We start from the raw sequence: 144,179 nt of genomic DNA, 5'->3' as shown, positions 1-144,179 counted from the left end.
CAGCAGATGTGCCGCTGGAGATAGTGCATCCGAAGGGCTGCAGTCACATGAGAACTCCGAAGAGTTCAACTGACCTGAAGCCCAACCTTACAGTCGCACAGTTGGGGACTTTTCCCGCTAGGGACGGGGTCAAGGTGCAATGGGCCACACCAGAGTTAGTTGTATCTTCAGTCTGAGTGGAGTCAAAGGAAACCAGATGATCCGTCATGGTGTTGAACAATGTGGCATACATGTCAGCATGGGTATCCCTTCCTCCAATGACTTCAACATGGCACTGTTTCAATGACGCTGTGTAAGTTAGAGCTGTGGAAACAGGGAAAAGTCAGCACAGCATCTCTGGAAAGAATGGTCAGGATTTCTTAGATCATCCTGAACACAGAACAAAAATAGACTATAGTTATCCCAATGGATGCAAAAAATGCACTTACTGCTAAATAAATAGAAACTTCCATTGTGTGTGTGTGTGTGTGTACATATATGGTGTTTATAAAGAACCTATAGCCAACATTCTCACAGGGAAAATACCAGAAAATTCCCATGAAATTAAGGATTTCTGCTCACCAACATTCACCATATACTGAAGGTCCTAAAAATACTCAGAGAAAAATCAATTAAAAACCCACATTTTAAAGCAGACCCATGTAGATAACTTACACAGATTATTAAAAGGCTCAATAAACTAAATAAACTAAAACTACTGAGATATGAGTCTGTTAAAACGTCAAAATACAAGATTACTATGCAGAAATGAAGCTGGAGACAAGCCTCAGTGTTCAGGCATTTGCCTAGGACACCGAGGCCTGGGGTTTATGGAGTTGAGTCCTCAGCACCAGCACAGACACACACATAAACGCACACACAAATGCACACAGGCACCCATAAACACACATTCAAACCCCAAAAAAGTATTCTTTATGACATGTATAAGAAAATATAAAAGGAAAAATCCTCCTTTTAAATAGCAACAACAAAAAAATTATAAAATAATACTATAAACAATAAATATTAGCACCCATAGAAAGGAAAAGATCAACAACTTTTTCTCGAGTTGACAAAGAAAACAGGAAGACTCAAAACTGTAAAAGAAACACTTTTTATTTTGTAATTATATAACCTTACATCAACCTAACTAAAATGCTATTAGAATTTTTAATAAAAATAATTCTAAAATTAAAAGAGAAAATATGTGAAAGCATTTAGCAAACAATTATAGTAAATCACAATCAGCATATATCTTACTATACTTATAGTAAGTAATAGATATATAAAATACATATATCTATTACTTACTATATGATGTGAAATCACATCATAAAGCTTTAGCACTGGGATTAATCTCAGGTGGTTATTGAAGAGGACATATAGATCAATCAACCAGAATATGTGGTCTAGAAATCAATCCTCTTAATACGTGGATATGATGAATAAAGTAATTTAAATCTGAAGGGTGTGGTCCATAAGATGTCTCAGTGAGTGCAGAGCACTTGCTGCTGAGCCTACATGATGAGTTCAATCCCCGAACCCCACGTGGTGTAAAAAGAGAGCACACTACACACTCCTGCAAGCTGTCCTCTGACTTCCATATATGCACAGCCACGCATGAGCCACCCCTGTGCTAAATAAATATTTAACTGTCAAAAAAAATTAAAGAGCCGGGCGGTGGTGGCGCACGCCTTTAATCCCAGCACTCGGGAGGCAGAGCCAGGTGGATCTCTGTGAGTTCGAGGGCAGCCTGGGCTACCAAGTGAGTTCCAGGAAAAGGCGCAAAGCTGCACAGAGAAACCCTGTCTCGAAAAACAAAACAAACAAACAAAAAAAATTAAAGAAGGGTAATAAATGTTATCAGGAAATTGGTTAAACATTTGAAAAAGAAAAATTAGACGTCCCATCTCAATTGTACACATGGAGATGCCCAAATTTCAGATGGACTACTATAAGCTATACCTGTCAGGCTACAAAAAACCAAAACAACAACAACAACAACAACAACAACAACAAAACAAGGTCTCTTCAAATGAATTTTGTGTTACCTAGTTAGCTAATTAAAATGGGATATTTAAGAATGTGGCACACAATCAGCCCTTAATAAATAAAAACTTTTAGTGTTTGGGAGATAGCTCAGTGAGCAAAGCATTTATGTGTAAATGTGAGGACCTGGGTCTGGATCCCCAGAACCTATGGAGAAGCTGTCAGTCACTCCAGCACTTGGGGCGGTGGCGGCGGCGGGAGGCTGTGAGATCCCAGGGGCTTGCTCACAGCCAGGCTACCTGAAATGGGAAGCTTCAGACTCAGTGAAAGACCTCATCTCAAAAAATAAGGTGGAATGACTGAGGAAGACATCCTGATGGCAACCTCTGGCCTCCACTCACGTCCACACAGGCAAGTGCTCACACACACACACACACACACACACACACACACACGAGTGCACGTGCATACATATACCATACACACATACACACAAATAACTAACGACCCTTAACCTTCTCATTGTAATGCTCAGTGAGGTGATATATTGTTTACAGAAATATGTTCAGGGAAGTTGATACTCCTTCCTCATCATTTGTGGGTTTTGTTTTTGTTTTTTTTTTGCCGTGCTCTAGTCCCTGAAGTATTTCCTCAGGGTAGGTCTCTAATGTATTGTTTGTGTTGCAAAGAATGCCCAATCACTTACAATTCAGCTCATCATACTCCGTTAGGATGGGAGCTTTAGGATTTATTGTAATTCTCTGTGTCAATGTTTGTTACAGTTAAGTAGAATTCCTAGAACATATTTATCAAGGCCCTAAAAGTACTGCCTTCTTCAGGGTGAGGAGAAAATGAACTTTCTATTAACTGAAAGAGATGTAATAAAAACAAAGTGTTCCTTTGGCTAAAAGCTACTGGTTCTAAGACTAAAGTAACACTAGGTAAGCCAGAGGGAGTCAGCTCTCTTTCCACAGCTCACATGATTTCAGCATAGTTTAGTGCTGTGTTTCACATCTACATTTGCAGATGGTGAATAGATTAATTCACTTACGTGAGTCAGTTTCTCTCCTTCCAACGTGTGCCTCCCCAGAGTCAGACTCAGGTCACCAGGCTTGTACAGCGAGTGCCTTTCCTCTCAGAGCCATCTTGTCAACCCTTGGATAACTTTAGTGACTTTTGTTCTTCTCTCTCTCTCTCTCTCTCTCTCTCTCTCTCTCTCTCTCTCTCTCCCTCTCTCCCCTCCCTCTCTACCTATATCTCTCTGTTGTGGAATATTATTTTAACTAGGCAAAGATGTTTTACATGTTTATGTTTTGGAATATTACTTTAACTGTGTTACATTTGTTTGTTGTCCATTTGTTTAATGATGCAAGGATGTGTGATTAATTATGTGAAGATGTGTTGCATTTGCTTTACCTTGCCTGCCTAAGGCACCTGACTGGTCTAATAAAGAGCTGAACGGCCAATAGCTGGGCAGAGAAAAGATAGATGGAGCTGTTAGGCAGAGAGAATAAATAGGAGAAGGAAGAGAAAAAAACGAATGAGAGAAGAAGAAGAGAGGAGAGAACGAGGGAGACTTCTGGGGCCAGGCAGGCAGCTGGCAGCTGGCTGACACAAGAATCGGTGAAAGTAAGAAGTGCAGAAAAAAGTAAAAAACCCCGAGGCCAAAGGTAGGTAGAGAGAAACAGGTTAATTTAAGTTAAAAGAGTCAGCCAGAAATGTGCCTAAGGTAAGCCAGTGTTCAAAACTAATAATAAGTCTCTGTTTTATGATTTGGGAGCTAGTAGTTGGTTACCCAAAAGAAAAGGCCTGCCCTCTCTCTCTCTCTCTCTCTCTCTCTCTCTCTCTCTCTCTCTCTCTCTCTCCCTTCCTCCCTTGCCCTCCTCTCATTTCCCCTACTCCTCTCTGCCACATGCTCTCATTACCGTGATCCCACCTCACCTGTGTCCCAAAGAATGAGCCAGATGCCTCAAAATGAAATCTGTGAAACCATGAGTCACAAATCAACCTCTCCCACTTTGGCTTGATTCCTCTAGGTATTTTGTCTCAGCAGTGGGAAACCAGCTAACACATGAGCCAGAGCCATTTTGTCAACACAATGTCTCTTTCCTGCCCCATCTCTCACCTTGCCGATGAAGATGGAGGCAATAGCAGTGCCCTGAAGACTACTCATCACCGATTCTCATTCTAATCATAATCTCTAAAGATGCTCTTGATATCTCACGCAAAGACCACCCTTCAATTTGATCCCTAGGATTTCAGGCTGACAACTAGACATGCTCAAACTGTGTTCTGGTCAAAACAGAACGTCGGCTGCAAGGAGACCCACCAGATAGAGTCCAGCCTGGTTCTTAATAAGATAATGTCACAGCGAAGATTCTCTTGATGAAATCCTTCTCAGCACTAAGAAAAAACTGTGAGGCAGCAAACACAAAGAAAAGACCCCAGTTTCAGGAATTGACCTGATGTTGTTTAGGGTCCCAGGCTCAAAATGCTGCTCCAAATCAAGCAGAACTTGGTTTTGATGTACAGTAGTTCTTCAGTTACTCTGAGCAGAGGGTAATCTCCGCTTTACCACACATCATCAGGTTGGCCGGTGTCTTTGTCTGTCTTTCTCATTCTGTCTTGTGCCCTCTCATAGGCACTGACTTTCCAGATGCCACCGTACCACAGCCCTTGTCCCAGATGGCAGTGGGGGATGGCCAGCCAGAATAATCCACCCCCGGAGGGCTTTCTTGATATATGGGTGAATGGATGGGTGACCATGTGTTTACTTGGCTATTTTGGTATTTTGCTTTTGCAGTTAGATTTTTAGATAGCATGTAAAAAGAAGAGGAAGCAGAAGCAGCCTTCTCCTATAGACATCTGTTACACATCCCTGTTAGTGGGCAAAGAGCACAAACAACAACCAATTTGGATTGGATAGCACAGGTCAAGTCATGTTATCTGGCTCCACCAAGGACAGCCATGTGAGGAGCTTGGTTTGGGTTTGTGTGTGACCTCTCTTCTGAGTGCTTACAACAGTGGTAGCTGCAAAGTAGGTGCTCAAACATCTGTCCCTGTTCATGTCCCTGTAAATGTAATCATTTAACTGTACACTGGCCAACTCAAACAGTATTTGCATCTCCAAACTTGATGCTTTCCAGGAACTTCGGAGGGTCAGTTTACCCATCAGTATTAATTCAGTTTTTTGTTATTATAACAAAATACCTGAAGCTTGTAACTTATAAAGAAAAGAGGTTGATTTAGCTCCCAACTTAGAAAGTTGAATGTCCAGATAACACAGTAAGAGAGCTAGTGAATGGACTCAGGCTGTATTGCTTCATGAAGTGGGTATCAACATGAGAGAGACATGTGTGAGAGGAAGCCTAGGAACACTGAGGGGTGCTGCCTACATTTGTCCAAGGGTAGGTCCCCAATGACAGGAGGACTCCCCACTACCAGAGTTCTTTTCCCGTGTGTGTGTGTGTGTGTGTGTGTGTGTGTGTGTGTGTGTGTGTGTATAAATGCAATGTGTGTGTGGGTGCCCACAGGTGCCAGAAGAGGTTAGATGTCCCACAGCTAGAGTTACAGGTGGTTGTGAACTGTTGGACTTGGGTTCTCTAGAAGACCAGAAAGTGCTCTTAAACGACAAATCATCACTCCAGCCCTAGAGCTCATTTCTTAAAGTTTTACTACACACTGCCATTACACTGCGAACCATGTCTGCAACACATGAACCCTTAGAGGATGAACCATTTATGCCCCAGGCTCACCCTGCACAGTGGGATGGATGCCACAAAGGAACTGTCAGTCACTGATTCTTACTCAGTCCCTCCCTCCTCCTTCCTATCTTCCTTCATTTAAGTTTAGGCAAAGGAAGAGACTATTAAGAATCTAGAATGAGAGATGTGGGTCTTATAGAACAGGGTCACTAAAGAATTTTCAATCGTCTTTCCAGAGTATATTCAGAGCACTTATTTCTTACTTCAAATCACTGGAGCCATACTGGAAGAAGGATCAGGTAATTTAGTAATATTTCATGATATTCATTAATTGGTGCAAGTTTCTGGATGAATGTGGTGTTCTCACTTTATAGTCTGTTTAATTTAGGAAACAAATATAATTGTTACTGACTAGAAAAGTTATGATGAAGTACTACCAAAGAAGCCAGATTGGTCATCTTAATTGACTTGTAATACTCTATTTTTGTGCATTGCCATCAGATGGTGGCTTTTTAATTGAACATCCATCAGGCTGTCCAGTTGGAATGCTGGCAAGAATTTTGACTAGCAACTGGCATGCAAGATGCTGTTTTCAAATATACCACTGTGTTTATCTCCATTTAAAACTGTGAAGATGTACGGCAATGCATCTCAATATTAGAAAGAAAAAAGTGATTGGAGAGAAGCCAAATTATCCCCTGTGAGAAACTGTGAAGTTGTGGATTTCCTGACAGGGGGGCAAATAAGTGAAGTATTATAGCATTTTCCACTAACTAAAAACAGATGTCATGTGACGATGGTGTCTCATCTGCAGCTGACACCACTTCAAAGGACAGGTGCCTCAAGTTGTTTAAGAAAAAGCATGTCATGTACCAGTCTAGGCAACCTTCAGGAAGTGACGAAAGGGGCAGTGGGAAGACCAGGGCCGCAACAGCCCGGGTCACTGTGTCACGAAGGTACACCCGTGGAGACACTCAGGTTCCCATTGCACTTTCCATGGCGAAACTTTCAGTGTGCGAGGGGGTTTGGCAACGTTTTGAGATATGATACCAAAGCCCAGGCTACAGAAGAAGCAGCAGCTCAACTGGGTTTCAGCAAAGTGAGAACTTCTGCGAATCAAAGAACATGATCAGCACAGTGAAAAGGCAACCCGCAGGCTGGAGAAAATCTTGCAAATCGGCACCATGTGGGATTAGCATCTATTTGGACTATATGAAGAACTAACCTGAAACAACCATGAAAACTCAGTTCAAATGTGGGCAAAGGAAAGCCATCTTTAATGAAAATAAGAAGCAGGGAACACTGTGCTACCAGAATCCAAACTATTCCACAAAGATATAGGAGCCAAAACAGGACGATGCAAGCATTAAAGCAAGCATGCAAAAGCTAGACTTGTAGACACAGGAGGCCGATGCGGAAAAATCAAGAGTTCAAGGCCAGCCTTGAGTACATACTGAGTTTGAGGACAAACTGGCATACATGAGACCTTATCTCAAAATAAAGTAAAACAAGCAATGTCCCTCCAGACAAAATAACACACACACACACACACACACACACACACACACACACACACACATGAAGAAAGTAGAGAGTCTGAAAGGAAACCAGTGTATCTATGACCAAGTGTTCTTTCACAAAAGCAAGGAACAATCAGAGGAGACAGAACTGTCTATCTAATCCATGGTGCTAGGAAAATGGGATGTCAATGTTCAGAAGAGTGAGGCTGGATCCCTATCCCTCTCCATCTATAAAATCAACTCAAAATGAATTAAAGACTTAGCTATGAAACTAAACTACAAAGTTACTAGAAGAAAACGTAAGTGAAGAGCTTCAGCATATCTAGGATACTTGCTATGAGCAAGGAATTTTGGATCAGACCCTAAAAGCATAGGAAAAAAAAAAACAAAGTAGACAAATGAGACTATGTCAAACTTAAAAGTTTCTGCAAAGAAAAGGAAACAATCAGAGGAGACAACCTACAGAGAAACTATTTTCACACTATATGCTGCAGTTTGGAGCCAGAATGTTTAGGAAAGGCCACCTGATTAAATAGTTTGTTTGCTGCCTGTGGCCCGAGTGGGAGGTGCAGAATCCTTAAGAGTTGGGCCTACTGGGAGGATGGGAGGAATGTGTTTGAGAAAGGTCTTGGGACTCTATCACCTTCTGCCTCTCTTTGCTTTCGGGCCCCCATGAGGTGAGCAGCTTCTTCCACTATCTTACCAGGACCTTGTCACAGCTAAAACAATGGAGTCAAGTGCCGTGGGCAGAAACCTCCAAAATGAGCCAAACCTTTCCTCTTCTTAATTTGTGTCGGGTGTTTTGTACCAGTGTTGGAAAGCCAACACGTGATAGAACCGGTAAGGAGTTAATAGTCAAAATACATAAGGAATCCATTTCACTCACTAGCTAAACAACCGCAACAGCTCAATTAAAAAAAAAAAAAAAAAGCAATAGATCTAGATGGACATTTCTCAGAAGAAAGCATAGAAACGGTCCATGAGGATATAGAAATGCTCAGCATCACTAATCATCAGGGAAAAGGAAATAAAAACTGCACTGAGGTATTCTATCACTCCAGTTAGAATGGCTGTTCCCAATAAGACAGAAGATTAAAAGGTGTTGGTGGTGAGGCTGCGGGAAGATGGGAGCCCTTGCCTGCTGTTGGTAGGGCCCTAAGTTACTATAGTTCTGTAGCAAGGAGTGTGGGAGTCCTGGCAATCCTCCTCTGGGGTAGACCCATGTGCACTCCCTGATTGCAGCATTATTCACACTGTCCAAGAAAGCCAATGGCTACATGTCCACTGCTGACGAATGAAGAAAACATGGTACAAACCCACAGTGAGGGTCATTTCTGCCACTCAAAATAGCAAAGTATCGCAACTTGCAAAATTATGCGCAGAACTGAAGGACATTATCTTAATTTTTTAATGTTCTTCTTTTTTAAAAATTTATTCTGTGTCTTTCACATCGTGTATCTTGATTCCATTTATTCCCCATCCCTTCGCATCCACCTTCAGCCCCTGCAACACCCCCTAAACAAAACAAAATTCTAGAGAAAAAAAAGGAAGAAAATAAAATGAAAAAAAAAATAGGGGAAAAATTTTGTCATGGAAGCTGCAGTGTGACCCAACAAGTCACACCGTGTACACCTTTGTCCTTACATCTCTACTTGCAAGGGTTCATTGCAAAGAGTCACTGGTCTGGTTTGAGGCCCCTGGTCTCCACCACATGATCGATGCTGGGCCCCCACTAAGACTCTTCCTGGACATCCCACTGGCGCCCTGTGTTGTGGAGATCCCGCAGCTTTGGGTCTGCAGGTCAAGTCCCTTCACATGCTCCAGCAGATCACAGATGGGGTGGACATTGGGGAACACCAAGCCATAACCCTAGGTCTAGACCTGGGCAGCTGTAGGTGGTCCACCAGATGGGAAATGGGGACAGCTCTCTTATGGTCTCAGTCTTGGGGCTGGCTCCCCTACACCTGTGCTAACAGTGTTAGCTCTATTGTGCTGTCCTGGCGAGGTGCAGGGCCTGCTCTCCCAAGTGTTACAGCTGGTGGGGGTCAGGGATGGCTCTCTCACTCTTGGGACCACAGGGACAGCTCTCCCAATTGCCACAGGCATTGATGGGGTGCGGGGTGGGGTGGAGAGGACATTATTTTAATTGAAATAGCCACACAGAGAAATGCAAATAAATATGTCTATGAGAAACCCAAAATAATTGATCCAGTAGAAGCTGAAAACAGTGGCTAGCAGAGGCTGGGGAAGTTGTGGAGGAAGGAGGGAGGGGGAAGGTTGAATGGCATGTGCTAAATTATAGTTCGTTAGGATTAAAAATTCCTAGTGTTCTGTTGTGCAGTCTAGTGAGCATGAGTAACTACAGTACAGCATATATTACAAGAGCTAGAAGGGACTTTCCGTGCATTTACTACAAGGAAATGCTAAAAGTTTGAGGAGCAATATAAACTGAAACTGTGTAATTTTAAAATTACACAACGCACGCAGGGACCACAACATCACATAAATACATTTAATTTCATGTAAATTCATGTGTATATTTCTAATGTCTTCGCTATTGGAAGAAATGTGTATAGAGGACATAAACAGACCCTTCTCTAACGATGAAATACAGGTTACTAAAAACAGCACCCCCCAAAAAAAAAAATCTAAATAGTGCTAGTCACTAGGAAGACACAAAGCAAATCCTGGAAATGCCATTTCATGACCATTAGAATTTACAGGCGAGAAAATAAATGGGCAAAGCCATCAGCAAGGAAGCGGAGAGACTGGGATATTCGGACAACTCTGATGGAAATATAAATTAGCACAGCCACTTTAGAAAACAGTGTGGCAGTTCCTAAAGCAATTAAGCAAACTTTCCACAGGACCCAACAATTTCAGGCTGGAGATGCAGCATCCATAATTGAAGCTGAGACTCAGCTACAATGTTTATTGGCTGCGTTACTCATAATAACCAAAAGCTAGAAAAACTCAAATGTTTCTCAAGAGTTAAATGGCCAAACACACACACACACACACACACACACACACACACACACACACACACACACACACTCCCGGGGGATGGGGAGTAATAATCTTTAGTCTTTACATGGAATGAAATTGATAGCTGTTCCGGGAACGAGCCCTGAAAATGCTATGTATGGTGAAGTAAGTCCAATGCAGTAGGATAAACAGCATACGCTTCCATTCATGTGAGGGATCTGGAACAGTCAAATTCGTAGAGACAAAATGGTTATGGTTGCTGAGCTGTCAAGGAGATGGGGCTGGGGAATCGAATGAAAAAGCTGTGTAGATGCAAGGTAGTAAGACAGCCATGTGACACTCTGAGTGCCCATGGTGTCACAGAATCCTATACTTAAAAACAGCTACAGTGCTGAGCTTAGGCCTTGCCTGCTGCTTGGGTTTGACTTAGTACAAGTACTGCTTTCTGGAAGGCAGGGCAGGTAGAGCCTAGGTTTCTTTGCACTTCCTGAAACCTGGCTCTTATTTCCTTTCTAGCTAATGCTCGATGGTAGTTTGACTCTCAACCCGCCTTTCCCTCCCCTGCAACAGGCTGACAAGCTGAATGGTGAGAAATAGTGTGTTTAATGGGAGCAGTGCAGTCCTTGAGGAGAAACATCCTTCAGTGTCTTTTGAGGGTGCAAATGGCCTCATCTAGGGTTCAGCTCACTTAGCAAGACTATCCTGTATATGGGCTTTATTATATGCCCAAGGCAGCCCAACACTGTTGTGGGAACAATGATGGGAACAGATAGCCTTCTATCTCATCTAAGGATCTATGTTAATTTCTGCTCTTGAATTTCCCTTGACTGTTCCCACAGCCATCAATAGACACTCCATCAATAGACAATACCCTACTAAATCTCTAGGTCATACAAAGTATGGCTTGTATCTCCTTACCTGGTTATCCGGGAAAGAAGACCCAGCAATGCTATTGTTTTATCATCATCATCATCATCATCAAAATTGGCTTTTGAAATTTTATACTCCAAACATAGCCATTTGTTTTAGTGTGTGTGAAGGGTTGTTCTGTGATCTGCCTTATTCTTCAATGTTTTCCTCAGAAATCTTTAAAAGCAGAGACTCCTACACGACCTATGCCATCACAATGTGGTGTTGGTCCATTACGAAAGCTATAATATTTTAAATTAAATGACTGTCACAATAAGTAAAGATCAATGCTACTCTGCCACAAAAATTATGACTAATTAAATAGGAAGTGTATTGGGACAAACAAAATAAAATCATGGAATCACAAGACTGAAGACATCTCTAAGGTGTGTGTTGACAGCACACAGTCTCCTAAGAACACTGAACTAGGAAGGCATCTGGTATCAAGGTGGGCACACAGTGCCCTCAGTAATAAAGGGCTATATATGCCCAGAAATAGTCTGATCCCTCTTCCCAATGAAAGACAGGAAGGTAAGCTCTAGAGAGAACAGAGCCCTCTATAAATGACAGGATGTTATCTGAATCTTGAATGCTATTTAGATGTAGTTTATATGACTCTTCAGTTTAAAAACTATTCATACTTTACAAACTGCATTATTTTAAGTGCAGCTTAATTTGGGTGCCAAGTCTCATAAGTTTCTTTCAAAAATATTATGGGAAACATCTTTGACTAAGGATCTGTAAGCAACCTGTGAGACAACAGCATCTTTTTACATCACGAAGGTACAAATCATGCATCCTTAGCTCTAAAAGCCAGTTAGATTTTTAGATGATATTTTAAATTCACCTAGAAGAAAATTTTTTTAAAAAAATTTGCTAAGAATATTTAGAAAATGAAAACCAAAAGAAGAGTTTGTCCAGTGAATGTTTCCAAAGAAATATAAACCTGTCATAATTAAAATAGTGTGCAACTGATGTAGAAGCGAGCAGAGCATTAACACAAAGAGTCCATAAACAGTGGCAGGTAGATAGGATGGAGTGCTGTGTGCAACAATCAATGGGACCAGAAGAGAAATTCAATGTTATAACAAAGGTCTGGTCATTAGAGGAAAGGAATCGAAAACACATATCCTACGCATCCTTTGATACCAATGTGTCTCTCTCTGTGTGCAGACCTGTTTCAAGCAATACCACCCAACAGACATCATGCTCTTTGATGCTAAAACTAAAACTGCTGGGCCAAAACATAACTTAATACTTTTTTTTTTTTTTTACAATCTTTGGATAGAACAACGATTTCTAAGTTTGATGTTCAAGGTAACAGAGTTACATAAAAATGAAAACCTTGAGGGTATTTGGTGGTGGTGATGGGAGAGCATCAGAAATCAAAAACCAAAAAACAAAGGACTAATTGAATATGGTGCTGTACATCTGTAATCCCAATAACCTGGAGGCAGAGGCACAAGGCTCACCAGTTGGAGGCCAGCTTGGGCTATACAGTAAATTCAAGCCCAGTCTGGGCTACATGCTGAAGCCTTGTCTCAGATAAAACCAAGGACTGTGGGTATAGCTTCGTGGAAGAGTGCTTGCCTAACATGCACACAGCCTTGGTTTGATCCCCAGCACCTGGGAGAGGAGGGAGACTGATGGAGCGTGACTGTATGGACTGCAATCTCTGTATAAGGAGTCCAGGAAAAGAGTAAATGTCCAGTGTGAGAGCGATGAAGTTCACAAACAGGCATGTCAAAAGAAGAAAGCAGAATGGAAGATAAAAATGTCTCTAAAACACACTGTCAGAAATAACCAAGGAAATACAGTTTTTTTTTAAAACCTGTTATTTGTCATAAGACCAATTGTTGACTATCTCTTCTTACTTTATGGATTTTTAAAAATTTATTTTTATTTTATGTGCATTGGTGTTTTGCTTGCATGTATGTCTGTATGAGGGTGTCAGATCTTGGTGTTACAGACAGTTGTGAGCTGCCATGTGGGTGCGGGAAACTGAACCCTGATCCTTTGGAAGAGCAGCCAGTGCTCTTAACCACTGAACCATCTATCCAGCCCCCACTTTATGGATTTAAAAGCAATTAAAGAGAAGCAACAACTGGGAAGAGATTGTTTTCAGTAAGAATATTTACTGTCGCAAGACAGTTCATGGCTCCAACCAGCTTGGGAAGCATAAAAACTCTACGTGATTCTCCTGCAGAATTTATCCCAAGATTCTTAATTAGATTTTTACACAGGAACTTTATAGCAATATTGTTAATAATAGTGAAAAAAGTCACAAACACCCATGTGCTTAGTGAAATAAATTCATGTATATCCACAGAAGAGGTTTCTGCATAGGCTTTTAGGGTTGGAGGTATAAGAATATCTGCTGGCGCCTTTAATCCCAGCACTTGAGAGGCAGAGGCAGGTAGACGGTTGTGAGTCTGGGTCCAGGTTGGTCTACAGTATAGACTCTACATAGTGAGGTCTAGGCCAGGAAGGGCTGTACAGTGAGACTCCACTTCTGGAGACTTTTATTTCATTCTTCTTATCCTTTATATTTTCTCCCACATGCTCCCCTAAATGAGAAAAATGTTGAATTTATGATAGTACATGCCAGAAGGTTTTGCCAGTAAGTGTCTTCGGAGGGAACCGCCCTGATAACATGCTGTGGTTTTGATACAGGAACATCTGCTTTCCAGGGTGAATGTAATCCTGATGCCCTGGCAGGGGTGTCCTTAATCAGACGGACCAAATGGCTTTGTTCTCCTGTACCATTGCAAAAGTGAGTTTCATAACCACCTTCCAAACAGCACTTTGAGAACGGTGCGCACAGGCAGTGCGCTGCTGCTATCCAAGGGCATGGGAGTGACTTAATTTGCTCCAATTACTCCAGAGAATAACAGTGAATGTCTGCATGGGCTGGCTTAGAGATCTGAAGACTGGGGTTCCGGCTCCAGTTGTTCCCCCATCGACAGGTGTGCTTTGGAGCTAATGGGAATCATAATCATAATTACCGGTGTTATTATTAATCACGTGATGGCTGTATATTGCTTTCTGTGGTGCTTTATTACCTGCAGTCCTCATAACTTCTTTTCTCAGGCTATTAAATACCCCCATTTCATTGACGAAGAAACTGAGGTCCAGGGAGCTTGCTGAGCTCTCCAAATTTACCTAACTTCTAAGCTGTAGAGTGAGGTGTAATGCTATTTCTGGTTTGTTTAGTTCATTGAAGCTCTGACCACCACCGCCCCCCCCCCAAAAAAAAAGTCTTGGATGTATTTTGGAGACAGTGGCTTACTGGTGCGGATTACCAAAGGGGGGGAAAATCCCTGGCTGCCATAAACTTATTCAATAAACCTTTAGTTTACTGAATAACACAGTGTGCTACACTTATTTTAGAAAGCATTCATGATGGTTGAAAATACCTTGGTAATTTAGAAATTTAAAATCCAAAATGCTAGGTCCAGATCGTAGCTCCTGCTTATACTAACTGTGGGGACACTGGCTTTATCTTCTCTGGGTTCTGTCTAGCCTCCTTATCTGTATAATGGGACAATAGTAATGTCTGCCTCAAAAGGAATCAAGGGGGATTGAAAAGGACTGTGTGTAAAGTGCTTAAAGTGGTAGTTGGTACTTTAAATATGTTTCTTTATTACCATATGTGTTTGGGCTTGCCTGAACTTACGTGCACCGCAGGTGTCTTCAGAGGCCAGAGGACATCAGATCCCTTGGAAGTGGAGTTGCAGGAGGCCGTGGGCTGCCTGCTGTGGGTGTTGGGAACTGTGAGAGCACTCAGCATGTTTGAGCACTGAGCCGTCTCTCCAGCCCTCTCGTACTTCCTAAAGGCAGTGTATACTCGTCAGACAACAGACATGGCTAATCACTTAACATTGATAGTGGAAATAGATAGCACTGCGGTTCCATTTCTTCAAATTCAGTTTGTGCGTAGTTCCTTTCAGCCATGCCTACACCTCTAAGAAGCTCCCCTGTGTACGGACTGAACTAGCTACAACTTTACCACCCAGTGTTTTGCTTAACTTATATTAATCTGAAAATGGGATTGGTATTATTACCTTGCTCACCATCCATTGGATGAGTTAAATGATGGGAAATATTTGAAAACTTTCAACATAAAAATACTATTTTTATTCTTCCACCCCTTGCTTCACTAGCACTTTATAATAGAGATTAAAGAATAAAAGGCGCTGGGCGGTGGTGGCGCACGCCTTTAATCCCAGCACTCGGGAGGCAGAGCCAGGCGGATCTCTGTGAGTTCGAGGCCAGCCTGGGCTACCAAGCGAGTTCCAGGAAAAGGCGCAAAGCTACACAGAGAAACCCTGTCTTGAAAAACCAAAAAAAAAAAAAAAAAAGAAAAAAAAGAATAAAAGGCTCACGTAATAATTAGGGCCCAATCTAGAAATAACTCTGAAAATATAATGCTCTTCTAAGTGTCTTAACTCTGTTTCTTTCAAATGCATTACTTGTTTAGCAAATGCAGAGGCCTAGGCTAGCACATGCAAGGTTCTGACTCTGCTCACCAGTGCCAAAAAAAAAAAAAGAAAGAAAATAGGAAGAAAGAAAGAAAGAAAGAAAGAAAGAAAGAAAGAAAGAAAGAAAAAGAAATATGCAGTCACACAAAACAATAATAGATGTTTTCTAGAACTGTTACGCTGTCGCTTTCATGGGCTCCAGCATTACCACTCTGTATCAGCACTTCAATTGCTTCCTATCGCCACAGAAAGTTCTGATCATTGACCCCTGTCCAGGTTGACAGAGATATAGCATATCTTAGATGTTTATGCAGTCAGAAAACACAGTCCTGTTTCATAAGGAAATACTAAGCACGCACGCACGCATATGCACAGGCCGAATGAGTAAGCACATGCTAATTAATTAAATAATGAAATATCTACTGCTAGGTTGTGACATGCTGACTAATTAAACAATGAAGTTCTTGGCAAAGTCAAAATTGCTGTCTGCTAAGTCAGATGCGAGTGTTGAACATGCACGGATCTACTTCCCTCAATTTGGTTCATTATTGTATTTCTTCATTGTCCTTCAAAAAGAGTAACGAATGACTGGCCGAGGATCACGCTGGTGGGATCACGCTGGTGGAGTAGAATTTAAAAAGACACTAAGGGCCATACTCCAGAGCTAGTCGTATGTGGAGGATGTGTTTTTACTACTCTTGGAATATGTGAGCTTATTTAAAATTTTAAAACACAGACTCAATTATTTAGCTGAGAGTTCAGTTGCGTCCAGTCCATGTAGCCAATGAATTAACTCATTAAAGATTTAACACAGTGAGGAGAGCCCAAGTGGTTAGTGTCTCAAGAGATTCTCAGCCTCAGGCCAGGGCATTTTCCCTGAAAATATAACCATAATCACGCACATGTCAAAACTCATTTACTATGAAATTGATAGTGGTTTTGAAATTGGTTAGTACTTGTTGAAGAAAAGGCATTGAAAATCCCCCCAAGTGCCCCTCCCCCTTCCTCTTCTTCCCTTAAGTGCCCTGTAACTGAAGTGCTTTGAAATCACATTGCTACATTCTATCTTGAAATAGTGTACCTTAGAGTTAACCGTGAACTTAAAAAAAAAAAAAGTTTTTGTTCTTCTAAAACTGACCTAGAGTGGAAACTTAGAAGACATCCCACATTACAAAAGCGTAACCAGGTCTCATGTTAGACTTGAAAGGATCAGGATATTTAATCTTATTTACATTAAACAATGGAATAAAAAAAAATCCAACAAAGCCTCAAGCATTTTAAAGATTGCTTTTGGAAATAAGCTTAATTTAGGCAGTAAAGATAATTATCACGCTTAAAGAAAAATAAGTCGCAGTGAATCACCAAGGGCCATTTTACTATGAGTCATAATGGTATGTGGTCAGAGGTATACTTTTTTAAAAAAGAATATCCTTTGGTGGTTTTCTCCTGCCTCCGGATTGTTCGTAAATTGGCATTACTTTCTGGGGCTGGGGCTTTCATCTCTAGAAGGTTCACTACACTACAAATATAGCCCTTGTGGTCTACATGGTACCCAGGGTTGATCATACATGAGTCCCCTGCCCTGTCACCTACCAGCTCCTTTCCCCACTCCATCCTGTCTGATGAGCAGACACACACAATGCTAGGTGCACAAACAGGATGGCATAGTGTGAAAAGCGAGAAGGGGAAGGTTGTCTGAACTGTGGCGAGGGCAGGGCATCACACCTTTGCATTCTCCCTTTGACTAGAATAAGAAGCCAGTACCCATTTTCCCATCGAGCAGATACATGACTGACCTTTGGTACTGGTTTGCAGCCTCTTACTTATTGCATTTGAGAAAGCAAGGAACTGAATAAAGCAAGGTTGTGAATGGGGACTTTTGAATAAGCGAATAATCATAACGTGTTCCCAAATACTTTACAATACATGTAAAATGTGTTTGCATGGCTTATCTCATTTGTTCCTTGCGGTGTCCTTGTTTAAGAGGTAGGTGCTATTATGTGTGGCCAATAAAGGTCAGAGATGAGATGACAGCGCTTTCCTTCAATATCTCAGGAACAGAGCCCCAGCCTGTGGGCGTGTCTGTCAAATGGATAGCATATCATTAGCTGTGGTCATTGTGGTGAGCTGCAAGCCAGTCCAAAGATTAGAATGACACCAGTTTAAGGATGAAATAATTAATGTAACAAGCAGCCTTTATGTCCCTGCGGACAGAGTGGCGGGGGCTGGATGGCATCAAAGCTTAGAAATGACTATTATGTAAATAATAAACATTTAATAAGAACTTACTTCTTGCCAGGCACTTTAGCCATCATCCCCTTCGCATATATTTTTTTTTCCTACATTTTACAAGTGAGGAAATGGGAGTTCTCGGTTGCTGAATGACTTCTTCAAGGCCCCACAGCAACATAGGCATAGAGCTGCAATGCTCAAAACCTAGGTTGAAAAATCTTATCTCAATGAACTTGAAATGTGAAGATGGAAAAACCATGAATTATACAGATCAAGTAGACTGAGGTAAAGCCCAGGAGAAGCACAGCTGTTCCGATTAGAAATTAGAACAGTCTATGCAGCATGGGAAGAGTTCTTAGGAGAGTAGAGAGTTTGCGCTGACCTTGAGAGGCCAGAAATCCAAGGGTGAGTATGACGTCATCATAGAATAATATGAGCCAGGGAAGACTTTCACAGCCACTAAGAATGGCTGTCTGCTGTAGTTTAGGGAATCAAGCTATCTATAGACGTCAGAAAATTTGGAGAGACATTACCATGAGGCACAATGGGCTAGAGGTGCCCATCACGGACTGGATTTGCTGATATATGAAAAGCCTAAGGTTACACAGTCACTTCTAATGGACTATTAGAATTTAGGTATGTGTAGAGGATGAAAGATCAGCCAGGATAAAAACATTGTGAGTTAATGGTGCGCTTTAGCAGTCAACAGCATCGACGTGGAGCATGCAGACCAGGCTAAAAGGTTTGAGAATTTTAGTAAAATTTGCTAATGATTAAAAGGTGAGGGAAATGGGCCGATGAGATGGCTCAGTGGTAAAGGCATCAGGCATCAAGACTTAAAACCAGAGTTCGGCCGGGCGGTGGTGGCGCACGCCTTTAATCCCAGCCCTCGGGAGGCAGAGCCAGGCGGATCTCTGTGAGTTCGAGGCCAGCCTGGGCTACCAAGTGAGTTCCAGGAAAGGCGCAAAGCTACACAGAGAAACCCTGTCTCGAAAAACCAAAAAAAAAAAAAAAAAAAACAAAAAAAAAAAACAAAAAAAAAAAAAAAAAAAAAACCAGAGTTCGATACCCAGGACCCACGGGTAGAAGGGAAGATTTCTTTGAATACTTGGGAAGTAGTGGTTCAATAGCAAGAATGCAGAGACTTCATAAGAGTGAACCAGCCAGGCGGTGGTGGCACACACCTTTAATCCCAGCACTCAGGAGGCAGAGGCAGGCAGATCTCTGGGAGTTCAAGACTGGCCTGGTCTACAGAGTAAGTTCCAGGACAGCCAGGGCTACACAGAGAAACTCTGTCTCTAAAAACAAAAACAAACAAAACAAAACAAAAAAGCCAACCGCATGCTGTTTACAAGACCAAGGGAAGAAGAGAAGCAACAGCTAGGGTTGGAATAAACAGACAATTAAAATGATCGAGGTTTAAAATGTAAGTTTGGCACAGGAAGCAAACTGGGTCCCGGGAGAGCTTCAGGACCTACTGAGCACAGGTAGAAGGAAAGGCCAAAGACTTAGGAGGGGCCAAGACACCAGTGATGAAGCTGTGGGATGGTGTTCTTTTGTCTGCAAAAGAAGAAGCCCACTGGTTAAGTCAGGGGACCTAAAGTAAAGCCATTGATCACAGGAAGTAGGAGTGCCTCATGGGAGTGGACATGGAAAGCCTAATGTCTATCTTCCGCTTGCCATAGAGTCTGTTTGTTCACATCTTAAGATTTCTAAAACTGGAGTGCATCTTATAATCCAAAGTGAGGTAGCAATCATAATGCCCTTGTCACTACTTGAGTGAACGTTAACTGGTCATAGCTGTTTAGATTGTGGTCGATTCAATCTAATTTACCTGAGTTACTGATGGTAATGTGTTAGGTTACTTGCAATATGAGATGATATTTTAAAAAATGTATGCTACTATTTAGCCTTGAAAATAAAGGAAAGTGTGTATAAAGAAAGAATGTAAACAAAATAGCAGAGAATATATCCAATATTGATTACATTTCTTTTCTATGGCTTGCATAACAGATTTATACAATTTTATGGATTAAGCCAACACATGTTTATTATCATATATTTTTATAGGTCAGAAGTCTAAGAGGCTTCACCAGGCTAAAACTTAAGATGTTAATATGGCTGGGTACAACTTCTCAAAGCCCTGAGGAGAGTCTGTTTCTTTGTGTTTTGGTGCTTCTAGGGTCTGTCTACATTCCTTGGTCACAATCTCTTCCTCCTTCTTTAAACCCCACGGTAGCAGACTGACTCCTTGAGTCACATCTTCCTAACCCTTCTGCTGTTGACTGTTTACACATATTCCTCTGATTCTGACATTAGCTTGGGAAGGTTCTCTGCTTTTAAGAACCCATGTGATTGGAACCCATGTGATTAGATTAAGAACCCATGACATAATCTAACAAAAACCAAAGAACAAAGCCAAAACCAACCAATCAATGAACCAACCAACCAACCAACTAACCAACCAACCAACCAACCAACCAACCAACAAAAACCAGGACAATATCTGTATCATCAAGTTCTTAATCTTAACCGCATGGGCAAAGTTCCCTTCTCCAAATAAACAAATGTCTTCTTCTATTCAGAAGTCAGGAACTGGACACCCAGGGAAGCTGTTACTCTGTTCAGCATGTTGTAAATCAAAGTTCTTCTGAGGATGAGCAGTCCCATGTTTTCTTTCAAAGCAATGACCAACACTTTATGGGACCTCAAAAATAGTTTATCACAGAGTCTATGCACATGAATTACCTTTTATTAGGGAGGTATACAGGAGATTTTACCACAAACCAAGCAGTACAACAAAGCGAAGCAGGAATGGCATCATCATCCTGGAGAAAGAAGATGAGCTGGTGAAAATTCAGGAGGCTCTTCTCTTGGGCCACAGCCTATCACAGGGCTGACAGCTTTCAGAGCTGTGTATCTTGTCAACTGGGGTCTGAATTTGTCCATTTGTGGCCACTTCAATGTTAATATTTCACTTTCATAAAACTCTTTGCCTCTTGACCTCTTTCTATTATAAGACTCAAACAACAAGACAAACTTTACAAGTCTGGGTATGTGTTATTCCTGGGCCAGAGAACGTTAGTGACAATTTCCAGTGTGGGTGGATCTGAGGTTCTGAAGGATGAATGAATCTTTCCAGTTTGCCTTTCTATCAACATCAAAGACTCTCTTGTCACATCTGCCCCACTTGCTTTAGTCTCATGCCTGTTATATAAGAAGTTTTCAACCCTAAGATCTTTTACAGAGGTCTTCTTTCATACATTTATGTCTGCAGTTAATTAAAGGAAGGCTTTTTTACGGACTACCCATGTCAGATCTGTACCAGAGGTTTCAATGTGTGTTGACACACTGCATTTAATCCTCAGAGTACATCCTGGGGCCACAGATCCCAGTCCTAGGAGCTGAGCCTCATTTGTCCCAGCCATACCCTCCAGGGAATCACTCGACCATGCTACAGATGAGACTTGCTTCCCAAATTGAGAGCTATTGATAGTATAATACTGGCCATACTTAGCAATATCAAACCCTCCTCAATTGTCAAAGATATGTTCAGATGAAGGTGCCTAGGCTGAGGTAGATTAAGCAGCATTATAATGCTTACCGAGCCTCCCCTAAATGGTAGTCATTTATACAACTGGCTTTCTTGCTTTTGCTAGTAAAAAAAACAAAATAAAGTTATTTTTAGTTATAGTGCATAGAAATTGCAGCTAAAGCTAACAATTCTTTATATCTCATTCTCTCGCCCCTTTTCATTTTCCCAAGTGCTCTGTAAAGGTTAGTACAAGCACATGACCAAAATTAAAATATTAGGTATTGGAAAAATGTGAATTAGCTACTTAGATTGGACACAGATAAATAAAATAATGTAAAACAGATAACTTGTTTATATGCATTTCCAATTCTTCTCTCAGAACATCTACCCCCCTCTCCTGTGGTCCTGTTTGTGCTAGCCCTTCTGTTCCACACAGGGGAGGCATCTGCTGATAATCAATGAAAAGACATGGTGGTGGAATGCCAATCTTTATGGAGGCTTTAAAGTTCGACTAAGGTTTCAAAACAAATCAAAAAAATTGAACTTCTACCGGTGGATTATCAGGAATAGAGGCCAGAGTGGACATTTCCTGCTCGAGGGCTAGGGGTGGGTGGGTGGGCACTTCACGGGCATGTGTGAGGCCCTGGGTTCCCAGGAACACAACAACCAACCAATAGAAAAGAAAAACAAGTTCCTAATGGAAGTCCTTTAAGTCTTCATTTTGAAACTGCTCCTCAAACCAATTGTTAGCTATATATTATCCTAGACGATAGGAGAAGACTTCATATTTTTTTAAATTTATTTTTATTTTATATGCATGGGTTCTCTCTCTCTCTCTGTCTCTCTGTCTCTCTCTGTCTGTCTCTCTCTCTCTCTCTCTCTCTCTGTGTGTGTGTGTGTGTGTGTGTGTGTGTGTGTGTGTGCAATGCCCCCAGAGGCCAGAAGAAGAAGAAGCTGGACCCTCTGGAACTGGAATTATGAACGGTAGCCGCCATGGGTGCCAGCTCCCCTGCAAGAGCAACAAGTGCCCTTAACTGCTGAATCGTCACTGCAGCCCCTGAAGTAATCTTTTTTTACTCATCCATAAGCTTCTAAAACGAGAACTCATCTTCACAGGCTCCTTTGATTTCCTCAAAAGCTCTACTGGGAATCTGCATTTCCTTAAATGGGATCCTATTTGTAATCTCAAACAGATTTTTAATAATCAATATTCCAGTCCGGAAAGTGAGAGTTCTTGAAACACCCAGTACTAAATGGCACATCTTCAAGCCCCTCCCCTTAGGGTTCAGGGTACGACACAGACAAGGAGGCAGGAAGAGGGTAGGAGCCGAAGGGAGTAGAGGACACCAAGTGCCTTCCAGGCACAGCGGTATTGACGCTGCACAGCTCCAAGCCAGATGGAGTCCCAGCACTGAGAGGGGAAGTGGACACAAGCCCCCATCCCTAACCCAGAAGCTACCTCCAACTGACTACTGTTCACAGAGGAACAGTTAGTTTTCTCCAATGAAGTCTCACTGGGGTATTGAAGCCACACTTAAGGGGAGCCCCATGCCCAGCAGTAGATGGACAACACAAGACAACCTTGATGGTATTTTGGAGAGGTTTTGTCTCATAAGGCTTTGTTTGAGCCTTTTTTAAAACTGTACTCATCTTTTGTTTATCTACTACGGTTTTGATTTTTTTGCTTATCTATTATGGTTCTGATTTGGTGATTTAATGGGGTGTGTGTGTGTGTGTGTGTGTGTGTGTGTGTGTGTGTGTTTCTCATGCTTTTTCTTTTTTCTCTTTGTTTTTCTGTTGGTTTTGTTTTAGTATGTTTGTTTTTTTTTTTTAATTAACCTGTTTGTTTTCTAAAGAGAGAGAGAGAAAGAAGGCATGGAGTTGGATAGACAGGGAGACAAAGAGGATCTGGGAAAAGGCGAGGGAGAGGAGACAGCCATCAGAATATACTGCATAAAAATTATTTTGCTGCGCAGTGGTGGCCCACCATTTTAATCCCAGCACTCAGGAGGCAGAGGCAGGCAGATCTCTAGACCAGTGTGGTATACGGATCAAGTTCCAGGACAGGCTCCAAAGTTAAACAGAGAAACTCAGTCTCAAAAAACAAAACAAAACAAAAATTATTTCAATAAAAAAAGAACTAACATTCCATTGCTAGTGATGTCAGCTTCTCCTGGATAACCATTTGTGTAAGATTTTATTCCATGGAGTCTCTGATGACATGCAACCTCGGGCCAAGAGGTGCTCCTCTGTGCCTACTGTAATGACAGGCAGAAGTGATGACACATTATTTAAGGGAATCTTAAATAATGTGGGTGTGGTATGCTAGTGCCTACCAGTCCAGACTAGTCTATGAGATCTGATGGGAACCCTTCCTCCCAGTTCAGGATCAGGGAATTGATGTCGGTAGCATGAGCTGGATATGGTGATACGGTGGGAGTGTTTACTCCATGGAATTTGGAAAACAAGAGAAATCAGGATAGATTATGTACTGGATGTTTATCTCCCAAAGGAATAAACACATACTTTATCACTCAATTAACTTTTAGTTGTTATCTCAGTAGACTCTAAGCTAGATAGGCTTAGAACACATTAAGGATTGGGCACAAAATAAGGATCTGAATAAATATCTGAGTGCATTCCAGGAAGGAAGGAAATGCCTTTCTAAGAAAGTGATCATTGCCTGAGGTTTAAAGGGATAGCAAGATTTTAAAGAGGGAAGGGTGTGAGGGGTTGACCTGCATGGCACACAGTAGGTGTTCAGGGAAAATAAATGGGGGTGGGTGGGTGGGTAAATTGTGTCCTGCTTCTGTGCTGGGATCCCCATTCAGCTTTGATAGCAACGTCCCGGATAACCTGGGGTTCTTAGATTTCAAAAGCACGTTCATCTGGGATGACAGCTCGAGATGTCTGTTTGCTTCCTCTGAGTTCTCTTTTAAAAGCTGGTTTTCAGGGACCGTTAGCACCTGCTCACTGGAAGCGCTCCAGCTCTATGTGAAATCACATGGCAGGAGAGCCGAGGCCTGTAGCTGCACACCAACCACACAAGTCGCTGTGGTTTGCCTAGGTGAGGGGGGGGGGGCGGGGGTGATTCTACTTTAGCAGCCCAGAAACTGGCAGGCTGTGGGGCTGTGCCACTGTCTACACTTTCAGGCCTGGAGGTTGTGCCCATGTGTACTTGTGACTCATGTTCCATCTTGTCCCTTTGCTGTACGGTTTTCAAAGGTAAAATTTTCTCAGTGCGTAAAGAACACAGGCACATGCTCATGTTTAAAGAAGTAGGACTTGGGGATGGCTCAGTGGTTACGAGCGATGGCTGCTCTTCTGGGGGACCTGGATTCTATTCCCACCATCCACATGCTCATAACCATGTTTAACTCCAGTTCCAAGGGATCTAATTCCCTCTTCTGGCTTCCTTGGGCACCAGGCATGCAAGTGGTGCGCAAACATATATGTAGGCAGAACATCCATACCCATAAAATAAAATAATAAAAATGTAGACATAATAATTTTTTTTAAAAAAATGTAAAGTAGTAGAACTTGGTCTTTGAATGCAACGTCAGCACATTTTGCTTTGAGCAAATACAGACTAACTCGAATGCATATTAAAGGTGCTTCTAAGAGTTGCTGATGTGGAAGAGGCAAGGCAGAGGAGGCAGGACACAAATGTGCTTCTGTGAGGTCTGTTGTGGAAACACCAGCTGGGACCTGTTGTTGGATATCCTAGTGGCCTCCGGCAAAAGGCACAAAGCCCGCACTAGGGGGCACATGGGAAGTAGGATCTCTCAGTTGGAAAAGGATGGAGGAAAGTGGTCCTCCCCCATCTGGTACCCTGTGACCCAGCTGCGCTAATCCAGCCATCTTGGCCCCCTTAGCTTTCAACTTCTACAGCTCTTTCTTTTTAATTGAGTTTCACAAAGGGATAAGAATTTCCCACGTTAGCAGGGCGTGGTGTCAGCATGCCTTTAATCCCAGTAGAGACAGGCACATCTCAGGAAGTTTGAGGCCAGCCTGGTCTACATAGTGAGTGAGTCCCAGGATAATTAGAGTTACATAGTGGGACCCTATCTCAGAAGAAATAAAAAGTGTTCCTGAAATAGAAAGTTCTTCTTCTTCTTCTTCTTCTTCTTCTTCTTCTTCTTCTTCTTCTTCTTCTTCTTCTTCTTCTTCTTCTTCTTCTTCTCCTTCTCCTTCTTCTTCTCCTTCTCTTCCTCCTCTTCCTCCTCCTCTTCCTTCTTTTTAAGAAATTGGTATTTGTTTTCTATCAGTCTTCTCTTCTTTTTGCCGAATGGCTTAACACTAGAAGGAAGCAACAGACTGTCTTTGGTGGCAAACTGGGCACTCCAGTCTTCATTAGGAACCTACTGCACAGGCAAACAGAGTTCCCATCCACCTTCAGATCAGTCTGTGAGCTCAGGAGTCCACTCACCTTGACCCTCCTCCTTGGTACAGCCTACTCTTCCTTTCCAATCTCTCCAGGATCTTTATAGCAGAGATCAGGCATGACCTCTCTGGGTGCTCACGGGAGATGATGCCATGAATGTGAAGAATTTCCCAGGCTTCATCCACCATGTCAGACCTGAGGAGGGCGCTTCCTAGCTATTATCTGGGATGGTGATGTGCATGTAGTGTGGAGGGAGACTCTGTGTTGCATAGAACAATGGTAAATATGTTGCCATAGGGCCCCATAGTGAAAGATCACCAGGGGTCAGTCACCACCAGAGCAATAGTTCCGGGAACATTACCCGGATCTCATCAGTGGAGACCCCAAGAGTGAAGAAGACAGCAGTAGGAGTTGCTCTGCTGACAGCAGTCAAGTTAGGCACAGCGGGCCTGCCAGGATGCCTGTGCGGTGACACACTGATGGCGAAGCTTCTCCAGGTCTTCTTCGGGCTTATGGCGTAGATGTTACCGCCTGTTCTCTTATAGATGTACAGTTGCAGCTGAAAATCAAAGCTAGATTTCTGATATAAGCACAGCCTTCATTTACAGGACACTAAGGACTCTGATCATTGTGGAAGTTTCTTTTTAAGTTACAAGAAGAATCCAGAATCCCCGCATGGGCCCCTCTTTAGGTTGCCTGGCATAGTCAAGTCCAAGTTATCCTTGCTGAGTTCTTCACAAGATATTTAAGCAGAGTCTCCTACAACTGATTATGACTACTTTGGGGATCTTATAATACAGAATGTGTAACCACAACAGTAGTAACTGTTGTATGATGTGTAATACAGAACCATGAAGTTCAGAGACTTTATTTAATTTATAGTAAATTTAGAACAAAGTCCATCTGGGGAAACTTACTATGTCAAGAAAAATTGGAAGTGTGGAAGAGAACTCTGTGTGAAATCAAAGGAAAGCATTTGAATGTCTTTCTATAGTATGCCTGGAACACAGGAACTACTCAAAGCAATGCTTAAGCTAACTGATGTTGATTGGTTCATTCCCAAAGTCAGTCTGCAGTATTACTTCATCTGCCCATCCACAGCCATGGGTAACTCAGTAGGGAGTGTGCTGGGCACGTGGCATCATCTACTCTAGCACTAAGGAGGGGTAAAGTAGATCTGAAATTGGCCAGAGACCCTTTGGCCAAAACAAAGAGTCTAGTTTTCAAAGTACTCAAGATGTCAACAATAAACATAATCTATCATCATTGCTAATTTTAATATTTAAACATTTGAACCAGGGCAAATACGTTGATTTTTATAGAGATTGGTTTGGGTATGTGCAGATTCCCTACCAAGAACATTCCTCTAGGAGCTATCAGTGAAAAGCAATCAAGGGGCGGGAGAGATGGCTTAGTGCTTTTAAGAGGACTGACTGCAAGAGGATCTCTGTGAGCTCAAGGCCAGCCTACATGGTCTACACAGCAAATTCCAGGCCAGCCAGGGCTACATAGTGAGACCCCATTTCATTAGGGCCAAGAGGTGTAGCTCATTGTCAGAGTGTAGACAAGTGGTTTTAACCCTGAGTCATCCCTCCAGCTCCCTGAGCTACATTTCTTACTGTTTTTCCCAAGGATTATAAATAATATAATTTACTTATGCTATTTATGTAGAAAGTCTAAGTTTAAAACAATTTCCTAGTACTAGTGACTTAATTTAAATAGTATACAAATAACTTGCTCCAAGGCTATTCTATTCCTTCTCTGTACTAGTGTCGTACTTTGTATAGATGTGACCAAATATCTGAGAGAAATACCCTAAGGGGGTGAGGACTTCTTTATTTTATTTTGTTATTTATTTATTTTGGCTCACATTTTCAGAAGTTTCAGTCCTGAGTCCTTGGCTCTGTTGATTTGTGGTCCATGATGAGGTAAAATACCATGGTGGCTGGAACTCGTGGAGGAAGCTGTTTACTTCACTGCAGGCAGGAAGCAGAGCCAGAGGTAAACAGGCCTACGACAAAATAGTTTCCAAGAAGATACCACCTGTGTCCTATTTCTTCCAACTAGGACCCAACTCTTTAAGTTTCCAGAGCCTTCCAAACTAGTTGAAGACTAAGTCAACATAGGAGCTTGTTGGAGGCATTTCATATTCCATACACCTATAACATTCTTCCATTGTGACATTATTGCTGTGCATCCTTATAGATTAGAAGCCCATCAACACAGTATATATTGGTACAATTGATGTCCTATGGGTTAGTCGGACCCTCCCTCCCTCCATCCCTTCCTTCCTTCCTTTCTTCCTTCTTATCTTCCTTCCTTCCTTCTTATCTTCCTCCCTCCCTCCCTCCACACCTCTATCCTTCCTCCCTTCCATCTGGGCAGGGAGTATGTGAGTATGTGAGACAGGTCTCACTCTGTAGCCCTGGCTGGCAAGGAACTCACTATGTAGATCAGGCTCTCCTTGTATTTACTATGATACTCATGCCTCTGCTTCATGAATAATGGACTTCTCTTTAAATTTCTGTCCATCAGCTACATTGTCTCAAGTTAGTAAATTCTCTCTTTTGCCGGTTCAAATTTGCTCTTGAGCTCCTACAGTGAAATTACATTATTGTCCTTCTCATCTTCAGAGTTTAGAGCTTCTATTTAGGGTTTTGTAACACTTGTTTGTTTTGCTGCTTGTTTGTTTATTTTTAGCTGGAGACACGTGATGCTGTCCAATCTGGCCTTAAACTCACGGACTCAGGAGGCCCTTCTATCTCACCCTTTGAGCAACTGGGACCATAGGTATGTACCACTGTGCTGCCTATTTAGATCCTTGTGAATCCATTTTAACCTGGGTGTGGTGGTACATGCCCACAGTCCTAGAACTCGGGAGACTGGGGCAGGGGGATCATGATTTTGAGGCTAGTCTGGGCTAGCTAGAAATTGATGGCATATTATTCTTGTATTTTCCCATTTTATGTTATGTTACTTCTTTATTTTTAGAGAAATCACTTGTCACTATACTGCTCAGGGTGAAATTTTCTCAAGCATTCTTCCTGACGTACCTTCCTAGGTTGCTGGGACTTCAGGCACATGCCATCAAACCTGATTTTTTTCCTCTTTTACCATGGGTTTTTTGTTTTGTTTTGTTTTAGTTCTTTGAATGTACTTGTAGTATAGCTGATTTCAAGTTTTTTAAAAACTTATTTTATATGTATATGTATTTTGCCTGCATGTACATCTATGTATTGCATGTGAACCTGGTGTCTTTGGAGGCTGGAAGAGGGCATCAGAACCTCTGGAACTGGAGTTACAGATGGTTGTGGGCTGCCATGTGGATACCAGGAACTGAACCCAGGACCTCTGGAAAAACAGCCAGTGCTCTTAACTGCTGAGCCATCTCTCCAGCTGTGAATATTGTTTTTGTTTTTAAACAAAGTTCAAAGTCTGTTGTTTGTTTTTCAGGGACAATTGACAACTGACTTCCTGTAATATTCATATGTCCTTATTTCTTTGTGTCCATAGTACTTTTTGTTTTATTGTTGAAAATTGGTTATTATTAACTACTAGTTCTACAATTTGATGGGAACAAAGAAATATTATCCATCACAGAGCCTTTGGCCTATCTGCTTTCTGTTAATTACTGTTGGCTTTTATATCATTGATACAATAACTAAATGATAATTCCTATCTGGTTACTATTATATCCAAATCCAAATATAAACCAGTACCCATCATAGAGTTAATGGATTTAACCCAGACATGACTTCATGGGGGGAATGTTAGACCCTAAGTTAATCTTTAAGCCCCCCACCTGCCCAAGGACCAGATAACTTCCTGGGATTCTGGGAGTTGTAGTTCTTGAAAAATAACAATAAATCCTCATGAGAAAGTTCGGTGACCTATGGATTTTGTCCATATAAGCCCGACAACGGTGCCTTGGGGCCACTCTCCTGGAAAGTTTCCAGGTGATGGTCCTGACAAAATTCCATCTTGGTCAGTATTTAACATTTTAATAAAAGCTGCCTTTAATTTGCTCACCCCCAAAAGAAAAGAAAAGAAAATTGGTTTTTGTAAATATTAGAACAACTCTGGAGCTCAAATTCTCCCTGTTGGCCAGAGTTTCTTATTATGGCTGCCTTTCGCTTGCTTAGTAACTTTTCCAGATCACTCTGTAAAGTCTGCAGGTTCTCGTTACATGCAGCTCAGCTTGGTTAGCCTAGTGGTCAGCTAATTAATGGCCAGTGATGTCCTTAATGCCTTGAACAGTATGTATTCTACCCTTTGCTGAATGGCTGTGTGTGTGTGTGTGTGTGTGTGTGTGTGTGTGTGTGTGTGTGTGTCCCTGAGCCTGAGTTTCAACTCCCAGACAGTCTTTTTTTCCTTCATGTAAATTTCATGCCATAAAGCTTCCATGTCTCAAATTAATAACATTTTTTAAAATCCTAAAAACAATTTTAAACAACGAAACTCAATATTTTTTTCTCTAGATTGTTGCAGACTTTGCTTTGCAATTAAAAAACAACAGCCACCTTCTTACTGTGTACAGGCATCCTGAGGAGCTTGTGGCAATGTTTACAAATACCTTTCTACAGAAACACATTGCTGTTCATGGCAGATGTGTCGGGCTAACATTAGACTTAGAGTGTAAATAATTGAACAGATGGGTCACTTAAATGTTGTTCTCGATATAAAACATGTTGCTGAGAGCCACACTTGCAAGAATATATTACAGTATTACAGAGTGCCCTCCAACGTATGGAGTGGCGGTTTTTCAAAGTGTTTAAAAATACTCTGCTGTGTTTGACGTCATTTTGTGTATACCTGGAGGCATGATTAGAGAATTAATGTTCTTTAATATCAATAAAACTTCTAAAGCCTGTAACTATGAGGTGTATCCATAAAGGGGTATTTAATCTAATTTAAGATAAAAGGTTTTAAATGAAATTTATGGATAGAATTTGATGACCTGACTTTTGTACTTATTTTAGACATTTCACTTTTTTTTTGAGGGGGGGTTGGTTTTGGTTTTTTTGAGACAAAGTTTCTCTGTGTAGCCCTGCCCATCCTGTAACTCACTTTGTAGAACAGGCTGGCCTCGAACTCAGAGATCCAACTACCTCTGCCTCCCAAGTGCTAAGAATAAAGGTGGGCTCCACCACTGCCTGGCAACATTTTTTTAAGGTAGCAAAACGCAAGTTGAATTGCTGATTTTCGTAGTTCCCTACTCAAGAAGTTGAGTGAGAACGATCTTTAAAAAAAAAAAATGATTCTGTGACTATAAGCATCGTATTAAATTCATTCCAATATTTGTGACTTGTGCTTCCCATATGTCACACAACTAGCAATACCTAGTTGAATCAGCACATAGTTTAACAGAACTGAATTTTTCTATCAGGGGTATATATTATTAGTGAATACCTACAGAATTTTCTGAATCACACTTAAGAGTTCATATTATAATCTGGAAATATCAATAACTAGTTAATGAACAGCCGCATAAAACAAAATGTAACCTCTAGGGCTAGGGGTATAACTCAATGTTAAAGTGCCTGCCTTTTATGCAAAAAGGCCCGAGGTTCAAACCCTAGTCCAACAACAACAATAACAACAACAAGGACACGCTCGCGAGTGCACAAATGCACACGCACACACACACACACACACACACACACACACACACACACAGAGTAACTTTAGAGTCCACTTGTCTGGTAAAGAACAGTGAGGGAAGGCTTTAGTATTTGTGGAAGAATATGTCTTCTAAGCTTAGTCTTTAATCCTGACACACTGGCTTTATCTCACAGAGTATGAACCACCAGCATTTGCCACAACTTTTCATCATAATGTCTCGGTGATAGCAGGGCATAATCTAGTCTACAGTTTGTGAGCCACCTTGACTTATGGGATCTAAGAAATACCCATAAGAACCCCCCCCCCACGCTCTACAACCACCTCGTGGAGATGATGCCTTAACCTTGTTTCCAGCTTCTGTCTTTTCTTAGGCTAAGAATTAAATATCACGGGTGGCTTTTCTTCTCTTCAGTCTTTGTGAGTTGGTACTTGGTCACCTGTTTCCTCTGTTTTGATCAGAGACGGAGACAGACAGACAGACACAGAGACAGACAGACACAGGCAGAGACTGAGGAAGAGGGCGAGGAGAGGGGGAAGGAGAGGGGAGGGGAGTGGAAAGAAGGGGAGGGTAAAAGAGAGGAGGAGAGGGGGAGGAAGGAGAGAGAAAGGGAGAAGGAGAGGGAGGAAGGAATCCAATAAATAGAGCAGGAAGGGAAGCATTGAGACAATGACTGTATCCACCCATAAACACCAGTTATCTCTTGGTTATCTCACAGGCTCAGGAAACATACTTTCTACTTATTTCTGAGCCACAGCAGCAAGCATAGTCCAAGATGAAGTTCTTTGTGTACATGCCTACCAGCCAGGCAGTACTTCTGCCTTAAGGTCTGAGTCCCAGTTTCATGAGCCCTTGAGCTCTCAGGGTCTGTACCAGCCAGGCAGGACCTCTTTGCTGAGACCTGAGTTCCAGCCATGCTGGGCTTCAAGGTTCTGACAAGTCAGGTATCTTATTGGCTATTGGGGCGGGGAGCTTCTGGGGCTAATCTTCTCTGTGTGGCTTCTATGCTCTATTTTTATTTTATTTTTAAAAATCTCTCATATCTAAACAGTTTCTTATCCATTTTATTAATGGTCTTCATTGACTGACACCCTGGTTTTCCTGACTGAGCACTCATGGTGCCAATGTAGAGCTACCAAGAAACTGACTCCAGGAGGGCTTGAAAAGGCAGAAAAAATCACCCTGCTAGGCTGAGGACTTGGTGGATACAGAAAATAATCAAGAACTAGTGTGCCCTTTAATTGTAAGCCTTTAAACCCAGCACTCAGGAGGCAGAGATGGACAGATCTCTGTGAGTTTACATAGAGAGTACCAAGCCAACCAGAGATATATAGTGTGACTCTGTCAAAGAAAGAGAGGAAGAAAGAAAGAAAGAAAGAAAGAAAGAAAGAAAGAAAGAAAGAAAGAAAGAAGGGATGGAGGGAGGGAGGGAAGGAGAGAGGGAGGGAGGAGGAAGGAAGGAAGGAAGGAAGGAAGGAAGGAAGGAAGGAAGGAAGGAAGGAAGGAAGGAAGGAAGGTCCTTTTTTCAACCCTAGCCTTCTGTGTCCTTCTAGTATCTTCTACTAGTTGAGCCTTACCAGGGAGTCAGATGGCAAAGGTGTAATGTGCTTCAGAGTTTCCGTCACAGCATCACAAAGGGCAGTTTTGGAGCTGAGCCCTGACAGTGTCTATGGACTTTAAATAGGGGGCAGCCACGTTCCATCACCGCAGTCAAGGTGCTATCATATCCCAAGCTTTGTTTCAATCTATTCAGCTAAAAAGTACTTGTGGGGTACCTGCTGAGGCCTTAGCTTTATATGGAAGCAAATAAAAATCAAGATGTTTCCTGCTTTCAAATCCCTTAGGATAGGAAGCAAGCAAGTACTACAAAGAGACTGTTGGGTGTTTTTACATGGATACATAGCTGGGTCATAGCTAATGTATTAATACAAGCAACTGGAGTTAGAAAAGGTATTCCTGGGCTAGCCTACCTCAGCTCCAAAGTGACCAATCCAATAGAAATTACTTCAGTCTCCATTCAACTCTTGACATAATACTTGCAAGGGCCTACTAGACAGAGCAACACAATGGCATTCCTCCATTGGAGCCTCTCCTGTTATGGAGTGTTCGGTTCTCAGTTTTCCTTAGCAAACCTACATTTGCTTTGCCTGCTCCTTGTACCCATTCTGTGGTTCTTGGTGGTGAGACAAGGACCTTGCAAGCCATTGATTCAAAGTGGCTTTGATGACCTTGTCCATATTCTAGCCCACCAAGTTAAACCCACCAAGAGCTGAGAAAGGGCCTGTCATACACAAAGAACACAAATCACTTGAGAAATAAAGCCAAGTTTAATCTTTAAACCAAGTTGTTATGATTTTTACCTTCTACACTAAAAGAAAAGAGGGAAAGTAATTCTATTTCAAGAGCTTAATCAAATACAAGTGTGAAAAGTAAGATAAAGAGAAATGAATGGACAATTTATATGAAGAATAAAGATGCTCAATCAGCTTCTTCTCTTCTACTATGTGGGCACCATTGAGATCATCACTATCCTGATCCTCTCTGTTTCCTGAGATGCCATTCTCAGGATGCATTCTGTGGAAGGGAGGAGCACAGGGTTCTCTACACCAGGAGCTCACCTAACTGGGGTGTATATCTGTCATGGAACCATCATCTTCAGGTATGAGAGTCCTAGTTCTAACTGTGCCTTGGAGCGTGACATGATGGGGTCCATATTTTACACCACTATTGTTCCCATGCTCAATCACATCACCTGTAGTCTGAGGGAAAAAGATGTAAAAGGTGCAATGAAAAAGTTCTCTGAGAGAAATTGGTTTATGAAAAAATTACATCTTTAATATTGAGTAACCCTAAAAATAAGGCTTATTGTAAGTCAATATGTTTATGGTCAGAAATTAGAGGAGAGCACTCCTCATTTTAGTTAATAATACCTTTTCAAAAACATATTTCAACAAAGCATAAGTAGACTCTCTGGTAATGAATGTTAAAATTGTCAGTATACAATGTCGTTATTGTAACTATAAATATGTCCAAGCAGGTTTTTAAATAATTATATACATATTAAGTATTTGAATATATATATTTTTTATTGCTTGGTTTTCAGTTGTGATCATGTACACAATATCACATGCTTTGGAATATCGTCATATTCAATCAATGTAATAAAGAGTTTTCACTCACTATAAAGAAAAGAATAATGATGTTAACTTCTATATAATTTAAGACAAATTCAAGTTCCAGAAAAAATAAAAACCTCTGAGCATTTTGTCAGACAATTGGATACTCCTTTATCTGACTCTCTGTACTTTCTAATGTAGGGGAATGTTACTGGTGGTGGGGGTTAGGGGTTCCCAAGTTCTTGGCCTTTTATCCAAAGTGTTGAAAACAAGAGCTCACACAGCTTTGCAAAGGGAGTAAAATAACTATTTAGAGCAAAATAGTAAATTGCAGATAGACACGCCATGAAGATTGACAATGGGCAATAAGAGTGAGAGTATTCAAGGGCCCTGGTTATTGTTCAGGACTTCCATGTATAAGGTGTAGATGGAGAGGATTGTTACTAATGTCACAGTTTGGGTAAATCTTTGTGTTGGTTAATGGATTCAGTTTTTTTCCTACTGCACATGTCCCTTCCCATAATGCACTTAATTTTAATAATATGCCAACAAACTATACATAAGTATAAAATTATAAATAGGGATTATCCTTAAAAATTTGTTGGAGAGAGAGGACTCAGTTTCACCTTATTGTATATGTCCCCCAAACCAGTTCAGGCTGGATCAGCCCTTCTAGTCTTCTGATGGCATACAATGAGGATATACTTAACCAGAAACATTTAAAATTTGACTGTTACTGGGGAGGGGAAACTTACACTTGTTGCTGGTCACTCTATCTGGACACCCCATGGGGGAGGGGGTGAGAAGGCACAGTGTCAACAACACAGACACCAGGAGTCAGGTGAGAAGCAAGCAGTGGACTCATTTATGGATATGGGGTGAGCCTAAATACCTGCTCCTGATTTCCCATGGCAGCTAGAAACTCTCTTAGCTGTGTTGTCTCTTTCTCATTGGCCCCCAGTATTCTGACGGTCATGTGTCACCAATCAGCAGGTGCACTGGTAGACTCCAAGTTGGCTCATCAGGAAGTAGCTAGCATGCATGCCTATGCACACTACTTGGAACAGGGCAGCTGCAGTTTTATCAGGCCAGCTGGCTGCGCTCCTCCTATATACACTGTTCTTCAGAGGTGGGAATATATGTAGCCTGATGCAGGTGGCGAGTTTAGGGAGTCTGAGGCTGCTAGGTGCATTGTTTGGAGAATAGTGTATCTGCATAGCACATATAGGGGAAGGAACTAGACTACCACGTGCAAGGTGTCTGCATGCATGTGGGCATAACCAAAACAAAATAACCAAGCTAATTTATCTCCTATGCTTGCCTGACTCAGAGGGAGGATATGATGGTTTGAATAAGAATAGCCTCCATAGGCTCATATATCTGAATGTTTGGTAACCAGGGAGTGGAACTGTTTGAAAAGGATTGTAAGGTGTGTCCTTGTTGGAAGAAGTATGTCCCTAGGAGTGGGCTTTGAGGTTTCAAACACCCATGCAAGACCCAATCTTTCTCTCTGTCTCTGTGTGTATGCCTATAGATCATGATATAGCTCTTCAGCTGCTGCTCTAGTGCCTGTATGCATGTTGCCATGTTCCTTGCCATGATGATAATGGACTAAGTGACTAAACCTCTGAAACTGTAAGTGAGCCCCCAATTAAATGTTATATTGTTGTTATTTGTTTGTTTGTTTTTTTAAAATGAGAGTTGCCTTGGTCGTGGTGTCTCTTCACAGCAACAGAACAGTGACTAAGACAGAATTTGGTACCAGGAGTGGGGTATTAGGGTGACAGTCCTGACCATGCTGCTTGATGGCAGCAAGTGGACTTTGGGACTTTGGGATTAGAAAAGCAGTTGGAGGCTTTTGCGGGGCTTAATGGGGCATAGTAGTAATAGGATGGAAGACAGTGTGCTGGGAGCAATGTAAATTATGACAACCAAAGAAGTTTCAGAGGGGAAGAAATTAGTAAGTGACCTACAGATTGTTCTTGTGGTCCTTTGGCAAAAAATGTGGCTGCTTTTTGCTCTTGTCCTAAAAATCTGCCGGGAGCTAAATTGAAGAGGTTTTTTTTTTTTTTTTTTTTTTTTTTTTTTTTTTTTTTTTTTTTGGTATTAATGGCTTTGGCAGAGGAGATCACAAGACAGCCTCATGTTAACTGTGTTGTGTGGTTATTAGAAATCACTCTTATGCAGATCTATAATCGAAAGGAACAAACTGGATGAAAAGAAATACAGAATGAACAGTTTAAGAAGAAAAGGAGCACTAGGAAGTGTAATGGAGCCAAGTCCAATGATCAAGGAGATAAAAAAAAGTTTAAGAAAAGCCTGATGCTAAGTGGAATAAAGGGAGTGGTGACCTCAGGGCAAGATTTCGCCCAACTAAGCTTCCCACTTGTGAAAAGTAATTAAAGAAAAGTTTTGTTTTGTTTTGTTTTGTTTTAAAAGGAAAGAATCAACAAAGGAAAGCTGATGTAAATGTAATTGGGAGGGGGAGCAAATTCCAGCCCTATTAAGCAGCAGAACTTGACAGATTTAGCCATGTGGTTCTGGTTTTAGAGTCAAGGATATAATAAAGGGGTTGTGGAATCTCCCTCTATGGCTAAAGAAAGGCTCAAAAGCCATGCATGTATCAGGGGTGTCCCTGCATGGAGGCCCAGAAAGGCCATTGCCTGAAACTGTAAAGGTGAAGACTGGATTGCCTTGGAGAACCCAAGAAATTGGAGATGCCAGAGTCATGGGATACCTGACAAAGACATCTTCTAACAAAGCATGGAACTAGATCAAGAAGAAGTGTGTTGTCAACAGAGCTGAAAGGAGTTGGAGATCTAAAAGCCCTTTGACATTAGACATGGAGATCTGAAATTCAGAGCTTGCCCTGCTGGTTTTAGTTCTCTATTTGGCCCAGTATTTCCTCACTATGCTCCCTTTCCTCCTCTTTGTAATGGAAATGTGTATTCTTTGCCATTGTATGTTGGAAGTATGTGATCTGCTTTTTTATTTTTATTTTCAGGGGATTACAATTAAGAGATTGCCTTGAATCTCAAAAGAGACTTTGGACTTGTAAACAGTGTTGAGACTTTGACAGACTACGAGACTTTTGAAGTTGAAGTGAATGCATTTTTGCATTATGATGTGGCTACAAGCCTATGGGGGTCAGGGAATTTGGTGGTTTGAATGGAAACAGCCCCTATAGTCTTATATATTTGAATACTTGGTCACCAGGGAGTGGAACTGTTTGAAAGGATTACAAAGATTAGGAGGTATGGCCTTGTGGGAGTAGACAAGTCCTTGGAGGAAGGGTGTCACTGGGGGTGGACTTTGATGTTTCAAAAACCCATGCCAAATGTAATATCTCTCCCTCCCTCTCCCCCCTCCCCCTCCCCCCTCTGTTTCTTCTTTTTTTTACTTTATAATTTAATTATTTAATTTAATTTTACATATCAGCCACGGATTCCCCTGTCCTCCCCTCTCTCTACCGCCGCGGGCCCCCCCCCCCCCCGCCTTCCCCCCAGCCACCCCCCCATTCCCATCTCCTCCAGGGCAAAGACTCCCCTGGGGATTCAGTTCAACTTGGTAGATTCAGTCCAGGCAGGTCCTGTCCCCTCCTTCCAGGCTGAGCAAAGTGTCCCTGCATAGGCCCCAGGTTCCAAACAGCCAGCTCATGCACTAAGGACAGATCCCGGTCCCACTGCCTGGGTGCCTCCCAAACAGTTCAAGCTGATCAACTATCTCACTTATCCAGAGGGTCTGATCCAGTTGGGGGCTCCTCAGCTATTGGTTCATAGTTCATGTGTTTCCATTAGTTTGGCTATTTGTCCCTGTGCTTTTTCCAATCTTGGTCTCAACAATTCTCACTCATACAATCCCTCCTCTTTCTTGCCAATTGGACTCCTGGAGCTCGACCTGGGGCCTGGTCATGGATCTTTGCATCTGCTTCCCTCAGTCATTCGATGAGATTTCTAGCATCTGCTTCCCTCAGTCATTGGATGAGATTTCTATCATGACAGTTATGGTGTTTGGCCATCTTATCACCAGAGTAGGTCAGTTCAGGCTTTCTCTTGACCATTGCCAGTAGTCTATTGTGGAGGTATCTTTGTGGATTTCTGGGGACCTCTCTAGCACTTTGCTTCTTCCTATTCTCATGTGGTCTTCATTTATCATGGTCTCTTATTCCTTGTTCTTCCTCTCTGTTCTTGATTCAGCTGGGATCTCCTGCTCCCCTAAGCTCTCTTTCCCTCGAACTTTGCCCTTCATTACCCCCACTCACGTCCAGGTTGTTCATGTAGATCTCATCCATTTCTCTGTCATTGGGTGATCCCTGTGTCTTTCTTAGGGTCCAGTCCCTGAAAAAAAGAAATTGAAGAAGATGTCAGAATATGGAAAGATCTTCCATGCTCATGGATAGGCAGGATTAACATAGTAAAAATGGCAATCTTACCAAAAGCAATCTACAGATTCAATGCAATCCCCATCAAAATACCAACACAATTCTTCACAGACCTGGAAAGAAAAATACTCAACTTTATATGGAAAAATAAGAAACCCAGGATAACCAAAAGAATCCTGTACAATAAAAGAACCTCTAGAGGCATCACAATCCCTGACCTTAAGCTCTACTATAGAGCTACAATAATAAAAACAGCTTGGTAATGGCATAAAAACTGACATGTGGACCAATGGAATCGAATTGAAGACCCTGACATTAATCTGCACACCTATGAACATAAAATTTTTGACAAAGAAGCCAAAACTGCACAATGGAAAAAAGAAAGCATCTTCAAAAAATGGTGCTGGCACAACTGGATGTCAACATGTAGAAGGCTGCAAATAGATCCATATCTGTCACTGTGTACAAAACTTAAGTCGAAATAGATCAAAGACCTCAGCATAAACCCAATTACTCTGAACCTGATAGAAGAGAAAGTAGGAAGTAGTCTTGAATGCATTGGCATAGTAGATCACTTCCTAAATATAACACCAGTAGCACAGACACTGAGAGAAACAATCAGTCAATGGGACCTCTTGAAACTGAGAAGCTTTTGTAGAGCAAAGGACATGGTCAACAAGACAAAGCGACAGCCTACAGAATGGGAAAAGATCTTCACCAACCCCACATCTGACAGAGGGCTGATATCCAGAATATATAAAGAACTCAAGAAATTAGACATCAAAATGCCCAACAGTCCAATTAAGAAATGGGCTATAGAACTAAACAGAGAATTCTCAACAGAGGAAGCTCAAATGGCTGAAAGACATTTAAGGAATTACTCAACATCACTAATCATCAGGGAAATGCAAATTAAAATGACTCTGAGATACTACCTTACACCTGTCAGAATGGCTAAGATCTAAAACATTGAAGACAGCTTAAGCTGGAGAGGATGTGGAGCAAGGGGAACTCTCCTCCACTGCTGGTGGGAATGCAAGCTTGTACAGCCACTTTGGACATCAATATGGTGCTTTCTTAGAAAATTGGGAATCAATCTCCCTCAAGACCCAGCTATACCACTCTTGGGCATATACCTAAGGAATGCTCAATCATACCACAAGGGCACTTGCTCAGCTATGTTCATATCAGCATTGTTTGTAATAGCCAGAACATGGAAACAACCTAGATGCCCTCCAACTGAAGAATGGATAAATAAAATGTGGTACATATACACAATGGAATACTACTCAGCAGAGAAAAACAATGACAACATGAGGTTTGCAGGCAAATGGATGGATCTAGAAAAAATCATCCTGAGTGAGGTAACTGAGACTCAGAAAGACAAACATGGTATGTACTCACTCATAGCAGGATACTAGATGTAGAACAAGGATGACTGGACTGCTACTCACAACTCCAGGGAGGCTACCTAGAAAACAGGACTCTCTCTCTCTTCTTACAAACCAGAATATAGCTCTCAGCTATGGCACCAGTGCCTTCCTTCATGCTCCCATGCTCTGCACCATAAAGATAATGGACTGAACCTCTGAAAGTGTAAGCAAGCTCCCAACCAAATGCTTTCTTTTGTAAGAGTTGCCTTGGTCATGGTGTCTGTTCATAGCAGTGGAACAGTGACTAAGACAGAGGTATTGGTTAAATTTTTTAAATGAAATTTAATTTTTAAGGTGGACTTCAAACTCACTGTATAGACCAGGTTGGCCAAGGCCTTGAGTTCCTCTGCTTTAGCTTCCTGAGTACTAGGATTACAGGTCTGTGTATCACTATGCCCAGCTGAGGGACTAGGTAAATCAAGAGAATACAGTTTCCTAAGGGAAGGATTTAGTAAATCTTTCCAAACATTCCTACCTCAGTATTATTTGATTAGATTTCAAAGGAAGCTTCTCAAATGGAAATGTATACAGCCAAAGCATCTTAACAAATTATTACAGAATGTATAAATAGTAGCCTTCACCTTCAGTTAGAGTCTGTTATACTTGGACAGTAATTTATATAAGTGAAATCATATCACCTACAAATTGTTCTCACAAATAATGGAAGTGTCTGGGACAAGAATATAGGAAAAATCTTGGGAAAGTGAGGAGGCAAACTCTAATTTCTGAAGGTGCGTTTAAGAACTAGCCCTCACTCCCTACCATTATACAAATGAAAGACAATGCTCGAAGCATGGGAGAGGTACAGTCCTAATTCAAAAAATTATTCTTCCAGCTGCAATTTGGGAATGTAGCAGAACAAAATGTGCAATCTCAATTTAAAAATCATGGTTACACCAAGAGCAAAGGAAAGATTTCTTAAGATTAAATTTATCTAATTTTTCAGGCCAGCTAACAACTCATCTTCTTGTGTACATGCCACAAAAACTAAGACTCACTAGACAACGTTTTGTGTGGATTTTTAGAAAAGTTCCCTTTTTTTCATTTTTTTGCTTTTTTGCTAATGTTTTCCTATTATCAAGACTGTGCATGCTTTTAACACCCATCTGCCCCATCACATTTATTTTCTTGGTTGAAGTCTGAGTGACAAGTCCATTGATACAACTGAATCATCCCTCTGCAGGCATGGCTTTGTTATCAGGTTGGTTCTCAAGTAGATTTGGGGCATTTTAAAGGAGCATCCGTTGAACATGATTAGCCTTTGTTTGATATGACATCCATCCTAGCCATGGTTGGTAGGATTTTACATTTTCGACACGTGAAGCCAGCTAGATAGCGAGCTGACATGCCGCTAAGCAGTTCCTTTCTTCCTGGTTATCAGGTTAAGCCACCAGAACGGAGCTGAAAGAATATCACCGTGAAAGTTTGTTGGACCAGGGCCAAAGTCCTACCTTCTCATGATGCCAGGATTTTCTAACAAGGGAGCCGAGTTAGGTCTTGTCTCAATCGAAAGAGAAGTCAGAAAAAAACTGACACCCGAAAGGTGAAGTGAAGAAACCCGACAAGGAGGACATTTCTTCTCTTTTTTGTCCATCCTCCCTCCCTCCCTTCTTACCTCTCTTTCCTTCTTTTCTCCTTTGACTTTTCTTTCTTTGTTTGTACATCTGTATTTATTTATCTAATCTCTTGGCAGTGACGGATTTTGAACTCAGGGCTCCACACATGCTAGACAAATGCCCTACTACTGAGTTGTATATCCCAGCCCTCTTTTGATTTTTGAGATGAAATTTTATTACATTGCCCAGGCTGGCCTTGAACTCAGCCTCCCAAGTCCTAGGATTATAGGCATGTGTCACTAACTCCACAATGCTGCTACTGTGAACCTGAATAATATTCCACAGAAAACCATGTAAAATATGAGGAAATTTGAAAAGATGTCACCAATCCAACTTTAGAAAGGAAAACACAATGCTATATAAAAATAATTACGACATATTATACCCCAAGTCATGATAGTTCATAAATACATAACAGTAACAAAACAGATATACAAAATATTATTGCTGGGGAAAAGGCAAGCAAACACAATTTAAAGAGACTTTATTTCAGAGATGCAAGGAGTTTTGTAGCCATATTTTAAAAATTTAAGAATCATGCTCTACTCTATAGTGTCATTACATAAACAACTATAGACATGTTTTATTAGCTTTTAAGGAAGTGAAGTCACACAGCAGAGGACTTAGGAAGGTAGAATGTAGTTGTTTGAGTTGTAATTTAACTAAGATGTGAGGGTATTACTAGCACACTGTCTTTTTGAAATAGATAGCAATCGTTAACATGTGTATGATGTGTATGTGCGTGCCAGTTTTACACACTTTTCAGAAAGGGATTTCCTTTGGACTGGTGATTGGGAATACTGTGTGAAAACCTTATTTGGAAACTCTACAGGCTGTTTGGAGAGGTAGCTTCCTCACACATCACCTTTCCTGCTTGTGTCTCCAACTTCTCAGCTTCTTCTTCCTTCTCTGCCACACCTCCCATTGGCATGAATCACAAAGTATACAAAAGACAAATGGCTGGCGATTTAATCCATATCCTAGTCTTCTTCCATCTAAATTCCTATAACTTTGAAGTCCCTAAAAGGCTATCTTCCCTCCTTCCCCCCAGTGCTGAGGATTGAGCACAGTGGAGTCTCCTGTGTACTGGCTATCAGCTCTGCCTCTGAGCTACATCCCCAACCCCGACATGTTTGAAGGATCAATAAGTCACACTCCTCTGCCAGGATAGCAGCTTCCTTACTTATCTGCTTTCTATTCTGGTTAAACTGCTCATTTCTAGTCATGCCTTGGATTAAGACACTGATTCTCAAAGTAAAGGTCAAAGAGCATTGTTTTTTCTGGGTAAATGACCTTACTGATCCTATCTTTTCCTATTATATGTTTTCTCCTTATTCTCCTGTACACTTTATTAACTTCTCTCACTCTTGTTTTGTACTTTAAATGTCTTCCTGTCTTCGATTATTATTATTATTATTATTATTATTATTATATTATTTTGGTTTTTCGAGACAGGGTTTCTCTGTGTAGCTTTACACCTTTCCTGGAACTCACTTTGTAGACCAGGCTGGCCTCGAACTCACAGAGATCCGCCTGCCTCTGCCTCCTGAGTGCTGGGATTAAAGGCGTGCGCCACCAACACCCAGCCGATTATTATTTTTAAAGATTTAATTTAGTTATTTATTTACTGTGTGGGGTGTGTGTGTCTGGCTATCCCTGGAGACCAGAGAAGAGCTTTGGATTCCCTGGAACTGGAGTTGTAGGTGGTTGTGAGCCACCTAGTGTGAGTGCTGAACACTGAACTGGGGTCCTCTGGGAGAGCAGGAAGTAGTGACTGCTGACATCACTCCAGCCCCTAGCTTGCCGTCTGGAGATAGAACTAAAGAATAGCTACTCTTGACAGGACAGCTAGTTCAACCCTGACCCTAAATCCCAAATGCTTACATTTTTAACAGAAAGTTTTTCATAATAGGAAATTGACTGTTTCCTAAGACTATTTCATTTTTGGAAAACCTTGTTTACATTGTCCTCATTTTCAAATGAGACCATCCCCTAACCAAGCTTACTCTTCTGCAATAACACAAAATAGAGTGATCCATTAACTACAGGGCAGTCTTTAAAGTACTGGATCACTGTGTCCTTACCTGCATTTGGCTTTCTCCTCTCTTGGTGAGTTAGTTTCAAGGTGTTCATTTTTTTTCCTACAGCATGATGCTCATTGTCTCATACTCAGTTCCCCACTCAGTCTCAGCGAGTCTGTGTATAATTACACAATTCCCATGGCTTCTTGCTTTGGTTTATTTGAGCTCTAATAGCAAACAATGATTCAGTATCTAGTGAGAAACTATTTCCTAGTTTGTAGATGTCCATCTTTTTCCTGAGTCCTCGTATGGATAAAAGAGAGCTCTAGGGCTCCTGGGTCTCTTTTATAAGGGTTTTTTCATTATTAATTATCTTTCAAAGTCTTTACCTCCTAATACCATCATGTCTGAGATTAGACTTTTGGCATACCAATTTGAAGGACACTTAAGCATTCCATGGAATATTTTCTTTCATGGTCTTCTAGTAATTGAGGGTTAACATTTATCAGGTTATTTAATTTTTAAATGTTTTAAAGTGTCCAAATTTGTATACATTGCTTATAAACAATGTTGGAGCCGAGATTCCACTGTCCCATATATTTCTCTTTTGTGTGTATACATGTGTATATGTTCATGTATGTTGCATGTGTTCTGGCTACTTTTGTGTCAACTTGACACAAGCCAGAGTCATCTGAGAAAGGAGCCTCAATTAAGGAAATACCTTCATAAGATTGGGCTGCAATCAAATGTGTAGGGCATTTCCTTAGTTAGTGATTGATGTAGGAGGGCTCAACCCTTTGTGGGTGGTTCCATCCCTAGGCTGGTGGTCCTGGGTTCTATAAGAAGGCAAGCTGAGTAAGCCAGAGGGAGCAAACCAGTAAGCAGCACCCATCCATGGCCTCTACATCAGCTCCTGCCTCCAGGTTCCTGCCCTGTTTGAGTTCCTGTCCTGGCTTCCTTCAGTAGTGAACAGTAATATGTAAGTGTAAGCCAAATAAACCCTTTCCTCCTCAACTTGCTTTTTGGTCCTGGTGTTTCACTGCAGCAATAGAAACACTAACTAAGACAGAGGCCAGAGCTCAACCTCAGGGTCATTTCTTAGGCATGATCCCTGTTGATTTTTGCAACAGGGTCTCACAGTATTACTGATTTGCCTAGGCTGACTAGCCTCTGAGCCTCAGGATCTGCCTGGATTCCCCTCCTCAGTACTGCAGTTACAAGTACACACTGTTGGGCCAGCTTTTTATGTGAGTGCTGGCACTCAAACTCAGGTCCTCATTCTTAGTCAAGGAACACTTCACCTACTGGGCCATTTTCCCAGGGCCCCAGCCCCTTTAGTTCACAAATGTAACATATCAAAAAATGGAGAAAATCCTGAAGTATTTACTTCTAAAGTAGTTATCAAGATAGATATCAAGATGAGACATTTTATTTTAAACAACTTTCTAAATGGGAAATTAACATCTATAATTGTCTATATTTTATCATTTGTTGTAATCTATAAAGATTTTTGTATAGATGCTATGAGATTCTTTTAAACAGTGAAACTAGGAATGTATTTATATTTTCAGAGCTAGTGGAGAACTCTATGCATGCATGTGTTATTTCGGTTCCACTAGTGTGACTAAGTTAGAGGAGAGGAGACCAGCAGTGGTCTTGGTGCATACCTTTAACCCCAGCACTCTGCAGACAGAAGTAGGCCCATTTCTGTGAGTTTGAGGCCAGCCTGGTCTACAGATCAAGGCTACACAAAGAAACCCTGTCTCAAAAAAACAAACAGAAAAATAAACAAGAGGAATCAACTTAAAGAGGAGCGGTACGGTTTGGATCATGGTTCTGTCGCCAGCTGCCTTTGGGACTGAGTCGAGGCACATGTGGTAGGAAAGATGATAATGCCGAGGGGCTAACCTCATGGCGGAGGTGGGGAGGGGCAGGGAACACGATACCCATTTCAGGCCCATGCACAAGGGATCTACTTCATTTAAATAGGTCACACCTCCTAATTGTTAATTCAGCTACGAATTTATGGATGGATTCATCAATCAGTGAAAGCAAAGCCCTTATGATTCTGTCCCTGAACACTTTTGAAGGACCACATTTGCTTGGGGGGGACACTTTGTATCCAGATTACAATGGTCTACTTTCACCTTTTACATTTGAAGATAATAGATGCTAGTATTGCTGCAATTCCAGCATCACATACATGTTAAACTCAGAAGAAACTTAGAGACTGTGGAATAAAATTGTCTGAACACAAATAACCAGGCAAAGGCAAGCAAAAGAGAGTCACTATGGATTAGCAACCAGAGAAAGACCAGAGTCCCCAAATTATAGTTAAGTATCCCCATATTTACATTAAATTGACCTTAAAAGGAGGCAAAAATGAAGAATTCTTCCCGATTTTTTCATCCTTATAAAGAAATCTCCAGGTCACGACTTCCAGAAGCCTGACTGTCTTCTCGTCACTTGCTCTGTAGCTCCAGCTTCACCAGATCTTGGAATGGACCCCAACTGCTCCTGCTCCACCGGCAGCCCCTGCACCTGCTCCAGTTCCTGCGGCTGCAAAAACTGCAAGTACGCCTCCTGCATGAAGAGCTGCTGCTCTTGCAGCCCCGTGGGCTGCTCCAAGTGTGCCCAGAGCTGTGTCTGCAAAGGGGCATCGGACAAGTGCACATGCTGTCCTGATGTGAGGACAGTGCCCCTCCCACATGTAAAAAGTATAGACCAACCTGGAGTTTTTCATGCGGCTCTACCCTGTTTACTAAACCCCCTTTTCTACAAAATATGTGAATAAAAAGCCATTTTGATTCTAAAAAAAAAAAAAAGAAAGAAATCTCCAACCACTGTTTATACTGGTAAGTGATGTGTAAGTTTTAGGTTCTCTAAAACACACATTAGGGACACACATTAAGTACTAGACATTTGTCATGACTTTGAAGGACACCATAGGCTCATAACAATGGATTCTTTCTAAATCTCCTGTTTACTCATCACTACATACTGCCTCCTATAGCATCTGAGGGACACGTCCAGGTTTCCTCTTCTGGGTCACTTCCTTTCCAAACATTAGCACACCCCTCAAAGTTTCTTTTGTCAAAGAGGAATGAGCCAGTCAGAAGATACATATTTTTGATATAAACCGTTCAGATTTTATGAAGCCAACACTCCTGAATTCAGGGTTCAGAATAAAGCAGACTGAGATAAAAGCAATCAATGGTTGGCTCTTTCTGTAGTCTTGTCAATCACGTTGTCCAATATCATTATGCCTAATATCATTTTCCTGATAAGCACTTTACTGTTTTTCATTGAATGGCAATAGGCTATAATTAGTGGATAAGGAAATTCTTACCTGTACATTTAAGCACATCTGTGTATACTGGTATGTTCTGAGCATGGAAACAAAATCACCTCCGTCTTTGCTTGTTCTAAAATACCTGGAAGGGAATAATTAATTCTTTGGAATTTTCTAGAACATTTGAGAACATTCTCATGGAGACTTGCTTGTGTTTATTAAATTTGATCAGGACTGCCCTGGTGACAGGATGAGTCACCTGTTATTTAATTTCCTGCTCTTTCTCAATCACTAATCAAAAGGTAGCCTAAGGAACAGGCAGTCCTTGAGGTAGATTGGAATCAGTTATCATCGGCACAATCAAAATGAAGAAAAGAAAATCATAAACAACCCCCTTCCCCATCACTTGGGAATGAGACATTTTATCAACAGTTTCATTGTTGAACTGTGGCTTTTTTTTTTTCAAGCATAAAGTAATTTCTTAAAACTTTCAGGTAGTTGACATGTTGGGTAACATGAAAGAGCAGTGACTACAGAATTTCATAATGTAAGTTTTCTAGTCAGAGAACCAAGTCCTTTTGCATAGCCACCTTCCTGAGTCATGTTAGTATTGCATTTCCATAGGATGGAATAAAAAGTTCTTTTGTGAGTTTTCACAGCATACGCAGGAGGCAGCTTTTAGAACTGTGGCTTGTGACTGAAGCCACGCTCATGGAAAGCACACTTCTTACACTTTCATTCTGGCCCCACAAATGATCACAGTCAGATGTATTTATTAACCATTTAATCAACTGACATCTTTATAAATTATGGCTATGCAGGCTTGAAGCTTTTCATTAACACGTATAGGTGCTCATCAGCTATGAATTGTTTTGTATTAATAATTATTCAAGATATATATTACTACATAACAAGTCACCATGGAAGCCAGTGTTTTAAGATAAAGAGCACAATTGTACTTGTTCCTAAGGCTTTGGGATTGGTGAGGATTGGCTGTCTCTCTTGAGCTGAGCATCAGCTGGGAGGCTGGGAGCTGTGACATCTGAAGCCTTGCCATGGGTGCATCTGATCACAGATGTTGATTCTCATCTAGACCCTCAGCTGAGGCTCTGCTGGAACACTACACATAATCCTTCCGGGCCAGTTTTCTAGAATGAGTTTTCCCAAGATGCGCAGGTGGAAAATATATCATCCTTTGTAGCTTAGCCTTAGCGTGTGCATGACATTGCTGCCACTGCAGTCACAGGTTGACCCAGCTTTCACAGAAGGAGGTGTCTCTCAGTAGAGGAGTGTTCCCACCTTTCAGTGCAGGAGCATCAGCATCACGTGGTAGGAACATTCTGGATGGGATATCCTGAATGGTCATCTCAGAAAAAGATAATCTACCACAAGGATGCCAGGAAATCAGAAGACTAATTACTTACTACCCAGTGTTCTGCCACAGAAGGACCAGTGCCCTTCCTATTTATTTATATTTCAGTGTATCAATAAATAAATAAAAGGTCTTATTAACAAAAACAAGCCTGGGAGCCAAGTATTGGAGTGAAAGCTGGAAGATCAGAGAAACAGAACAAGCCACATCCTCACCTCGCCAGTTCCTCAGATGATTTTGTTTCCTCAGACTGAAAGCTTCTGAGTCCTCACCTGAATGGATCTCAGCTGAACTTCTGCTAAAAGCTAAAAGCTTAACTAGGCCTGGTTCCTGGTCCTCACGCCTTATATACTTTTTTGCTTCCTGCCATCACTTCCTGGGATTAAAGGAATGTGCCACCATACCTGGCTGTTTCCAGTGTGGCTTTGAACTCACAGAGATCCAGATGGATCTCTGCCTCTGGAATGCTAGGATTAAAGGTGTGTGTGCCACCATTTTCTGGCCTCTATATCTAGTGGCTGTTCTGTTCTCTGACCCCAGATAAGTTTATTAGGGTGCACAATATTTTGGGGAACACAATATCACCACATTTCAGCATGGATATAAACCTTTGGGTTACATCAGTTCAGTGATGTATCTCCTAATAAGGGTCATAAATAGTCCTTCCCTGGTTAACTGTAGAATCAAAAGTTGTGAAATCAGAAGAATCTTTTTTTATAAAAAGGAATTGAAAAAGTTTGTGTAATCACATCGAAAACATTCTTGAGAGAAATAGAAATCAGAAGCAAATGAGCCCTATCACATACATCAGTGACACATACATTGGTGTCAGGAGCCTCTTTTCACTGAGACTGTTTGGGGAGAGTTTGCAAAAGCTACAGCCAGTACACAGGCTACATTGCCGTGAGAATGACCTATGTCCTGCTTTCAAGATGACACACACGACACACTTCAACTCGACACACATTTTCCATTTTGCGCCTCTTAAGAAAATCTAGAAAGAGCCACCTCCTGAGGGTGAGGTGATTTTGACTGACACAATCCTTTCCTTACCTCTTCCGAGTTTCTCTAGATTTGAGCCCCCAAACAATGCACTGACATTATATGTTATCTGCTTTTCAAAGACACAGAGCAAGACAGGGCAAGGAGGGGAAATTCCTCCAACAGCTCACTATTCGAAGTGACTTCTAACAAGAGTGGAGACTCTTTTACCCTTTTAAAACCCTATCTTGTTTGGCTTTAAACTTGATTCACAATTTTTATTTGCTTTGTATTTTTCCCTTGGGATTTAAAAATGCTTTTCCCTTTGATCCTGTTGGTGCCTTGAAACATTTTGCCCTGTGGATATAACTCTTTTTCATTGCTAAAGGACCATGTGGGCCCCTAAGTGATGCACACACAGAAAGTGTTCACAACAACACCCACAAATGGACAGATTAGACACCCTAGAAGTTGTATATACACTACCAAGAGATGTGCAACAATGTGAATTCAGAGCAAGATAGACACCAAGTTTATGTATTTACATTTCAGCTTTCACTGAAGTATTCTTTTTTAAAAGAATATTACATTCATAACGAACAGTTCTTTCTAACCCAAGTAGTAGTTGTTAGATTTCCAGGTGCAACAGGCCACTGTGGTGGATATCTGTGGATCTGCAGTCTCAACTACACACAAGGATATGTCAAGAGATGACTTGTGCCTAGAAGTTTGAGACTAGCCAAGGCCACACAGCAAGATCTCAGAGAGAGAGAGAGAGAGAGAGAGAGAGAGAGAGAGAGAGAGAGAGAGAGACAGAGAGACAGAGAGAGGGAGACAGAGAGAGAGAGAGAGAGAGACAGAGAGAGATTGGGTTTTCCAGATGCTTTGGATACATCCTGGAGTTTTAAAAAGTGGTTTTGATTGCCTAACCTCCTTTGTACAGGCTGAAGGGCTCCCCACCAAAGCCCCCACTTGCCATGGTGCAGAAGGGATGTTGAGAGTTAGATAGGAGGATGTGTGATCCCTGGCTGGGGAGTCTTATCAGTGGGGCATGACAGATTCACTAAGTGTCACATGCTGCCTCAGAGAGCTGAGAAAGCAATGGAGAACCATCATTAGTCCTACAAAGGTAGTATATAGTTCAAGGGCCTCAGAGATGACTCCAGCACCAAGCAGCAGCCCAGAACCAACAGGGTCTGTCTTACTGCTGTGAAAATCAGGGGTGCTGAGAATAGGGAACATGTACATGGCTGGGATACTCATATGACTGGAGCTCCTATGTTTCCATGAATCAAGCCTTCCAAATCCTCATTACCAATTAAGGCATCTCAATTTCTACACTTTCATCAGGGTGTGTGTGTGTGGGGGGGTGATGATAATAAAGACAACCGATGGGGAAGCAATCGGCTCAAGGCTCTCTGGCTGGCAAATGTCAGAACGGAGTGTGTGCCCTGGATGACCTATAAGCACTTCAGTCAATGGCCACTGTGCGGGACAGGTCCCCTCTGCCTCCAAGTTACAGAAGATATTCATTTCACTTGTGCAGGTAGCAGAGACTTCCAGCAGCCTGAGCATTCGTTCAGCTTTGTTGAAAACGAGTTATTTATTTATTTTTTTTAAACAAAGATAACAACACTATTGCTAAATAACCAGTACACCCAAGTTCCCCAGTTAGTAGATAGTTTTAGAAGTAGTTCTTGTGTGGTGAGTGCTGTGTGACCTCCACCAGGACTGCTTGCAGAGTGTTTGGGTCAGCCCCAAAGCAAGCTCCACTTATGGGCTGTCATTCTCTGCCCTCTTCCATACCCCAGAGCTCCACCACCCTTTCCTAACCTCTTCAGCCCTGGTCAGTGCCGGTGTATGTTCTGTCTCCACAGTTTTGCTCATGTTGGATATTCCTTATCAACGGAATCGTGCCATATGTAGGCTTTGTTAACTGGCTTCCTTCTCTTAATGCATTGTTTTTGAGGTTTATCCATCTTACAGCTTATCATCATTGCATCATCCCTTTTCACTGCCAACTACTGTATTCTGTTGTATGAATATCCAACCTTTTATTGATTTAGTCATCAGTTAGTAGAGGTTTCAAACCTACTTTTTGACTATTGTGAGTAATGATTCTATGAAAATCCATATACAACTTTTACGTTGACTTACATCTTCATTTTTGGAGGATGTATACATAAAACTATTTAAGCGTTTGTAGTCAGCTTTTATTCACCCTCCCCAATCCAGCCCGCCATATTGAAAACTTCCATGTCACAAATCCATACGAAAACATCCATTCAGAGTGTCTTTGTTAGTGCCAACCTGGAATCCAGGAGGGTCACTGTGAGACACTAACAATGGAATAGCCTCTATCCCTGTGTTATTCACTTTCTTATTCTTTGCGAATGGTTTCTTTTTTCAGACCTATCAATATTAATGTTTATAGGTTGCAATTTTTTAGACCTTACAAAGCACACTTATTTATGTGTTCTACATGCATTCAAGAGTCACTCGGCACATTTTAGTTTATTTAGTCTGGTTTTGTACCAGTCACTGCTAGAGTGACCATGAGCTAATGGCCATCCCTGCCTTTGAGGAACTCACATCCAGCTAGGAGGTTAACAGGGCAGAAGCAGAGTTAGAATATTTCTTATACATGCTCTAGCAGAGACAGACAGAGGTTACTAGAGGGCACAGAAGAGATGTTCTTATTCTCAAGGAATGTGTCACAGTACAGTATGTGAGATATTGGTGGCACTAGCTTGAGCGATAAAGAGGACATGAAAGGTGTAGACTGAAGAACCACGTCCTAATGCCCTGGGACAGAACACATAGCCAGACTTGAAATCTTAAAAGTCGAATCTGTGACCTGGAGTGCCACTTGCCAGGTAATAGAGGTGAGGTGGGAAACCAGGCCGTGATGGAATCATCATGGAAATCTCTCTTTCTGGGGGTTTGGAGTTGAAATGTTCCCATTGAAAGATTTTGATCTGGAGGATTAATTCTTACTAGAGCATTTAGAACAACATGAACTTTTGAAAAGTGAGTCTTGTAGAGAACTTGTGAAGTGGCTTTACTATTACAGTTCATGATATCATGATTGACAGCTAGATAGCGTGGGGCTGGGGCTTGAAAGAGCAACCTGCAGAAGGGGTACGCAGGTGTTACTGATCTTCGGGCATTCCCCCTGTAAATTTGTGTCTCTATATGGAACTCGGAGTTCTGTTTTGTTCTTGCGGGGATCACTCTGCTTGATACGTTCATGACTCACTGGTCCCTTTCCACCCTCTCAATACATTCCACATTCACTCCATAAAACCACACAGCAATGAAAAAAGTCCCATGGGAGCCTTCTTTGAAGATCTTGTTCAGCTTCCTTGAACCCCCTCACTCCCCCGTGTTTGGTTAGGTATGCTGTCAACACCTCTGTCAAACACAAATCCTCCAGGTAGTCCTTTGGAAGAAGAACTTTGCCTTGCCATAAGGATCTAGTTCCCGACGAGTGCCCCCTTTTACTCAGCGACGTTTCTGCCCTTCAAAGAATGAAAGGCAAAGAGAGAAATGTTGTTAGAAAAAGAAAACAGTATGTAAGGAAAGTGAGGAAAAATTCCACAGAAGATAAGGATATCTTTAGCTCTTACAGAAGGTTGAGGAAATAATTCAGAAGCTCAGTAAGAAAAGTTATTTGTTTATAGATTTTACAGACATTTGGCAACAATAGTAAAGATGAATGGATTTTAGTTGTTGTGTAATTACAAGTCCTAAAATAATCTACAAAGAGCTATAAAAGACTCAAAGGACTTAGGACAGTGTGTGTGTGTGTGTGTGTGTGTGTGTGTGTGTGTGTGTGTGTGTGTGTGTCTGGGTGTGTGTGTGGTGTATGTGTATGTATGTGTTTGCGTATGTTTGGGTGTCGGTATGTGTGTGTGCCTGTTCACACTGGGAGGTCAGAGGTTGAATTTGATGTCTTTCTTAATCGCTCTCCACCTTGTTTTTAAGACAGGACCTCCCATGGAACCGGGAGCTCACCAATTTAGTTAGATTAGCTGGCCAGGCCGCTCCAAGGGTTCTTGTCTCCACCTCCCCAGTGTTGGGGTTACAGACACCTGCTGCACCAGACTTTTAATGTAGGTGCTGGGGATCCGAACTCAGGTCCTCATGCCTGCACAGCAAATTCTTTACAGACTATGTTACCTCCCTAGGCTCAAGACTCAGGACATTTCATAGTTTGTAGTGTGGGCTAAACATCCCCACATGTTTAATTATAAAACTCTAGGACTTTTGGGGAACTGTCATGTCTAATGTCATAATTATTAACTATCATCCCACTCATTTCCTTTCTAATGATAAAGATCATTTTCTTCACTTGACTTTAATAATTATAGAGTACAGAAATCACTATAATTTATGAAAAAGCATGTGGGTATTTAAGTACCTGCCAAGAGTTTCAGCCATAACAAAGTCGTTTTAATTCAAATCCCATGGATCAATATTGTTCACAGTAGAAAACAGAAACAGAGATTAGTCTGCAATGAGAATAGACTGTTAAGCGAGTTAAAGTTTATTTGTGTATCTAAAATAGTATGCTGGGAGTCATAAGCAAAACATTAAAACAAATACATAACTGAAATAGATAAGACAGCTGGGAATAATGGGCCATGCCTTTAATCCCAGCACTCGAGAGGCAGAGGCAGGTGGATCTCTGTGAGTTTGAGGCCAGCCTGGTCTACAGAGCAAGTTCCAGGAGAGCCAAGGTTGTTACACAGAGAACCCCTGTTTGGAAAACACACACACACACACACACACACACACACACACACACACACACACAAGAAATAGATAAAACATATATATATATGTACAGGACAATTGTACTTACTTTTTTTTTTTTTTACATTTTTCTTTAGTTTTTATACTTTACACTGGGGCATGACTTCCATACGACAAGCTTCATAAACCTTCAGTGTATGGCGTAATACAGTTTACATACCTGTAAGACCGTTTAACCCACTCATATCAATGTATAGAGCACGTCCAGCATCCCATCTAACTGTATGTTTATGTATTGATTGTTGAGACCATGGTTGCTATGTAGCTCAGGCTGGCTTCCAGCTTGTGATCCTGCTGCCTTGTGAGTGCTGGGGTTACAGGGGTGCGTGGCCACACTTGGCTTCATAGAGCTCTGTTCAGTGCTTTCTCACCAACCTTATTAACATTTATCTAAAAAAGATCTCCAAAATTCTGTTTTCTCTCACTATAGAACAGTTTAGCTTGTTCTACAAGCATCTACAAGAATCCAATGCTCGGATCCTTGCTCACAATATGTCTCTGAGATGTGTTCAATGTCGCCTCATTTGTATATTTGTAATATCCAGCTAGACAATGTAATTCATCCAGCTCCATTCTTTGTTCTGAATATCTTGGTTATTTCAGGAACTTTACATCTAAATTACATTTCTGAGGTATGCGCTCGTGTGTGTGTGTGTGTGTGTGTGTGTGTGTGTGTGTGTGTGTGTGTAGGCCAGAGATCAATTTCAAATGTATTCTTCAGTTACTCTCCATTCTATTTTTTGAGACAGGGTCTCTCACTGAACCTGGAGCTTGCCCATTGGGCTGGCCAGCCAGTGAACACCAGGGATCCTCTGGCCTTGCCTTCTCAGCATTGAGATTACAGATGCACATTGCAGTTCTTGCCTGGATTTTTATGTGTGTTCTGGGCATCCAAATACTGGCCTGGCAAGTACTTTACTCATTGGATCATCTTCCAAGCCCCCGAAATTACATTGAAATTATAAAATGAAGTCACAAATCTGATCGTTGATTTGGGAATGTAGCTGAATGGTAGAGTACTTAGCTAAAGAGCACAAGGCCCTGAGTTCAATCCCCAACACTGAACAAACAAACAGGTGCAGACACTGATTAGTAATTTCCACCAAAAACTCGATTTTATTTTGGATAACAGTGAATAGGGATCAATTTGGGGGGAACTAACATTTTCTCATTTAACAAAATAATACTTTCAAGTCATTGACATGGTTCATTTCTTCATTTGTTTTATTATTATCTATTACTTTATTATTATTACCATTATTATTATTTACTTTGTGTGTGTGTGTGTGTGTGTGTGTGTGTGTGTGTGTGTGTGGTGGGGAGTGTTTGCAGAGGACGGATGAAGGGATGGGATCACATGAACTGGAGTTCCAGGAGGGTGGGAGCCACACAACATGGGTGCCGGGAAGCCTACTGGTCCTCCGAATAACAGCAATGCTCTTAACAGAGCCACCTTTCCAGTCCCCACCTCTTCATTTAACGTGATTTTATCTTTCTCAGTGATGCTTTCTAGTTTTAGTTTAAATCTTTTACATCTTTTCTTATATTTATCTTGGTATCCTAGAATGCCATTTTATGCTAATGTGGCATATTTGGAAATGATAAAGGTCTAACTTAGCTAACAGAATTTTTAAAAAGTAGAACAAAGTTGGAATATTTCAGTTGCATGTGATGGTTCACACCTAAACCCCAGCACCCAGGGAGGCAGAGGCAGGCAGATCTCTGTGAGTTCAAGGCCAGCCTGGTCAGTCTACATAGCAAATTCTAGGACAGCCAGTGCTACACAGTGAGATGTTGTCTAAAAACAAAAGTAAGAAAAAAAGATTATTTTGTTTCAAGATGTATTAGGCTGCAGTGTTTCTGCTAAGCTTGGGCAACACTGGCGCATCAACAGAATACAATGGAGGGTGGACAATGACACCCTCACACAGAACCACTGCTATGATGACAAGACAGATGTGAGTCAGTGGTGAATTCATTCAATAAATGGTACCAGAACAAGAAACAGCCATTCTTCCAGAAACGGACCATGATCTAAGCCTGCACCATTCACAACACTCAATTTTAAATGTATCATAAACCTAAACAGAAAGCCTCAAACTGTCAACCATAAAAATAGGAGAAAATTTATGTGACCTTTGTTCTGGTGAAGATTTCTTAGACGGAAAATCAATAGTACAATCCACGAGAGCCAAAAAACAAACAAATGGGACTTCATCAAAACAAAAAAATTCTTTTCAAAAGACACTCTTAAAGAATGAAAAGGGTTGGGGATTCAGTGCAGTGGTACAGCACTTGCCTAGCATCCAGAAGGCCCTGAGTTCCATCTCCCAACCTACAAGAAGGAATGAGAAGATGAGTCACACACTGCGAGAGATATTGCCAAATTATACATCTGATAGAGAAATATTATTCAGAATATAAAAAATATTTCCCAGACTCAGAAATAAGAAAACAAACACCTCATCATCAACCAGCCAAAGAGCCAAAAGGACACTTCATCAAAGAACTCATCAGAACATCAAATATCTTCAAATGGTGAGAAGTTCTGGACCACTGTGAAAAAGTGCAACTCCGTTGCTCAGGGGTATGTAAAATGGTCCAACCACTCTTGGAAACTGTTGGGTATCTTCTGTTCTTTTCCCAAAGTAGGTATAAATAGATTGTAAATATGTATAAATAGGTATATATAGGTATAAAGTAGGTATAAATAGATTAATGGAAGAATACAAGCTGGTATTTCTATGCCATCATTACCAGGGCATCCCCCAACAAGACAGCAATGCCTGTGGGTCGGTAAAGGGCACTCTGGAGACAGTTTCAGGGAACAGTGTATGATTTATTGCACATGACTAAACATTTACATAGTGGAAGCCTATGGACTGTAATTGGTTAGTACATTACCTCGGATTGGATAGTGACAGATCATACCACCAGGATCTCCACGCGGAAGAAGCACATTAGTGGAGATATGAAGAGTCCAGACTCTCTACCGGCCAGCAATCGGCTACTCATGCTACTTCAGAATTCAGTGTTCGGACTTTCAGGAGCTTGGTGTGTCACACTTCTTATTTAGAAGTGCCGGGTTACACCTGCATTTTCTCTTACATTTCTATACAATGGGATTCTTTCTGAAAGAAAAAGAAATAAACTGTTGATTCAAGCACCTATGTGACTGAATCTCAAAATAGTTACACTGAATAAAAGGAGGCATCAAAAAGAACACATACTGCCAGGTTTCATCCGCATGAAATTTTAAAAAATACAAACAAGTACAAACTGTTGCCAAGTCTATGTTGGGGAAGTCATGGAGGGCAGAAGGATCCCTGGACATTTTGGAATTTTATATTCTATATATAAACGCTTGAGAGTCTGCATGTGTTCATTGTCTTGATTGGGTTGATGGTTTTGCTGGCATTTACATACATGTAAACATTTTAAATTATAGACATTAAGTATGTACTGTTTATTGTTTTCAATGTTACTTCAATATCACTATCAAAAAGCAGCATTCTAGTTTCATTCTGTTGCTGTGGTAAAAGACTCTGACCAAAAGCAACTTGGGGGAAGGGAACCGTTTATTTGACTCACACTTCCAAGTTCCAGGCCATCACTGAGGGAAGTCAGGGCAGGAACTCAAGCAGAAACTGAATCAGAAACTATAGAACGCTGCTCACTGATTCACTCTCTGATTCTGCTCAGTTAGCTTTTTATACAGCCCAGGCCCACCTACCTAGGGAGGGTGCACCCAAGAGTAGACTGGAACCTCCCACATCAATCATCGAGCAAGACAATGCCTCACAGGACAATCTGATAAAGCAATTTCCAGGTGAGTGAGTCTAAGTTATGTCAAGTTGACAGTGAAACTAACAAGCACAAGTAGTATGCTATTTTCATTTATATTTTTCACAAATCAATGCAAAACGAACTGGTCCACAGAGCCAGATTTTGTATCACCTCTTTGGCAGAAGGATCATTTCCCTTATTCACTGCCCTGTACCATTGATGTGGTCAATTCATAACTCATTTACTCCAAGAGTTGCCTCAGTAAGTTGTAGTTAGCAGCGTTGATGATTACAGTGGGATAGAAGTTGTCATTTGTGTTTCAGTTTTACATAGGTGTATTCAAGAGACAGGGTCTCCAAGAGTGCTGGTGGGCCTGGCCGCCCCTGTGTAGCCGAGGATGACCTAGACCTCCCGATTTTCCTGCTTCCACCTACCAAGTACGGAGATTAAAGGAATGAGGCACCATGTCTAGCACATTTAATATTTTTCAGCACTTTAATGTTCTATGCTAAGTTCTCTTACACGGGCAAATATCTTTTTTACAACTTTATGAGTTAGATAATATATGAGTGAGATACTATCTTCACTTACAAAGAGATAGGTGGCAATGTAGAAATTATTTGAAGGCGTAAAATAAAACACTTAAGGACCATATAAAATTAGCATCTGCTTTTTTTTTTTTTTTCCGTAAAACTTTGCCTTCAAGCCATATTAAACAATGATAGTTAAGAATAACCATTCGGTAGTGAGAACCCAAACCTGAGCCATTTACAAATATGAATTTAATTTGTGTTTTCTCATTATTGTGAATAAGAAAAGCTGAGTAAGGCAGAAGCTGACATTTGCCTTTGATACAAGGTCTTGGCTTTGCAAAAACAAGCTACAACAAAGCGGCCTGTTCATTATGATAATGGGGTTGATGTTTTTACACAGCACTATTAGCCTTATGTTTTACGAAACGAGGATGTTTAATAACAGGTTATAGATTTTATGTATTATGTATTACATCATAAGCATCCAAGGCTAGCGCTGTGTCTGAAAAGCTGTACAAGGGGCTCTCAGCAAGTTCACATGTTTATGTATTCAATCAACGCCTAAGGCATCTTTCTTAATTAATCCGTGTTAATGAAAATAGTTTACATAGCTAAGGCCAGACAGTTGTTTACCAGAGCTGTTAATAAAGGATGGAGCCCATATCTGAAGCCATGAATTACCCACAAAGCATAGTCACCCAGTGTAGCTATATTTTAATTACTTGTTCAAAAAGTCTTGCTCCCTCTAAAGCTTGGACTAATTATTATGCCACATTTACACATGTTTGTTGCCTGCCTGTCACGTTTACCTAAAACCTAAAAGCTGAAACAGAGTCCTTGCTCTTATTGAGAAAATTAGGCAGCCTTCCAGATAATCAAAAACCAAATCTGGAAAATAATCCTGAACGCTGGTGGAGGTCAAAGATCCCTGCTTGTACTGTGCACTGCAAATCCACAGCGTGGAGGTAGCTGAAAGAATTTCCGGCTTTGCAATCCACGTCAGCCAACTTGCTGGTGGGCGGGGCCTTGCACCACCCGGCCGGGCTCGCGAGTGCGCACGCGTTCTTGGGAGGCCGGCTGTGACCCTGAGAGCTTGCCGTCGCGTCGTGCGCAGGCGTGACGTCGCGTCTGCGCAGACGCTCGGCGCAGAGGCCTGGCGGAAGCCAAGATGGCGCGGAAGAGGTCTCCCGGCCGCCGTTGGCGCCTTCTCCGTGTCTGAGCCGAGTTCTTGGGACGGGACTGTGGCCGACGCCCTGTGTGCCGCGATGGCCCGGCATCGGAACGTCCGAGGCTACAACTACGATGAAGGTGGGTGGCAGGGCCGCGCCGGGCCGTCATCTTAGCGGTTCCAGCTGGGACCCGGGCCTCCTTACAGCCGCCTGGATCGGAGCGCGGACCCCCGGAGCCGTGCTAGAACTGGTGTTTGTGGTGAGGAGGGGAGAGGGAAAGGGTAGGACATCAGAGTCCCGGGGAAGGAAGGACGATAGCGTGATTTCTGCCTCCTGGATTGACCTTATTTCCGGACGGGGGACAGTGTAGCATCTCTCAAGGGCCTACAGATGTTGGCGACGTTGGCGTCCGATGCTCTTTCGTATCTAAGCGTCACCTCTTTTCTCATTGTTTCATTTGGGGACTCACGTGCCGGTTTCTAACTTCTGTCTCACAAGCCCTCCTTCAGACGTGCCCCCCCCCCCCAGGCATTATTTATTTATAAAAACAGGCTGGCTTAGTGCTTACGTTCAACCGACCTGCTAAAACTGTTAAGATTTATATAATGTTTTTGCCTGGGTTCGCGCGTCTTGACTGCAGAACCTCGCTTGACCCGAATGTTCAACGAACTTCAGAATGGGGGACGTAAGAAACAGAAAAGATTCAGGTTTAAAAGGCTCAAGGAATTAAGTCGATTTGCTGATCTTGAAGTGTATACTCAATTATTAACTGATAGCACTTAATATAAGTATATTTCAAAATGGGGGTCATGGAAAAGGACTCACTGATTTTTTTTTTAATATGAAAAAATACGCATATTAATGGTCTCAAGGAGTTAAGCAGAAAGTGGTTTTAGGAAGGCTACGTCAAGCCATGAGTGTATAATAATAGGTATTATCAAGCATCAGAGAAGATAAAAATAAAAACAAATTGAACTAATGCAAAAGGAGTAAAGACCTACTGCTTTGTAAAATGGAGAACATATTATGTGGAAGAAGTCGGTTGGCATTGGCACCCCTGGGAGATTGTGAGCATCAGTGTACTCAGACAGGATTGGATACCAGCTGCTGCATTTGGAGACTTCGGCCCTGTCTGCCTGGAGTGTCTTACTTTGCAGACATTCGCTGTCAGAATATTGTAGGAAATGAATAAAATGCCTTGCAGTCCACCACCGCTGAGAAATGACTTGAGACTGGGAGGGATTTTGTAGATATGAAATAAAGGACACCCATTTCTTTAGTAATTTATTTCCCCATCCAGTGATAACTGAGTGCTTAGAGTACTGCTTAAGCTATTAAGGACTGTCTAAAAGGAGCAGCTGGTTAAAACATGAGAGATTCCACACCATGTAATGACAGTGCTGTGGGGGCATTGTGGAAGAGAACGTCTGGATCAGAAAGGTTCAGGATTTCTGGGTGAAGTATTTGACTAGAGTTCTGTGTTCTCTGAGAGTCAGTGCTAAATACCTTCTTAGCTTGGCTACCTGAGATCAGGTTATATTTCTTTGTAACAATTGGTGACATCATAACCAAGCCTGCCCTGTCCTGTCATGGGTGTTTCTCCCTTCCTGCTTACGAAAGTGTAATTCATTTTCAATGTCTGGTCTTCTTCCCAGTTAGGCTTCCCTTTGGACTTTCAATAATTAACAATTTATACAAGTATTTCAATTTTATTAGGTATATTCAGTTTTGAGGTCTAAAACCTGTTGGTTCGTCTTTGTAACACCTGTTTTGTTTATCTGTGTGAGTTGGAGTATTTTTCTTGACTGCTTTAACTACTATTTTTTTTTTCCTTGTTTTTGTTTTGAGACAGAGTTTCTTGTAGCCTGTGTTGGACTCAAGTTCACTATATAGCCAAGGATGATGAATTTCTAATCCTCCTGATGCTGATTCTGGCTCCCAAGTCATAGATAACAGTCATGGACTGGCAGGCCTGGTTTATGTAGTACTGGCCGTTGCGACCTAGGGCTTTGTGCATAACGGGCAAGCAACCATTCTACGTTTGCAGCCTGTCTCCGCGAGTTCAAAAGCCCCACTTTAATGTCTAGTCCAGTAGCTGGTGTGGTACCTTAGGTGTAGTGAATCACGCCAATGTTTTGAAGAAATGAACCACGTTAGGAAGATTTCAGAGAATTTTCTTCATGCGTTTAATACTGTAGCACTTTAGGTCATCTCAACTAGTAAAAGTGATTTGTTATATCTAAAGTTAGTTTTTTGGGGAGGGGGTTGTAAATGAATGACATCTTTAAATTTGGGATTACAGTCTGGTTTTATTGAATCTCACATAGTTTTATCTGATAGTAGCAGTCATACAAATTTCCATTGCCATGACCTTTGGTCTTAGCCTTTAATTCATGCTGTTCCTGCTGTATAAATGCCCTAGAAAGATGGCTAACTCTTCTTTGGAATTGGTTTGAATGTTCTATTCTTGGGGAAATTCTAGTTTTCACATATGTGTTCCCAGATTGCTCTGTATTTCTCGTGTTGAACACTCATCATACAGTTTTGTAATCATCCTCTTCTGGGCTGTTAGACTTTGGGCATTGACAGAGCTGGAAATGCGCACACTTTGTACTGGAAATATCTCTTTAATGGTCTCTAGTATGAGTTCATGTTCCTTCAGGGTTTTAAATAGTTTGACTCATCAACTTGGGAACACATCAATTTCTTGCCCCATGTATGCCAGGTACTTTGCTAAACTAAGTTTTTCCTGGAAGGAACTGTAATTTCTCATGCATTGAAACATGGGCTATACTTTGAAGACAAGAAATTAGAGGAGGCTGCTGAAGGTAAAGGTGGCAGGGAAGCCTTCTGGAACCTTACCCAGAGAGAGAAGCAACCTTGGAAAATCTCAACCAAGAACATACTCCGTTAAGAATTACTTACTCCACTTGCATACTCCACTTGAAGACTTACCGGTCATAGGAGTTGGGCTTCCTGTTCTCCACGAAGAATAACTTTATAGTTGGAGTGTATACCCTACACCCCCCAGTTTTGTAAAGATGTTTGCCTAGAATGAAGCGGGTGGCTTACCTCAGGTTCTGTGAACAATTAGACAATTCACATATTTTATCTACAGGATTATTACTGGTTTTTGATCACATGAAATATGTGAGAAAATCAAATAAAGCCCAATTAGCTTAAAACAGAAGGCCTATGTATTTTTTTTTAAAGTATAGGTTGTCAGTAATTTAGATTGTTAGTAAATATCTACTTTGTGGGTAGAATTCTTGGAATTTATGGGAAAATAGACATTCAGGTTCCTTGAAAGTTGATATTTTAATGTATTTTGTAGATAATTCAGGTGTTTGCTCATTAATATAGAAGACTGATTGAACTTATAAATGAATCTGTTTTTTGTTTTAGATTTTGAAGAAGATGATTTGTATGGCCAGTCTGTGGAGGATGACTATTGTATTTCACCATCAACAGGTAAGTTGTTAAAAAAAAAAAAAAAAAGATTTCTTTGATTTGGCTGTTTAAAAAGGTCAAGTAAATATGATTGTCATCCTGGACTAGAGTCATAAGACTATAATATGTAATTTTTACAAAGATATGTAGCTAGGCAGTGGTGGAGCACGCCTTTAATCCCAGCACTCAGGAGGCAGAGGCAGGGGGATCTCTGAGTTTGACGACAGCCTGGGCTACACAGAGAAACCCTATCTTGAAACAAAACAAAACAAAAAAACGTATGTGTATGTGTGTATTTACTTACATACTCACATGTTGAAATTTAAAGTTTTTATAATGGCTTATTTGAAAACAAAAAATAGACTTTATATAGTCCAGGGTGGCCTTGATTTCCTGGTGGTCCTCCAACTTTGGCCATGCGTAGATGAGTTTGTAAGTATGCCCCACCAAGTTCACCTATAAGAATTTCTTTACCCATGAGTAATTTTTTTGTTCATTTGTGTGTGTGTGTGTGTGTGTGTGTGTGTGTGTGTGTGTGTGGTGTATATGTTGGTGTAGGTGCATGCTTCTGTGCATACATGGGAGCATGGAGAAAACCTCAGCTATCACTCTTCACTTTAGTCCTTTGTGACAAGATCTCATAGGCTGACGGCCAACAGACCTCAGAGATCCTGCTGTTCCTGCCACCCAAAGTAGTGGTTTACAGGCATGTACATGGCCACACCTGGTTTTTCATGGGTATTCGAACTCAGACCCTCATCCTTGTGTAGTAAGAGCTCTTGCTCACTGATCCATTTTAAACAAAAATTAAGCAGTTTAAGGAAACCTTTGAAGACTTCTTTTCTAATAGTCTCTGTATCATGTAGTTAATATAAATCCATTGAAATGTTAATTGATCATTAGTGAAATTCTAAGACCTCTGAAGGCATATAGTAGTAATTATATCAGGAATATTTGGAATATTGGACTGGCCTTTGGGAACCATTTATTGAGGGTAAGAATAGTAATACTTAGATGTGGATTTGAGAGGCTTATAAGAGTTGAGGTCTGCTAGGTGTGGTGGCACATGTCTTTAATCCTAGCACTCAGGAGTCAGAAACAAGCTGAACTCTGAGTTTGAAGCTGGCCTGGGCTACAAAGCAAGATCATGTCTCAAAAACAAGTTGAGATCTACAGGGTTTATTGAGTATGGTTTGTGTGAAAGTGGATTCTTTATACAGTAGTGATTACTCACAGTTAGTTTACTGACATCACTGAACAATAGATAGTTTTGCTTCTTTGATAAACTCACTTTTAACAGAAGCATGTGGATATGAATTTTTATTTTCTAGAACATTTATAGGTGGGGAATGTAGATTAGTAGGCATGCATGTAGTTTAGTAGGCATGTGTGAGATCCTGGGTGTGACCCCCAACACCACCCCATAGGAAGACAGTAGTAACAAAACCCCCACCACTACCAAAAACAGTCAAGAAAAGGAAAATGTGTGGCATAGCAGTAGTGTTAGACCAGAGCACACTCTAGCCTGCGCTGCTTGGAACATAGCGTGCATCGTTGACTGACCTGCAGCCTGGGAGTCCCTGTTTCAGAGCCCCAGAAGTTAGGATCACAGGCCTGAGCACCATGTACTGGGCCTCGGTCATTTTTTAGCGTGTGTTTCCGGTAATTTCCGATGAGAAGTGAACAGCTTTAGAATAGTTTCTGTTATTTAGAGCAGCACCCTGCCGTGGCAGAGCATAGGCTTTGCCGCCGTGTTCTTGGTAGGCTGCTCTGTGAAGCAGACCCACCTCTTCATCACTGCTGTCATTGTTGGTGTCTGTCCTCATTTGCTCCTTTGTGGCTGGACTAAAATAAATAAAATACCAGACATAAAGCACCTTGGGGAGGACAGGGTTTATGCAACGAAAATGCCCCCGAAGACATGCTTGCAGGCCATCCTGATGGCGGCAGTTCCTTAACCGAGATTCCTTCTTCCACAGTCAAGGTCAGCCATCACCATATCTGAATACCCTTTAGAAGAGTACTTCTCAGTTAGGGGATGAAGGAACAAATGAACAAATTCCCGAGTAGCTCAGGAAATAAAAATCTACGTTTTGTTCATTCAAGAGGTGAACACACTGTACTCATGGTCTACTGAAGCTGTAATTGAGTTGCTTTGCCAATTCATAGAGACTTCTAAACTTGAGTCACAAATGGATGTAGTTTTGATTTCTAAGCATACTTGATAAAAGGTGGTTTTTTAAATGTTTTAAATGTAGCTCTTTAAAATTTCCTTTAGAAAGATTTTTCATACTGATTATTGAATGTATGTCAGGGCAGGAATAACAAAAGAACCAGGAAAAGCAATTTGAATAGTGTATTTTGTTTGAATTAATGTAAGTTGGAAGTAGTCCCTTGCTATATTTTAGTTCAGAACCTTTACTCAGTATCAATTTGTGTGTAAGAAGAGCCCCACACATACCTTTTTGGCCTTTTTACAGCTGTGGGTTCAGACAGGTCACTGCTGTAGTCTGATGGGTGGAGAACAGTCCTGAGCGTGCTGACGGGAGTATGCCCTCTCTGATCTTCAAGGGCACATAGCATGCATGTGTTGTACAGACATACATTAGAGCAAAATACTTACACATTACATAAGTAGAGACACCTAGGGCCTGGAAGACAACACATAAGCAGGCTGGGGCGGCAGGTGCCACTACGTTGAATAAATATCTAGTGGAGAGATGGGAAAGAAGCGGAGCGGTTCATGCGCCCTGGAGTGACGTGGAACTGGAGATGCAATGGTGGTGAGGAACAGACTTACATGAGGAACCTGCACTGCCACCTGAAGCCATGTTGATGTCCTGCCACTAGGGGCCAGACTCATTTGAGTGTCCTGTGCTGCCACTGAGGGCCATGTCTGGGTCTGAGGCCCTACTGCAGCCGGGGTCTGTGTTGGTGTCCATGGCCCATGTTACTATCAAAGGCCAAGTGGATGTTGGTGGTCTGGGCTGCAGCCTGAATCATGGCTGAGCATCATACTTAGCTGGCCCTGCCCCTCGCTGTTGGCGGGAGTGCTCACTCCACAGAACTGTCTCCACCCCTTGCTGGCTGCACAAGAGAGCAGGTCTGCACCTCTCCTGGGTAGCACAGTAGAGCTCGTCCCTGGTGGCGTGAGTGTGGGAGAGCCCTGAGGGCGTGAACACGGCCCTGCCTCTTACTGGTCACATAGTGGTACCAGCACAGGATAGCTGGCCTTGCCCCTGGCTGGCTGTAGCACTCTGGTGAGTTGGCCCCACACCTTGTCAGGGCAGTGCTGGAGAGCTGGCCCCAGTGGCATGAGTGCAGGAGATCTGGTCCTGCCCTTGCCATCTGCCACAGCCGTGAGAGCCAGCCCCACCCCTCCCCTGAGCTGGCTCTGGTAGCACAGGTGCAGGAGAGTGAGTGAGGTGACCACCCCAGCCGCCACTCAGGCCCAGATCCAGGAGAGCGAGTGGGGTGACCACCCCAGCCGCCACTCAGGCCCAGATCCAGGAGAGCGAGTGGGGTGACCACCTCAGCCGCCACTCAGGCCCAGATCCAGGAGAGCGAGTGGGGTGACCACCTCAGCTGCCATTCAGGCCCAGATCCAGGGCTTTTGAGTTGGCTCACCCCAACATTGACCCCACCCATGAGCTTCTGGAGCCTGTGAAGGGGCCAGTCCTGTATAACCAAAGCTGCAGGATCTCCATGACACAGGGCAACAACAGGGTACCGGAGAGGATCCAGTGTCACTAGTGTAGCAGAAGCCTGAGACCTGGAACTACACTGGTGTTTGATTGCAATAAACGTTTGCAAGTCAAACTTTTTGGGCCAAAAGGTAGACTGTGTGATGCACTGTGACACATGGTGGCACACTGCAGCTTCCTCATCGGGATTTTTGTTTTTGTTTTCTTTGTGGGGGAAATTTTTTAAGGGAAGAAGGCTGCTATGGAGATGAGTGGGATTGAGTTGTGTGATGGGAAATTCACAAAGAATCAATTTAAAAAGTTAAAATCTAAAAAATATATTTTAAAACTTAGAGCGTATGCTTTTGGTAACCTTTTGGATTCTGGAAACAAAATTAATGTTTCTTGAATAGCAAAATTAAAGTAATGTTGGCTTCACTCTGCAAATACATCTTGAGTACTTTCTTAAGCAGATCAGTAAGCTTGCTCTGTGCTTTAAAATGTCAGTACCAAGAGGAATAAGGGGACATAATAGTGGGCAAGGGTGAAATCAGTGGAGTGGTCCTGGAAATTGGGGGAAGAAGGAAGACGACATTACAAAGGTGTTCGTCTCGGGACTTAGAACTTGGGTAGGATTGATGCAGTCGTGGAGTAGTTCCAATTTCATCACTTGTCAGACTGGTTGTAAGCGATGATCAGATGTGTGTGTGTGTGTGTGTGTAATCATGCATGTGAATTGGCATGCCTAGCCGTGTGTGTGTGTGTGTGTGTGTGTGTGTGTGTGTGTATGTGTTTAAAATGCATGCATATGAATATGCAGGTGCCTGCCCTCTGAATGAGCATACAGAGGCCAGAGCAGGACATCCTGACATTTTCCTCTCTTTCTTTCTGCTTTAGTGCCTTCAGATAGGATTTCTCAATGTCAGTGTTGAGAATCAAACTCAGGACCGTATGCGTATTAGGGCAGCACTTCACCAGTGAACTATAGCCCCGTCTCCTTTATTTTAACTTGTGTTAAAGAAGAAGAAAATTTGAGAACTGGCTTTATTATAGCATTCTTCATTTTGTATTCTAGCTGCTCAGTTTATTTACTCACGACGTGACAACCCTGTAGAAGAATATGGTTATGAAGATCTGAAAGAGTCTTCTAATTCTCTTTTGAATCACCAGTTAAGTGAAATTGATCAAGGTATGGCTTTTTAAAAATAGCATGTCTTCATTATCTGTAAATGATTAATCATCAAGTAAGAACTTGTGAATTTTATTGAGATTATTCTTAATAGTGGTTATGAACAGTAATGGTACAAACATATCTTATACTTTGAAGGAAAATTTGCATCTTATTTAATGTGTTTATTGAGAAGTCTGTTTAACTGTGTGATTGAGAAATTGATTCCATTAAGCATATCAGCTATTTAGTAACTGGGGTCTTTGAGAGTGAGTTTTCTCATCCTCTCGTTGTTTACATGGAAGAAAATTCCAGGGATTTGTTAGAAGAACTTGGAAAGACTCGTGGTTCATGAGCTCTTGTGGAGCTGATGATTAAGTGGCAGGGGCTGCTTTATTGACAAGAATGATAGCTTCCAGGAAATGTAAAGAAGAAAGCGTTGAAGACCAGAAGAACACTTCCCAGCTGTTCTGGTGTCATGTCTGTGTGAGTGAAGTTTCAATATGGGGTCTGTGAGGAGTAATAGCATTGGTTGTTTGCTTATTTGTAACTCTTTTAAACATTGCAAAAGGATAACTATGTGTTGGCTTCCTTTTACAAATCAATTTCACGTGTGCCTTTTCTCAAACCATGACTGATGGAGAGCTGAGCTGGCCAGGTCCATGAGTAATGCTGTCTGTGGAGAATGAGTGAGGCCGAGCTGCCCTGCTCTTCCTTTGCAGTTCGACCTTTATCTATATATGTTTTTAATTGAAAGTTTAGAATTCATTTGGAAACAGAAAGAAATGGAGGGTCTGTAAGCTGATCTTTGAATATGTTAATAAAACATCGACTCCTGGGGCTGGAGAAGAAGGCCCAGGGGTTAAGAGTACTTGCTGCTCTTCTAGAAGATCTGGGTTCAGTTCCTAGCCGCTACGTGGTAATTCACAAGCATCCATTACTCCAGTTCCATGGGATCAGATCTCTCTTTTGACTTCTGGGACCCCAGGCTTGGCATGATGCACATACGTACATGAAGGCAAAACACTCATACATAAATATTTTTTTAAATGCCAGGGGCTAACAAAATCGGAATAAATGGAAAGAAGGCACAAATATACAAAATTAGAAAGTAGGAAAAACTGAATTTTGTCAACTCTGTAGATTCACTTGAATATCTGGCGGATTACAGAGCTAGTGCATATACCCTGGAGTGTTTCTTTGTGTTAGCACAGTCTCTAGGATGAGAAGATAGGAACAGAGGAGAAGTCCTTGTGTTAGCACAGTCTCCAGGATGAGAAGGTGGACAGAGGAGAAGTTCTTGTGTTAACACAGTCTCCAGGATGAGGAGGTGGACAGAGGAGAAGTCCTTGTGTTAACACAGTCTCCAGAATGAGAAGATAGGAACAGAGGAGAAGTCCTTGTGTTAGCACAGTCTCCAGAATGAGAAGATAGGAACAGAGGAGAAGTCCTTGTGTTAGCACAGTCTCCAGGATGAGAAGATAGGAACAGAGGAGTCCTTGTGTTAGCACAGTCTCCAGGATGAGAAGATAGGAACAGAGGAGTCCTTGTGTTAGCACAGTCTCCAGGATGAGAAGATAGGAACAGAGGAGAAGTCCTTGTGTTAGCACAGTCTCTAGGATGAGAAGATAGGAACAGAGGAGAAGTCCTTGTGTTAGCACAGTCTCCAGGATGAGAAGATAGGAACAGAGGAGAAGTCCTTGTGTTAGCACAGTCTCCAGGATGAGAAGATAGGAACAGAGGAGAAGTCCTTGTGTTAGCACAGTCTCCAGGATGAGAAGATAGGAACAGAGGAGAAGTCCTTGTGTTAGCACAGTCTCCAGGATGAGAAGGTGGACAGAGGAGAAGTCCTTGTGTTAGCACAGTCTCCAGGATGAGAAGATAGGAACAGAGGAGAAGTCCTTGTGTTAGCACAGTCTCCAGGATGAGGAGGTGGACAGAGAAGTCATTTTTCTGCTATGTGTGCTTCTGTGGTCATTGGTTAGGACCTATGAAAGTCAAGTTATTTGTGAAAAAAAGACTAACTTTCCATCCTGACATGCAACTACTTACATGACAGAAATACTTGTGACCCATGTTAACTAAGTGCTTGCAGGCGTTCTTTTAACATACTGGATCTGACTGGCCTTCTTGGTAAGTCTTATTTTATAGGAACATGATTAGGCTGTAAATTAATTAGGCCAGCCTGACTGTGCAGTCTCCACTTTTCACCCCCTAGTACTTTTCCTCATTACAAATATGTAGGGAATAGATCCTGTGATTATTAGATGTTCTGATGCTAGCTCTGCTAAGTGTTGCCTTCCCATTTTAGTGATTGATGTATTAATTCAATACATAATACTTTCCTAGTAATAGGGAAATCCTGTTAAATCTTATACAGAGGCAAAGCAGAATCGTCCTGGTATTTAAGGAATTTATTTTTGTAATTAAGCAGTTAAGCATGCAGTATAGCTTTTACTAAGGAAAGTCTTGATAATAGATGCCTCATAATAGATGGCAGCCCAGAAGCTTATGAGGTGCACTTCAGTTACTTTCTGTGACATGTCTAGCATCCAGAGTTTCTATGAGGATTGGATATGATCAGTGTGAAAATTGCCAAGTGCTGTAATATGCAAATGAGTATTTGTTTTTATTCTTTAGCCTCTAGGTACCTGGTCCTGTTTTAGCTCTTAAAGGTATGAAGACTGATGAGTGTTATACTGACTTTTTATAATAGCTTAGTTATAAGAAAAATGAAAATCTTTAAGCAATACAATTCCAGATTTAAATATGGTTTCAAAAATGAATGTTCATTTCCTTCTTCTTTATTTCTTGGACTTGATTATTTTTATGCTAAATTATTTTGATAACTATAAAGGATGGTATTTGTTGGCTATGGAGAGCTTGTCAGTTTGAAAAAAACTTGAAGTAGTAATTTATGACATGTAAGAAATACAGTATTTTTCAAACTGACAAGTTTGAAATAGTCTCACACAGTCCCTTTCCCTTTCTATGCATGCTAAAAGTGGTTGGTAGAAGTTTCACCATCACTGTCTAAAGTGTTAGAGTATGCCATTTGTGTTTTTTGAAAGATGTATTTTTATTATTTTTAACTACATGTATATGTGTATGTCTGTATGTTTGTTGGCTTATGCACATGAGTGAAGATGCCTGTAGACTTCAAAAGAGACCTCAAAAGAGGGTATTGGATCATCTGGAGCTGGAGTTACAGGCTGATCTGACCTGCCCAACGTGGGTGCTTGGGAACCAAATTTGGGTCCTCTGTTATAGTTATAGTACCGGCTCTTACCCTCTGAGCTATCTCTCCGGCTCCATCCATTTATATTTTTTTAAGCAATTGGAAGGTGTGTAACCTCATCCTGTACTGAGAATGTGTATTACTGTATACAGTTTATAAGTATTTTTTTCAAGTGTTATTCAGAAACATTCATTACATTGATTGTTTCATTAATGATGTGAGAAGACAAGTACATAGTAGATAAAATATAATCATTATAAGTAATTTCTACTAAAGAGAAGGAAAGTTTGAGTGTCCTAGTATAATTTAAATTCTCTGGTCAAATGTGAAGATCGTGACCTCTTTTGAGATGCTGTGTAGTACAGCTTTTCATCTCCGTTTTGTGTTCTAGCTCGTCTCTATTCATGCCTTGATCACATGAGAGAGGTACTGGGAGATGCTGTGCCCGATGACATACTGATTGAAGCAATTCTGAAGAACAGCTTTGATGTCCAGAAGGCTTTGTCAGTGGTTCTGGAACAAGATTATGTGCAGGATTTGAAGGGGAAGAGCGAAAGAGCAGTGCCTGCAGGAAAGGCGTCCAAAGGTATGCTTTCACGCCTCCTGTAGCTCTTTGGGCTGCTTAAAGACTAATGTTCATGGTGTGCTGGAGTTGTTAAAATCCTAGATACTCCGGCTATCTCAGTTATTGTCAGGTGGCTTTTTAGTTTGCAATTTCGTTAAGATATTTTTATTTTATGTATATGAGTGTTTTGCCTGCATTTATATCTGTGCCCCACATGTATGCAGTGCCTTAGGAGGTCAGAAGAAGGTATTGGATCCCCTGAACTGGAGTTAAGGATGGTTGTGAGCCATCCTGTGTGTGTGCTGGGAACTAAACCTTGGTCCTCGGCAGGAGAAGAACGACAGTGCTCTTAACCATTGAACCAACTCTAGCCCCCTAGTTTGGGGGTTTTTGAGTATTGTGTTCACTTCCTGTTACATCATGCATGTGTATTTGCATAAACAACAGCACAAAGGAAATAAAATCAGATAAAAGAAGACATTTTCCTTCTTGTTAGTTTCTTATTGAACTTTTAAAATCCTAATGAGATGAGACAGAAGTGAGTACCCAGCCATTAATGTTAAAAATTCCTCTGTACTTATATCATGGATAATTATAACTTCATGTTATTGAAGTATCATTAAATAATATAACATTAAAATTATACTACGCACGTTTCATTTTTAGCTAATGCATAAGAAAACAAGAATAGATTTTTAAATTTATATTTGTAGGGTTTGGGGTTTAGAAGTTTGTGGACATGAGAACTGAGGTACAGTTGTATTAATTGGCATGATTCTGTTAGTGTGTGGTCATTTGTTAACTGGATTGATATATCCTTTAATCTTTGGGTTAGACCTCTGCAAAATTGCTCACAGCCTTCCACTGTGAAATCAGCGTGTTTCTGTGTGTGTATGTGATGGGGTGGAGCTTAATAAGTACTTTTAATTGATCATGATGATAATGTCTTCTGTATTGATAACGTGTCCCTAGAACACAGGAAAGCACAGGTGCTGTGTGCTTCTTGTTCTTAATGTATTAAAGTACAGAAAAACAGAACTCGGTTTTTCATTTTTTAAAAGAAGTTTTCAAAGTTGTGATAATCATGACAACTTCACTGTGATGGAGCTTCACATTCATGAACTCCATGATTGAGTAAATTCATGGAGATTAGAACGTTTACTTATCATCACATACATCAGTGAACACAGTGTAAGGGCATCTTAGCTTGTTAGAGGTGATAGTCCTCGTTTTCCTCATGGTCCCTATTGCTAAACAATGAATAAGAGTCGCTTTAGTTATGTCAGGATCAAGGGAAGCACTTAGTAATTAAATGCCTCATTTCATGTCTCTTTTTGGTTGCTGTGACTGTCTTCTGCAAATGTCAACTCGCTCATCTGAACATTGATGGCTTTTGTAAGGTAAGGAGTCTTAATTTCTTCTTCTGAAGTTTCAGCCAAAAATGTTCAAAATTCTTATCCTCAATCAGAAAATCATTTGGGTAGCAGTAGCAAATCTTTTGATTGTTCTAGCTCAATAGCAAAATATGGATCACATAATTCTCCACTTGTGCCAAGTCACTATTTACTTCATAGAAAAAAGAAACTTGACAGACCCCAAAGTGAAAAGGAACTAGAATCATGTAAGTTAACAAAGGAGCTGTCCCTAGCTCACCTCATTGATGATATGCCAAGAGATTCTTGTGCAAGTCAGCCATCAGTCAGACTGTCCCCCAGAGACACTCTGCAGGGTCGGCTTGTTGAGACTCCAGATGCTGATGTGGTAAGGCCTCCTACAGGCGAGTGTGCTCCTGAAGATGTTGCTTTCAAAGGAATACCAGACTTAAAGTCCTTAATGGGAGGGAACACAGCAGCTAGTGGTTCTTTGGGTGTTCAAAGCAGTTTTCTACCTGATTTTCAAAGCATTCCAGTGCAGAACATCTTGGGAAGTTTAAGTAGCCCGTTGCACTTACCTGTCTCATTGGAAAATAATTTTAATCCCAGTATAAACACTGATGTCGGACAAAGTGCCAAGAATAATATTGTAAAGAATAACAGTTTACCGTTTTCCCAGTGTGAAAGTCCATCCCTAGCTGAGCTGTTTGAGGAACACAGAGAGAACAGTCCCAGGCAGTGCTTCACGTTGTCCGATCTATGTAAACAGTCGCCTGCTAGCTTGGGTTCCCTCCCCCTGTCACAGCTGGCAACCCGCTCTCAGGCTTCTACTGGAGTATTGGAGCTAACAGGATCTCTGTCGTCTTTGGCCTTGTCTAAAACTTCTCCCACAAGAGACCTGGAGAATTTGTCTCTTTCTGATTTGATTGCCAAAACGATCGACCTAGACAACTCTCAGATTAAGAGAGATTCCTTTGAGCTCAGTTTGTCTGAATTGAGGAGTCCTGGAATTGATTCAAATATTGATCTTAGTGTCCTGATAAAAACTCCAGAGTCTGTTCCAAAGCCTGTAGCTGACCCATCAGTTGCTCCAACCCCAGACACTAAAGTTGTAACTCCCAAGTTAGAGGAAAATTCCAGTTCTCCTAAGGATGGTAAGAAAAACAGAAAAGGCTCCCTTGCTAGGAAAGCACCTCTGTCTGTGTCCTGGACCAAGGCTCTTGCTGCTAGGCCTTCAGCTTTTGCTTCAACGCTGTGTCTTCGTTACCCGCTGAAGAGCTGCAGGAGGCGCTCTCTTGACCTCTACAAGACTTTCCTTTATAGCAGACAAGTTCAAGATGTCTCGGACAAAGAAATGAGTCCACTTGTAGCAATAACGCCATTTGACTTCAAATCAGCATCCCCGGATGACATTGTAAAAGCTAATCAGAAGAAAGCATTTACTAGAGAATAGTAACGAGAGGAGAGCTCGGTTACTCTTGCAAGCTTTTTAATCTTAATGTAAAGTCTTTGTAGGATCATTTATATTATGGGATTCAAATTGTGATTTTTATTAAAATTGTCTTAAGTCCATTATAACAACTTTAGTTGGTAAGGATTTTTGCACTGAGAATTTTTTTTTTTTATGATGTCTTCTTGGAGTAATGACTGGTTTCATTTGAGTTGCTAGCTCATTAGTAGAGTGTATGTTTACAATGTGCGTATGGAAATGTGATATTGTGAATTGAGCCTCAGATATTTCATTTGACAACCAACTTTCTTAAGTTTTATGAGGAGATATTTTCTTCTATGAAATATTTTTGTGCTTTTTTCTTAAATGAATGTGCAACTACTTGGGCTGATCATAGTGTGAAAATTATTCTTAGGATACATGACATTACCTGAGATTGCTTATATTTTCAAGTGTTATTGGCATCATTCCTAGTTTAGTATTTTACTCAGATGACCACTAAAACTTTCCTAGTAGAGACTTTGGAAATTCTGGATTTTTGAAAGTACTATGAAATACAGTTGAGGTGCATTTTTAATGATAAAATGAAAATCTTTTAAGGGACCATGTATATATTGGAGTTGAATTAATACATAAATTATTTTTATACGTTATATATTTTATAGATTTCTAAGGCATCCTCTTCAAAATAAACATATAGAAACTGTCTGGAAGTATGTTTGCATGTTATTTAAATAGTCTTACCAGATTTCTTGAGCAGTTTCTTTACAGTGAATAATGAGATCTGGAGCCCTCCTTTTTGCTCCTGATGGCTGTGCCCGGCATGACAAAGTTCAGCAGTGGCAGATCCCATGAGAGTGCTTGTAGTTAGTAGGATAAGGATCACCTGGAAAATTTTCTGAACATAGCCACTACTGCTGCTTTTCAGATGGCTGAGTTGGTTTCTGAGGGAGGCCCTTGGGAATGTGTTCATAGATGGTCTCTAGGTGATACTTATGTCTGCTTTCCCTGGAGAATTGTGGAGTAAAGCTTTAATGGCAAATATAGCTGACCAACTTACTTTCTAATAATCAGGAATATCAAGGAAAAATTACTTATCAGGGATAATAGTCTTTTGCCTAGAATGATAAAAAATAGTGTTAATGTTTCTTGCATAATGTTATTTCTTAGTGAAAATTGAATAGCTGCCCTTTAAGTAGGAATTTTTTTTTGTGGCAGCTACTTCACTATTCCTTGATTTTGTGTGTGTGTGTTTGTGTGTGTGTGTGTGCGCGCGTGTGTGCGCGCGTGTGTATGTTCAGATTTTTCCAGTAGTTTTAGCTATACATGATACTGCCATATCCAGTATTTTACTGAGCCACAGCAGAGTCCCATATTGTATTTGTAACTGAGTTTATATAACTTTGTTTATAATGTCTAGGAGATTATAAAGACCAGAACATGCATTTTAGGATTAGCATTAAAATTTGTGTTACTCCCAGCTCCTCTTTGGTTATCTAGTAGTCTATCAGTTTAGTGACTGACCTATGTATGTGGCTTACCAACTAGAGTTCTGTGTAGGTAGTGTCCAGTTTAGAGTTGAACTGTATTCTGAGAGTTTGTAACTCATTATTACTCCCGATAGATTAATGCCTATGCAAGTGCTTCTCTTTGCACATAAAGCCCCAAATTCTTGCTTAATCCACATTGAAGAGTGTGATAGTATTATTTTATTTTTTATGACAGTAATTTTCAAGAAGAAAAACAATACTTTGTGAGCTATACTTTGTTAATTGAACTGTGTGTCCTTTTGTTGGCTGATTAGGATTGAAACCACCACCTAAGAGATTTCTCTCTTTTGTGCAGAAAGTTTATTGTATATTATATATATTATTTCTTTTTAAAGATAACTTCCTAGCCTTCCTATTTTCCTTGTCTTGGCTACTGGCCTGTTGGCATGTGCTTGACAAGGTCTTGCCCCTTTTGTTATGGGAACGTCACAGTTTCTGAGACTCAGAAGGTGAAACCAAGAAGCCTCTTCGCTGCTTCCGCCCATGGCTGTGGTCCTTGGCAAAGAGAGGTGTGTGCTCATTGGTGGGTAGACTGTGGTAAAGACGTTTACACTAAAAGTCACCAGCTGCTGCTCGTTGACCAATTGCTGACTTGGTAGCTCAGGGATGTTGAGTGTGGTAGGTTTACTTTATTTTCTATTTCAAATATCTGTGTTGACACGCAAAGCCATTTCTGTTTGTGTTATGATCATATGCCCTCAGTTTACATAGGAATACAATAAAATTAGTTCTAAAGGATGTAAAAGACGTTCAAAATGATTTTTGAGTTTTGCTCTCTTTGTTCTTTAAAGAATCTGTTGTGTCCGTGGGAGTTTTGTCATTTTCATTGTAAAGGACACAGTTCTTAAAATTGAGTGTCCAGAACCAGGAATTCGTTCTGTACAGAAGACTTAAGTTTGTGTTTGAACTTTGCTCCTTTCCACTTGCCTTCTCTCCTTTTTACCCCCTTTGCTTCCAGCCTTTTTTCCTACACTTCCTCCTTTCTTTCTCACAGAAATAGTAGTAGCTGTTCTATTTAATTTTGGTATCTGGGCTCTCCTGTATCTGATTGTCACCCCAGTGATAAAGTTAAGAAGGTGCTTCGAATGGAAAGGAAGCACCAACGATAACACAGTGCAGAGAAAAGGAGCATGTTTTTTTTGTTTTTTTTTTTTTTTTGGTTTTTCGAGACAGGGTTTCTCTGTGTAGCTTTGCGCCTTTTCCTGGAACTCACTTGGTAGCCCAGGCTGGCCTCGAACTCACAGAGATCCGCCTGGCTCTGCCTCCCGAGTGCTGGGATTAAAGGCGTGCGCCACCACCGCCCGGCCAGGAGCATGTTTTTAATGGCTGCTGTCTTTTAGATTGGCCTTGAGCCTGTATCTGGATCATTAAATACTGAAAAGGAATTATGTATCATCAACTTTTTCTTTTGTGTTCACAAATACACACACACACACACACACACACACACACACACACACGTGCAATATATGTTTATAAAATTTGTTTATAATATATACATATATATTTCTTTATAAAATGAGTTCTATAGTAGCTTAGAAATTGTTCTCTGTTATTTTAGTAATGGACTATGTATAAACAAAGATAATGTTGGCGAGAAAGGGAAGAATCAGTAGGAATTTCTATGATAGTTTTTACATTTATACTTCTGATTATATAACATTTTGTAATTGTGTAAGTGATTCCCAGGCTGTAGAAATCTGTCACATTTTGGGTGTATAATACATTTTTATAAAAGCTACATTGAAAGAAATTATAGTTCTGAGGTTTTCTTAAATTAAGTATGAAAGCATTATTTACCCTGGAAAAATTTCTATAGAAATTTGGTACTTCAGAATGGTGTTTTGTAATTAATGCAGAGAGTACTACTGCTTCATGTCTCTATAAATGAACTAAAAACAATCCATCATCGTGTGAAGAATTTCTTCCAATATGTTCATCATTTATAGTTCTTGTTTTCCATGGGTGTGTGTGTGTGTGTGTGTGTGTGTGTGTGTGTGTGTGTGTGTATGTATGTGTTATTTGAAATTTTTTGACTCATATAAAAACATAACATACGGATTAGGGGGGTAGGGTGAATATTGCTTTCTGGGGTTATGGTGGAAGGAGAAAGAATTGAGTGCATATTTCCTGTCTTGTCAGGCTTGAGTTATATTGTGCTATTTAAAGCAGAACACTGGAGATGCAAGTGACATGCCAAGATGAACAACGCGAGGATTCTTACTTCAAAGAGGAGGGTACATGGAGACATGTGTTTAGCAACTTGTAGCATGTGTAACCCGAAAGTGATGTCTTTCTTTCTTCCTATCTTTGTCAGTACCATGCTCAGTTGCTCAGATAGAAACCTAGCATCATCTTTGATTCCTCTCTCCCTGACCTCCTACTTATAATTGATTGCCACACTTGTGTCTAACGTACGAGTAAGCATTTATGTGGACATATGTGCGTGCAGATAGTGTCAGTTCTTATTTGGGGTAATCCTATTTCACCAAGTGACTGCAAATACTGAATTAGGATATACTGAGACATTCTTTCTGTAGGACATATATGGTTACTATGTCCTGTAACTGATAAGCTACTGGTTGCATGCCCACCAACCACTCAGCATATAACTGTTTCACACGTGCCTCTATTAAAGAGACATTATTTAATATGTATTATTAATCTCATTAATACATTGACATTGAGCACATAGATGATAGTTCATAACACACTACCTCATCTAACGTGCACTTTGTATTCATAAAACATCTCATAGTTTTCTTATGCTTAGAGATTTTAGACATGTCAGTGTTCTACTTCCAAGAAGGCAAAAATAGAAAACCATGACACCAAATCCACCCTGAAAAGCACATGTTTACAGTACGAGCGCTGAAACAAGAAAGTAGTGTTGCTGAGTTTGCCCTCACCTGGGAACTTATCTGTTGATGACTCAAACTGTTCCATGCTCCACAAAGGTCTGAAAGTGATGTCTGCAGTGCCCTGAGCAGTGATTTGGGGGTTACATTTGAATACCCAAATTTGGGGTCCGTGAATCAAAGGGGTCTGACTTACGTTCTCTGATTCCCTCTTTCCTGTCTCTAGTGCTTTCTTAAAAGACCGTTAGCTTAGAAGAACTGCAAACCATCTAAATCGTTTCTTGATTCTCAAGATAGTCAGACACTAGACCAGCGTAAGTTTTCTGAAGTGGTCGTGTATCTTTCTCTTTTTCTGCCTATTTTTTCTGCTTTGATTTCTTAAGCCCCTCTCCTAACTGCTCTGTTTAGTTTACCCTCTCGTGGGCTGTCTCCTTGACCTTCCTCTTCTCCCTTCCCCTCTCGTCTTGTGCCTGGCTACGTTCTCTTCAGGCTGGAGTTCAGAGAGTTTCAGAATGTCCTGGCTCATGGTGTCTTCGTACGCACCTGTGTCTGGCCGTGTCCTTAGTCCTACCCCGGAGGAAGTTGTTGCCACACCTGCAGATGTAGACTTCTTCCATTGCCTTTCCATATTTTTAAGTTATCTGTATTCTTTTAAAAACTGTTAGTTCTCAATTTTTGTCTACTTTTTTTACTGCTTACGTCAGTAAGTTTTAGGGATATGTGTGTATGTGTATGTATATATGTGTCTGTAAACACAATTATATATATTTATAGGCTTCATAAATTGTTACTTCTGATTCCTATTTTGCCATGTCTTAAATTTGGGCTTTGTTTAGACAGTTTTTATTCTGTCGTCCGTGTTGGCCTAGAGTTCACTGTGGCGCCCATGCTACCTCTAGTTCATCACATTCCTGCCTCAGCCTCCCAGGGGCTGGGACGGTGAGGTATGTACCACTGCGTTCAGCTCTTAGGTTATGGCTTAGAAGATAAATTCTTTTCAGTTTTTAAATCAAATTTGTCATTCTTTTTTCTTAGACGTTTTGTTTGAAAGTTCTGATTTGTTATTTAATTAATGTGAAACAATTAATTATTCTAATACCTTTGACATATTCTTTTATTTTTTAACTTTTGTGTCTTTGATTCAGTGACATTAGGTTTTATTTTATAAATTTGGTTTCCCTACCAACATCTTTCCTCTTTACAGAAAGGGAGGTTTAATAGTACACCTGTTGTGACCTATACTAAAGTTTTCTCTAGCTTGGGGGCTCTACTGATATATTTTAAGGTAGTGTAGCTTTGAATTTCTGTTAGGTTTTAATATTTTTGTAGACTTTTATTTTTCTGAGTTACTTTTAAATAGCTTCCTTCTCCTGTTTTAAGTTTTAGAGAAAGGATGTTTAATGATTATAAAATGTCCTTGGAGACAGAAAACACTATCTCCATGGATGCAGAAGACTTCGATAGTATTAAGTATTACATTATTAGTGTTCTAACAGAGTGTCTTGGGCCACTCTAGTCTGATAGTGCAGCACCTTGATACTCTCTAATGCACTAGATTCTTTTTGCTATCATTGAAGATGATAGCCATTCATAAAATTAGTTTACAGTTGTTGGTTTTGAACTGCTATGTAGCTGAGGATGGCTCACTCATACTCATGACCCTCCTGCCTCAGCCTTGTCAGTGATGGAATTACAGGTCTCCATACCCAGCTCTCAGTTATTTTTTAAGTGGATTGACCTCTCATGATTAGACCCTCTTTGTCTTTTTTACTTTGAATCCTTTTTTTTTTTACTCTTCCTTTGAGAATCGCAAGATATTTTTTGAGTTACTAGTACATGAACATGATTTTTGTGGCTTATATTTCCATGACAAATAGTGGATGGAGCCCTTGTTTGCCCGGGGGACCTCTTGGATGTTCTGTTATTGTGTGTTACTAGTGTATTAGTTACTGTTTTTGTTGCTGTGATGAACCTACTAAAGCAACTTAAGGGAGTATTTGGGTTCATGGTATGGGGGTAAAATCCATGAGGCTAGACGCACAGGGACAGGTTATAAAACCCTATTCTGTCCACTAGTGACCCACTTTCCGCGAGGCTCCACCTCCTAGAAGTTTCAGAATCTTCTAGAGCACTGTCACCAGCTGGGGACTGCTCTTGAAGTGGATGAGTCTGTGGGAACGTTTCACATTCGCACAGCTAGCTAGTCCGCGTCTGCTGTGGCTCTTCTGTCTGTAGCATGTTCTGCCCGTTCCTCTCTCCTCTGAGCGCTCTTTCAGGTCCTGTCCTTCGTCTCTTTGATTTTACTTTCTGCTCTATGCTTGAGTACTTTGGCTGGACTGTATGTGTGGGTGCCTGGTGCCTGCTGAGGGCAGGAGAAAGCATCAGAAGCCCTGGCATGCGTTGCAGACGGTTGTATGCCACCATGTGGATGCTGGGAACCAGATCCAGGTCTTCCGCAAGAACAAGAAGTGCTCATTAGCTGCTGAGACTTTTCTCCAGCCTCCTTTCTCTTGTTTGAAAAATCTTTTCTTTCATTTTTAAGCTCTTCTGAGCTGTAGTAACTCATTACTACGTATTACATATGCTAGAATATAAAAACATTTCTCTCATTCATATTCTATATTCTTCATCTGCTTTTAAGTTGATTTTTTAAATTTTTCTTCAAGTGTCTTCCTATAACCTCTTTCTTGGCCTATTTGAAAATTTTTCATTTGAGAAAGAGGGAGTTCTATTTACTTACTTTAGCTTTAAAATATATTTATTTCGTATTTTAAATTATGTGTATGTGGTGGGGTTGTATGTGCATATGAATGCAGGTGCCCATGGGGACCAGAAGGTGGCGTCAGATTCCCCTGGAGCTAAAGTTACAGTGGTTTATCTGACATGTGTGCTCAGAACAGAACTTGAGTTCATGGAAGAGCAAGACATACTCTTAACTGCTGAGCCATCTGCCCAGCTGCTGGCATTGGAGAGTGTGTAGGGCTGAACTGGGGCCACCTTGTAATCTTGACCTCGCTATATTCTGTTCTTGGCTTATGTCTAGCACAGTTTTGTAAATATTTCGTTTGTTCCTTGGAGGCAGAGCATAAACCCCCTTACCTGTTATAGTAATAAGTGTAGTTTCTGAAATAGTGTATTAAATATTAACATCTTTCTTAATTTTGATAATTGTGTTAACATGTATATTAAAACAAATACAATATACAATAGCAAATACACATAGCCTAAGAATGGGTTATCCATACAGTTCTGTTATCATTCATATAAGTGAGCTGTTAAAGGAATGTATATGGGAGGAGGCATTAAATCATGGGATAATCTTTTAGTTTTCTGATGTATTTTCCTTGTCACATTTGTGATGGCTCACACCTTTAATCCCAGCACTCTGGAGGCAGAGTAAGGCAGATCTCTCTGAATTCTAAGGCAGCCTGGTCTACATGGTGAGTTTGAGGGATAGCCAGGGCTATGTAGAGCGGCCCTGCCTTAAAATAAGTAGGTAAGTAAAGAAATCCCTGTTTTGGTAGTAGCTCTGTTTACTCAGCAGATGTCATGTACTGTATCTGTAATCCATGCCGTGACTGCATACACTGTTTTCTTGCAAACACACTTCGATCATGGCTGTCAGTGTTTTCCTGTGAGGAGTCGAGAACTTGAAAGAGGAAGCAGAGCTTCAGCACATGTGCTAAGCCCCTTTGTTGCCTTGTGCTTTTCTTCCTTGAACGTCAGGGTGATGGGAATGTTAGGGGATGCAGGCTCTCCTCTCCTTTCTCACCTCCTCCTGTGATTGACGGGAAAACTGCTATAACGAAGGGTTAATATGAGAGTCTATGACCTGTCAGTAACGCACGTAAATATCTATTTCGTTTTACTGTGGTCCTTGTTTTGTAATCTGTTGAAATGGGCATATATAAGGAACTTCTAGTTTTCCATTGGAAATGGATTTTCTTGGAAAACTTTCACTGATTTATCCATTACTGAGTATTTTTATTCAAACAATAATAAGAATTTTATACATCTTGTAAAGATAAGAATGACTTTGAGCTTACTATTATGTGGGAGTTTTTTGAGAGGAAGTGGTTGAATTCGGTGAGGAAACTTTAGTTTGTAATGTTCTCTTTATATACACACCTACACTGGAAAAATTGAAACACGATTGCCTAATTTCAAAATCATTTACCTTAGACTCTTAAAGATTTTCACTTAATGATTTTTTAGTACAGTGTATGAGTTGCTTGAATATTATGTAGAATTTTCTCCTAATCCTAATTAACCTTGCTTTTAAAAAATTACCAAGATTATACTTAGATCATATATTTACATATACTTATTTCATTCTTTGGCAATTGTGTTTTAGTAGAATAACTTTTGAAAACTTGTTGCATCTACTTCTTACTGAGTACTTTAGTGAGGACACAAGGGAAGGAAGAGCAAATCAGATTCAGTTAAGCCAGCATTTCATTATCTTATATTCCTTTTATAGAAAAACAATCAGGAAAATGTTCTAGCATCAGGGATATATAAAAAGTTATGGCCCAGGCTCTTTTCCTTAAGTTTTGAGAGCCTTGTAGGAAGCCTGGGCTGGCTTCTCAGTCCCCTTGTCTCTGCCTTGCAAATGCTGCAATTACAGGCATGGAGCATTTTATCTAGCTTCCTTAGAATTATTTTTCTGAGATTTTATTTTTATTTGTGTGTGTTTGCATGTGCACACATATGTGAATGCAGCACTCGGAGAAGAGGGCATTGGATCTTCTGTAACTGGAGTTATAAGCAGTTGTGAGTGACCTTAAGTGGGTGCTGGGACCTGAACTCACGTCCTCTGAGAGGGCTGTCTGTGCTCTTAACCCTGAGCCATCTTTCCAACCCCTTTAAGGGTTTTATAGTATTCCATTGTTGAGGTGTCTGATGATTTAACTAAATGCCACATGAATTCAAGTTGCTTATTTATTTACTACTATAAATTGTATATTTGTGCAGTCTCAATTTTTTCCTGAAAGGTATGATTCTGTAGTGAAACAGCTGGATGAAAAGGTTGGTTGTTGTGAGGTGATTAGGACATACTGAGGCTACCCTTTGGAAATATCATATTCATTTACTCCTTATATTTAATTTTGAATCCTAATAGCATCTATGAAACTGTTTGTTAAAGGATTTCACGTTACACTGATTGGACGTTCTTGCTGTGACTGAGTTGCCAGGCGTTATGAACAGTCGTGTGGTGCTTCTCGGGCTGTTGTGATGCCAGCTGTGAATGTGCTCCTGAGATCCGTGTCTGTGGGACCTGGAGCTGTTTGTTAGGGACCAGCATTGCTGAAGTACTGTTTCTCTGAGAAGTAAGCTTCCATGGGAATCTGCAAACACAGCATCTTGCATGTGGAAAATGCCTGAGAGGAGGCAATTGAACTTGGTTCTCAGAATCCAGTCGAGTGAACTGAGGCATTCATGTTACTCAACAGTTTTGGAGATTTTTGTTGTTGTTGTTCAGTTGAATTATCTGTAGACATGCCACTTGGCCATTTTTTAGCATTCTAATATGCATTCTTTAAAATATTCACATAAGAGTATACAGGGATTTTTTCCCCTAGGGAGAGTACACTAAGTTAGACTCAGTTCCCTTCTTTTTATATTTTTTTAGTAGAGATTATTCCTTTTTCAAAAAATGGGGTCATATAATCTGTGATTTGGGTGTACTATGACTCATTTAAGCCTTTCATATGGAAGCTCATTCATTCATTTCATATACCCGTTTCCAGCTTTACCTGTGTTCATAGACTATCCTTGAGCATATCTTTATCAAATAGGGCTTTTATTTCTGTGAGACAAGTCCTTAGAGAAGCTCTAGACTAGAAGGTGTACTGCTTTCAGTATGTGTAGGCTGTGACTTTGATCACCCTGAGCACTGTGGAAAAAAGTGAGGTTGAGTTTGTGAAACTGTGTGTGTGTGTGTGTGTGTGTGTGTGTGTGTGTGTGTGTGTGTGTGTGGTGTGAGATGTCAGGAAAACTAAATGGCATCTAAATAGAATGTTAATGAAATTAACACCTTGCAAACGTTATTAAAACAGTTTATTTGCTATCTCTTGCTGGTTTGAACTTCTGTAAACCTTTTTGCTGGTGTCCAGCTTTGTATACCTTGAGATTTTCATTTCTCCTCAGGCTTTTCCATTATCTGGACGGTCAGTATTCCTGAATTTGTGACTAGAAGTTGTTGATTCTCATTTGGTCTGCACAGTGATTGAGAAAAGCATGGCCACCTAGGTCCATTCTAGCAGATTACTTAGCACTGCCATAGTTCCCTTCATTTATTTTTAATTTCAATATTATCTTACGTATATGGGTATTTTGTCTAATATCTGTACACCACTTGTAGGCCTGGTACCCGTGGACACTGGAAGAGGATGTTATATCCCCATTACTGGACTTACAGATGGTTGTGAGCCACCATGTGGGTGCTGGGCATCGAATCCAGATCCTGTAGGTCAGTGCTGTTAACCACTAAGTCATTTCTCCAGCCCCAAGTTCACTTTAATTTTAAAAGCAGGCTACTAAAAGTTCTTAGGGTAGTTGTGATGTTTAATGACGTCATATCTGTTAAGTCATCACAGCATTTCTTGACATACAAAAGGAGCTTGTTAACTTGATTGTACATTGATGAGGTCATTCTCAATATGCCTTGATGTTGCTCATACCTCTTCCGCCTGAGCATCATACTGAAGATGGGTGTGAATTGTTAGGGAGAGCTTCCTAGTGGGTAGTTCATGGGGATATGCAAGGAATCTGCCAGAGTTTAGAAGAAATGAAACAGACGCCTATGGTAGAATGCCGAAGGGCAGCAATGTCCTTGTCTAGAGGGTTCTTTTGGGGGGCGGGGGTTGGGGTAAGAATTTAAACTCTTTTATTCTGTAATGTAAATTTTTAGGTTTATTTTTTAGGCTGTTGTATTTTTGGCATAACAAGCAAAATTTTTAGCCACAGCAATAATACGTATAAATACAATGTAATTTATGTGCAGGTGTGTGTTTTGTGTATGCGTGTGCACATGTGGAGGCCGAAGGTCAGTCTTTGGTGTCACTCCTCAGGAGCTGCCTCCCTTCTGTTTTGAAGCAGTCTCTCCCTAAGAAGCAGGGGCTTGCCCCTTAGGCTGGGCTGACTGACAGGTGAGCCCCTGGGGTGCACTCCTGCCTCCCTGCCTGCCTTTGCTTTTCTGTGAGTTCTGAGGACTCGAGTCAGGTCGCCCTGCCGGTGCAGTACGTACGTACCCACTTCCATCTCTCCAGACCCAAAGGTCCTTTTAAAGGGTAATTGTTAGTGCACAGTATCAAAGGTGTTCCCCAAATGACCAGTAGAAGTTGTTATTGCTCTAATGGTTATAACTTTTATTTTGTGTACTGGGTTTGGTATCAAGGTTTATGATGAAATCTAGCACAGATTGTATGTGTATGAATGAATGTGAGTGCAACATGCATGTGTGTATACACGATTTTACGTGTGTGTGTGTGTACAAGTGGGTGCACATGCACCTGTGTGCTGTGCGCGTGGATGCCCAAGGGTGCTATAAGGAATCACCATCATTTCTCCCCCTACTCATTGAGCCACAGTCTGAGTTAAACCAGAACTACCATATTGTTGGTCTGGTTAGCCAGCTTGCTCTAGGACTCCCCTGTGCCAGCTCTCTGACACTGTAATGACAGGTGGGCTGTCATACCCACTGGGTGTTTAGATGGGTTTCTGAGGAGCCGAACTCTGGTCCCCAGGCTTTTGAAGCACACACTTAAACCTTGGAGCCTTGAAGCCCCAGGCCTTGAAGTTTCTGTTTCCACCAGTCAGTGGACTCTGATATTTCCATAAAACTGAAACCTGGCTCCAGTGATTTGTTTTGTTTTTTCTCTTCTCGTGGTTGGAGATGGTGCTGAATGATGGATGTGATGGGGATTTGTGCTGTAAAGTTCTTTTGAAATGATTCAGCCAGAGTGCAGCTGTACTGTTGAAGGAAGTGGTCTAGTCTCTAGCTCGTTAGTGTACTTTCTCAGTGTACCTCTGGTAACTAGAATTTTAATGTTTGGTTAGATTCAGTGAAATGAAATATTTGAAGTAGTTTTTCTTTTGAAAATTGGCACCAATTTCTTGAAATTTTGAAAATCTTAACGTGTGTTTGAATTCGCATGGACTCTGATATGTTGAAATGCAATTACAGGAAAATGGTTGATGACAAAAAAAATCTACTCACCTGGGAAGCCCTGTTGTTGTTTTTAATCTTAAATGTTTTTAGACTTAGGGTGTTTTGATATGAAAAATTTGAAGTTGAGGATTTGTTTCACGTGAAAGGAGTTTATTTGGATTTAGTTTGAGTGTTTCTAACGCATTGAAATAGGAAAAAAGCATTCCTCCTTTTGAAATCACCCTTCTGTGAGGTGAAAGCAGAGTATTTTTAATGTGGACAAAAATGGGTGCTCTGGCACACCCCTGTTTTCCCAGGAGTCTGGAACAGAATCAGGAAGACCTTGAACTCTCAGCCAACCTGGTCTGCATCAGTGAGACCTTGTCTCAAATTAAGAAGGTGACAGGTTGGATGGGGGAAGAGCTGTCACTTCGGGTTTTCTTATCCAAAGAGAGCAGTGGTAGTCTGTGCTGTGTGTGTTCTTTCAGGTTTATGGTCGTACTAACCATACAGTTTTTCATCCCATTTTCTCTTTTTCACATGTGTTTTAAAAATAAGGAATCAACTTTCAGAGCCTAGTTACTATACTTCCCAAATGTGAAGAGGTAGAAAAGCATTTTAACCCCCTTTCGGTATTTATTGGTTTGGGGGCTGGGCACTGCATGGAAGTAAGAGGACAATTGCAGGAGTCAGTTTTCTAGTACCGTGGTGGGTCTCAGGGATGGTCCTCATGCTTAGCAGCAGGGGCCTTTCTGGCCAAGTCATTTCACTGGCCCACAGTTTTAATTCAAGCTGTCCTTGTATTTCTTGCATTTTAGTTGTGGGTTTTATGTAGGGGGGTGGGGGAAGCTCCTTGGTTGTTTTGATTGGCCTTAAGAAGATTTTTTTTTGCCTAGATAAGTTTTTATTGTATAGCACTTCATAGTGATAGTGGATGTTCAAGCATTTTGCAGTCATGTGAAGATTAATGTCTGAGTGGAGGAGAGAGATTCTTATTGAGTAGGCTAAGTAGTCATTTTAAAAATAAAACTCTAAAGGCAGAAACCTTAAAAGGTCATCTAATTGGGTGGTGGCAGTGTCACACACCTTTAATTCCAGCATTCAGGAGGCAGAGGCAGGCAAATCTCTGTGAATTCTAGGTCAGCCTGGTCTACAGAATGAGTTCCAGGGCAGCCAGGGCTACACAACACAGTGAAACCCTGCCTTGAAAAACCAAAAGAAAAAAAAAGTCTCCTGAACCGGTTTACTGGTGAACCTGAAACCACTCAGTGGGAGGGTAGGTGCTTATACTTGGCAAAGGTTATTAAATCAGCCTAGCAGATTAATTCACCTAAGCCTCTTCTCTGTCTGTAGAAGTTTTATCCTACGTGACCAGATGAAGTGTTCTCAATTATTTCTTTCTTTCCTGAGAAAATGGTGCTGGTGAGTACCAACATCTCTGCTCATCAGTGAGAGCAGTTTTCAGAGTAGAGGGAGCAGGGGGTGTATGCCCGTGCGTGTGATGTATATGTGCACAAAGATACACAACAAAGGCCTTTCAAGTTTCTCAAATTATTCAGATAGTCACTTTGAAGCTTTTGTTTTTACCTGTGACCTAAAATTGACAGCGTGTCAATGGATTGTATGCCTTGGACCTGGATGCCTCTTTTCTACTTCCTAAAACTCAGGATGAACAGAAGACTGTCCAGGTATTTCTTAGAGGAACAATGGCGTATGCATCTAGTTTCCCAGTAGAAATTAAAATTGTTTTGCATTATTTGTTGGGCAGTGAGCAAGCTAACTGCTAGATTAAGAGACTTTGAAATTTAAACATTAAACCTAATGGTATAGTTAAATAAACAATTAATTTTAAGGCAGAGTCTTTCTATGTAGCCCTGAATGTCCTTGAACTTGCTTTGTAAACCAGGCTGGCCTAGAACTTACTCCTTTGCCTCCCAAAGTGCTGAATTTAAAGCCATGCACCACTATGCCTGGCAGAAAGATTGGTTTTAGCATTACCTTTTCATTCCATATTCTCAGTAATTTATGATCTGACTGAATAAATTTACAGGATCAAGATGTGGACAACACATTTCTATTTCCTCTGGGTTCTTGACTCAAGGCTGTCTTGTGAATATTTTACTTTAAAATGACCCTGATTTAGCTTGGGAATCCATGTCCCTCATTCTGAGGAGACACAATCAGTTTTGCCTTGGGGAAAGAAAGCTGGGGAAATGAACAAAAGTTACATTAACCATCTGTGTGATCTTGAATAGTCATTTAATATTTGCCTGTAAAGTGATGGACCAAAGCAATGTGAACAGATATGCTCCACAAGTTCATAATGTGTGATCCTTGGCTCCATTGAAGAAGTCAATCCCCAGCTGATCTGCAAGGAAAGTGAATACCTACTCTGTTGCCCTCTCTCTTGAGCATTCATGTTTCCACTTGGCCGCTTTCTTGCCCTTCACGTTGTGTTCGCTCTGTAGGTCTTGAGTGACTTCAGTGTTTTAATGGCTGTGCACCAGTTCTGCTCTGTAGCCTTATAATCTGGGTGTTTTCTGTGGATTTTCATTCATGTCTTAAAGGAATCGCAGCCCCATGCATCTTCATTCATTAACAGCACTTTCCCTGGGGGTTCCTGCTCATTTTCCTTTTAACTCATCACCATGTTCTGTTAATGTATTTGATTAGGATCTCAGCAGTCACAGGTTCCTGTTGTTGTTATTTCCCCTCTCACTGAATTCATCCCATATTCTAGTAGTGCATTTGATTAGAGTCTCAGCGGTCACTGAAGTCCCTATGTTTTCTTGTATGCCATAGTACTTGCCCATCTGGAGTCACCGTTTTGATCTCTCAGAATCTCTTAATTGCCCCATTTCTTTCCATCTTGTTTATCTCTTAGAATGAATGCTGACTGCAAACAGACTGTTGCTCCTGTTTGTGTTCCCAGTGTCGGGATGCTATCGTAATTTAACCTTCAGAGCTCTGAAAGACTCAGGATGCAAACAGTGTCTAGTAAGATAAACTCTGGTGGGGATCCCCTGTGGACTGCCGTCAAGCTCCCTGATCCCCCTTTTACTATTGTTGTTTTCCTCCAAGGCTGGGGAGACTCTCAAAACCCACCTCCCCTAATTTTTTCATGTACTGTCTCCAGGCTGCATCACTGCAGCTCACAGTGTGACACGGAACCAGCCCGTGGCTGCTCTCTTGGACTCCTGGGTTCCTTTTGCATTAGAGTCATGTCTCACTCTTTGATCTAGTTATCCAGTACCTACCACCATGTCCCACAGTCAGTGCTTTTCATTCTTTCCATCCTGAATGACTTATTGCTAGAGTGTCTGTAATTCTGTTGCTATCAGGTTGTGTGCTTTCTGTTGGTAGTAGACATTTGTTAAAGCACTGCATGTATATGGATTCATTCTGTTCCTTAGAAATCCCTACTATGTAGGTATTATTGTTTTGCTGTGACCTTGTAGTAACAAGGCCGAGCTTCAGACTTGGGGTAGGTAGTAGCAGAACCCTTATTTTATTGATGTTACTAACCTCCAAGTGACTGCTAACTTAGTCTTTGACATGGGGTAGACTTATTGGTACTCACACAGGATAACAAAAGTGTGCATAAACTTACGTACTGTGTTTTATTGCCTGTTACCTAGGGGTGACAGTTTTGTGGTCTTTACTTAAGAGGCTCAGCAAATCTCTTAGAGTGAATTCAAAGATGTTTGCTCATACAGTACAGAAGTTGGTCTCTATTGTTAAAAAGCATTGGCTTCCTTGATTTCAAATTCTTGAGTCTTTAATTTGAAATCAAGGAAGCCAATGCTTAGTGGTACATGAATCATATAAGCATTAAAACTACAGTTTTTGTCAAAGTTAAGATGTTTACATAGAACATAGGGTAGTATATCCATTGCCATGTGTATGAGGAAACTTGCTGATGTCAAAGAACTAGTCTGCATACAGGAGTGTTAAGGTAAAGGTGGGTTCTGAAAGATAAGTGGGGGCCATGTTGCAGAGAACCATAGTCCTTTTCCTGTACAGAGACACTGAATATATTTGAGTGTGTAAATGAAGGTAAAAGACCCTGGTGACAGGAAAGAGATACAAGGTAGAACCCTGTCAGATACACTAGACATCTGGTCCTAAGGATCTGACCTCAGTAGTTAAGGATGCAGGGAACAAATCTGAGCAATATTCATGAGAAGAAAAGTAAAGGAGTGTTGTTAATTGGATAGAAAAATTTTCAAGAAAGGAGTTCACAATAAATGACGTTTCATGGTTGGAAGATAGGAAAAGATTGCTAGGGACTGCTGGTTTGTGGTGAAGTGTTTTATATAATGGATGTGCTGTGCACTTCAAGGAATTCTACTCCGCTCTCTAGAGAGATTTGGGCAGTGTTGCCAAATATCTCATAGTGCCGAGGACAGTCCCTTCACAGCAACAAATGACCACATTCAAAATGTCAACATTGAAGAATCCTACTTCTAGAGAATTTGACAAGTACAGGATGGATTTTACTCTGAAATATTTGTAAGAGAAGTCACACTTAAAATTCCCTCTGTCCAGCCGGGCGGTGGTGGCGCACGCCTTTAATCCCAGCACTCGGGAGGCAGAGCCAGGCGGATCTCTGTGAGTTCGAGGCCAGCCTGGGCTACCAAGTGAGTTCCAGGAAAGGCACAAAGCTACACAGAGAAACCCTGTCTCGAAAAAACCAAAAAAAAAAAAAAAAAAAAAAAAAAAAAAAGAAATTCCCTCTGTCCTTCATTCCTTCAGCTGTTTTTCGAACATTGAAAGCTGGCAGGAAATTGTGTTTCTAGTCCTGTGTATTTTCTATGCTCACTTATTACTGGTTCCTGAATATAATATACGCAAGAGCATCCCTACTGATTGGTGTAGTTCAGGTTCTCTAATTTATTGAGCTATTCTTGTGACATTCCCTGATTTTAATTTACTCGAGCTATTTTATAGAAAGTCTTGATAGCTGTAAGTTCAGGTTTCAAATTATTGTTCCCAATTTTGAAATGTTATTGCTCATTCTCTCACATTCACTTTACAAATGAACTTCAACAAAACCATGTTTTTCTCCCGACATAGTTTCACTGAATTTATACTACCAGGTTTATACTGTTTTTGTTTTTTATTCTAGAAACTTACTTGTATAATACTTAAGTAAAAATAAAAAAAAAATGGTTTAAGACAAGGGTGATTGTGTTCTGCATTACTGTCTGTTATTGCAGTCATGGGGTTGCACCAGGCTGCACCAGGGCTCAGAGAGAATGCCCAGATTTGCAAAACTAGACTTTTTCTAAGTGAGGAATTTTTAGGGAATAGGGAAAAAACTCACACGCATTCTAATGGTCACTTTTCCTTATTCTCTCATGTTGCTTTCTTCTATTTTCTCATGTGAGTCCTCTTATGCTGTTACACTCATGTTCTTTCTTGTTGCTCCAATCTCTCATGCCTTTTTACAGCTTATATACCCCAACCAATTATTTCAGGCACTATAAGAGTTCTAATTATCTGGGAACACCCGCAGCCCTCACTAGGGGCTACAGAGTCAAGTTATGTTCTGTAGTCTTAACTAGTCAGAATTTATTTTCACAATTTGAGGTCAGGAATGGGTGCAAGGAATTAATCATTTGCCAGAAAGCAGTAATTTGCCTGTCATTGTGTTTACAACATAGCCATGTAGTACAGTTGTGTGTCCATGCTTGGATGAAATTGGGAATGCTTATTTAAAAAACCTGGTCAATCTAAAGCTCTTTTGAAAGTTTGTCTCACCTAATGATGTACAAGAAAACTGTAACTGCAATTCTTAGCATAAAGATTAAAGAAATTTGAGCTAGTCTGGCTCCTGAATTCATAAATCATAAATCTAAGCTGTGATTAAAGCAGCTTCTTAGTGGAACTCTGTAGGTCCTGACTGTATCAAAAATTACACAGCATCTTCCTGACAATCCACAGATATAAATGTGCCCACTAGATAAGAAGTAATCATGAGATAAACACACTACAATAAGGCATTGGGAGATTCCACACCATATACACAATATCAGATACCAAAGGTACAGCAGAAGCAAAAGACATTCTGGACTCTGTATTCTCGTAAGCTTTGCTTGAAGGAGACAGAGCCATCAGAGAGATATTCTTCAGGTGGGCTGACATCTGACCTTCAATTGCCATCTGCTGCACCTCTGATACGGTCATTGGCTACCAGCAGTCTGTGACGTTTATTCCAGCATTCTTGATTTCATCATTGCAGTTATTTAAAAACTGAGGAAGCTAAGTGGGCTTAGAAATGTCCAAACTGAGTATTATAAAGATGAACCTGACTGACCACAAACTTAATAATTATTTCCTAATTAAAATTTTTCTTGTAAAATACCACTCGATGATAAATTAACTCTATAATAAAGTCTGATTTGGGAATTTTGTTTTTTATGCTTTTGCAAATACATACATTTAAACTTCATCCTGAAGTAGATATTCATTTTGTGGGTAACAAACTCAAATTTTTTTTGTAGGGTTGTTCCCTGTGTATTTTCTGATAGCAAATCCTTGGATTTCATCCATATAAGACTTGTTTAAATTGATGGCTACTGGATAGAAGCCATGTATCTGTGGGATGTAAATGGGATCCTTTTCAAGTAAGGCAGAAACTTGAAAATTCCTTTATAATGGTGTAGAAAAAGAAGAGGAATTCTAGAATGTCAAGCTTTTTCATGTGTAAATCACCATTATCACATGTGGTTTCTGTCTGTTCTCTTACCTAGTCTTAATTTGACCTTCTGATTTCTAAAACAGTGTTAGTAATTGTCCTAAGAATTTTTAGTTCTACTTCTTTTACTTTATACTTACTAAATGGAAAAGGAGTCCTTTAATGTAAATCTGCAAAAGATCCTTAAAAGAAGTCCTTTTGAAGCTGTGTGTGTGTGTGGCAGGGGGAGTATATACATATATATACATATTTCTTAAACGTTTATTGATCCATTTGATCAGTGTCTTTTTTTCCCCGAGTCTTGGGCCAGATGGAAACTGAAGCCTTAGGTACTCAGGCACATACTTTTAATTTATGCATTGTGTCTGTTTTATATATATATATATATATATAGTTTGTGTCTGAGTGGTTTATCAGCTTTTGAAAATAACCACCGTTAAATCTAGCAGGAGTCAGTAGCACTCTGATGCTGCAGTGGTCTACCTTTGCATCCTTTACATGAGTTCACATTGAACAAGAGCCTTCTGGGTAAGAGTCCCACATTTCAGCTAGCAGGAGAGCAGGGGAACCATGGAGGATGCATCAACCAAAGAGACAGAAGGTGCCGTTGTCTAAGAATGCTTTATTGCAGAGGAAACTATAGCATGGAGAAGCTGAACTGGGCAGGCAGGCAGGTGATTTGGCTTAGGGCGTAGACCCTGCCATTATAGTGAAATCATTTAGCTTGGATGTCCCTTATTTATAAAATGGGAAAACGGCTTGATGAACTGAATAACTTACATTTTTATGAAGGATGGGACACAAGCATACTAGGGACAGAATGCTGATCATTAAATATGAATCTTCAGAATGCATACCTTTGGACCGCCATCATTTGGTGGGTGAATGGGTCTTACATGGTTTGGACGAGGGTCTTGATAATCCTTGAGAATGGTACATTTTACTTTCACCTCACAGTGGCCTGTTGGAATTAAAGAGCTTCTTAGTGTTTGGAAGTCATATATACATAATTCACAGAGCTGGGGATCATTTATTTCACCTCTTTTTGTGTGTGGAAACTTGTCATAACTGCCCATCAGATGGCAGAGAAGGGCCAGCTGGGTGGTATGACATAGGAGGAGTGTGGTAAAACCGTGCCCACCGAGAACATGGCAGAGGCAAGTGAAGGTAGTGAGGGGGTGAGGCGATGCCTAGTTAGTAGAGGGCAGGGCTGAGAAGTCAAGACTTCTTCTCGGCAGTCAGCTCCTGCTGGGGCATTTTGAAATTTACTGAAAATGTACTGCTCTGTTTCTTGAGATTGTCACACAGTGAATGGATTCCCATTAGGTTGGGGAGGATATGATCAATGTGTGTGTGTGTGTGTGTGTGTGTGTGTCTATCTTGATTTGAATACTTGTATCTCCTGTTGATCCATGACTGACTCTTTTAGTTGTTAAACCTCAGTGGAATTTGCTTCCCATGCAGCCTGGTACTAGGGATGAGGATGACTTTGTATGTGAACTCTTTGAAGTAGCATACAAAATCATATGCGTATTTACATTTTTTAGTTAAGAATGGCCTGTAGTTTTTCTGGCTTTCTAAAGGAATGACTTAAAAAGAAGGGAGGGAGGGAGGAAGGAGGGAGAGAGGAAGGAAGGATGGATGGACAAGCAGGCAAGCAGGCTGGCTGGTTAATAAAGTGCTTTAATGAGTTATGTGTTGTTATCTACAGTACTGGTATCTTTGTGTTTACTTTTAATTAAAAAAATTAAATGTTGAATCTTGACTCTTACAGGTAAAAACACACCAAAGTAATATTTACTGCATCCCTAAAAATAGTGTAAGATCGCACTGACTTTTCTCTATGCTTACAAGGCCTTTAAAAGTAAAAGATCACAGTATTTCAATATACTCACTGTGTAAGTGAATCAAGAAAGTTTTTACATGAAGCTGTGGAAGATATAAAAATTAACCTGAAAAGGAAGTTAGAATTATTCTTGTAGGCCTTATATTGAGGCTTTCATCCTGTATTTTTTCTTGTTCTTGTAATAGAAGTCAAAGTCTACCTTGTCTCCTTTTGTTTTACTCAGTTGGATGACTCCTCCCAGTTTTAGCACCTACAAATACCACTACTGCTAACTGTATCATTCCCATCACTATCACCATCATTACCACCATGATCACCAGTAGGACCATCATTACCACCTCCATCACCATCACCACGCACGAAACATCTCCCTCCTCCGACACTTGCTTTTCTCACAGAGAGCCAGCCTCTAGTTTTGCCGTCACTGGTCCTTCCTGCACTTCATCCACTGCCTTGTTTCACTTCATTGGTGGCCAGTTAGCCTCAGGGCCCAGGAGTTAACTTTATTCATTTCCTGCTCTTCCGGCATCATGGTGCCTGTCCTTTTCCCCTCTTCCCTGCTGTTGGAGGGTCTTGTCTTTTGTGCTTAAGCCTCTCCTAGTTCTTATAGTCATCACTTGAAGCCTCATTAAAGACTTTGGCCTTCGGCTGTCTTCTCATCAGGTCTTCATGGTCATGGCCAGCTAGTGCATCACCAAGGACTTCCATCTGGTTATCATTTGCGGTGATGTTCATTTGGCAGCAGCAATTCAGGCTAATTTTCTCCCCCTCAAAATAACTAATTCACACCCTGTTTTGACTGCCATCTCCACCATGACATTTTGACCTGCAGACCCTTCTCTTCAGTAGTCTCCATTTCTCATGCAATGTGCCCAGGTTAGACCTCCTGCTCTCGAAACAACTCAGTCTTTAGAGAGCCGTATCTTAACTCAGGTTTACTTTCTCCTGGCACCTGTTGGGTAGAACCTTGACCTTGCATACAACAGTCGGTACCTTTTCTGTTAGTGTCTCATTCATTACCACAGAGCCTAAAAGGAGTCTAAATACGGTGACCACCTAAATTTTGTTTTTAAAGTTCATTTGAAATGTTTTTAATTGAAACAGAATCACAGTCTCTCCCAGCTACTATTCCTTGAGCCACTCCCATGCACCCCCCAAGTTGAAAGCTCCTTTCTCTTTATTATTATAAACATGTATATGTATGTGTATGCACAAATATAAATACAACCTACTGAGACTACTTTTGTTGTGTGTATATGGTTTTCAGGCTGAGTACTTTACACTGGACAACCAAAAAGGGCTCATTCCTGGGAGAGCCTAATTATCATTCTCTCAGCAGTCATTGGCCGCCTGTAGATCTTCATTTAGGGATGGGACCCCAAAGAGATTTCCCCCCTTTCACATCAGAATTGTCATTGTACTGGTCTTGTTCACGCAGCCTTTTCTAGGAGACTGTTTCACAGTAGATTTCCTGGTATTTGGACTCTTACAGTCTTTCCACCCTCTTCCACCAAGTTCCCTGAACCGTAGATGCAGGAGCTATGACGTAGAAGTATCTGTTGGGGCTAGGCCCCCCTTCATCCATTGATCTCTGCATTATGTCCATTTGTGATTTTCTGTGATAGTCTCCATTTGCCGTAAAAAGAGGCTTCTGTGATGAGGGCTAGTAGCTACACTTATTTGTGGGCATACAGCTAAGATTAGAGTGTGGTAAGGAAGGAATTAAGCTAGTCTGAGCCCTGGGGAGCTGACTAGGTTTTCAGTACCAGACATGATTTCTCACCTGTTGAGTGGGCTTTAAGCCTATTAGATATTGACTGCAACCAACATGTGGGTACCACTTTTTGCACCTTTATGCCATGCTGGTCATTGTTGTGGTCCATAGGTATTTGAAGCTGGATAGGACTGATTAATTGTTTCCCTCTGCCCTGTGGCAGCTTACGTAGAATTTTCTGGAACCATGAAGCTAGATCACAGGAAAGAGACTTTCACGTCAGATCTAGCTCCAATCAACTGAGTCCTGTGTCCAAAGTGTGTGGTGTCTTCAGCAAGAGGGGCCCACCTTCAGTCCTTGAGAAGTGACCAAGGGCTACATTTATAATCTATACTGCTTTAGGAGTCACTTGGATTACCCTGACCAACCATTTGAAAGGTTTCTTGTGCCCGATACTGGTTTTTTGTTAGACTATGGTTCCTGGGAGGAGCAGAATTCAAGTGGCTTAACTTTCTTTAAGCTGTGTGTGTGTGTGTGTGTGTGTCTCCATATACACTTACATGTTACAATTTTAGGTGAGCATACAATATGATTCCTTGAGGCTGTATCCAACAACTTTGGTGTTCCTTTGTCCCTCATCCCTCCTTCTGTACTGACCTCTACCCTCCCTGTTATTCTGTTTCCTACTTCATATCACCTGTGTCCTGCTGTCCCCGCCCCACCTCTACGGTCCCTTTATAATTGATTGGTTTCTATGGTTACTGCATGTTATATGCTCACATTTGAGGATATGGAGCTACAAAGCTCCTGTACAGCTAAGGAAACAATAAGTGAATAAGAAACCCAAAGAATTGGAGAGAATCTTTACATGATTTAGAGGATTAATATCCAGACTATACAAAGAATTAAAAAACAAAATTTAATGGACACAAATGATCCCATTTAAAAATGGGCTAGAAATCTAAATAGAGTACTTGATAGAAGAGATAAAGTTGGCTAATAAATATCCAAAAACTGTAAATGAAATTAAAACAGTTTGGAGATTTCATCTCTCCCAGTCAGGATAGCTAAGATGAACAAAACTGGACAACAACTGCTGGTGAGGTTGTTGAGAAAGAGGAAACACTGGCTCACCATTGTTGGGAATGGAAAGTGGTAGAGTCACTCTAGAAGCCAGTATGGGGAATCTTCAAAAAACTAGAAATAAATCTACCATGTGACCCAGCTATACCACTCCTTGGCATATGCCCAAAGGACTCAACATCTCGCTCCACACACACTTGCTCAGCAATGCCCATAGCCACCCTGTTCACAATAGCCAGGAAATGGAAACAACTTAAATGTCCTTCAACAGATGAATGGGAATGCCTTAACATATTCCCAGTGGAATACTGTTCAGCTGTTTAAAAAAAAAAATCACGGCATTTGCATGGATGCAATGGATAGACCTAGAAAACATTATACTGAGTGAGGTAAGGCAAACCCAGAAAGGCAAATGCTATGTGTTCTCTCTCTTCTGCAGTTCTTTGAACCTGATTGTTTTCTTTTCTTTCTTTTTTTTTTCTTTTTCTTTTTTTTTTTTTTTTTTTGGAGACGGTCTGTCTGCATAGCTCTAGCTGTCCTGGAACTCACTGTGTAGACTAGGCTGGCCCCAAATTCACAGAGCTCTTCTTGTGTCTGCTGGGATTAAATTGTGTGCTACCATGCCCAGCTGCACCTAATTTCTTATGTTTAAGTCCGTTCTTTTGTTATTAAAAATCTCAATTATTTATTCAAAAATTTTTTTGTCCAGCCTGAGGAAAGAAGTTATTAATGTGGAAGTTTCATCTTTTAGTTCCAAGACACCAGAACCTGCCTTCTGTCCCTTTTGAGCTCCAGCCCAGTGTCTGCTGTGCTTTGGTTCCTGATCCTTCCTGCCTTCTTAGACGTGTAATGTCGGCAGCTTGTCTAGTGAGCCCTCTGTTTCCTCTTTAGTGGGACCCTAGACCCCATCTACAGCATTCTACCAGGTCTTCCCCTTCCTGCCAGGCGTTCTTAGTCACACTACACACCTATAGTGTTTATCTGAAGTCCTGACGGCCAGATCAGCTTCTGGATAGCAGAAACTCTTGGATTTACAGAAGCATTTCCATGTAGACACATGTGTCTGCTAGCCTTGTGGTTCAGTAACCAGCAGGCTCTGTAGTCAAGCACATTGTTACTTCCGCCCTGAAATGGAGCTGCCTAGCATAAGGGCTGTAGATAAATAGTCTCATGTTAGTAGTTCATGTCAGATTTGCTTCCCAATGAGCTATTAAAACTTGAAAAATGTCAGCGATGGTGACTTTCCAGTTACAGATGAAAAGATAGGTACTTCTGCTTTCTCACCTTCCTTCTGCTTTTGAACTCACTCTGGCTTTACTTCCTTCACTTCTGAATGGCTCTTGTCAACTACCAGTGACCTTTATCTAAAGTTAGCGGGTTCCACTGAGTTTTCAGCCTCTTATCATCCGATTGGTCAGCAGCCTCAGCTCCTGCAGATGCCAACTCTGCAGCAGGCCCCTCTGTTGCTGTCCTTGGTGTCCCCTTTCCCTGGGTCCCCATCTCTGGAAAGTGCATCCTCTCGCATTAAATGCTAAGTACTTCCAGGTTTGTTCCCTCTCTGGCCATTGTGTGTCTTTGTTTTCAGCTTTCCAGTTCTCTTCCAAATGTGTACTGAATCACAATGCACACTCCAGTTGAAGCCTTGCGTGAGTTTGGTGATGTGCCCACTGGCCTTTTGAGGCTCTCAGAGGTCTGGTTTCTGAATGCGTCTTCATGTCATGGATGTCTTGTCCTGAGAAGGATTGTTTTCACATATTCTTCCTTCGCCTCGTCTCCTTTTCTCCTTCCTGCTATTTGGTCAATTTTGTGGCAGTGTCCCCTTGTGTAGGACAGGCATGGGGGTCTAGTGTCTAGCCCTCTTCAGCTTCAGGGGGCCTGCTCAGAAAGACTCCTAAAACAGGGTCACAATACAGACTGCCTTCTGGAATGTGCTTTGGTTTAATGTTAGTAGGCTCCTACTATCTATCTGTTATCTATCTATTTATTTCATCTAGCTAGTTCCCATTTTCCTAGAGAGGCTCTCTAATTCGAGTGTGCTCTCATCAGATCTTATGGCTCTGTGTATGAACTCTACACTAACAACAGTTTAATTTTACATTGAAAATATATATCATTTTATGTTTCCTTTCTCGACTCTGAGCACTAACATTTTCTTCTTGTTCACCTTTTCATTTCTAGCAAGGCTGGCCTAGAGTGGGCAAATAGTAAGCGTTTTTTAGTGAATTTTGTACATTAATTGATCTTTCTGTGTGCATTTACTAGTGTAGCATGCTTAGTTTCCATGGTCTTGTGAATCCAGTCCTGTTGGCACTCCTTGAAGATTAAGAAAATGTATTTTAAAACTAGAGGATTAACTATGAAGAGTCATTGCATAACTCTGCATAAAGTCTTCTTTGCTCTGGTGCATAGCTTCTCCTTCCTGCTTTCAGGTTTTTCTACATTGTCCTGGCTCCTGTGTTTATGGATATCTTAGATCTCACAGATTCTAGTACTGTATGCAAGTAAAACACATGAACTGTGCCAGCAAAATTCATCAGACTTTCAACTTGTTCATCAGTTGATAAATCTTAGGGGATCCAAAATAGTTTAGCCATCTGCTAACTGACCAGACAATTTTAGTATTGTGAAAGGGTGTGGTCAGAGAGGTAGGTAGAGGATCTAGGTAAAATGTCAGAATAAGGCTCAGTGCAGAAACCACCTTAACTCTTAATACTGAAACTCAACAGTCAGCTCAAAATTAGGAAGAGATTTGGTGAGGTTAAACATGAGCGTCCAGACAGTCGGGGATTTCCCAAAAGAGGCAATCGTCTTTGGGCATCTTCAGCTCCCTGTTTAAAGAAAAGATATATTTTCAGGGACATGAATTCTCTGTAAATTAATCATGATCTCTAATTTATAATATACCACGCATTCCTGGAAATTAATTGTCCTTTTATATTTTACTCCTTAATTAGGAAAATCAGTTGGATCTCGGTCATCTCAGAGTGAGTCTGAAATTGTGCCAAAAGTTGCTAAAATGACTGTATCTGGGAAGAAGCAAACAATGGGATTTGAAGTGCCTGGGTAAGACTCAGTCCCTCACCCCTGTAAAGCATCCATTGTCTCCTGTGAATTGATGAGAACATCTTTTTCAGTTTTGTTTACTAAACCACTAGCCCTTTGTATATTGCAAAGGACAGAGACGGAGTGAGAACTTAGTTTTGATTCTAGCTTTCTCATTGTATGACTCACTGTGCGGCGTTTCCTCACATCAGTGATTGATAGATACTTTAACATTAAACTAAACAAAACTGCTTTGTAGACTAGTTCTATGAGACAGGGCATTCTTAGTACCTCAGGGTGGTGTAGACAAGCAACACTTGGGAGTCAATGAATCAGACTCAGTGACTTCTAATAACTAAATATTACTATTACTACTGTCTTGGGCTGGAGAGATGGCTCAGTGGTAAGCAGTACTGGCTGTTTTTCCAGAGTACTCAGGTTCAATTCCCACTACCCACATGGCAGCTCACAACCGTAAGTAGTGCCAATTCCAGGGGATCTGGCGCCCTCTGCTGACCTTTTCAGGCATTGCACACACTTGGAGCACATACATGCAGGCACAATATCCATACATATAAAATAAAATTAAAGGAAAAAAAATTGAAAACAAAACAAAAATATTGCCTTGAAGTTCTTTTCAACTTTTGTGTGTTTGTGCATTTGCATATTTGTATTTGGATATTGTGTGTGTGTGTGTGTGTGTGTGTGTATTTGCACATTTGTGTATGTGGATGTAGTGTGTGTGTGTGTAGTTGTTTGTGTGCTTGCATATTTGCGTGTGTGGATGTAGAGTGTGAATGTGTGTGTATGCGTTCACCCATGCAAACATGCAAAAGCCAGAGATTAGTGGGTATTGACCTTGCTTGCTCTCCACCTTACATTTTTATTTCTAAAGATTTACGTGCTTTTAATTATGTGTAAGTGTGTCTGTGTGGGGTATGTGCACATGAATATAGGTACCTGTGGAGGCCAGAAGAGGAAGTTTGAGTAAGCCACCCATGGTTGCTGCTGGGAATTGGTCCTCTGAAGAGCATCATGCACTATTAACATTGTCTCACCATTTGGGTAGACAGCTAGCTAGGACGCCATGGATCTGCATTTTTGCACCCCTGGCACTGAGATTACAAATACATGCCACCACGTCCGGCTTTAATGTGGGTGCTGGGAATCGGAACTGAGAGCCTCGTGTTGTACAGCAAGCTCTTGCACACCAGTGAGCTGTCTCTCTAACCCTCTTCATTTTTATGCTGAATAAGATGGTTCATAGTATCCGAAACACATGCAGTTACAAAGTCCTAGAATTTGAAATAGCTAAAAAAACCAACCAACCAACCAAACAAAAAACCCGACTAAATCAACCTTGGTAGTACTTGCTATTTTAAAGTCAGTCTCTAGAATTCTAGGAGTTTTTCTTAGAGAAGGAAGTGAGTTATATGTGTTTCAAATGATTTGTAAGTGCTAATATTTCACATCCTTAAGATTGTTCAGAATTTTTATTCTCTAAATAACACTTTTGCTGGGCGTGGTCGCAAACACTTTCTGTCTTAAGAGGAGGGAGATGGAGACTGGAAGGTCAGGAGGTCAGGGTCATCTTCAGCTACGTAGAGTTCTGGACCAGCCTAGGCTCCATGAGTCTCTGTCTTATAAAAAACAAAAAGTGCTATTTATGTTATGTATACGTCACTTACCAAAGCATAAAAGGGGAAAGTCATCAAATTTTAACAAAGATGACTTCTGCTTTCAGCATTTTGAAATAGAGTCTCAGGAGCCTTATTGTGTCTCCTTTTATAAAAATCTGTAGTAATGGGAATGTATGTCCCTATGTTAGGTGGGGAAGAATTTTAATGGTCTCCCACTAAAGTGTTGGGATTTAAAAGCAAGATTTTATTCACTCAATTTCAAGTTCAGTGTGGGAAAGAGCTCAGGCCTAGGAGGCAGGATTCCTCCAGTATGTATTAGTTCAGTGATGGGTGAGATGGAACTCACATTTTCATGTAGCTTTAACCTGTTCAGGTCTTTTTGAGTTGTGGTTCAGTTCTAAAAGCTTGCTAATGTCCTTTCTCTCTTAATTATGATTAAATTGATGCAGATACCCTTTTTGTTCTTAATGTGTTGAGTTACAGTTAACTCTGTTATAGGAACCTCTTATCTTGTTTGAGACAGGGTCTCCATTGTGTAGCCCTGACTGGCCCAGAACTCATTATGTAGACCAGGCTGGCCATGAACTCACAAAGATCCACCTGCCTCTGCCTCCTGAGTACTGGAATTAAAGGCGTGCACCACTGTGTCCAGCTAGGGAGACTTTGCTTGGAACAAAATAAATAAAATACATAACCCTTACATTAAGAATGTCACAGTCTTGATGTGGAATGTTTCAGAGGCCTTAGCAGCCAGCACATAAGCTTAAAGTACTATATTGTACTGGAGATACATACAGAGCTGCTAACCCAGTAACTGAAATACTGGGTAAAGTGAGGAAGAAAGAGAAGTGTTGGGTACGCGAGTAACTGGTGAAGATCAGTGTCAATAAAGTACTGCTTTTATAAGTCCAAACACTGAGCTAGGTTATCACACTGTGGCTAATATACCATCACAAATATACTCAATCCTGATCATCTCATTGCAAATACACCTGGTTCTGATTGATAAACAAGGTCAGTACTTAGATGAGAGAATGTAAAATATACACTGGCAGTTCATTTCTCCATATATTTGCACACGTATTCAGTGTTTGGAAGGCACTCTGTTTTATTAACATTGAGAAGTGTAACAATACCTCTAGAACATAGGTAAGTAGAACTGATTCAAAGATCACATGTAGGACAGATACTGTATACTTAAAATCATTAGTATAAATTAGTGTCTAAGTGCCCAACTCAAGAAGAAAAATTAATCCTTTAGATTTATAAATTAATGGTCTCACTTTTGGAAAGTTTGTTTGGAAATAAGAAATCACATTAATTAGTTAAGATCATAAAATTATATGAGAAAGTATCTGAAAAAATTGTCCCCAACTTATTCTTTCAGTCATAACAGTCGCTGTAGGCCTTGGCCCAGAATGATTATTTTCAGATCTTCGAGGCATTTGAAAGTTTCCAATAGCAGTGTTTACCTCATAGGATGCAGAAGTTGCTGACTGTAGCCTGACTGAGCACCACCATACCTGGCTGCATCTAGTGTTTAGTAGACAGCTCTCCCAGAATTCCAAGCCTATGTTTGTGTGGATTGGCTCTGGTCACTTTTCATTTCCACCTTAACAGATGTGAATCACTTAGCTGAGATCCAAAATGTAAGGGATTACAAAAAGGCATCTCTGCTCTGACATAATAGGACAGCAGTTAAAATGGCTTCCTGACCTTTCTTTCTGTAGCTTAACCTCTGAGGAAAATGGAGACAGTCTGCCTGCTCTTCACCGAGGACCTCCTGGTGACAATGGCAGCATTGCTTCTCCTAACGTTCCTGGGACCAGCACTCATAAATCTGCCCTCCTACCTCCCTCCATTCAAGCATCAGAAGAGCTGAGTTCAACTCCAACAGCAGTGAAAAAGTCTAGCAAGCTGAGGCAGCAGATAGATGTGAAGGCAGAGCTGGAGAAGCGGCAGGGCGGGAAGCAGCTCCTCAACCTGGTGGTCATTGGTATGCCCGTGTTCTAGGCTCCTAGCCGCTTGGGGCAGCAGAGACTTAAGGCAAAGAGGCATTGCATCATAATGCATCCTAGCCACCCTGGGTGCAATGGTACCATGTTACCAAGGAGGGCATCAGACCTGGCTTGTGGCATTTTCATTTGGTGAACACTTTGAAAGTGGGATGTATTTAAAAAAAAAAAAAATGGGAAAAATTACCCTCTTTAAAACAATATGCACAACACCCCCCACTCACACACCCTGTTCAGGTGTTTTAACCTTGATAAAAGTCGGTATTTGTTACTCCAAATACTGCCCTGAGCTATTGAATTACAGTCATGCAATGCCTCAGTGTGAACAACGTCTGACAATGTACCTAGTATTAATCCTGAATCAATTTTCCTTAGGTCATGTTGATGCTGGGAAAAGTACTCTGATGGGCCATATGCTTTATCTGCTGGGTAATGTAAACAAAAGAACTATGCATAAATATGAACAAGAATCTAAAAAGGCTGGCAAGGCTTCATTTGCATATGCATGGGTCTTGGATGAGACTGGAGAAGAAAGGGAAAGGTAGTCACTATATTTCAAAATTTTCAGTTTAAAATAATGCAGTCCTTTTAAAATAAGTGTGCAATGTGTGTTGAATATGTAAAACATAAAATGTTAGAGAAAACTTAACAAAATCTTTTGTTTTGTACATTGTTTATGCTTTTATTCTGTGAGAGTAGGTTAAGCATATTTATCTAAAACCAAACAGCAAAGCCCGGAACCACCTACTAAAGCAGCAGATCCCCTAAGTTGATTTTGCTGCAAGAAGAGCTGGCACTTGTTACTCCTCAGCCTATCACGCTGTCTTGACTTGGAGTTAAAGTTGAATTTGACTCGGTCTTGCACCAGGTTATGAATGAAAGGGAAAAAGCAAAACTGTCTTCTGCCTACATTCAGAATGCCCAGCAGGTCCAGAATAGAGGCCTCCACGGTTTTCTAATTCGTGTTCTATGTTCTCGTGAGATGGTCCAAAAAGAAGCAGTGGAATCTATCTAGTCAGTTAGTCCTTCTATCTGTCTCAGGACTTAGTTAGTGCTCATTTGGGTGGATTCTAACAAAAGGAGGAAGATAATCACCAATTTCTGGCCGGAAAATGAGAATATTTCTTTTGAAGTATTTTAAAGCATAAGTGTATATCTCATTTAAGGCTATCAGAGATGGAGAAGCAGAGGCCATCTACATAAAGTGAAATGACAGACACAGACCAGCTAAGTCCAAAGAATGAGGCCCTGTGCAAGCTCTTTCAAGTTAACAGTTTGAAATGTCTCTGATGGCTTTAATATGAGTATTAGAGAGTGTATCTGGATTTGCAGACTTTTCTGCATATGTTCATTTCTGCAGTCCTCTCTACATTATAATGTTTAAGTAAGGCAGTTCTCAGTAAAGCAGGTTATATTAATCTTTAGTGTTTCTCATAACCGGGTGTTTGTATCATCATGGTCTTTCTCCCTCCTGTGGGTATCTTTTTTTCTGTATATTATTGCAAAGCTGCTTTCTTTAACCTGTTACTTGCCATATTTTGAAAAACAGTAGAACTGCATGTGACGGCAGTATCAGAAGCCCAAGTAATTCCCACCGGTTTAACAGACAGATTGTCAAAGACTATGGCTTTGTTTTCTTTGCATAACCTGATTATGTGGATTAGTAGACTGAGAAGAGTGTAATTGAAGCTGGAAGGCCTTAGTAAAACTTCTTCATTATGTGTCTGAGTGCAAGTGAGCTACTATGCACTTACTCCTATACTGACCGAGCGTTTGAGCTTTCCAGCTGTAGCATCTGCTTATTGCAGTAACACTGTGGTTGCTGCCTTTCGATCTCCCACCATGTTATAATCTAGACTGTTCCTCCATTCTGTAGACAGCAGAAGTTTCTGAGTACATATCAGAAGTGCTTTTAGCTCATTCCACTATGTAGTGCTGAATGGCCTTTTAAAAACTGGTATGTTCTTTATTCCACCATGTGAAATATTCGCAAATCGGTGTTGAAGAAATATAATAGAAAATAAAACAGAAAACAATAAGCTGGGTGACATTTTCATATCTTTATGAAAGGATATAAACCCCTAGGTATTGGAGAACATTAAGCAGGATTAGGCATCACTCTGGCAAGCTCAAATGGCTTGACTAAGGAGACCTACTCCCCTTTGCCATGGCAGACCTCTAGTTTATTATTGTAGTTTTGGGACTCTTGTTATTAAAGGAAGGCTAAATTGTTTTAGTTTGAATGGTCTAGAGCAGTGGTTCTCAGCCTTCCTCATGCTGCGACCCTTTGCTCCAGTTCCTCATTTGTAGTGACCCCCAACCATAAAATTACTTTGTTGCTACTTCATAACTGTAATTTTGCTAGTGTTATGAATTGTAATGCAAATATCTGATCCCTGTGGAGGTCGTGACTCATAGATCGAGAACCACTGATCTAGAGCAAACCTAGTTTATTGCCCAACTGATTTCTCCTCTTAAGTTTCCGAGGTCACATGACTCAGGGCTCTTGTCGCCATTTCTAAGGATTTCTTATAATTGGAATCTTCGTTTTGTGTCTGAAAAGAGGTCCTGGTTTGGTCTCTAAGAGGGCTGAGATGGAATATGAAGCAAACTGCCATTTATCTCTCTTAATTTTGTTAAAAATGGGCATCTGATACCTCTTGTATTCAAATTGTAACTATTGGCTAACTTTGCAAGTCAAAGTTTTCTGTGTATATTTCTATAATTAGTGACATATAAACACTAGAATGTTAGAAAAGCTAATTCCTGAAAGTATCATTTGTCGCATTATCTTTTCTTCATGTGTATTTTTCTCTCATCTAGAGATGTGTATATATAGCTTTCTTTGTTCATAATGATAGTTTCTTGCCAAACATCAAAGAAATGGGAAATACCTATTGTTTTGATTGAGTTTGCTATATATACAACCTTGGTTTCAAAACATACAGGAATAATGGTTATAGCTGATATTTCAGTCCTTTGCTTCATTATACAAAATAAATATGTAAAAGAGTTCTCATTATTATGAAGAATTTAGGTTGTCATTAAGCCTATTATTAAGAGGTTTAGCTCACATCACTGACTATTTATATAGTAGCTTTTAACCATTTTATGTTTTGTTTAAGGGGAGTAACAATGGATGTTGGCATGACGAAGTTTGAAACCACAACCAAAGTTATTACATTAATGGATGCTCCAGGCCATAAGGATTTCATTCCAAACATGATCACAGGAGCAGCCCAGGTACCTATATCTTAACTGAGTAATTCACACTGATTGTATCTTCAGTTTTTGACATCAAGCTTGCAATTATGGTGTTTTAACTCATAATTTTTTTTTTTTTTTTTTTTTTTGTTTTGGTTTTTGGTTTTTGGTTTTTCGAGACAGGGTTTCTCTGTGTAGCTTTGCGCCTTTCCTGGGACTCACTTGGTAGCCCAGGCTGGCCTCAAACTCACAGAGATCCGCCTGGCTCTGCCTCCTGAGTGCTGGAATTAAAGGCGTGTGCCGCCGCCACCACCACCACCACCACCGCCCGGCTACTCATAAAATATTTTAAAATTGAAAGTTTTACTTTTAAGAGGCTAGAAAAAAATTGAGATATATTGTGTTTTTCGTGACCTGTTTATTTGTGCTATCTAAGCTTTCTGCCATGTTACATTGTGGAGGTATCAGAGATAGAGACTTTGGTGTTAAAATTATGGTATGCAAGTGTAGATTTCTTGACACACACACTCCATTTATTGCTAAAATTAAAGTCTGGCATGGTACTGAACACTTTAAAGTAGAATTAAGCTAGAAAGAGTATTTGAGTAAGTAAAAGACGAAATACTAAAGTCATTCCACTGGACAGAGTACCCGAATCCTACTTCTGTTGTTGTTGGGTGTTTTTGAGACTGGAACTTGCTGTAAGTTCAGACTAACCTGGAATGTTCTGTATAGCCCAGACTCTCAGTGTCACCTCCAACTCTGGGCTCCGTTTCCACCTTCCACATGCTGGGGTCATAGGTGTGTGCTACCATGCCGAGCTGATGGGTGCTGAGTGTAGTTTACATGAGAAGTTCTGTAACGAATGTGGTGTCATGTGTAGATTCTAGACTTACTTTATGACCATTTCATCTCCCCTTATGTATGGGAAGGATTATATGGTAATCATTGTGAAATTCTTATAAACCAGACAGTACAGAAAACAATGATAAAACCTGTCACACAACTAAAAAGCTGTGTGGACTGTACCAGGAGGTGAGAGCACTGAGTGCTGTGACTGGAGATCAGCAAACCCTTGAGAGACTGACTGTATCGCCAGCCTCAGATGGTTCAGAAGGGGATGTAAGGCATTTAGTCCCCCTAGCCAGACAAGACATTGACAAAAATGACTGGTAAGAATGGACCTGGAAGAAGAGAAATGGGCCATAGTTTTTTGCAAAATTTTGTAAACCACTTCCCCACGATGGAAGTAGAATTGCATAAAGAATGGTTAACCTAAGAGTCGTGGGAACCAGGGGGCTGACGGGGAATGTGAACTTTTTCTTTCTGTTTTGTGGATTTGAGTATGAAAGGAGAGATGATTGTGATACAAGGTTCTGTAGCAAGCTTTTTTGTTGGCCGCCAGCTCACAAATAATGGCACGGAAACTTATTAATTATGAAAGCTTGGCCTTAAGCTTAGACTAGTCTCAACTAGTTCTTATAACTTCAATGAACCCATTTATATTAATCTATGTTCTGCCATGTGGCATTACTTCTCTTCCTCTTGCACTTCCTGTTTCTTCTCCTTGTCTGGCTGGCAACTCCACCTTTCTTCTCAGGGTCTCTGTCTGCCCGGAAGTCCTGCCTATACCTCCTGCCTAGCTATTGGCTATTCAGCTTCTTATTACACCAATCACAGCAATGCAAGTTCACACAGTGTACAGATATCCCACTACAAAAGTCTATTTTAGTAGCTGCAGAAGATGAATGTGTGACCTTTGGTAATTCGTGTCATAATTTTTCTCACTATAGGTAATATTCTCCTAGCTGAATATCTTTGTAGCCATAATTGTTTTGGTAAATTAAATTCCCAAATGTAGAATTAATAGGAAGTAAAATGTGCACAGTTTTGGGGCTTTTGATATTTACTTTTAAAATGCCCTTTGGGAGGTTGTATAGTCCATAACAAATAATGTACAAGAACACACCCCTGCTGCCTCCAGTGAATTACTTTGTCTTTTAATTACTAACCTTGTGACATCTAAAAATAGAATCTGGGAATATGTAGTTTTGATTTCTTTTTAAATGGGGGACTTTTTAAATTTAAACTTTTTGGCTATTTGTACTTCTTGAGCAAATTCCTGGCTTACATCTTATCTAATTTTCTAAAGAACTCTGTATTCTTTTTTTTTTTTTTTTTTTTTTTTTTTTGTAAAGATGACATTCAAGATTACTTGCCATCTTTATGTTTTAATTTCATTTATGTCCCCCTCCCCCTCTGGCTAGGCATTTTAATTTTTTTGTAATCAAGGATAGATTTTCTTATTGCTCTTTTTTATTATGCTTATGTATTTGTGTGTGTGTGTTTGTGTGTGTATGTCTGTGCTTGAGACAACATCATTCCTATGGAGGTCAGAGAACAGCTCGGGAAATCAGTTCTCTCATGCTAGCATGTGGGTCAAGGACATTTTACTCACCTAGTCAGGCTTGGCAGCAAGTAGTTTTACCTGCTGAGCCATCTTGCTGACCCTCTTCCTGTTCTTATGTCGTTATTATTGGTGTCACACAAGTATATAATCATATTGAAAATTTTTAAGCTGTCTGTGGTAATCATCTCCCATTTGCTTTGGTGTTTGGTTTTAGGTTGGGGTCGTGTCACAGCCTGCCTTTAAATCTGACCAAATGGTTAATTGAGTAACTTGTCCTTTGCATGAAATCCGGAGTGTGACGTTCTTTCTAGCTTTGATTCTCTCTCCTTCCTCAGGCTGATGTAGCTGTTTTAGTTGTTGATGCCAGCAGGGGAGAGTTTGAAGCTGGATTTGAGACCGGAGGACAGACACGGGAACATGGCCTTTTGGTCCGATCCCTTGGAGTGACCCAGCTTGCTGTGGCTGTCAATAAAATGGATCAGGTATCTAAAGGGCTATGTGAGACTTCGTTTCTGATGTTACGATGATATTCTGGTGGCTGGAGAGATGGCTCTGGGGTTAAGAGCATCTGTTGCTCTTTCAGAGGACCTGGGTTTGTTTCCCAGCACCCACATGGTAACTCACAACCGTTTGTAACTCCAGTTCCCGGAGTCCAACACTGTCTCCTGGCGTCTGTAGGTACTCAACACTCACGTGATACAGATGCATACATGAGGCAAAACACTCATGCACATAAAATAAACAAATTAAAAAAATTTAGATGGGACTATTCTGCCCATGTAGATGCCCACAGATGGAACTGGTATATATTTTATTAGTCTAGCTGCCATATTAAGTAAAACAAATTTGCTATCCTTTAATTAACTGAACATGGTATTATTAATTTTTAAGCAAGAATATCTTAATTTCAAAATGACGTTTTAGAACTTAAAACTTTTCAATTACAAAATAATATGCATCACTGTAAAATGAAAATATAAAACCATTTCATTGTATATCCACCAATTTTATTTTTCCAGATAAGAGTTTTCATATTTTTTTCTCTCCATCACAACCATTGGGTTATAATACATGATTACCTCCTTTGTAAAAAGTTGACAATATTCTAATGCATGTTTTCCTGGATAAAGAAGTTTTTATGGCTTTATTGTAGGCTATGTTAAGGATATGATTCATTCCAACAGTCTAATTTTGAAGATTTCTAGTTGTTCTGGTATACGTTGTGGGTATACGTGAGTGTATATTTTGAAATGGCTTGTTCTCTGGGCCTCAGGCCATATAACTTTTGAAACTTCCTAAATATGATGTGAGTGCCTTTGAGAAATGTGCTGATTATTTACTCTTGGCACATGTGGTGTATTTATGACTCTAAACAGGCAAATCAACTTTGATGAAAAAAATATTTTCTGATTTGATATACAGAGCATACTTCATTTGTTAACTTCATTGTTTTATTAATATATTAATATTTAAGTATATTTTTCCTTTGTACATTGTACATTATTTTCCATCTTGGTTATTTGGACATATACAATATATATTTTGCTTATTTTTGTGTTTAGGTATTTTCTTCCCCCTAGCTTCTATATTTACCAATATTCTCCGTTAGTTCTTCTATAGTTTATTATTGTGTGTAGTATTAATTTTTCTCTAACATTTTTGTATGAAAAATTTCAAATGTAGAGAAAACTAGAAAGCTTTTTGGTAAATAGTCATATTGTAGCCACTCCATAAGATTCTAGACTTTATTGCTCACACTCCTCTTATGGTATTTCCACATAATTATAGACACTGGTATGCATACACCTAAAGTATTCTGCATATGACCTAGAGTTGACATTACATACTTGTCTAGTGTGCTTGGCTGAGGTGGGTGTCAGTACTTTTATTTTAATCTAATGTTTGGTTAAAGCATGATTTAATAAATTACTTTTCTCTCCAAATACGAAATCATTTTTAGCATAACTATTAGATTCTAACTGTTAGAGATTGTTGGCTTCCTGTTTTAGCAAAAGTTAATCTTAGGTCATATTAATAGTAAGATTTTTTTTCTGAGTTTTAATTTTAATTTATATTTTATATATTTGGCTATGTACATTTTATTATAGAAATTCTGATTTTATGTGTCTACTCTCATGCATAACTCTAATTATAAATTGGATCTTTATCAGGTAAATTGGCAACAAGAACGATTTCAAGAGATTACTGGAAAACTTGGGCATTTTCTTAAGCAAGCAGGTTTTAAGGTATGATGATTTTAAATGAAATTGGTTTGTTTATTTCTCTAAGTCATCTTCCTGATAGAAGAAAATAAGCTAACATATTACTATTCTTTTCCAGTGTTTTTGGTTTTGAATTTTTACTTGACACCATTTCCCTCCCTCTTCCACTCCCCCAGCCCCTCCGATACCCACCCTCCCTGTTCACTCTCAAATCATGGCCTCTCTTCCTTTAGTGCTGCTTTTATATGTGTGTAAGTACAACCTGCTGAGTCCATTTAGTGCTGCTTGTGTGCATGTGATTTCAGGGCTAACTCCTTGGTACTAGTTAATCAGCTGGCTCATCCTTGGGGAAGACTACTTTTCTCTCTCTCAGCATTCCTTACTTGACTGTTCTTTGTCCAAGGATGGAGCCGTAGACAAAACTTACCCCTTCCGTGTTAGCCTGTCTGTTGCTTCTATCATTGGTTTTACTTCGGTATACATATTGTTGAAGTGTCATGGATATAATTTCCCATCATTTCTAGGAGACAGTCTTGCAACAGACTGGTCCTCTGGCTCTTTCTTACAGTCTTTCTGTCTCCTCTTCCACCATGTTTTTTGAGCCTTAGGTGTGTGGGATTATGTTGTAGGTGTATTAGTTGGAGCTGGGCACCCCACAGTCATTTCTCTTCATTTGATCGTTTGTAACTTTTGTAATGGTCCATCTGCAGCAATGAGAAGCTTCATTCATGAGATTGAGAAGCTACAGTTATCTATGGATAAAAGAATAGGTATTTAGAATGCACTTAGGGAATATACTGGTTTAGTAAAATGGCAAAGTAGGTTCTCCTCCAAGATCCATAACCTCATTAGCCATGGGTGGTTGCACAGTTTTCCCATATCAGGCGTGATTTCTCTCCTGTTAAGCAGGCCTTGAATCCAGTTATACGCTGTTGGTTACTGCCAAGACGTAAGAACCACTGTTGCACCTCTAGGGTTCTCTGGCCATGCTACTCATTGTTGCGGTGTAGAGGTGTCTCAGCTGAATGCGACTGTTGATTGCTTCCCTCCCTTGGTAGCCTGCTAATCCGCAGGGAGGGGCCTTGAAGGACAAATCCCCTTCAGTTCCCCCTGTGTGGTGTCTTCAGCAACAGGGTCTTCCCTGCAACTTCTGGAGACAACCAAAGGCAGCAGAAATACCCTGTATTGTTTGGGGAATCTCTTGACTCCCCTCACCCAACAACTTGAAAGGTTTCTTATGCCTAATACTGGAGTTTTTGTTAGGTAGTCTATGGCTCTTAGGGTAGTCTTATCACCCAAGTGGTATAACTTCATTAAAACTATGTATATATACATACACACATACACATATTATATGTATATATACATACACACATACACATGTATATATACATACACACATACACATATTATATGTGTATTATATGTGATTTTAAAGAAATATAAAATATATGATACCTTATGGCCTCTCCATAATGTATAATAGTCTTATTTATACCTATCCCTCCCTTTCCTTCTGTATTGATAGTATCTTGTTGAGTACGTTTAATTCTATTTTTCTTTCACTTCTGGTATGTATATAAAATATATTCTTTAAAATGGCTGGCTTTTAAAATGTTCATATATTGAGTATTTGGCCTGGATTTTATGTGATAGGAGATTTTCTCCAACCTACCACTTTAGATAGTAGAGCTTAAGGAGGTCACGGAGGCATGTTGGTAGAAAAGAATTTATCCAGCAAAAATCTGTAATATGCCTACATCAGCGAGTAAATATGCTTTAATGGTTAGAAGGAAATTTCCAGATCTCCCCCAAATTCAAAACTCCTGGCTCAGGTAACCTCAGGGCTACACTGCGCTGATGCCTGTTACTGTTTGGAAAGTCTGTTGCTGTTTGTTTTGTAAACTTGATTCAGTTGTAGTAATGATGAGTCTTTGTATTTTTTGCTTATAGCATTTTATAAGTAAGTTTCTATCTTCCATCTTGTTAATAGGAGAGTGACGTAGCTTTTATCCCTACGAGTGGTCTCAGTGGTGAAAATCTAACCACAAGATCACAGTCAAGTGAGCTCACGAAATGGTATAAAGGATCATGTTTATTAGAACAAATTGGTACGTATACTGCTGCCACTCTGTTTTGATATGCTATAAACTTGATATAGATTATTTAGAGTTCTTTATGAGAGACAATGTATATGAAAAAGCATAGAATTTGTAATCAGAGAAACGGGGCTCTTAGTTTTGAAATCATGTGTACTATTTAAAGTAATACTCAGTGCTTTGAAGCTACATTATGAGGTTAGAACTGGCCCTCCCTGTCTTACAGACTAGTTAGAATTAAATGAAGTGATGTGGGAAATACAGTTTATAATTGTAAAGTATTTGAATGACAGTCATTTACTGTTAGCATTTACAGAATAAGTTCTTTTTCTAGAAGAAGAGAGACAATGATGGGCACACTTGAGGTGGTGGAAAAATAATTCCTTTTGTGGGTTTGAGGGTGCTGGGAATCAAAACTAGGCCCCTGAGCAAACTGTGCTCTTCCCCTGAGCAATGTCCACAGCCCGTCATTTAAATTAAACTGTTTGCCATTTTCCTCCCAGATTCCTTCAAGCCCCCTCAACGATCTATTGACAAACCTTTTAGATTATGTGTGTCGGATGTCTTCAAAGGTGAGTGCTGCTCTGTAGACTTGCTCTGTCTCGCTGCCCGTCTGCTCTTTGTGCCTTGTTTTCTCGATCTGTCATGTTGTCTTTGGGTTCATCCTCTCCACATGAATGTCAGGATGAGCATCAGGCTTTCACTATTACTTCACACGGCCCAGTCCCAGAGCCCCCGAACACTCCTCAGTTACACACCACTTCCCCCTTACAGTCACCTGTCAGGGGCAGAGGCCTAAGCTTTATCTCCCTGACCTTAAACACATTGGATAATTCATCTTTTTTAACCTCCAGAGTGAGGGGCTGGTGAGATGGCTCACTGGGTAAAGGCCCATGCCACCAAGCCTGACAGCCCGAGTTTGGTCCCTTGGTCCCACGTGGCAGAAAGAGACAGTCAGCTCCTGAAGGTTTTCTTCTGACCTCACACACTTGCACTGTGGTGACTGAACACACACACTCAGAGACACCAAATAAGTATCATTTTAAAGTTAATAATGCACGCACACACACACACACACACACACACACACACACACACACACACACACACTTTAAGATCCCGATTGGCACTGTGTCCCCAACCCCCCACCCCCGTGTTTCCATGCTTTAGTGTTCCTCTCTCTCTGCCTGTTTCCTACCCAACTGTGTCGGTCTGAGTAAGACATGGTATCACATAGACAAAGGGGGGAAATTAATATGAGAAATCAGAACCATTAACTGTGATAAAAGACTAGTGCTTAAGATACCAGGAAACCCTGTACTCTGGAGCTGAGGGAGGCAAAGGTTCAGACTGATGGAGAAGGTGCTATACTAAGTGAGTACCTAAGAATGTGCCTAATTTAAACATAGGTAGAAGGCCCTGTCTAGAAAACTACAGAAGGGTAGGAGAATAAAAGATAGGAGCTGAAGTATATACTATTGATAGAGTGGGATAAGTGATATTATAAAGAGGTCGGTTGTCTCCTTCATTGTCTCCATTATCACACAGAAAACAAAGAGTGTGTTTTTACAGTGGTTACCCTGTGCCTGCCCATACAGGCCCCCATGTGTTCCTTGCCCGCAGCCCTGCACTGGTATTCATTATTGCAGTGGTTACTCTGCTGTCTATTTTATGAACCCTTGAAAGGCATCTGCAAGATGTAGTCTAGGACCCGACACAAGGTGCCTTTAGTAAATCAGTGAGAAATGAATGTAAGCAGAAGGGTGGGATGGAATTGAACTAGATCATAATCACAATTGGTCTCCAGAGGAGTGGTGGGAGAGGGGATATGGAAATGCTTTTGAAGTGTCCTTTGTCTGTTAAGCCCTGAAGCAGGGGCTGTCTTCCAGCTGGTGTCTGACGATCTGCTCTCTCTTTGGGCACCTTCCCAGCTCCTGCCTTGCGTGTTCCCTTAGTGTGTCCTGCTGAGCGAACACACGCTCTAGTTCTGACTCCTCCTGTACTTAAATTTGCATTCTTTTTGATGATAGTTGTTGTCATAGCCATCATGAGACTTACTTTCTTCCTGGTTTTCTTTGACCCACTTTCTCCTGCCTCCTCCTTTTTGTGGCCTGTCTCCTGGGTGTGTAGGCTTCATTTTCAGATTCTGAAATAGTGATTTCACTAAATGCTTTTCATGAAGTAATGTCCATGAGTTCCCCTACTGCCCACATCTGGATGCTTCCCACGTTTATGTCTCCACCCTGAGCCAGTCACCTCAGCCTCAGAGTAGATAGAGACTCTAGGTAGGCCACCTGAATCTCCCAAAGCTATTAGCATCTTATCCCTTAGTTCTCTGCCCCCACCCTCTCTCCCCCGGAGCCTTGCCAGTGAGCTGCACCCCAGTGTGCCACCGTGGATTCTTAGGTGCACAATTTTTCTTTTTCTTTTAAATCACATTTGTGGCCCTCAGGTTCACTCACTCTTGTCTTTCTCTTTACTGGGCTAGGTTTCTTATGGAAAATGGCCTCTGCTTCCTTCTCTTACCCCGGAGCTTAGTAGATTGCCTGGTGACTATTAGTCATTCAATAAACATTTGGAAAGGAATGAACCTTCACTTTTTGTTATATGAATAATTTTATTTGCAAGAAAAACTGGAAGTGAGTGTGACTGTTTAGTAGAGGTATTAAAACTTCTAACCTGACCAGGGCTTGCTGTTCATTCATCTCCTGCCTTTTGTAGCCATGTGGGGAAGAACTTTCACAGTGGTAACTGTAAGATAACGGTAGTATATGCTTCATGTGATGTTGCTATGTTTTGCAGATCAAGGATCTGGCTTTTGTGTGACTGGTAAAATTGAAGCTGGTTATATCCAGACTGGTGACCGACTGTTAGCAATGCCACCCAATGAAACCTGTACTGCAAAAGGTATGACCAGTGTGCAGCATGCTTTTGCTAACAGGTCTTGAGACAGCAGATTTCTTCTTCAGTAGTCTAGTTATAACTCCGGAGTCAATATCCTCTTACTGAAATTGTAACTAACTGTCAAAATGATACTGACTGTTGAACACTAAAATGTGAAAACAAACGATTTTTTTTTTCTGTTGTAGCACATGGCTGTGTGTACATATAACATTCTAACCCCGGTAACATTCTGTTTTGGGTACTGAGTCATAAAATCTGGTTTAAGACTGAGCCAGCTGTATACATAACCGATAGATACTTATAAAATTATAATTTGTAGAAGAAATTAAAGAATCCAGCCTGATAGTGTAGCTAGTCAGTGGCAGGCAGCTTGTCCCCATGGAGTCTGTATTTCAGCTTTGGTCATGTTTATGCCTATACATGATACCTGTAATTACTCACCTCTCCCTGTGTTTAAGGCAAATATAGGAACACATAAGTGGAGCTAACCTAAGATGCCATCTCCACCGCTTTTTCAGAGGTATACTGTGTGTGTTGATAATCATTGATAACTATTTCCGCCTAAGGGTTAGCCTTTCGTGTGTATGTGTTCTTATCTAAATTTAGCTTAGAAAGTACTCAGTTCTGTGTAACCTTAATCTGATTTCTAGCCAGTTCTGTGACTTCTGGGTAAAATGGAAGATGTTCTGTAGTAGAATAATAGTATTTGTAGAGTGTAAGCTGAAGTCTAACCATTGGCAATGTTAACATTTTAGTACATCCTCTACCGCTCTTCCTTCAGTCTGTGTTCATAGTTGTGCTTGGCAGGGTTATAAATCTGAATGGACGTTTTTCAAACTCTCCTGCCACTGTCTGCACTCCCTCCGGGGGTAGAGATTGACTCTAGATACCTGCTAGGCAGAATTACCAGAGTCACATCCTCAGCCCTTGGTATTTGGATATACAGTCTGGCTCTGCAGCTCAGGATAGCTTTGAACTCAGTCTGTAGCCTAGGCTGGCCTTACATCTGTGCTCTCCTGCCATAGCCTCAAAGTGCTGAGAGTCTGTGTGTGAGCTATCACAGGTAGTGTAAGGAATTGGTAAATACCTAGTTAGGTGGTATGCTGAACCTATAGTTGAAGGTTACATCGGATGACAAATTCTGTTTCCGGTTGACCCTATTCTTCTTGCCTGCTACAGACCATGGCATTTCTGGTTCGATGAAAAATAATGTGTACTTTAAGAAGATCCACTTTCCATAGCTCTGTTGTTTGCAAGTGCAGCTCTCTGCTTCTGCTTCTAAGGTGGTTAAGACCTGCAGCACTGGGTGCAGAGGTGGCTCAGCTGAAGTGTTTACCATGCCAGCAAGAAGAGCTGAATGCAGTCCTAGAACCCACGTGACAGGCTGGCATTAGTGCAGTTCTAGAACCCTCGTGACAGGCTGACATTATTGCAGTTCTAGAACCCACATGACAGGCTGGCATGGGCACTCAGTATCCCAGCACTGGAGAGGCTGGCAGGCTGGTCTCTGGGTTTTGCTGGCAGCCAAACTACTTGGCAAAGTCCTGCCTTAAACCATAAGAACAGAACAAACAGATTGTTGGTGCCTGAGGAACAACACCTGAGCTTGACCTCTGTCCACCATGTGCATGTACTTGTGTGCATGGGTGTGTGCATGCACACATGCACTCACTCATACTCACACACTCAACAAAGAACTAAAACACTTAGGAAATACTAATTTCTGTCTGCTAATGAGCTTTTTTTTAAAGAATAAACTAAAAAATATATATATTTTAAATAACAAGCAGCTGAGAGTTGAGAACCTGGTCCTAAAATTACCACAGGCCTTCCTTACTATTGCATCTCTGTGGACACCTATGAGAAAGAGCCCCATGCTCCTTGCCGCTGTGTGCTGCTCTCCTCCATGGGGAGACTGGCCAGTCCCTCTGGTGACTGAGCAGAAGCTGGAGCAGCCGTGGGAGACGCTTCTGCTCTGAGTCTCGCCTGGCTCTCTGGACAGTCCCAGCCCTCGGCTCTGCCCGCTGCCGTTGCTGGGTTTACCACACGGATCTCTGTGCCCTTTGTTCTGAATACATGAAGGACGACTGATGCTCCGTTACCCCAGGAACGGAGGCTTGCCTGCCATCAGGTAGCAATTCCAAGGCACCTCTTCACTCTAGTGACAGCAAATTTCAGCGTAGTAGCTTGTGCCTATAGTCCCAGCCTTTGGGAAGCTGAAGAAGGAGGATTGCAGTTATTTTAGGGCCGTTTTAAATGACATTGTTAGTTGGTGGCCAGCCTGGGATGTCTGCAAAAAACTAAAACCCAAATGACAAAAACATACCAAGTGTCTGGAGTATTAAAAGAAAAAAAATAAAGCCCCCTTTTGTAATGTCTGACCAAGGAGAAAGCCTTTAGAAACTAGAAATGGGGGTTGGGGGGGGGATAGCGGGAAGAGAGATGAGAGGGGGATCTGTGGTTGGTATGAAAAATGAATAAAAAAAAACCAGATATGGGATGGTAACATGGTTGGGAGAAAAAAAAATGTAAGTATTTTGGAAACGTGGTCAATAAATATGAAAAGCCTTTTAAAAATCTTAAGCCAAAGGCAATCTCTATTATATTAAACCAACTACCTCATATTTTCAAGTCCCCATTTCCTAGTAAATACATATATGGCCATTTCCAATTACATGTAAAAATTAAATTTAATTAGTTGATATTTGACTGATACTTAAATTAGTCAATTTTGTATTTAAATTTACAATTTAAATTACTAATTTTTGAAGCCAAGAATATTGTCCTAAAAGAGCATGTCACGTAGGGGAGAAAAGTATAGTGTTATAAAGAAATGAAGGATTATAATTTATTAAAAATATGTCAGTCCAGAACAGTTCTGCTGTGGCTGGCCTGCACACCGTCTTCATTGGAAGGCACAGCTTTCAGCAAAAAGTAATTTAACCTGTACATCTAACCCATCAAATGAAATAGCACAGGATTTGTTTCAGAAGCCCTGGAATAAGGAAGCTACATAAAGCCCTAAAGAATTGCTCTTCAGGACTGTTTGAGGTGACTAGGTGTATGTGTGTATATATATATATATATGTATATGTATATATAGGGGTATGGTGACTTTTCAGTTAAGTTTTATTGCTGGTTTCTTAATCTCCCTTGTAGCGACTCATGGTATGCAGACTCTGGGGAGAAGCTGTCTTTGAGCAGGAATAGTGAAGGGCTAGATGATTGGACACTCGGACTCTGAACGCTTTTGCTTCATTTAGGTCATCCTCTAATTGAAAACAAAGTTTGCCCAGTATGAGGGGACACTTCTAGAATCCCAGTATACGGGAGTTAAAGGCAGGAGGATCAGAGAGTTCAAGGCCAGCTTAGGCTATGCCATGAAATTTTCTTGGGTTGGGGGGAGTTGAAAGGAAGGGCAGAACAGCTCAAGAGAATAAAATATTCCCAGCTACCTTTGCCAGTCCTGTCTTTTATGGCACTAGGAGTCATTTAATAATTTGGACTATTTAACTGTGACTGTGCCCATTAATATAGTAGCAGTGTTTGAATGAAGTCTGCTGGGAGGCTGTTGCTTCATCGGGTAAGTGAGTTTGAAATATTTGACTAAATGGCAAGAAAGCGGCTTCCTGTGGGCAAAGACCAGCCACTGTGTTTAGGGTGGTGCTCTAGAGCAGCAGGTCTGGAGGACTGCTTCCGCCACGCTTGGTTCCACTTCTCACTCCTAACCCATTCAAATTGAAAACGATGAGTACAGCGAGGAAGTGCACCCCCAGACTCCCTGGGTCGCTCTGGCTCTGTGCAGAGGTGTTTCACTGTGGGCTTTGGTTTTCACTCATTTCCAGGAATCACTCTGCACGATGAACCTGTTGATTGGGCAGCAGCGGGAGATCACGTTAGCCTTACTTTGGTTGGGATGGATATCATCAAAATCAAGTGAGTAAGAAAACGAGTGTGAACAGCTTTTGTATCAGATAAAGGACATCAGGGTACATGAGTTTTGCAATCCACTAGTTCTGTCTTAGCCAGAATTTTATTTGGCCGAATTTAATTTTTACAAATGCCATCTAAAATGGAGTTGATTCATGTTGACACACAAACTCACTATGTTCTTGAGATGGAAGCTGTAATGCATGAAGCTTTGCTTTAGTTCGGGGTGGGGAGTCCTTAGAAGACATTCTTATTTGCTTAATTGTTTTAGTTTCTTTACAAGTGCTCATTTTCGTGCTCCTTCATTCCTTTTCTCCTTCTCTGTTACAGTGTTGGCTGCATATTTTGTGGCCCCAAAGAACCTATCAAAGCTTGCACTCGCTTCAGAGCCCGGATCCTCATCTTCAATATTGAAGTTCCTATCACTAAAGGATTTCCTGTAAGTTTCCTATGCATTGGCCTTGCTTCTGTGAACCCAGGGAAGTCCCAGCTCACCTTAAAATGTGACGATTGTTTCAAGGGAACGTCATTTCTAATTTAGAAAAATAAGTTCGAGTTTGAAAATACTTTGCTTCTTATTTTGAGTCTTTTACAAAATATATTCTAATATTTATTTTCTGTGTATGGGTGTTGGTTCACATATATGTCTGCACACCATGTGTGTGCCCACAGAAGCCAGAAGAGCATCAGATCCCCTAGTATTGAGTTACAGGTGATTTCAGGAATCAAACCCAGGTCCTCTGAAGAGTGGCCACTGTTTTTAACCCCCGAGGCACCTCTCCAGCCCTTATTTTGATTCTTGAGTCTGAGAACGTTTTCAAGAGAAGATATTTCATAGCACTGATGATAATATATTTTTTTTCTAGGGGAAGTGATAGACTTTTTATTGGGTAGTAAAGCTTACCTTGCATTTTTAATTTAGGTGCTTCTGTTTTGCTTAATATACTTATTTTCGGTATTTCTGAGTATAAAGTATAGATTAGTTTTACAGGTTAGAAACCCACACAAATAGAGAAAAATAAGAATATTCCATGTTTGCACAATCCATCGAAAGCTGCTGTTTTGACTTCATCAGGTTTCCATGCTCACGTACTCACATGCTCACACTGGCACATGTGCACTGAGATTTCAGGTGTGTCCCGAGCTCTGGTCACATTTGATGAACTCTGACCCTGCATGATGTGACTGCTCCGCAGGGTGTCATTGACCAGCTCATGTCTGCTTCACTGTGGGATGAGGAGTTTTTCACAGTGTTTCTTATCCCAAAAAGGTGTTACTTGTGGGTTTCTTATTTCATGCGTAGTTTGCTTCTCAAGAACTTAAGATCACGCTCTCATGTGGTTCCCTGCGTGTGTAACTTAACAGTCAGACAATTCCAGACACTTTGTGACAGCAAAAAGTATGTCTCCGTAGATTTAAATAGTTATCCCGTGAAGGTAAAAGTCACTTTCACTATGCAGTGTTCCTGTTTTTATAAATTCAGAAAAGCTGTTACATAAATATGCACTATTTGTTTCAAATTAATGTCTTATTCTAATCTAGAAAGATACACAGCCAGAATTTAACCATCATATTTAGTTTGCTTTTTATTTTGATTCTTGACCCTAGGAACTTTTTCAAGAGAAAAAAAATTAAATCAAACAGGAATAGTAATTGATCTTTCAACTTTTTAAAGTCCATGATAGTGTTTGAGGAGCCGAGAAGAAATTACTTAGGACATTCAAATTCATCTTATGTATGATTATATATCTGTGAGATAATCATATGCTTTGCTTGTGATTCTTATTTCTATATAAGTGTAGTCACCATGTTTATTTGATATTTAAATGCTTTAGTAATCATATTGTATTTTTATTCTCTTTTTAAAAAGTGTTTCACCAAAAGAGTTGTTATAATTGAAATATTTCATTATTAACCATTTAGGATTAGCAAATAGTCCCCAGTCAGTTGCTTTAGAATGAGTGGAACTAGTTCCTGGAAAGCAGGGAAGTTGTTGTAGCCTGTGTTTACATGCACAACAATTGATTTTTGCCTGTAGAAAGGGGTCAAGAGGGCAATATTTACTTTGAACACTATCTCTTGCCTATCGTGGTTTCTTAAAAATAAGCACCAAATGAAAGCTTTTCAGCTGCTTTAAGAGACTCTCCTGCATATCAGGATAAAATGTGATCAGAAAAAGTGGTCACATCTACCTGCTCTGGTAGGAAAAAAAAACTAAGAAAGGCCTTCTTAAACAATTAAAATTTTACTAGTTAGCACTTAATTCTGCCAATACTACATACAGAGGTATGTGTAAATTTCCCTTAGTTGTTATGACAACTGTACACTTTGAAAGAAGAAAGGATAAGGTTGATTCAGTTTAAGTTCGTATTTTATCTTTATTGTAATTAGTCTATCTAAGAAAGTTCACATTGTTAGTTTGTAACTCAGTATACTCTCGCTATTGGATAACCATCCCTGCTGTCCATCTCAGGAGCATATCACCCCAAACTAATCCTGCAGTCATTGTCTGAGTTCTATCCAGTGGTTGTTAACTTTGGAGCAACCTGGTTTCTTTGTCTTTAATGTGCCTTTGTGTCGTGTCGGGAGCTCAGGGCCAGAGCCAGCATCACGAGGCCTTCGCCTGTCTTCTTTAAGAGCTGTGCATTTGTCTTGTGTGGTTAGGCCATGGATCGGTTTGTAGTTGCTTTCCTATGTGGTGTTGGGCAAAGCTTCACTGTCATCCTTTACATTTGCTCATCCGGTTTCCTAGCAACATCTGTTGGGGGGGGGGACACCTGATATCCCCGGTAACCAACATAGGCACCTTTGTTGAATATCAAATGACCATATATTCACTGATATTTTTAATAGACTACTTAAGAAAAATTATTTATGTTGTTGCCTAACATTATAGCTTAATGAAACACTAGGTGATTTGGTTCTCATAAACCCATGAAGTCAAGTTCAATCCCTAACACCCTTAGACCAGTGTATTTCAGATTTCAGAGATGATAAAGACTTTATTAGAAAGCTGACGGCACACGCTACATGGAACTTGTGATAGTAAGAGATTTCTGACACCTACTGTCTCTTACCATAACTTGTTAATGTTCATAGAACATTAACACACAGGACTGAATTGTTTCCTGTCAAGTCTCTCTGTTTAGATGGGTCTTTAACAGAGTTTGGAGAAGTGCTCTGAGTTTTCAGAATGGTGAGTAGAGACTCATGTGGGGTTGTGACTAGAGTAACGGCTAAGCCAGGACCCAGTTCTTCCTGTTTCCCAGTGCTGCAGATGGTTTTAGATTATGAAGGAGTTTGACTTTATATATAATATTAGGACATCAGGATATTATAATATTATACACTAAATTCTCTTGATTGTAAATAGATTGTTTCACTCATGTCCAACAGGTTTTTTTTTTTTGTTTTAGTTAATAAACAGTGCTGTGGAGAGAGAAGGAAAAATCAAATGTAACTCCGTATTTCCACACCCCATTTGTTAGCTCTGATGTTACAGCTCAGCAAATAGTAGAAGGAACTCAGTGGGGTTCATGTGCCTCTTTTCTTTGGTATTTGGCAGGCCATGAAGACCTGGTCATGTGTGAGATGAGCGTAGGGATCTAGTCCTAAAGAGATGTTTCTTATATACTCAGTCTCGCACTTGTATTGCAATGTACAATTTTAAGACCTGCAGCCAATGAGTGTGGAGGGGACCCATGACCTAGCGCATGCTGGGCAAGCACCCTTCCTCTGAGCTGCATCCCTGGCTTGCTTTTCTCCCTTCTACAAGTGCAAACTATTTTGGCTAGGAATTCCAGATAGGAAATGTCCGTTTCTACAACTCAATGGCTCAGAATGATGTTTACAAACCATTTAAAGTAGGAGAGCTTTACTGCTTCCTGGGAATGCAGTCTGCTGCTGTTCATGCACTGTAGACATACTGGTAGCACACTCAAAGTCTATTATTTGAATAAGAACAGTCAGTCTGCGTTCTGACCTTGATTGGGATCCACCCAAGCTTCCCCCTTTTTCTTCATAAAAGCTTCTCTTAGAAAACAGAAGATTGTGTCCATGTGATTTCCACAGGACTCAGTAGTCGACATGGGAAGAGCCAACAATTTGTAGTTTCAACTGATTCAGTGTGCAATTCAAGCTTCCATGAAGCTCCATGGCCACAGACTTTCTGCTGTTTCTCTTCCATGTGAAAACATAGTCGACGGTACTTAGTTTATGATCTAATGATCTAATGGCAGGCGAGAGCAGGCATGTTCAGGGTGGGATGGCCACAGACGATGTGATATATCAAATCATCGTGTTATCTGGATGTTTCCTATGTGCTGGATACTGTTAATACTAGGTGACATCTGAGCAGCCTCATTTTGGTGTATGGAACCTCAGTCAGGGACTTTGCAGGTAGACAAGTTAAAGAGCATGGCCCAGGTGAAGGTGATTTGCACCTATGTCTACTAGACTCTAAGCCAGGTTTAATCTCTATGTAAGTAAACTACCACCTATAAGATCTGTCACGCAGTGCTTGGTACTCGGGGATTCTTATAAATGTTGCTCTCCTCCTTTATCTCTGTATATGGAAACTTTTATTCTTTTTGCCCAAGAGTGGATGTAGTGATCACCGATGAATATGTCAGATCCCCCTCCCTCATCATTCATGATGAGACAGTTCACTTGTTGAACATTTGTGTGTCTGAGTACTTTGTCTCATCCTGTTTATTTCTCATCACAATTCTGGGAAAGTCTGTTTTACTACCAAGGACACTGACCTACAGACAAATGCAAATGAAAGGCTGGGAATTCAGCCTTAGATTCTTTGCCTACTGCTTCTTAGGATGCCACCATGGTGGTAAGTGTTGTAAACAGTAGCTGCTTTTAACCTTTACAGTAATCCCAAGGTACTGTTCTCTTCACCGTTACAGAGGAAAAGGGAACAGCAAGGCTCTGCAGCCTACTCAAGTTTACGCTGAGTGCAGGGTAGAAATGCGAGGGAACACCTTACTAGTGTGGGCCTGGGGGCGGAGGCTGCCGGAGAGTCATTAGGAAGTGACTCTGGCCACCCGTGATGGCTTGGGTATAATTGATCATGCGCCAAAAAGGAAGGCTGGAACTGCTGTCGCAAATAGTTCCAGTCTTACCTTCTTGTGTTTGCTTTAGGTGCTGTTACACTACCAGACCGTCAGTGAACCTGCTACTGTTAAGCGATTGATTAGTGTCCTCAACAAAAGTACTGGCGAAGTCACAAAGAAAAAGCCTAAGTGAGTGTTGGAACACAGAAATCATAAACACTAACAATGTAAGTAAATTCCTTACAGATAAGCCGTGTGTGTACTGAGGTAAGTGGAGTCCAGTGTACTTTTTCTACCAATGACTTGTCAATGGTTACATTAGAACATCCATAAACGAACATTTAAGGGGTAGGGAGATAGCTTAGTTGGTAAAGGCTGTGCTTGCTACTCAAGGATCCTCAGAACCCATGGGAAAAGCTAGGTGCCTGGAGCCCACTTGGAACGGCAGCATCCGGGAGGCAGAACCAGGTGGATCCCTGCAGCTCACTGGCCTGCCAGAGCCCAGTGGATCCCTGCAGCTCACTGGCCTGCCAGAGCCCGGTGGATCCCTGCAGCTCACTGGCCTGCCAGAGCCAGGTGGATCCCTGCAGCTCACTGGCCTGCCAGAGCCCAGTGGATCCCTGCAGCTCACTGGCCTGCCAGAGCCGAGTGGATCCCTGCAGCTCACTGGCCTGCCAGAGCCAGGTGGATCCCTGCAGCTCACTGGCCTGCCAGAGCCCAGTGGATTCCTGCGGCTCACTGGCCTGCCAGAGCCCAGTGGATCCCTGCAGCTCACTGGCCTGCCAGGGCCAGGTGGATCCCTGCAGCTCACTGGCCTGCCAGAGCCAGGTGGATCCCTGCAGCTCACTGGCCTGCCAGAGCCCAGTGGATTCCTGCGGCTCACTGGCCTGCCAGAGCCCAGTGGATCCCTGCAGCTCACTGGCCTGCCAGAGCCCAGTGGATCCCTGCAGCTCACTGGCCTGCCAGAGCCCGGTGGATCCCTGCAGCTCACTGGCCTGCCAGAGCCAGGTGGATCCCTGCAGCTCACTGGCCTGCCAGAGCCCGGTGGATCCCTGCGGCTCACTGGCCTGCCAGAGCCCAGTGGATCCCTGCAGCTCACTGGCCTGCCAGAGCCCGGTGGATCCCTGCAGCTCACTGGCCTGCCAGAGCCAGGTGGATCCCTGCGGCTCACTGGCCTGCCAGAGCCAGGTGGATCCCTGCGGCTCACTGGCCTGCCAGAGCCAGGTGGATCCCTGCGGCTCACTGGCCTGCCAGAGCCAGGTGGATCCCTGCGGCTCACTGGCCTGCCAGAGCCAGGTGGATCCCTGCGGCTCACTGGCCTGCAGAGCCCCGTGGATCCCTGCGTAGTTGGCAAGTTCACTGAGAGCTCGTGTCACAGAAGACGATGAAAAGTGCCTGAGGAGTGTCGTCCAAGGCTGCCCTTCGCCTTCCCATGCCCGCACACCCGTGTGCACATTCACCTGCACATACATGTGCAGTCGTACCAACACCTATGTAAACATTTAAGTTCTCATTTAGGAGCAGATGTTAGCTATGACTAAGGTTATGTATGGTGATGATGGGAATTATAAATAAAAACGTGAGTATAAATAGATATATATGCCTCAAGCCACAGATGGTGATGGACCAAAGACATTTAGAAGCCTGTCCTATGTTCTTAGAGGTGAACTTTAACTTGTCTGCCACGTGTTCCAGATCTCAGGCTCGTGCTTCCCTTAACTTCATCACTTGCTGAGTGAGCTTGTCCCCTAGCCTGAGAAAGTCTCCGCGCGTTCTCTAGCACTTCACTCTTTCCAGCCTGTGACGTAACTGTGTTCCTGTCCACATGGTCTTACACTGAGGTGATCACTACCATGGTGGTTTCTCATTGTACTTAGCATCGAGGCTGAGGTCTGCACAGCCCTTCTTTGCCTGACACAGGAAGTACTGTCTGAGAAACTAAGCATACTCTAAATAAAATAAAATCATGCAAGTGCATATTGCAAAATGCAGACTCTTACTCGGTACGAGTTAAAGGCCATCCTAGTTCGGGTTGGCCGCCTGCACTTTGGGGTTTCCCTCATCTGGAGCCTTGTGGGGAATCCCACTCAAAATCCCCTTCGTATTTCTCACCTTTGCACCTGTGTTAGAGGCCCAGGGTGCCTCAGGGGTTAATGGGCTGACTGCCAGCAGAAAGATCTGGAGGCAGTCTGCTCCTCAGGAGGGGAGGGCTGTCTGCATGTCTCTTGAAGGAGGTGCTTAGCTGGAGTGTGCCGTGATACTCTGGCAAACATCACAGAACTGTGAGGATGACATTCTCAAGATCCATGCTTTCTAGGCTCTCTCAGGAGTGTTTCCCATGACTTACATCTCAGCAATCACAGGAAGCAGTAAAGTGACAGGAAGTTTACAAGCGGCGGAGGCAGGGTTCTGACCGACTCACTCGGTGGCTTACACAAATGCTCCTCTGTGCGGGATTGTTTGGGTCTGGGTTGGAGGACAGTCGTTTGGAGACCTTTTCAATTGAGGTTTCCCTCCTGGGCCTGCTGCAGAGTCCTAGTGTAACATAGCTAGTGTGAAGTCCAAGGTTGAATCATCAGAACTGCAAGAAAATAAAGAAATACATTTTCAAAGAGGGTTAAGAGTTAGTGTCCTGATAGTACTAAACTTTACTACCATTGCTTTATTAGATAACTAAGCTTCTAGGTTTCTTCAGGGAATAGTAGACAAGCATTGATCAGGATGGGTGTTGAATATTTAGGGGATAGGATACAGTGGACCTGAAGGAGGTGTGTTTTAAGATTGATGTACGTATACACACACACACACACACACACACACACACACACACACCTCTGACATCCACCTAATGGTTCTTAAATCTAGAATTACCCTCATTCCTTTTAGTCCAGAAAAATTCAAAGGCATATGCTTGCATTTAAAACATACACACATGCAACTTTTCTCCTGGATTTTGGAAGATGAGTTGATTTGCTGATTGGGTGCAAACTGCTCATTCCCAGGTGCTCACTTTTCTGTGTCACATATCCATTTGTTCCTTGTTTCCCTCACTCTTGCCAGGCTGCTGACCAAGGGCCAGAACGCTTTGGTGGAGCTGCAGACGCAAAGACCAGTGGCCCTTGAGCTCTACAAAGACTTCAAGGAACTGGGGAGGTTTATGCTGCGCTACGGCGGCTCCACAATAGCCGCTGGTGTTGTCACGGAGGTATTGTCATGTCCTAGTTCTTCGTGTCCTTTCACCTTTCCAGCTGGTTACAGGGATTTCATGGCTTAAGGAAACACACAGTATCGGAACAAGAAATTCAAATTTATATTCAAATAGTTTCTAAGTGATGAGAGGAGAAGAGTATCATATATGTGGGGTCAAATAAATTGGGAGTTCTGGTTTTGTTTAGTAGAAGAAGCTGTATTATTTTTCTTTAAATTACTGGCTTTCAGTGTATTTGAAATAATTCGTCCAAAAAATTGAATTAATGTAGTTGTAACACTTTTTTAGACATAACTTTTATATATGATGAAGTACAGTGACATTTTGAAGGAAATAGCCAGAACTGAACCAGGAAATTTCAGTAGTTTAAATTTTCTTCTGTATTCCCATAGCTATTATGAATATTTTATTTTAAAAAACGAGTAAGTAGCGTGATGGGAAGGGAAAATGGTGAAGGAAAAGGAAAGTCTGTTCCCTGTCCCAGCTGTTGTTGTTGTTCTTGTAAAGGGTTTGAAATGACGGTGGCACCTTTGGTTTTCCTGCAGATCAAGGAGTGATGGGCCCACCGTGCGTGTCTCCACCACGTTCAAATGCCATGAGACAGGCAGCCACGCAGGCGGCATCCAGTGGTGCAGTTACAGAAACAGCGTGCAGCTGATGACGTGTTGTAGATGAGAGGAACTAAAGCTACGATTAGCTGCCAAGCAGTATTCGTAATCACTCCTGCAGAAATGTCAAGGTGCCAACTGACAAAGAAAGGCCACTATTATACTTCCGTTTCCAAAGCAGTTTTTCCCTTTGGGGTGGTAGTGAAATGCATCTGTTTTCCTGAGACTTGTGGGGATTATCTGAAGATACTTAAATCATCATGAAATGGACTCAACTTCCAGCCAAACCAAAACAGTCCTCGTTTTCTCATTTCATTCTCCTGTTCCATGCACGTTTTAAGGAAGGGTATCTAATTGCAGACTTGGATGTAGTCAGTCTTTGACCTGGTGCTTTTTTTAGTTAACACTAAGAAAAGATTTACTGATGGTAATAGTAAAGCTGTTCTGTGTTGAAAATGAAAACGTCCCTCACGTTCAACAAGTCTACCTTCAGAAGTGTGATTGAAGTGACTGAAAGCTGTTCTTAGGTCACTAAGGTTATTTAAGTTAAGAGCCAGCTAATAAAACGCCTTAGTTTGAAGATATTGCAAAGTGTGTTTTATTCCTTAAACATTTATGAGGAGGGCTGTCCCATCACCAGATGAGACCCAGGCACTGTGTTGGGATCCTTTCATCAAAGGATTTTCTGACTGACAAGATTTTTGCTTCTTATGCTAAAGGTGAATCAAGGTTAGTTTTTGCCACTTAAACTGTACCTTGGGTTTCCTGATCTTTGGAACTGATTACTGACCATATCTGATCTCTGCTGCCAGACTCTGCTCCCTATGAAGAAGACTCAGGCTTTTCTTCAGCATTTCAGCAACACACTTGAAGGCTTGTTGACTTAACAAGGATTTGTTGGACCATTTCCTGAGTCTCACAAAATTTAGGTTAGCTGTTGTCCTTAGCCACATCTGGGACTGAAGGACTCTTTATTATAGATTCAGAAATTAGAAGAGGCATGATACTGATAGATTTCCAAATTCAGTAGTTCTTTTTTTTCTTGCTTTCTTTTTAATTTATTTTCTTGAATTTTGCTAGATTTTCTTTTTTCTTTTCTTTTTTTTCTGCTAGATTTTTGCTAGAAAAATAGTTTTGCTATTTTTTTAGGGAATAGCCTAGGTTGTCCTTGAACTTGCTACGTAGCCCAAGCAGTTCCAAAATTTGGTCCTCCAGCATTAGTTCTCCAGGTCCTGGAATTCCAGGTGTATACCACTCCACCAGGCTCCTGCTGCGTAACTGAAGAATAGCATCCACGTGGTGAGGTGCACAGATCCTAAGTGTGCTGTGGAGTTCCTAGGTGATTGCACTCATACCAAAATTCTTTATAAAAAGCATTTGTGTAGCTGTTAGGTGAGATGAAACTTGCTAAGATGAGATTGTTATTCATATGCTATTCAGAAACTGTATAGATACTTACGATAGAAACCAACCTTAAATTGTCTTGAGTAACAAAACATCTTGACTCTTTTTTTTTTTTTTTTTTTTTTTTTTTTGGTTTTTTGAGACAGGGTTTCTCTGTGTAGCTTTGCGCCTTTCCTGGGACTCACTTGGTAGCCCAGGTTGGCCTCGAACTCACAGAGATCCACCTGGCTCTGCCTCCCGAGTGCTGGGATTAAAGGCGTGCGCCACCACCGCCCGGCCAACATCTTGACTCTTAATTGAGGCAGAGGTAATGCTAGCCTTGAGTCAGTCCGGGAGGGACAGTTTCCATGACCTGTACCAGGTCGCAGCCCTACTTGCCCTGCTTTGGTGTTTGCCCCCGAGACCCATCGACCATGACTGGAATTTTTCCTGAGACGTGTTCCCAACAGTGTGAAGTGAATATAACTCAAAGCAGAGCTGAGAATTTTGGGGTGTTGGAATTCAGGGTGCTGCTAAGAAGTGGTTTGTTATACGTCCCATATATGCATTATATAGAAGCATGATAAAATGAACACCGCAAGAGTTAGCATAAATAACTAATAATCAAATGAAGGGGCTTAATGGCTCTCCTCTTTTGAAAATTATAAGTGTTCAGCAGAGCACCGTGGCCCATCAGTAAGCCCCAGGCCAGCTCTTACCATCAGAAGCTGCATCCTCTCCACAGTGAAACACCTTAAAATGTAAATTAGTAATGTAAACATAGTTGTAAAATAGAATTTAAAAACATATTGATATAAGTGAACTGATTCCAACTGTGGAGACATGCTATGACTACATTGTTTTGTTATTCCAACAACCATAACAAGTTTTAAGACTATTTTGGGTAGTGTCTAATTGAATTAATTAATCAAAAAGCAAAAAAGAATTCAAGACTGGCTTAAACTATATAGTCTGACCTTTACTGTCCCCCCAAATGCATAATGAAAATTTATTAAATGATATAATTACAGATGTTTGCATTCTCATACTGCCTTACAGATCATGCGAACAAAGTTTGTAGAGGAATCTCATACAGAAGTAGAAAGAATGAACGTATATGCAGAGAGCACACTGTTAGAAGTAAAAACCTGATGAGTAGATGCTAACAGCACGGAAGAGTAAAATGGTGCAGAATCGACTCTGGGCCAGTAGACAGGGAAGTAAACTTTTGCTTTAAAATGCCTTCAATAGTTTTTAGCTTCCCTCCTTAACCTGCAGATATGGAAGTATTGGCTGAAGAATTTAAATAGCTAGTGAACATATCTTAAGCCCATATTTATTTAAAAGGTAGGGATGCAACAAGAAGCCAGATGTTTTACAAAGTTACCTTCTAGATGCCAGACCTGCTTTACAAAGTTATCTTCTAGAGGGCAAAGTTATAAAATTCAAACTGCAATCGGGGTACAACACAAATATAACGGCTTGGAACTGAGATCAGAGAACTTACCCAGGTGGACTGGAGAAAGAGGAAATTCATGGTCAGTAAGAAATTGAAGGAGAAGGTGGGTTTGTGTTTTAAAAGTTCTAGAAAGTAGAACTACAAGGAGTGGAGGCACAGCAATGTACAAAGGGAGTTACAGCAGCCAGAAAGTTCCCAGAACTGGTGAAAGACCGGAGGTGAGAGATCCTCACCTGAATGCACTGTGGTGAGTTGGGGACACCAAAGACAACCCCTCCAGCTGGTCAGAGACAAAGCATGACAAAGAGATGGGAGATAATAGTCAATATGGAAGACAGAAGGAGCAGGATGTCTTCAGAAGGTTAATAAAACCAAAAACAACAAACCAAAAAAAAAAACCATGATGCACAGAAGAGTTTGGTCATCCACGGAGCCTCAGCAGAGTGCACTGTGGCTCATGCTGTCCACTGAAAATCCATGAACAGGTCTGTTCTTCTGTAACAAAATACCAGAAATGCCTGGGTCATTTGCAGGAGAAACTTCCTTCTTACTGTTGTAGAAATGGGAGCCCGAGATGAGGGTGCCAGTAGGTTTGGTGTACGGGAAACATTCCCTGCTCCCAGATGCCCCTTACAACCTCCTCACCAGTCAGAGCAAAGCTGCGCTCCAGTGGCCGAGGTACAAAGGGTGACTGTTCCCTCTCGTCCATTACAAGGGCACTGATGGAGCCATGAGCAGTCTTAACTCCAGGGGTTCCCTCCTAAATACTGTTTGGAGAGTTAAACTGGAACCTGGGTTCCGAAGGGGTGTAAGCATTCAAACTGTAACACCTGAGGTTGGAAAGGCAGACTCCCTGGCTTCTGTGGCTAGCCCCTGCAAGGACGTGGATGTGTCATGAGCTAGACCCGGCCGCTCTTAGGTATTAATTAGCTAGTCTCTCATTCCTTGCTAAGCACTTTTGTGTTTATTTCTGCATCAGCTGCCTGAGTCGCTTTGCTGAAAGACCAAAAGTGCTGACATGTGAACTTTACATATGTAGTTTCCAGGGTTGATGGGATTACAACTTGCTCAGATAAGGGAATGTTCCAGGAATGACTCGTGAACGTGGGCTTTCTGATTTTCATAGTTCATAGACAAATAGGTAAATTAATGTTAAAACAGCAGTCTCACGAGATTGTTAAATAGGCTTGTTGGTGCACTGCCAACATCAGACCTCAGAGCACATAAGCCAGAACATTTCAACAGAATGTATAATCCTATGGATGCCCTGTGAGTTCGAGGCCAGCCTGGGCTACAGTGTGAGGTCCAGGAAAGGCGCAAAGCTACACAGATAAACCCTGTCTCAAAAAACCAAAAAAAAAAAAAAGAAGAAGAAGAAGAACTTTAAAATAACAGCACTGTGTGCTGAGTGGGGGGCTGTAGAGGAATGGGGATGCAGATTGTAAGGAAGCACACCACCAGGGCACTGTTCCCTTCTACAGTTCCGGTCAGCTCCTGCGCTGGGGGTCTAATCCAGCCAGTGCCTGCCTCCTGCCTCTAGACAGCCTGCAGCAACTCCACTCACTCTCCAAGTGGCCAGATAGAAGTTCCAGACCAGCAGTGTCTTCTGGGACTTTGGCACAGCAGCCAGATTGATTGGAGCTGGGGCCTCCACAGTGGGCGTGACTTCATCAGGGCCTGGAACCTCCACAGTGGGTGTGACTGCATCAGGGCCTGGAGCCTCCACGGTGGGTGTGACTACATCAGGGCCTGGGGCCTCCACAGTGGGTGTGACTACATCAGGGCCTGGAGCCTCCACAGTGGGTGTGACTACATCAGGGCCTGGGGCCTCCACAGTGGGTGTGACTACATCAGGGCCTGGAGCCTCCACGGTGGGTGTGACTACATCAGGGCCTGGGGCCTCCACAGTGGGTGTGACTACATCAGGGCCTGGGGCCTCCACAGTGGGTGTGACTGCATCAGGGCCTGGAGCCTCCACAGTGGGTGTGACTACATCAGGGCCTGGGGCCTCCACAGTAGGCGTGACTACATCAGGGCCTGGCATTAGAATTGTGTTTGGCAGCTTGATTATTGACTATGCCAGGAACCCATCTGCCTCTACAGCCCTGTGTGAGGCCCTAGGGCTCTTCCCTCTGATGACCTTCCTCACCCCCTTGCCCACAGGGCCAACCAGCCAGCCCCGCTGTTTTGACTGCCAGTCCCAGTGCCGGGGTGAGCTAAGCTTTACCGTTAGAACATTTCTTTACATAATAGCAATACAGCATTTAGACATAAACAAGGAGGCTTCTTGGGCTGCTAGGAAGCTCACGTCAAACATCTCTTTGTCAACTTCGGCTTCTGAGGTTCAGAATAGACCCTGACTGTGAGTCTATTACTGTGTTCATTTAACCGTGGATGTTTATACTTATAGATGACCAATGTAATATCTAAAAAAAAAAAATCTCAGCAGCGTGTCAGCAAAAGGACGGCAATATGACCAAAAGCCATTAGCATGAGATGAAAGAGAAAAAGACAACTGGAAAAGGAAATGGAAGATTTGTAAGCTGAGAAAACAAACAAACCAACTACCTTATTCTGCTTTGTTGTTGTTTTGTGAATGGGGGGGGGCTTTCTAGAGAATATGATTATATTAAAGAAAACGAGTCCTGCTCCCAAAGCTGCCACAGGAAGCGGCTGGAGGTTGGTTCTTCACAGAGTGAGACCTGCAGCTCCTGAGCACAGGCAAGTGAGAGCGGAGTCCCGTAGAACATCTAGAAAGAGATCAATTAAAATGGAAGCAGAAAGAGACCGGGGAGTGCACGGCCAGCCAGTGCTGGTCAACAAACTTTGGAATATTGATTTCTCCCATCCAGCCACGTAATTCCTGCTGGAGCTGCTGAGCATGGGCCTATCACAAACACTAGATCCATTTGAAGAACGTGGAGTAAAAAGCAGAAACTTGGACTCCTCTACCTCATTCCCTCAACTGTACAGCCACACACAGACTGCACCACACACATTATTCAGTAAGTTTTCTCCCACTAACACATCCCCTCACAGGTTTTTTTTTTTTTTTTTTTTGGATAGGTTGGGTCTTGCAATGGTTTCCAGGCTGGCCTCAACTTCGAGGGCTTGAGGGAGCCTCCTGCTTCAGCCTTCTGAAGAAGCTGGGACCATGTGCAACACTGAGCCTGCAGCAGCACATCCTTCCAATGTCTCAATAATATTCCTTATTCCAATGAATTGTTAGAGTAATCAAGTCATGACCATTTTTATTTTGCTCTCAGCTTCACAATTATCATAAAAGTAGAATGTCTTGGAACTTATTGTCTTGTCCATGAGCAAATATTTTTAAAGAAGAAATTTGTTAAAGGGAAATCGATAGACCCAAAGTAGGTATATTGACATGGGGACACTGGCAAGTTGATCCAAGAAGTGTTCTGTGCACCTGGCCAGCATGGGAGAGGAAATGTATGCTTTTCACATCTCCAGACAGATATTAAAGTTTAAAGTAATGTCTAGTCAATTGTCCAATGGGGAGCCTGTAGCTGGAGTTTTCTCCAGTCTGCTGTGGAATGTCTTTCTGTGTGCTGTGAATATATGTTGTTCTGATTGGTTGATAAATAAAGCTATATTGGCCTATGGCAAAGGCAGCTTATAGGCAGGCAGGAAATACAAGCAGATAGACAGCATATAAACCTCTGTGTGTTTAATTGGGTCTGAGAGGCTACTGGATTGGGTGGGACACAGGAAAATCGACTACACCAGTCCCACCTGGGCCTGCAGCCATTTAGACCCAAATAAACACACAGAGGCTTATATTAATTACGAATTATATGGCCTAATGGCTCAGATTTCTTGCTAGCTAGATCTTACATCTTAAATTAACCCATTTCTATAAATCTATACTTTGCCATGTGGCTTGTGGCTTACCGGTACTTTACATCTTGCTTCTTCTGGCGATGGCTAGCAGTGTCTCCAGGCTCTGCCTTTCTCCTTCCTCTCTCTCCAGTTGGAATGTCCCACGTAACCTTATTCTGCTTCACCATTGGCCAAACAGCTTTATTTATCAACTAATCAGAGCAACACACACTCACAGCATACAGAATGACATCCCACAGCAGGAGCCTTTCTGTGTGTCCCAATTCTTGATTAACAGTGAGTCCGTCTATTAATCTATTAATTAATCTATTAATACATGTGTGGCCAACTCTTCTCTCAGATATAAATTGCCTTTATTACAGACTTCACCTATCTTTTCTGCTGAGTTCATTTATCTTACCAATTTGTAGAACTAGACAAGAGTCTATGGTGTGCTGTGTATGCCGTGTACATTTTTGGCCTGTATCTTCATTTTCATGGCGTGCCTAGGATATATGATCTGTCACTGCAGCCCTGGTTCGGGATGGAGGACACATCTGAGGGAGAAGGCAGCCAAGATGAAAACAGATAAAGATGAGCAGTGGACACAGGGATTCTGCCCTCCATCTGTCTACAGGGTCAAAGTCATGGTGAGGCAGTGGTCAAAGTGAAGACAAAAGGTTTGTCCCTTGCTCATGGGTGACCCTGGACACTGTCTAAGCTCTCAGAGGCTCTGTTTCTTCTTCAGAAAGGGGGAAATAATGAGAATCACTTCACAGATAATGATTCTGTGGAACCAGCTTCCTTTGTGATTTGCACTTAATCTTTAAACAGTGGCCACTCACTGTGTGACTCCGATGGAATCATCTACATAGGCACCGTTGATGTGAGCTGATTTGGAGAGACTGTGAGGGTATAACGATGTCATTTTAACACATTATCCACTTCTCAGAATGGGCCAACAGTTGCCCTCAAGAACTCTCCTGAGTTTGGAATCTGGAATGTTCTGGAGAGCTGAGGGCCTCCTGGTCCATGATATGCAAATGAGGACACAGGGGTTGGGCGAGGGTATTAGTACAAAGTCCCGAGGACAGCCACAGTGAGCTACTACAGAGGGTGAAGAGTATTCTCCTTAACATGGCTGCGGGAAAAAAGGAACTTTTGATGTTGGAAAACTTCATAGGTGGACAGTTTTTACCCTGTAACTCATATATAGATTCGTACGATCCGTCAACAGGAGAAGTCTATTGCAAAGTACCAAATAGTGGAAAAGAAGAGGTGAGTGTATTCACTTAGAAAGCTGAAATGCGTTTACTGTATTGACAGACTGTGGGAAACTATTGTCTAAAAGAAAAGAGGGGAGTGAAGGAAAATGTAGAGTTTCATAAGGTAAATTATGTTATGACTGGACAAGCATGAGCCAGAATGGCTCTCGGCTTACTATGGACAGAAGAAAGTTAGTTGTCGTTTGCCAGCTTAGCAGCTCTGGGCACAGTTGGTTTTAATTTTTGTAATTCTCAGACAGGCTGTAATAGGCGTCTCGTGAAAAGTATTATTCATAAGAACTATCACCATGCTAAATGCATCCTTTTGTCTACAAAGTGTCCACTAGCTCCATGGATTTTATAAAAATAAGTTTTAGAAACTTAAGTTGAGAACAACATAAAAAGCCCAGGACTTTATTTTAGACCATCATCTAGTGATTCCTCATATCTCCAAAAGTACCCAGTGAAACCAAACCAGATGTTTGAATAACGAAGAAGAAAGTTAAAGTCTAGTGGGTTTTGTTTCATTAGACTTTATAATTGTTTAAAAAATATTTAATGGTTCCTATTCCTTTCTCTTCCTCTCCTTTCTCTTTCCCTTTCTTTTTTAGTTATGAAGAATTAAATTCCCTTGGCGAATTTGGTAAAATACCTGAAATACGTTTGATCAGTTATGAATTATAGCACTGAGAATAAAAAATATCTAGTGTGATAAATGTGGCTGATATATGTATAGTTATCAAGTGAATACTGTTTGTTCTTCTCAGACACAAAGAACCAGATTATAATATAATTTCAGCCTTCCTATATGCAAAGGTTTTTTTTTTTCTTCAAAGATTCAGCTTTTTTTCTTCACTGTTAAACTTTAAATCTGTCCTCTGGAGGAAAAATATAACTTTAGACTTCTGTGCTAAAGTTTACATATATTGGATAACTTGTTGGTTAAATTGTAACTGACAGTTTTGTTTGCTTCCCGTGACAGCAAACAGCCACATGAGAAATCTAACCCTGCCTTCTCCCCTCTCCCCAGTCTCATGGTCTTTCCAAAGTGATGCTAAAAACAACAAAACTACCAAACCCAGGTAGAGTGTGGGAATGGCTCACGCTTCTTCAGGAAGAAGAACAAAACAGCTATTTCAATTCCTACTACCGTAATGCATACAGCAATCCAGTTTACAAATATTCTGTGTTCCACAAATACTGTGTCTTTGGTGACTTCACGAGATACGTGCAAAGTGTGTGTGTGTGTGTGTGTGTGTGTGTGTGTGTGTGTGTGTGTGTGTGTGTGAAAAGAGCAAAGTGAGATGTAGCCTGTGGCCTTCATGTGAAAACAGGAGCAGGTCAGAAAAACACTGGCAGATGCGTTCTGTGTACTTCACATTTTGACCACAAGAGGGCATATCTGTTCTCATGTATTTATCCTTCCGGACTCCACGCTGCTGCCTTTCCAACATCGGCCTCTTCTTGTTATGCCACAGAAATGGTTCTCAGCCCGTGGGAGTTGAACTCAGGGCTCTCATATCAGATATCCTGCCTATCAGATATTTACATTACGATTCATAACAGTAGCCAAATTACAGTTATGAAGTAGCAAAAAAAAAAAAAAAAAAAAAAAACACATTTATGCAGCATTAGGAAGGTTGAGAACCACAGTGCTATTGCATGTCAGTTAACGGTCTTGGGACCCACAGAGATTGAGTTTGACCCGACGCTACGACTTAGTAACTGTAACCTCTGGCAAGTGGCATGCTCTTTCTGTGTCTCAGCCTTCTTCCTACAGAACAGCGCACAGTACTCCGATGTAGAGTTTTAAGAAGGATTAAGTACTTTGTGCTTTTGGTTATATTCCTTCAGATATGCAAGTTAGTCAGTGAGTGATTGATGGAGTTAGTCACTCCAAGTGCCAGTAACAGACCTAGGATGCGATCACATGGAGAATGTTAGACTCCACAAACTGTTAGCACGGAATTAAGAGCTTTAGGGATTCGACCCATCTAGACAAATTTCCTTTCCCACACTAGATCCAAAACAGTGCACTCTTTGGGAAATGATTGAACATCCTCATCTTTTAAAACTAACATCACTTCTTCCCAGTGACTCGATGGCTGAATTTTAGATACCTTGGTAGAGATGGCACAGGCTCTTCTCCCCGCCCCCAGCTCCTGTCTACCCATTTAACTCTGCATTGGAAGCTTGAGTATCTGACCTACCTTAGCTCTACATGCCGTGGGAGACAGTGGCTGCCGCTTGATCCCTTTGTGACACAGCCTTAACCTCGCCTAGATCCCCATTCTTCTGGCTGCCTTAGGCCTCTGGGCTGTTATTGCTTTACCTGTAAAATGAAAAGCTGCCTTGGTGAAGGCGGCGAGTCTCCCTTCTGTCATTCCGCTTAGCTCTGCAGACCCCTCAGGGACGGTGCCTGAAGCAGCAGCTTGCTCCTTTTAATACAGAGAAGAGTGCAGCCAGCATAGATGTGCCACAGTTGGCGACTAGGGCTGGTCGCTTGCAGTTTGGGGCGACTGTGACTATCACTACTATAAACGCTCCTGCACACTTTTTTTTTTTTTTTTTTTTTGGTTTTGTTTTTGCATGAAAATAAGTACTCATTTCCCTGGGATAAACGCGCAGGAGGGTGTTCCTGACTGGCAAGGTGGCTGCATGACTAAGAGTTTGGGCACTGTCCTGTTCTTCTTGAGTGCCTGTCCTTCTCATTCCCACCAGCAGTGGACAACAGGGCTCTTTTTTCAGCTTCCTCATTTAATACCGCCACTGTTTTGTTTTGTTCCCTGCCCCTTCCCTTTTCGTGGTTTTGGGGGGGCCAAACCGAGGGCATTTGGGTATGCTAGGAAAATGCTGTACCACCGAGCCAATAATTTAAAGATTTATTTATTTATTATTATGTATACAGTGCTCTGTCTGCATATATCCCTGCAGGCCAGAAGAGGGCACCAGATCTCATTACAGATGGTTGTGAGCCACCATGTGGTGGCTGGGAATTGAACTCAGGACCTTTGGAAGAGCAAGTGGTGCTCTTAACCGCTGAGCTATCTCTCCAGCCCCCAGTCCAGAATCTTTTGATCCTTGAAGTTGACTTCATGCACAGTTCCCTATGGCTACCGCCTGGACACATTTTCATGTCTTTATTTATCTTGGGCATACGTCTTCTGTGAAGTATTTGCTCACATCCTTTGCCCACTTCCCAATTAAATTGCCGGTGCCTTTGCTGTTGACTGCTGTAGTTTCTTCATATGGGGCAGATCAGAATCATGTGTCAGCTCTGTGATGGGCAGGTATCTTCCCTAGGTCCACGGTCATTCTGCCTGCTCACCATCAGAGAAGCCAGGTGAACAGCTGTTCAGACACTCCTGAGGTCCTCCATTCCATCCCTGGTACCACCTGGGCTGCTTTGTTCACAGGAGCTGGGGGCACCCTTGGGTTTGTCTTTGGGCTTCTAGAAGTTCGTGCTAGAGTCTGTTCCAGTCCCTGTACCAGGGCGTGTAAGCCAGCCTGCTGCTGGCTCTGAGACTAAATCCCTAAGGGAGTCAGCAGACAAGAGGGGAGGCTTTGGCACATGGTTTCACATGGTCAGCTGCTGATCACCGGGAGCCCATGGTGGCACTGACTCAGAACTCAGATGGTCAGATTAGCCTGAGGACCGCAGTAGGGAGAGAGCAAATGACCCTTCCTTTGTTTTTTATGCTGTGTGTTGGTTACATAAACATCTGTGTTGTCTGAGTGTAGTTTAGCACTAGGATATGTTGAATAACTGAAATTGGGCAGAATGACGATCAGGTATGAAGGGAGCCATGGATTCTGAATGCTGCCACCCCCTCGGGAACAGTAGTACTAAGTAACCGTCTGCGGTTTGCTCCTCAAAGATTGAAGCTGCGGTGGAGGCCGCCAGAGAGGCCTTCCCTGCCTGGTCGTCCCGGAGCCCCCAGGAACGTTCTCTGGTCCTGAACCGACTGGCTGATTTGGTGGAGCAGTCCCTGGAGGAGTTAGCCCAGGCTGAATCTAAAGACCAAGGTGAGGGGGTCCCTGGCAAGATTTGTCTGCCTTCCAAGCTCTTTGACTGACAGTGACTGGGCTTGAGTACAGGCGTGTCTTACTAAATGCTTATGAAAACTGCAGTACGTACGTACGTGACATTGGCAGCTAGCACCCCCATTCTAGTTTGTCAGCGAATCTCATGCCTTTGGTGGAATGGATCACACTCAGGGCAAGTTAGTCAGACCGTCCTGGCTGAGGTGGGAAGCTGGCCTACAACCTTGCTTATCAAGACAGTAGAGACAGAGGCAAAAACGTGCAGGATGCAGAAGGCCGAGTTTTGTGGCCGGCACGCTCGGCCCCATTGAAACAAGTCAGTGACTAAACCCAAAGCTAAATAATGATGCGGGAGTGCATGCTGCCAATTTAGTGGGAGGAGCTGCTAGGATCCACAGCAGAGTCTGGCTACCGAGAGATAGGAGGAGCTAGGGGTGGCCATGCCATCTCTCTGTCCTGTTCAGAGGCTCCCCAAGTAAAGACAGTTTGAAGAGCGGCTAGTTTTCTGGTGGATTGTCAGTATTCTACGCCCAGCTTTCACTCCTTCCCAAAGGGCATGGGGATGGATTGAATATATAAATATCATAATGTCTTTTAAGGAGAGCCATGGGGTGTTATAACGTATCTGCCATAAGCCAACCTTAAGTTAGGAAGCCGCTAGACAGGCCCTTGGAAGGAGCAGGCTTCTTCAAGGTCAGTGTGGTGGTGCACACTCGTAATCATAGCCCTTGGGAGGCTGAGGCTGAGGCAGGGGGATTGTGAGTTCGTAGCCCCCCGGGGCTATATAGTGATAACTGGACTACACACGTGCGCACGCACACACACACACACACACACACACAGAGGGAAAAAAGTTTCTTTTGCTCCTGTTCTGGCGTCAGTCCATCTCATTTTGCCACTAAAGGGCACCTGAGAGAAGTTCAAGTGGACTCCCCGCTGCCCAGTCCAGACACCAGCATCCTGCGTTTAGGTTCTCACTAGCCCTTTTGATAACTCCTCTGTGTGTGTGGAGGATGTTTAAGACACCTCACCCATTTCGATGTGATGCGCACATTCAGCTGTTTTAACCCTGACTATTTCAACCCCAATCATTTTGAAGCTGCTAACACACCAGAGCCCGTGTGGGTGACATGGTGGCATCTGGGAGCTTCGTG

At 41.4% G+C, this 144,179-nt stretch overlaps 3 protein-coding genes and 1 long non-coding RNA gene across 8 annotated transcripts in view; 3 read left to right on the top strand and 1 right to left on the bottom strand.

Moving 5' to 3' along the window:
* The first annotated feature begins 46,351 nt into the window (after positions 1-46,351).
* On the top strand, positions 46,352-47,730 carry LOC131918823 (metallothionein-1-like). Its single transcript, XM_059272994.1, has 2 exons — positions 46,352-46,594; positions 47,695-47,730. Exons 1-2 carry the CDS (start codon positions 46,409-46,411, stop codon positions 47,728-47,730), a joined length of 222 nt encoding a protein of 73 aa, XP_059128977.1. The 5' UTR covers positions 46,352-46,408.
* Positions 47,731-59,766: 12,036 nt separating this feature from the next.
* Positions 59,767-131,618, top strand: Hbs1l (HBS1 like translational GTPase). Of its 5 annotated transcripts, none has more exons than XM_059272664.1 (18): positions 59,798-59,998; positions 63,265-63,330; positions 68,068-68,181; positions 71,790-71,984; positions 101,644-101,752; positions 105,102-105,367; positions 105,762-105,927; positions 108,512-108,629; positions 111,336-111,482; positions 113,172-113,246; positions 115,216-115,333; positions 115,825-115,893; positions 118,124-118,228; positions 122,071-122,161; positions 122,486-122,594; positions 127,307-127,407; positions 130,279-130,423; positions 130,972-131,618. In XM_059272664.1, the coding sequence occupies exons 1-18, from the start codon at positions 59,956-59,958 to the stop codon at positions 130,981-130,983; spliced, it is 2,049 nt and encodes a 682-aa protein (XP_059128647.1). In that variant the 5' UTR covers positions 59,798-59,955; the 3' UTR covers positions 130,984-131,618. The 5 variants fall into 5 exon arrangements, with proteins under 5 accessions (XP_059128649.1, XP_059128647.1, XP_059128650.1 ...); XM_059272667.1 differs by lacking the exon at positions 59,798-59,998 and adding an exon at positions 61,461-61,480; XM_059272668.1 differs by lacking the exons at positions 59,798-59,998; positions 63,265-63,330; positions 68,068-68,181; positions 71,790-71,984 and adding an exon at positions 73,256-73,363.
* LOC131918532 (uncharacterized) lies at positions 101,219-105,387 on the bottom strand. Its single transcript, XR_009381010.1, has 2 exons — positions 105,088-105,387; positions 101,219-101,517 (listed from the first exon to the last, which is right to left on the bottom strand). It is a non-coding gene; the product is annotated as an uncharacterized LOC131918532 (long non-coding RNA).
* Positions 131,619-137,911: 6,293 nt separating the features above from the next.
* Positions 137,912-144,179, top strand: part of Aldh8a1 (aldehyde dehydrogenase 8 family member A1) — a 22,237-nt gene continuing 15,969 nt past the window's right edge. Inside the window, exons 1-2 of the mRNA XM_059272663.1 lie at positions 137,912-138,994; positions 142,860-143,007. Coding sequence (XP_059128646.1) covers positions 138,854-138,994; positions 142,860-143,007 — 289 coding nt within the window. The 5' untranslated portion in view covers positions 137,912-138,853. The remainder of the gene's footprint in view (positions 138,995-142,859; positions 143,008-144,179) is intronic.

Source organism: Peromyscus eremicus, chromosome 8b, assembly GCF_949786415.1.
Source record: "Peromyscus eremicus chromosome 8b, PerEre_H2_v1, whole genome shotgun sequence".
Taxonomy (NCBI): Eukaryota; Metazoa; Chordata; class Mammalia; order Rodentia; family Cricetidae; genus Peromyscus; species Peromyscus eremicus.
Note: the sequence above shows the minus strand (reverse complement) of the source record. Positions and strands in the feature narration are given on the sequence as shown.

Bases quoted from the DNA above. Each gene is read 5' to 3' on its own strand.
- LOC131918823 (XM_059272994.1), top strand. From the start codon at position 46,409: ATGGACCCCAACTGCTCCTGCTCCACCGGCAGCCCCTGCACCTGCTCC. The intron at 46,595-47,694 runs GTGAGGACAGTG...TAAAACTTTCAG, and splicing joins AGTGCACATGCTGTCCTGAT to GTAGTTGACATGTTGGGTAA.
- Hbs1l (XM_059272664.1), top strand. From the start codon at position 59,956: ATGGCCCGGCATCGGAACGTCCGAGGCTACAACTACGATGAAG. The intron at 101,753-105,101 runs GTAAGACTCAGT...TTCTTTCTGTAG, and splicing joins ATGGGATTTGAAGTGCCTGG to CTTAACCTCTGAGGAAAATG. The intron at 105,928-108,511 runs GTAGTCACTATA...GTTTTGTTTAAG, and splicing joins ACTGGAGAAGAAAGGGAAAG to GGGAGTAACAATGGATGTTG.